Source organism: Athene noctua, chromosome 3 (genome assembly GCF_965140245.1).
Source record: "Athene noctua chromosome 3, bAthNoc1.hap1.1, whole genome shotgun sequence".
NCBI lineage: Eukaryota > Metazoa > Chordata > Aves > Strigiformes > Strigidae > Athene > Athene noctua.
In genome coordinates this window covers 7,440,132-7,562,991 of record NC_134039.1, presented here as the reverse complement: position 1 = coordinate 7,562,991, position 122,860 = coordinate 7,440,132, and the positions used below count along the sequence as shown (strand labels likewise).

Sequence of the window (122,860 nt, the reverse complement as noted above, 5' to 3'; positions counted from 1 at the left end):
CAGTGTAGGGCTGAAGCTGCTGTTTATTCTTTACTGTAAAGCACAATAAAAATCCTGGAAGATTGCTGTGATGGCTGCTGAAAATTTTTAAATCCTCCCAAGGCAATCAAGCTGAGTATTTTGCCAATCAGAGGGGCTACAACTACTGTAGGATTTGTCCTCGTGATCTTCTGTACCTCACTGATGAGGGGTTTGCCTTAGAAAGCCCTTTATTCACAAATATGAGCTAGTGCTTATGTACAGCCAAAGGAATAAAGGCCTTCCATTCCAAAAGCAGCCTGATGTCCTACACCACCCTGATTTATTTGAAATTTGAAATTGGAAAACATCTTTTATTGTTAACTTTTCTAATCTTCTTATAAAAGGCACATAAAGAAATGAGCCCTCTGGGTACCCATAGTTGTCTTGGAGTTTGTAGGGATTCAGCATGGAGGGGGCAGAGGGGTGAGCCATACCAGGCTCTGCTCCATCACAGAAGTCTGTATACAGCAAGCAAAAAGCAAGGCAGATACACTTAATATTCTCCTAAGAGAGAGCCCAAGAGCTGTAGTTACTGCTGTAGTTTACACTGTCAGACATGAATACATCCCAGTATTGCTTCACAGCCCTGGAAACAGGGGCTAATAAACAAAGAGGGTAAGGCTTAGCACAAGGAAGAATTCATGGCTGCTGTAGCTTGGGAAGGCAGAGGGGATACAAGGGGCAGAGATAAGGACAAGGGCCATATGAGTAACACTGTTCTAACCACTCAAAATGCTGTTATAAAAGCCTTTGTCTGCTGAAGCCTCAAGGCAGAACACTCCTCCCTCCTTCTGGAAGAGAACATGCCCAAAGGCCTCCACCTCCCAAAGCAGGCTTTGTAAAAGCACAAAATAAAAAACATGGATAAGATAAACTTGAGAAGAAAAGAAACTCAGATTTCACTTGCTGGGCAGGCTAAAAATCTCCTCTAAGTGCTCTACCCTGTCCAGTTCTGCAGTTTTTTCAGTGATTCCCTGCATTAAATAAGCAATAAGCACCCTTACTCCTCACAAGGCATAAGACTCTGCTAGAGGTCTGCACCCAGAGCAGGTGACCTTGCTCTGCTCTGGTTTCAGGGCTCTCCCTTGCTGTGTGACCTCCTGCCCACCCATCCCACCTTCTGGAGGCTGAGCATGTCCAGCCAGCTGCAGGGAAAGTGCCAGCTGCAGGGAACGGGTCTCCTTGACTGAGCATGCCGCAGCAGGGATGGGGTGAACGAGCAGTTTTTCTTGTCCTCTCATCTCTGCCATCTGGCTTTATGTCACAGAATCACAGAACCATCTAGGTTGGAAAAGACCTTGAAGATCATCCAGTCCAACCATTAACCTAACATTAACATTTCCTAACTCCACCAGATCCCTCAGCACTGGGTCAGCCTGACTCTTCAACCCCTCCAGGGATGGGGACTCCATCACCTCCCTGGGCAGCCCATTCCAACGCCCAACAACCCCTTCTGCAAAGAAACACTTCCTAATATCTAGTCTAAACCTTCCCTGGTGCAATTTGAGGCCATTCCCTCTTGTCCTATCGCTTGTTCCTTGGTTAAAGAGGCTCATTCCCAGCTCTCTGCACCCTCCTTTCAGGGAGCTGTAGAGGGCGATGAGGTCTCCCCTCAGCCTCCTCTTCTCCAGACTAAACCCCCCCAGTTCCCCCAGCCGCTCCCATCAGACCTGTGCTCCAGACCCTGCACCAGCTCCGTTGCCCTTCTCTGGACACGCTCGAGTCATTCAATGACCTTTTTGTAGTGAGGGGCCCAAAAATGATCACAGGAATCGAGGTGCGGCCTCACCAGTGCCGAGTACAGGGGTGAGATCCCTTCCCTGTCCCTGCTGGCCACGCTATTGCTGACACAAGCCAGGATGTCATTGGCCTTCTTGGCCCCCTGGGCACACTGCTGGCTCCTGTTCAGCCGGCTGTCAGTCAACACCCCCAGGTCCCTCTCTGACTGGCAGCTCTCCAGCCGCTCCTCCCCAAGCCTGTAGCGCTGCTGGGGGTTGTTGTGGCCCAAGTGCAGCCCCCGGCATTTGGCCTCATTGAAACTCCTCCAGCTGGCCTCAGCCCATGGCTCCAGCCTGTCCAGGTCTCTCTGCAGAGCCTCCCTACCCTCAAGCAGATCAACACTCCCAACCAACTGGGTGTCATGTCTTACCTTCCCCTCTTGTAATCTGTGGCCCTTCAGCAGGCCACCAGAAGAGACCACACATCGTGCAGAATTGGCGTAAGAAGGTCTGGGACTGAGAAAGACATTGGAGAGATTGCGAGACTCCCTGTCACTTAAAGGTAATAAAAAGTCTAAGGAGTGCTCCAGGCATCCTGAAACAAGCACTTTTTCTTCAAACAAATAACTGTTTGACATACAGAAATCTAGTTATGTGTTCACTTAACCCTCCAGCAAAGCCTAAGCTCCCAGCCCTAGGCGATAGCCTGTGTGCCCTCACCTTCCACGTGGAGTCAGTGAACACGAGGATCGGTGGTGTTGCATGCCCTTCTCACCTCCTCGGGTTGCTGCTTTGGGTGGCGGGGTAGCTACTTGATAACAGTGCCCCACATATCATAATCTATGGTAGGGTGCCATTTCCCCTATGGCACTCTCTGCAGAGATTTCACCGCTTCTCGCTGCTCACACCTCAGAGACTGTAGTCTGAACAAGAATGCACTGCTGCATTGCTGTCCCTGAAACTTTTCTAATTGGAGGTGCTGACTTCTTTACAAGGAAAAGGAAATGTTAGCAGCTTCTTGAAGTCCTGTGGGGAAACAAACTGCATCTCAGGGCTCATTATTGTTGACTAGGTCTCAGGGAATGGACCATGAATAGTGAGTCCAGACCAAAGACCAGATCCTCTGATTTAACTAATGATTCTCAACTAATAGCAACCCCCATTATATAAAATCTGCCTTAGAGTTTTTCAGGAATATCTCATCTCACGCAAACCAGTAAGTCCTATAAAGGTGTCATCCCTGCAATATTCTGCTTTTGTAGCAGAGGAAGAATTCTGAACAAAGAGAAGGACTCATTCTCCTTGTGCATCACTAAACTCTGACCTGGACCCAGCTCCCTGGCAGAAGCACACGGAGTACTTCAGAACCTGAAACCAGGTCTACTGCTGCTTTTACCAGCACCAGCACCTGCAGCCTGAGGCTTCCTAGGCAGTAAAATTCTCAGGAAATAGACTCTGGGAGAAATACAGCCTCAATGAAATCAGTGGAAAAACTCCCTTATAAAAACCACATCCTTCTAAAGCCAATTTTATAAAAGTCTTATAAAGGCCCTAACACAGCCTGAAGGTGTGGAAAAAGAAATGTGAATTATACTTATGAGATCATTTATATGGTAATGATACCAATGCTGCACTGTACCACTGTGCCTTATGATCTTTGAAAGTGCCTAGAAATGTCTGAATCCAGGAGAAAATTAGTTGAATGTATACCTAAATGGATTTTGCCAGAATTTCTTGGAAGATTATTCGCTTTCCTTTAGACTGTGGATGACAGCTGACTGCAGAAAAATATTTTAGGATAAAGGATGCTGTCCTATGGTAACCCTGAATTAAGATTATTGGTGGATGAAGTAGTGTTAAAATAGAGTCGAACAGAGAGAAAGGCTGAGGTTTTGGTTACGGGGAGGCACTTTGGCTGCAGTGGTGGCTCAGCTCCAGAGGGAAGGGCTTTGGGGCAGGAACTGTCCTGTCCTTCTCAGACTGGGGACAACCTTTCCTTCCTGGAGAGCTGAGAGAGCATCTCTGCACGCAGGGGTCCAGGGAGAAGACAAGTACCCAGCACCGACCTTTCCTCTGCACAGCCTTTGCGGGACTCAAAACAAGACCCAAAACAGCCCCGCCTGTTTTCTTGCCAACTTCACGCAGGATTTTGTCAAACTGACAGAAAACTCCCACAGTTTGGGCTGCTAGGTGGTGTCTGCCTGCGTTAGTGTCACTGGAGTCAAAAACTACCTTTCAAATTGCCATCACAGCAAAATAAGTAACCTGAGACAAAACTGCAGTTTTACAAAACTGTCTTTTTAAACTCATTCATTTCTGATTACAGTTAACAAAGTTATTATTTCATTACCACTGTAATGTAAATACAGGGATTGTGTCCTCTTTACACGGGGACATCTGATGCTGCTGTGTTACGTAGCAGAGGACACCCTTCACACTTTCAAATTAATAAAGGAAAATCTCATACATATGGGTTATATATTGTAAATTTTCACAGGTTTTTCCTTGGCCTGCTGCCAGGCTGGAGCTACGCTGGTGTTTTTGTGCTTATGGGATAATCTTCCCCAAACTTGCACTCGCCATTCCACTATGCAGCCAGTGGACATAGCAGGAGAAGGTTAATTACACAAATTCCTACAGGCAAAGCACTAAATGCTTTGATATCATTCATAAATACTTTCAAAGGTATGAAGCTTTCTTTAAAAGCTTCACAGAACAACGGTTGAGAGCCTGCTCTGATTTTTAATCCTGGGTTTGTTCCTAGTAAAACCAAATGACAGCAGAATGAATAACTGGTGGTTGTTTATTAGTCATTAATTTTTTTTTTGTTCAAAACATCCATTATTGCTAATTCAATAGATGATTTTAAGGAAACTGTTGTTTTGGTTTTGTTTTTTTTTTTTTCCCTGATATGTTCTATACTATGAACATAGATGAAAGAGTATAATAGAATATTAACTTATTCTAGGGTGACTCTGTTCATCCAGTCATCAGTGTTCAGAAGACAGACCTCTGTCCTAGCAAACTTTAAAAATATCTTATCTTTAATTGGCATAGACTGTTTCACAAGTTTGTGTCTGAAGAGCTTGAAAAAGAGGTGTATTTCTCCACCTTATACGAGGATACTTGGGTATATGTTGTCAAAAATCCTACTGCAAGCTCGTATTTGATTTGTCTTATCATGCAAGGCTTCATGCTGTTCTATTCAGTACCCAAGATCTCCCTGGTGATAAGTATTTATTGAGGCTGAATTTAATGTATACTCTACACATTCTTTCTGCACTGAACATTTACACTGCAGCAAATGCTAATTAGTCATTACATATAAATAATGTAATTTTTTCATCCTTGAAATAATTGGTCAAAATCTCTTGTTATGGGAGACAGCTCATAAACCTCTATCAGGTCACTGGGTTTCTCACTCCCATATATTAGTACTAGGGCTCGTATCTTCTTACAGTTTGTCCAAAACATATCTAGCTGCTCTGTACTCCATATTGGGTTAAAGTGCTCATATTACAACCATTTCTGCTGATGTCATTGCAAGGGCACTCTTTGTTATTTCTGAAAGGTAATGGCAACTGGAATATTTTCCTGAGGACTGGAAGAAAGCAATTGTCACTCCTGTCTTCAAGAAGGGCAAGAAGGAGGATGAAGACAACTACAGGTCAGTCAGCCTCACATCATCCCCTGGGAAGCTGATGGAGTTGGAGCAATTTCCAGGCACATGGAAAGACGTGAAGAGGATCAGGAGTAGTCAGCACAGATTTCTGAAGGGGAAATCATGCTTAAGCAACCTGATAGCCTTCTACAATAGGTGACTGGTTTGATGGATGAAGGGAGAGCTGGGGATTTTATTTGTCTTGACTTTACTAAGACCTTTGACACTGTCTCACATGCACAGAAAAGGTGATGAAGTATGGGGTTAGATAAGAGAACAGTGAGATGGATTGAAAACTGGCTGAACAGAGCGGCCCAGAGGGTGGTGATCAGCGGCAGAAAGTCCAGCTGGGGGCCAGTGATTAGTGGTGTGCCCCAGGGGTCAATACTGAGTACTTAGCTGCATTAAGAAGCTATCACCAGCAGGTCAAGGAAGGTGATCCTCTCCCCTGCTCAGCGCTGGTCAGGCCATGTACTGAGTACTGTGCCCAGTTCTGGGCTCCCCTGTACAACATGGATATAGACTTACTGGAGCGAGTCCAGCTAAGGGCCACAAAGACGATGAAGGGACTGGAGCATCTCTCCTATGAGGGAAGGCTGAGACTGCTGAGATTGTTCAGCCTGCAGAAGAGAAGGCTCAGGGGGATTTCATCGACCTACATAAATACCTGACGGGAGGGAATGAAGAAGAGGGAGCCAGACTCTTCCCATTAGTGATGACTGACAGGACAAGAAGCAATGGGCACCAATTAAAAAAACTTCAATTACAATCTGAACAGAAGAAAAGAAAAAATACTGTGAGGGCAGTCAAACACTGGAACATGTTGCCCAGAGAGGTGGTGCAGTCTCCATCTGTGGGGATATTCAAAACCAGACAGGACACTGTCCCTGGGTAGCTGACCCTGCTTCAGCAGGGACTGGTGGGACTAGTTGATCTCAAGGGTCCCACCCAGCCCAAATGATTCTGTGATTCTGTAAATTAAAACAGAATTTCTAAGGAAGACATACCTTGTGATTTGTGGAGGTTCAGAAATATAATTACTTTTCTTAATGCACTGAGGAATCTGCAAACATAAGTTTTTGGTTTCCAGACATTTGCCAGCCATTGGCTTTTTAATATGTGACCTGGAATTTCACATCAGCTTAAGTGGTAGGAAGATCAGGTAATGAGTGGTAGAAAAATGTGTAAATAACAGAAATTTGCAAATTTTGTTGAATTGAATTTGTTACTGCTTTCTTCCTATTGACTAATCAAGGATATTCCATTTTTCTACCCAAGCAGTGTAAAATGTAATTTGGAACTGATATTAGGAAATACCAAGCCAAATATGATGTTCTAGACATAGTATATTGCTTTGAGAGGCTAATTTTGCTTGAATAAGTCTCTATTAGCACTTGTTTTATTTACAGCTCTGTTTAATGGTACAATGTTGATTTCCAGATATTTTGGTATATATTCAGTGCCTTTAGTTTTTTTAAATTATTTTCACTGAAAGGCATAAAAACACTCTGTTATGACTCACTTCTCAATTAATTATTTCTACAAATTCATATTCTGCAGGATTCTTTGCATCTTTTCCTGGTCTTTAGAATATCAGGTTTTCCCATTTAATATTAATGCATTATTTATTCATTTAATTGAAAATATTAACACACATGTATATATATCAAAAGTAAGCTAAAGAGACAGAATAATTATTAGAATCAATGCTCTGTCCTTCCTCACATAAGTGTACCCCACCAGCTCCCATTTCTTTTACTTCACAGTTATAAACTTGTTTCAGAGCTGTGGCAAGATAAAGCCAACCATAGGTAAATAATTTTCTGCAAAATTTGGGAATCTCCAGGCTTTGCTCTTCTGTGTATGTATTCACTATCTCTACTCCTTGTGTTACGCTGAACCTTCAAATGCTGTCCTGAACAGTCAAAATGACCAGCAATTCTCCAAAAGGAAATGCTATCACAACATATGCTTTTAGAAGTATAAATCAGATACACTGGACGGACTGACACAATATCAAAACTGTAAGTGCCTCATCACTGCCATTTGTATTGAGTAATAAACAAAGCAATCAATGTTGTGCTTCTATAAAGTCTTTCCATTGAATTATTGAATTTGAAAGCTGTCAGGGAAGTTCCCTCCAACAGTGGTCTATCTGAATTATGAAAACAGCAGGAGGAATTCTTCCAGCCACAGAGTATTTCGCCACAGCCATATTCTATATACTTCCAGGAGGAAGCTGGAGTATTGGAATAAATCTTTCTGCACCGTACGTGATTTTGTCATGTATATCAACCTCCAGGAAAAATGCCTTGATGAAAGATTCTCTGCGCAAGCAAAGAGGAAGATTCATTTGCTTGATGATGCTTTAAGTGGAAATCACCGCTACGCATACTAGAAGAGCTACTGAGATCCAGACTGCTCACCACACCAAAGGTATAATCTCAGAATAAACCTGTGGGCATTAAGATAAGAGTCCCAGGTTAAACCTGTGTGGAAGTTAACTTTGCATGTTGACTACAAATGCCTGACTGCTGAAGGGAGCTGGTAACACTATCTGTGAAACACAGAAGAGCAGTCCAAGCGGATGGTAACTCTGTGTGAAAATGAGACTGGATTTCTTAGGCTACATCCATGTTAGTCAATCAAACAGTTCTAGGACAAACTGGATTTATATCCTTATCTTATGTCTACGTTGTGTGCCACAGTGCTGGTATCTATTCTCCACGCTAATCTGGCTTTCTGAATAGGAAGGAAAAGGCCTATTTCTGCAGCTGACAAGGTATCACTTAAGTCACAGCATCCACCAGGCCTGGTGGGAAAAGCTGAAGCTTCCCTCCATAAGTACGGAACTTATCCTACAGTTACCAACGAGAGAGGAGAGGTGGCAGGGACGTCGACACGGACCATCGCCGTGTTACTGCTCTCAGCTCCCAGGAAGGCACCCACCCACCACAGAGCAGCTGGCCCTTACTGCTCCCACGTACCTGGTCTCAAACCACCCAGCTTCCAGTTTAGGCAAAACCCTGCTTTGAGAGACAGTGAGTTTATTAGCACATGGCTATGTAGCCCCAGCCAGTTTTGATGGTAGAGAACATGTCTTGACGCATTCAATTCTTCTAGAATGGATGTGGCCTTACAATAACATCCTTAAAAGTCTCCTGATAGCACATTTCAGAGAACATCTGGTCAAAACATTACAGAAGTGCTGCACAGAAACAATTCCCACTGCTAACGGGCATACAGTCTTCATAAATCCTGAGTCCAGTATCTGAAATACCTCAAGGGCCAGAGACAGGGAATTTAAAACCATGACCACATACAGCACTGGGAAATGCAAGAGCACAATAGCTACAGCACTGCACTGAAACCAAGGGAATGGACTTGTCCGTGTGAGGATTTTTTTTTTGGTTTTCGTACCTGTCTTTGGTGACTATATGACAACATTTCAGCCTAGAAGCTCCAGATCTACCACCAGCAGTACTGACAGTTCATGTCTCCGCAGGAAAACAAAATTAGCAGCATCAATACAACCTCAATTTCAATAGTTAATCTTCCATAGGGCCCATCAATATCTTCCTCTATGCCAACACAGCACAATCCCATAGTCAGCGAAAGGAGAGCAAGTGAGTTTCCAGGGAAGATCAGCAGAAGACTTCAAGAACAGCACACAGTGGGGAACTGACAATCCATAACCTTGCAAGCTGGTGTACAAGCATGACATTCAAAAATGAGAAAGAAAAAGGTGCAGGGCAGAAAGTAGTAAATTAACTACTGTCTGATGATCTCTGTGATGATCTCATGATGTCAAAGACGTACAGAAAAGGGGATTGCCTTTGGTATGGACAGTATTTAGACATGCCACCTGGGAAAAAGGCAGTAGGGTTTGTGGGATATAGAGATGTTAGGAGTGGACTGCCTATGGTGAGCCAGCTAATCATGACTGGAGTGGTTTAAAAAAATTAGTATCAATACAAGCTGAAGTATGATAAAAACTTAACATTCTTTAAAATACTTGTGAATAATACGGGAAAAGACTCATTTACTACTCACGTCAATTTTAATGAACCTTATGTTTTTTGAACATCAAAGGGGTGCTAGAGATGATATTTTCAGAAATGTTCTTCAGGTAAACATGGCAACAGCTACTGTTTTGTCATCTCAAGCATCCTGGGTGATATGCAATTTTATCAGTAAAGATCAGCTGTTGCAATAAACACCCTCCTCTCAGATAATGCTAATAACTTATTTTGTGACTGCTTAGGGGCACTGAACCCAGCAACATAATCATCAGTATTTTAAGAAATACCATCATGAACTACCACCGGAGTGTCACTAAAAAGGCATCGTAGCCATCCTGTCAGGTAGTCAACTGCAGTTGGGTGGATGATTCACCTGGTTAGTTTGTCCAATAGATAACTGATGATAATCATTTATGCCTGAAGCTGAAGCTATTGAAGGATGAGTCACTTGTTCTATAGTGAGAGTAAGATTCGTAATAGAAGGGACAGCAGCATGTAAGGGCTGCTTTTCATACAATTCATTCAATATTTTCATTCCATTTAGAATTATTCACCATCAAATGCCAGCTGTCATTAGGCTTACAGATAGGCCACGTAGGGGAATGACATCGGGAATGAGTTTTCTAAAAAATACCCTGTTTTTCTAAATCCTGAATGAGAGCAGTTACACCTTGTGAGGCTTCAGGGCAAATATTATATTGTCGTACACAGGTTGAGGTACTTTTAGGCAATCTAGGTGTGGTCCGTAATAGAAAAGTATTAGACACTCCAGCTGGTATTTCATCTATAGAAATTACAGAAATCTGAGTTTGATGGTTTGGCATTCAAGTGCCTAAAGGAGTCTTAATAGTCTAAGATGTTAATATATCCAAACGTACCATGTATTAATGTCCTACCACCACCAGAGATCTCAGTATTCTTCCATGGGGCAAAATCAATTTTATCCTGGCCACGGAGAGATCCTGTCATTTTTGGCAATCCCTGTTATAGAAACACTTTCATGAGTTTTCCAAATTAATCCAGGGGCATCCTCAGCTTTAACCATTGATATTGATGCTCCCATATCCTTAAAAAAGAGACACAAAATAAATTAATTACTATTAATGTTATACAAGGGCTTTCACTAGTATTAATTCAAAAAATTTTGGCCACTTGGAATAGATTAGCAGAACTCCATGGGCTGGAAATTGGGATTTTCTGTTTCCAAATAGTACGATTGGGAAAGCAGATGAAAGATTTTCTTATTCCTCCTCTCAGGAATATTCCTATCCAGTCCTCATTCAGCTCTTTGCCATATTCTAAGGACACCTGGCTTAGCTGTTCTGAATTAAAATTTGTAGTGGTCATCATGACCTGAGGTGAGGGAGCGCCTCTGTCTCTGGCAGGAGCCAGGAATTGCACCATGGCGGTTTTAATGAAAGGGTACAAGGAGTCTGTCTTACCCGGATGATGCTCAGGTAATGAAGTGGAGGTGGAAGACCCTCTCTCAGAATCAAAATCATCCTTTTCATTATCAGTTTTCATGGTATTTGTTCTTTCAGCAGTCCCATGCCCTGAGGCCGGACGTGTATGCTCTTGCTCTGGCCGTTGTAAAGCCAGAGGTCTGAGGTTAGTTTCTAATTGTCAGTCACTGGTTTTTACCATGACTATGAGATTCAAGGGCAGCTGCTCTAGCTCACTGTAAAGTATTCTGAGCTTGCTCCCTCGCAGATTTAAATACAGTGCCTGTGGCCACTAACACTTCTGCCAGGAGCCCTATGAAGGACCCTTGCCTGCCTTTGCTTTACATTGATGACTCTCCTGCCACCTCTGAAATTCTGCTCACAGTGTGTCCCAATTAAAACCATTTTTAGCTACTTAATTCTTTTCCCACCTACGTGTTTTCCATCCCTTATCTTCTTGCCACCTTCACCATCTTTCTACTGCCTTCTCCCAAGCATCCATGACCTGTGTATTTCACAGAATCCCACTTCTGACACCAATTAATGTCACAACCTAGAGTGCTACCCAGACTGTGGGTATGTAGAGAGTCACAAACACGGGTTTGCAGAATTCTGTAATACACAGTGCATCCGCTAGCGTTCTCTACTTTACTACAGATCACTGTGAATCACTACAAGCAAGTATACCTATGATTAATAAAGTGAATATGTATATATCGAGTTATTACGCATTATTACCAGCAATCAATAGCATCATATCATCAATCAAGTATATACATAATATTTCAGGTTACTACAAACTCATCACTAGTAAAGCAAACTTATCAGTAATATAATAGCAAATATCCTTACGGTAGGTTACTTATATGCGTACAAAGGTATGTTCATAATATTACCAGTACCAAGTGCATCAAACTGATCCCAGAAGTGGGATCAAATCAAATCAACCCCAGAACTGGGCTCAGAATGGGACCAATAAAATACCAGATACAGACACACTTCAGAGATGATCCATATCACGGAGATGGGGGTCAACAAGGCATCTCTGGCAATGGCCTAATAACTTGTCCAGGACACATCTCACAGAAAAGTCTGTGCAGACAGTTCATCCTGCTTAGAAAGAGGAAAAGTATGTGCAGCATGGGAACTTCACAGAGACAGAGGCTTCGTTTTGTGTCAAAAATAAGTCATTTTTATATCACAGAGATGTAAATGGGTGTAGGAACCACCACCTGGAGCGGCCAGCAGAGGCAGCTAATTTCTGTTTTTCACTTGGGGCAGCCAATAGATGATGATGTTTTCCATTCTCTCAGACCAATTCTTGTTTTTCCAGACTGTTTTCCTGTTCTTGCAGCTGTAGTGGCCAATGGCAGTTACCAGTTCTTACTTTCTCAGAGTCTTTTGCCCTTTTGCCAGACTACTTTTCACCTTTCCAGGTGATAAGTTGATGTTACAGTCATTTGTTTTGTACTTGTCTGTGGTATCCCAGATACTGTCTCTGTTCAAAGATACCAGCTGTGCAGATCAGGGATGCTTCTGGTTCCCAGGCCTCTCTCCCAGGCTGGCAGGCACTGTCTCTGTTGGTACTGCAGCAGACATCTTCCTCTGCTTAGTATTTAGTATTAGTTGCCTTCATGGCTGTTCACATCAAGGAAGAAACTTGCATTTCTGAGAGAAGTCTGAGACTTGCAGTGTAATTTGAATTGGCCAGCTCTATACCTTGAAGCTGATTGTGAAACTTTCCTAAGAAATTTTTGCAGTATTGTCTCTGTTATAATAGAACTTGAAACCCAAATTTTCCTGGGTTCAGAGGTGAGCTGGGACAGCAGGAGGGGGAGAGAGACCTATTTCCAGAGTTGTTCTCTGGTAGCCTGGCTCCTAGGCTAGGACATCCAACACCTAGGTTTTCTTTATTGTTTCTGAAACATCAAGTTTAGATTAAAGACCAGAACCCAGATGTGGCTGCCCTCACTATTTAAAAACATATGAATGCTTATATATATATTTATATATATATATGAAAAAAAACCTGGTGAGTGCTTGATTTGCACTACTTGTCTTGTATGCAGCCCTTCAGGCTGGGCAGAAAACAACAGAGGCAGTAATCACTCAGCATCACTCATCACTCAGCAAATTAAATAAACATTGAGGTGTAACACAGTGAATAAACATTGTCCTGATCACGATTGTTCTCAGAGTTGTGATGCCTACTGCCTTCAAGCCTCAGCTTAATTTGGGATATTGTTACCAATTCCAAAATCTTAGAGAAGATTCTGTATAACTAACTACTCACGTTTTTAACATCTGTATTTTTCATGTTGCATAAATCAACCATGACCTGCAAGTCATTTCCAAGAGTTTTCAAGGCTGCATGCACAGGGATGTGATGGAAACACAGGTGGTAGTCACGAATTTTCAAAATGTGTTCACAACAGAGCTGCTGGCAGAAGACATATGAATATTTACCTTGATGTGAAGTTCTGTGTCTGTCTTCCCATGATTTTCTGTTCCTCATTTTAGGATTTTCCTTTCTCTTATTTTGATTTTGGCGATGAACTGCTGTAACCACAGTCACTCTCTGCCTACCATTAACATGAGCATTAGGGTTTTGAGTACATATGTCCGCAGAAAGGCAGGAATAAAAATATTACATATATTCTCGCCTGGTTGTAAAACATACCTTTGGCAGCACAGCACAAAACTCCAAGTCTTAAGTGAAGCAAAACAATCCTCTCACTATTTCATCCCTTATGTTTTCCTAGACCTGTACTCTGGAGAAGAAAAAAGAAGATATAATTGAAGGTCAGAGATGGGTAACTGCTGCTGCAAGAAGACTACAGCCCTGGCCAGTGTACTGGGGGACATGCACTGCGGCTGTGTTGCAGGTAGCATATGATGGCAGGACTATTGGCCTCATGTCTTGCTGCTGTCAGGTACAAGAGAAAGACTGAGCAATGCCACTTCAAACAAAACCAAACCCATATACGCCTACAGGCCACAAACAGACCATCTGGAGACTCTCAGCACGCTCACACTGTGCCAGCCGGGGTGACAACCTGGACGGGAAGCAATCACCAGGCACCACGACCTCACAAATGGTGCTTCACTGCAGGCCCCAGCCTCTGCCAAAGTGATGCCAGCCATGGCTGAAAAGATACGTTTGGTGCTGGTTACACCATCCATAACCATAATCCAGACGTGCTTCCAGCGTGCCTGTCCTCCAGCAATTCTCCCTGGCACCGTCACCAGGAACCCCAGTTACGGGACAGGGTCCCAGTGAAGGCAAGCATGAGGTAACTTGGCAGCTGTACCCTGAAGTGCAAAGCAGGCTCTGTTACAGGCAACAAGGTAGCCTGCACTGGAATTACAGTGTGGTGCCTGGCAAAAAATACACTATCAGCTAGGGAACTATTTTTTCTAATTTAATTTGACTTAGACTTCCACAGAACAGAGCTGTTCCAAACACTTTTGCCCTTACCTTTCTGATGGAAAGCAGCTCACTGAGTAATCACAGGGCTGTACTGTAGCCAGATAACTCTGGATGTGCCCCGAGTCAGAAAAACCATACAGCTCCTCTCACTGAAGAGGTAGTTACCATGTTTGCATTCAGCAGCTCCTGTAAACAAAAGTTGGTTTAACTAATATGAATCACACTAACACCTCTTCCTACTCTGAATACTCCTGGAGGAGTCAGACATATCATAGCAAATGTTGCCCTGAAGATAAAATATCCTGACATGTGCTAGCAAAAACAGATGAAGCAGCCAGCTATTAACAACTGAGAGAGCGTTTTCAATATAATGTTCTGGTTTAAGATTGGCATTAATATCAATTCCAATGCTGGTATTGCTCTACAATCTCAAACCAGGCAACCGTGCTCAAAATCACTGATTTTTGAACAAATTCAACACAGTCTTAGCTTGACTATCCCGACATTACTTCACTACACTGTCAGGCTCTTCCAGCTCCTATTCTGACATATCCAACTCTCCCTGAGTTCTCCACTGAAGGGCTCCAGGTGTCATTCCAGGAAGGAATGTATCTCACAAAGCAAACATGCATTGTGTTATTAATGAAGAAATATGGAATAAGTCTTCCGTGAGTGGCAGAAAGCAGGAAGAAACACGCAGCATGGGTCTCATGACAGGACTTGGTCTTCTGCTATCATCTTAATACCACCCAGCACGTGAGCAACAAGCTTCCTGATAAGCAGATCCAGCACCTTTTGAAGGTGCTGGATGTAGGCAAGGGCCATCCTACGGCAGAAAGAAGACTCAGTAGCTTCCTCCTCTGCCACGGACATCTCAGCTTCTTTAATCCTACCTGTGCTCTTCAATTCCTTTTTAACAACTTTTTTGCTCTTAAAACCTGGATGCTGACATCTTTACTTGTACCAAAAACTGCTCGAAGAAGAAAAACTTCAAATTTAGAGTTTGGACAGAAATCGTTCCTTGGCTCATGTGCACCCATTTAAATTCTAATCTAAACGGGATTATAAATATTTCATCACATGTCTCATTGGTAGTGTTGCGGTTCAAGCCTACCACATTAAACAAATTAAACAATTAAAAGAATCTCTAACCCAGGACACCTCAGAAAAGCATCCAGCACTGCTACGTAAAAACAGTTTTTGGCTTAAATAACACTTACCTGACCACTCACTTGCCAGTGAAGGCTAAGCCTCCCCACTCCCACTTCATGATCTGCAAGATGACAGTCTTAAGAGCTCAGAAACAAGTCCAGGATGAATCTGTGCCTCCAACAGGAACAGGAAAAAAAAGCAGTGCTAGGTAAGAAACACTTTTCAAACCCAAAAAAAGTAAGAAGGAAGGTGAGTGAGAGACTCCTGGGACAACTGGAGTCTGGAAATTTTAGCTTCACCTTTAAATGAGACAGCACGGGCTGCAGGATCTACAGATACATGTCAGCCTTACTAAGATCCAACATTTCAAGACCTTGTCACCTTATCTAACATTGTAAGGTATTTCCTATGACAATTGCATCTTTTTACCTTCCATGTCAGATTCACTCCCAACATGCAGAAGCAGGCAGAAGAAAACACTGGGGTTGTGCTTTCCACACTGCATTTCTTCAACTGCTGCATACTGGCTGCTCATCTACAGGGCAGGGAACTTAAAACTCGCAAACCAACAACCACCAAACTCAGTTTTAAAGTTTTATATAAACCCAGCTACACAGCAGAGCAAGATTTCAGTAATGATTTTCTGAACAATTATTCAGTGAGATGTATCCCATTGCTCCCAGCTGCAAAGCCTAGGTCAGACACCGTTCCAACACTGAACCATCAAGAATGGAGAGTAATTTGCAATAAGGGAATCATACCAAATTATCAACACTCCTTAACAGGAGCAGCAAAGCCATGGTGGTTAAGACCAGACAGTGTTTTCTGACTCCAGTATATCACTTGGCCTGAAAATAATAGGTATTTGTTGTTGGTCCCAAATGATTTAATGTCATCTTGTGTTTTCCAAGCATTCTTTTTTTTTTTTTTAACCTGATATGTCTGTCCTGAGTCAGACTCAAAACTGTGCTGCTTCATTTACAGATCTGAAAAGTCACCCATAGCCACCCACATCTTCCATGTTGTGTGCACATGTCTTAAAGAAAAGCACCTCTTAAAGAAAACACTGTGCCCTCCTCTCCTGGTTTCACTTGGCTAAAGGCACCTACATCGGCTGAAATCAGCTCTTTCTCTGCAGCCATTAGCTGTATCTAGCAGCTTTTATAACCTTTGAACAGAAAAGCTACCCCCACACAGAATGAGCCTTGCAAGAACACCTTTTGACCCCACACAGTATTTAAAAAATATTAGTTAACACTACCCTATAAACCTTTTAAAACTTTTCTGCACAACTCTGCCTATATGTGTTTAGTCTATTTTAACCACCTCTCCAGAGGATAAGGCCTTCAAGCCTTCTTCCTTCACTTTTTTGGAACAAATTCCAAAAATATGTAATTATTTTAACATGCATCAGTCCAGTCATGGACTATACTAAGCAAGTCTCCTGGTCATCTTTGCTTTCCTGGTATGTTTTGTGCAAGCAATATTCAAAAATCCTTGGATTACCAAGAAGTTATATGAAATCTAATTGTTTTATTGGTTATTAAATAACTCCATTGCACTCCACAAGCTTGTTCATGCCATGCAAAATAAGAAAGAGTTACTGTATTTTTGTGTGTGGTATTAAATCAAGAATGGTTTTGACATAGTATTCAAGGCACTGTCACTAAAAGTCAGTGATGGCAGCTCAGGCTACCTTGCTACATACACATATGAGATTCTTGGGAATGAGTTCTGCAGGCGAGAACTGCAAGAAAAAGAGGAAAGAAAATAAGCTTCCAAGGGCAAAACTGTGGGGGGCAAATAAACCTACAAAGGGAAATACAGTATCCTGCACAGAAATAATTTCCACAGGAGATGGAATTTGAGGTAAAATTATTATAAACCTAAAAATTTACAGTAAGAAAACTAAGACAGCATTCATTAACATTTGGGAAAAAAAATTACTGGATAGCAAGCTCTAAGCCACAGAAGATTTAAACATTTTCATGAACATCACTAAACTAGCAATTTAAAGTTTTGCATGTGAATTATCAGTTTTACACACTGAGTAGAAACCTACCAATGGCCCAAAGGGTTGGTTAGAAAAGGCTCCACTGAGTCAGTATGCATGTGGGGTAACCCAGAAACAGGAATGTCTCAATTCTTACAGCAAAAAGGAGAATAAATCCTGTGAGGAGTGATTGAAGGAGCTGGGACTGTTTAGTGTGAGGAAGAGAAGGCTGAGGGGAGACCTCATCACTCTGTGCAGCTCCCTGAAAGGACATTGCAGAGAGGTTGGTGCTGGGCTCTTCTCACAGGTAATTGGCGTTAGAACAAGAGGGAATGGCTCTAAACTGCAACAGGGGAGGTTCAGACTGGACATTAGGAAAAAATTTTTCACAGAAAGAGTGGTCAGAGAGTGGAATAGGCTGCCCAGGGAGGGGGTGGAGTCCCCATCCCTGGGTGTGTTTAAGGGTCGTTTGGATGAGATGTTGGGGGATGTGGTGTAGGGGAGAACTTTGTAGAGTCGGGCTGAGGGTTGGACTCGATGGTCCCAAGGGTCTTTTCCAACCTGAATGATTCTGTAATTCAAATAAGCTTTCATGTGAAAGCCCAAAGCCCATGAGAAGCCAGTACACCTACAACTGTGAGCTGAAATGTATGAATCAACTACATATGGAACTGTTTTAATTGTATTCAGAGTCACAGTCGCATTTAAATACGATCAGATGTACAGTCAAATCCTCCTCTTGCATCACAGCATTAATTCTTAATTTTAAGGTAGACTACCAGAGGGCAGGTGTGGTAAGACCAGTCAGTCCTGGCATTCAACCGACTGCAGCAACTATAGGGAAACACTGCAGCCTGTGGGACAGGGCTGAGTTTTGTCACATTGCTGCCTGCTTCTTATCTCAGAAACTATGCCAGCATCCTTTATGAACCTGTGTGAAATAAAGGCACCAGTAACCCTGTAACAAGGATGTTTTTTGACATCCATTTGGTCTGACATCTGAGAACCTTCCCCTGCCTTAGCGAGGGCAGCTGCTGCAGTGAAGTGTGACTAATCCTTGTTATTAGGATGCCACCCCACCTCAGAGCAGCTCTGACAGCAAGGGCTGCTCCAGCAAAGACAAATAAAGAGCAAAATATGCAGGGTGACAGCAGCAGGGGAAAGTAAACTAGATCTAAAGTACTGGTGAAAAATCGGAAATGAGCTTGCAAAGTGAATGAGCTTGTGTCTTCTGAGCCACAGCTGTAACCTGCCTTGTGTGAAGCTGGGCTGATGTGGGAACAGAAGAGCAACACCTCTAATGTAAAACACAAAGCTACAGAAGTAAAATGCCTCTTACAGAAGTGGATGATGGTGGGAGCTCTTTAAAATCAGGACAAGAGGAAAACCCCAAGCCACCTCCTCCTTTTGTCATAGATGGAAAGACCCGTTGAAGCATTCTATAAATACGAGACTAGCTAAAGTGAAAAACGTAGCACCTTTACGTGTCTTGGAGAGCTTGGGGGGGTGAGGTATGTTTGTGAATTATTGCTGTTTCTTGGTGGTGCAGTACCTGCTATAAATAAAACCACAAGCTGTAGGAGGTAGCATAAACAAAAGCACTCGCATCCTCATGACTAAACCACAGCCCTCACCAAAATTCTGCGGCCACAGGAGAGAAAGTAAGAGCATTGCAGTATCTCCCTTCTATGTGTTTAAATGAGAATCTTTGCTACATGCCTACTGTGTGGGGAAAAAGATTTATGGAGGCCTAAAGAGTTCAAAAAGTCTCTTAGAAAGCTAATGGCACATGTGTGGTTTCAGCAAATACCAAGCATGGTGAAGGCAAACCACATATTTAGTATCTGTGCGTCCTGTCGCCACTTTTTTGATTGTAACCCTTTTTTTTCTTTTTGCTTGCACCAGCCAGAGCTTTCTCATCCTTGGGAGAGCTGTTGGTGCTAATTCAGCCTCTCACTGAAAAGGTGATCAAATGGCTGAAAAGGGCAGGTAGCAGAGATGAACTTTATCTGTAATGAAAGACCTGTCTCATCTACATTTGAGAAGGGCAGTGAAACAATCCACTGTCTTCCAGTCTCCAGCCCTGTACAAGCAGGTACATTGAATGTTGGTCAAATAAAGACTCAGATGCACACAATTTACACACTGTGGTGCTAAACTGCTCCTTGTCCCATCAGAAGCGAGGCCGGGCAAACTCACTCTCTGTGCAGTAGAGTGAGGTGAGACAGCTGCTGTTGTCCCTAACGCTACCTCTCAGCAGACCTAATCTGCTCAGGCGCAGGGTCTCACTGTCACAGCTTCAAATATACAAAAGACAGCAATGCAACAGCTGTGTTGGTTCTCTGCTTTGTTCCAGATGGAGAAATTCTTCTTTTACATTCTAAAAAAGCTTCCAGACTTACACCCCAAGCCTAGGACATCACCATGCAGAAAGTAAAAAGCTTGTTTCAAAGAAACAGTAAACTCATGCTTTCGGTGATGGAAAATTGTCAGTATTGCAAATCAGAGAGGTAAAGTCCAGGTGCAAAGTCCATTCTGCCAGTTCTGCAGGAGCTGTGGCTCCTCTGCTTCACACTCAGCCCACAGGGACGGACGGAATGATGCAGATGGCCCTGCCATCTTGGAGGAAAAGTCATCATAATAATCAAAAGTCAACATTTTTCATGGGGACAAGATAATCCATTTAAACAAATAAAGTCCGCCATTGAAAATCCATGCTTCTCCACAAAACAACTGTGAAAAAATTTCACCAAGCCCTTAGTGGATTCATAAGGAGGAATTCATGCACGGGTCTACACTGATCCTAAAAATATAGACCTGTGGATGAACAGAGACTGCCATGTGGAAAAGATTTCTATATGGACTGCTTTAATTAGCATGAAGTTTAGCTAAACTAGGGTAACTTCACATGTATAACTCCTTTTATGCCTCCATAAATCTTAAACTGATTTAGATTTTGTCACTTCCAGACATACATAAACTAACCTGGGAAAAAGGCAGTCAAACCAGAATGAGAATGCTCACATTGAGAATCAAGCCACTTTATTGAAAGGAAATTAAATTTAGACCTTATCATATAGCAGGAAAATCTCTTTCTCTGGGCAAATTCATAAGCAGGGTCTTGGCACAGATTTGCTCTCAAGGGGAAACTAAAGCAGATCTTTTGCTAGAGACTGTGAGGTGCTCAGGATCCTGAATTCCCACGGATTCCCCTGATCAGGGCTTTGATAACAGAAACAAAATATGAGGATTGGTGTAAACCAGAACATTGCTTTCTGTGATGTAACAAGATAGGGAGCTTTGAGAACAGTGATGCATTTGTCACATTTGTCTTCCCGTTTAACAAAGCTCCCTGTGAACCACTGTGCATTATTCATCAGGTCTGCAGCAGCGCCGTGGATGCTGTTCAGGGCTCTGCGATTGTGTTACATGTCTGAAACACACCCACCTCGCAGGGGCAAGGCCTTCGAGAATACCCCGCTCTCGAGTGGGAGGTTTGAACCAAGCAAGTGTTGGGGTCAGTTTTTTAATGATAGTTAATTCACCGAAAAAATAGTATCAGCTGAGTGGTAACTGAGAATTTGACACAAATTTACCAGGTAGCTTTGAACCTGTTCTCAAGTGAGGGAGAGAGAGGGGGATGTTATTATTTCAACATTTTGAAAAGCAGATGTTTCGATTCTTCAAGCCAGATTTACACCAACAGGGGTTACGGATGTTAAGGTGGCAATTAGCCAATACTATAAGTAAAGTTAGAAAGGTAACGGAGCATTCTTTCATAGAGTTTGCAATGTTCCGGTATATAGTGCTGAGATATGTGCTGTATGAATTAACTCTTATTTCTGGATGGAAATATAGTTTCTTACAAAGCCTAAGTGATACAGGAAAAACAACCATTCCATTCAGAAAAACAACCATTCCATTCATGTTATGTTGCATTTAAAAGAGAAAACTTAACATTCTCTCATAAAATGTTGATGGAAACCAGAATCTAAGCTGCTTTTTACAGCTGTATATGTTTAATACCTAAAGTGACGGTGGAAGTCTTCCTTCAGGCTAAATATTCCCCTTTAAAAGAGCCATTGTTTAGCTTTTTTCTCAACACTGATTTTCAGCCCTGCATCCTGCGTGGCTAACACCTACTTTTGACCTTATAGGATGCTGCAGATCTGCAACTTGTCCTGAAATGATCAGGGATTCAGCTACATGAAAGACTGAAACCCAACGAGTCTAACTGACCGCAATTAGCCTTTTGTGGGTCACTGTGCCCTTCAGCTCCAAACACACACATACAAGGGTCATATTAATTGGAGGGATACTGAGTGAACATTGAATCCACTCTTTACACAGGACAGTAAAACTATTCCTTAAATATGCATTTATTTTTTTTACAAGAACCTTTATTGCTCACAGTGCCAAAATAATTAGAAAAAAAAAAAAAATAGGGCACTGTCAACTTAGAAACCTTTAACAGTAGAAGTCAAATGAGAAAATCTGTTTCACAGACTGATTCTGCTTCTTTTGAAATGAAGGAAAAATGTTCAGGACTTCAAGTGCATCTGGATTTTTTTTTTACAAAGTTTGCATGCTCATTAAATCAACCAAATCTTTTCAGATAAGCTTTGTGCAGTTTATATTATAAAATATAAATATTGAACTAGCAAAAATGGCACTTTTTTTTTTTTTTTTTTTTTTTAAATTAAGGAGACATGCTCTCTTCCAGGCAGACACTGAAGACGTACAGGTGTATTTCCACTGGGACTCCAACCCCTCAGGTGTCCTAGGGCAAGTCTTAGCCCAGGCACTACTGACTTTTCTGCAATAGCACTGGCCCAGCCAGAGCCTGCTCATAACCCAATTAGTCAAGTCACATGCACTGACATCAGTCACCAGTGCTGCCACCCTAGTTCTTGAAATCTTTAGTGGAAACAAGTCTGGAACTCACGTTAAAATGTATCCGCTGATCGATGCCATATAAATGGCTTACAGGAAAACTACATATCTAAAATTTCTCATGCTGTTATTTTAAGTTGAATTTTGAGTTCATATTCAGCAGCACACTGGGCACAAGTTCATATCCTCCATACGATTACCAAAGTGATCTGTGTTGTTTATATGTGAGACATTGAAGTAGCTCTGTTATCCTCACAGTATTCACAAAATGCTGCACGCTCTCACCCTTGTCACAGGGTAGCTGGGAAGGCAATGTCCAGTATCCAGACCCTCCCTGCAGCAGTCAGACAGCGAAGGTGTCACCACTGAGATAAATACAGTCTACGGTACATCCTCGCTATAATCACACAACCTTGTCACTGTGCACGCTTATTCTCATCAAGCGTTGTTTTTACTGTAGATCAGTCTTTCATATTTGATGTACTCTTAACATTTCCATACTGTTTTCACATTAGCTATTGTAACTATGGTCAGATGTGCCCCAAAAAACCAAAATAATTAACCCAGCGACTAGCAGCTCAAAAGAGAAGCACATGAACAAATGTCCTGCTCTGCTCAAAGAAATGATTGGTTGAGAACCATCCCTGAGGCATTCAGGTCTGTAGGGAGTTTTTCCTGAGACGAGCATGGGATAATATGCCTTTTGCGTTGGAGTACTCACTTGACCCCACAGCTACCACAGGGGAGGTACTCTCTACGTGAAAATGCATTGCATTAATGAACATCCTCTGTATCCACAAATATGCATGGTTTTAGAGTTGGGGTTTTTTTAATACACTACACATTCTCCCATGGGAAGCTAGAGTATAAACGACTGGAGAAATCCCAGACACTTACTGAACACTTAAAAGGCAAGAACACACCTGTCTCAAATAGGTCCTTAGTGAATGGACAGGAAACTATCCATTTGTATTATCTACTCCTGTACTTTTTTCTGTGCCTCGGGACATACTCCCCAGGACATCTCCTCTTCTGAGTATCCAACTGATGATGTTTCCTGGGACAGAAAGGATGGGGAGAGATTTCTGGAAACCTCCTTGTGTGGATTGTCCCTGGCTGTACACCAGGTACCCACAAAAGCTGCTTTATGACTCCCCTCAGCTGGACAGGGGAGAGAAAATATAATGAAAGGCTCGTGGGTCGAGATAAGTGCAGGGAGATCACCCAGCAATTACTGTCACCAGCAAAACAGACTTGACCTGGGGAAATTAATTTATTGCCAATCAAAATCAGAGTAGGATAATGAGAAATAAAAACAATCTTAAAACACTTTCTCCCACCCCTCCTTTCTTCCCAGGCTCAACTTCACTCCTGATTTTCCCTCCCTCCATGCAGCGCAGGGGGCAGGGGATGGGGGTTGTGGTCAGTTCATCGCCCGTTGTCTCTGCCGCTCCTTCCTCCTCAGGGGCAGGACTCCTCACACTCCTCCTTGGCTCCAGCATGGGGTCCCTCCCACAGCAGACAGTCCTCCATGAACTTCTCCAACGTGAGTCCTTCCCACAGACTGTAGCTCTTCACAGGCTGCTCCAGCGTGGGTTTCCCATGGGGTCACAAGTCCTGCCAGCAAACCTGCTCCAGCCTGGGCTCCTCTCTCCACAGGGCCACAGCTCCTGCCAGGAGCCTGCTCAGCGCGGGCTTACCACGGGGTCACAGCCTCCTTCGGGCATCCCCTGCTCCAGCGTGGGGTCCCCTCCAGGCTGCAGGTGGGATCTGCTCCCCTGTTAACCTCTATGGGTGCAGGGCACAGCCTGCCCTCTCACCACAGGCTGCAGGGGAACCTCTGCTCTGGCACCTGGAGCACCTCCTCCCCATCCTTCTTCACTGATGGGTGTCCGCAGAGTTGTTTCTCTCACATATTCTCCCTCCTTTCTCCCAGCTGCTGCTTTGCAGTATTTTTAACCCTTTCTTAAATGTTATCACAGAGGTGTTACCAACATTGCTGATGGGCTTGGCCTTGGCCAGTGGCGGGTCCATCTTGGAGCCAGCTGGAACTGGCTCTATCAAACATGGGGGAAGTTTCTGGCATCTTCTCACAGAAGCCAATCCTTTAGCCTCCCAGATACCAAAATTTTGCCATGCAAACCCAATACATTTCTTTAACTCAAGTTTCTCATCACTTTTTCCACAGCTTCCTAAACCCACTTTGCTGCCCAATGACCACTGGCAGGATGGTATCAACAGGTTGATTTAATAATAATGATAGCAGTTGGTTGTTTCTGGCGTGGAGGAGAGATCTGATCTGTATAACATGTTTGAAAAACAAAGGGATCCCTCCCAACATACACACCTCATTCTGAGTTTGCAAAGTGTCTAGAACGGGCAAACTCAGAGACTTCTCCTTCACCAGCACGTGAAAGGGTCCTTCAGAGTATAGTGTATTCCCTCACTAGGCTGTGGACATCGACACCAGCCACATTAGCGTAGAGTTCAGGCACCACTAGCTCAGGCACCTGCAGAACAGCGTGGCCATTGCTGGTCTTTAGAGCTGTTTGTAGGGACCGGATCAGGTCTGCTGGAGAAGGCCGGTGAGCTGCGTTCCACTGCCAGCAGGACTTCATGATGCCATACCTGTAAAGGGGAGAAGTAGGGAAGCACTGGGAATGAGAAGCACCAACACAAAGTTTTACTACAGTCAAGTCATCTCATATTTAAAATGACCAGAGACTCCTCTTTCTCTTCTTCATATAAGGTTCTTCCAATGACCCTCTGAAATTTGCAACCACATAATAATACGTGGGGACAAAGGCTTGGAGATGTTCGCCAGGATGTCAACTGTATGGGAAAAGGCAAAAAGACTGGTATTCCCTTTTGAAACAGCATTATGGAAAAAAAAGCCTCTGAATATTAAAAGAAATTATGCCTTCACAAAACGAAATCAAATGCCTTAGATATTCCCTTCAGGGAGGGATGTTCACTTCAGGGAAAATCCCACAACTTAGAGGAGAAAGATTACTCCAAAATAGTCCCGCACCTTGCAGGAAAGCAGTGGAGCAACAAAATGCAAGGGCAGACAAGGAGACGGAAACAAGAGCCATTTTCAAAAGCAGGAAAAAAGGTTTTTGCAATCAAGGTTTCATGTAGCAGAATCCAGTAAGGAGATATGTAAGAACAAGTCTCCTCAGATAACAGGTTACTGTTTTGTATAGTCTAGACTTAAGAGATCTTTTGTAAGATTTGCTTTTGTATGTCTCACTTCCATTTCACTCTGCAGATCTTAAGTTCAATTGTCCATAAAGCAAGTGGCTTACATGGCTTGCTGGCAGCTTGAGGGCTGCTTCATAATGTTCTGTCTCTGCAGGTATGATAAAATGTCAGAAGGTGGCACCTCAGGATATGGTGGAGCACCTGGAAGGGCAAAAGGAATAACAGTAGAAAAACTGTAAGGTAATGGTTGCAGATAGCAGCTTGTGTGTCAGTCCCTACCAAAATCCATTTTTTCCTACCACAGTTCACACTGACAGAAAGTCTAAAAGGAATTGTCAGACTTTGCAAGTTGGAAAAAACAGGTTGTTTCTTTAAATGGCCCAACTTTACATTCTAGTATTTGAGATTTTGTGTCTTGTTAATTTGCTGCTTCCTTACGTAATTTTTTATTGTCATTAAATCTTCTTACCTAATGTAATCATTTCATACAGTAGAATTCCAAAAGACCATCTGCAAGAAAAGAGAACAAAGTGATGTTAACTTTCCAGTCTAGCTAGCTAGCTTAAATACATAAAAACAACTAGGCACGACCTGCAGGACTGAGAAGGTATGAGCTGTAAAGTGAAGCATTATGCTGAGAGTAGATATGCCTTACTGTGAACTTCCAAACATTAAATGATACATAAAGGAGTGAAAGAGATAGGCCTGACAGATAAACTTCCAGTCCAAAAATTAAATCATACATGTCTGCCTTGATGCTGGGGGGTTTCTTCAGGAGCCTCTCTGGTGCCTGCCACTTGACTGGCACAATCTGTGTGACTGAGTTGGCACCGTATGTGTGAGTTTCATAGGCCAGATCCAAACCACAGAGTTTAGCAGTGAAGTTGTGATGAAGGAGAACATTCCTGGCAGCAATGTCACCATGGAACAACTTCTTCTCTTCAAGGTAAGCCTGGAAAGTTGGAAAAGAAAGAGGCCATGAAAATTTTAAAAGGAATTTTAATTGATACAAATTTTCACTTAGTTTATGCCTGTCTTTCGTGCTGTGGAATGGAGGCATAGGCTCACCAAAATAATGTAAGCATCTTTGGCTCAGTTTTAACAAAGCACATCCTTGCTGCTTAGGCCAGGAAGACTCAGGGCACCATCTAGACTTGTGTTGCAATCAAGCAAGAAAGAAAAAATGGAGCAAATGTGAGCAGACTTACCAGAGCTGCTGCAACCTGCTGTCCAACTTCATATACTTGCCTCTCAGTGAGGTCATAGGGAATACCATCCATTGTCATAATATCCTAGAGACAAAAGAGAAGACCTTGGCTCAAACAAATAACATAGCTGTAGGGTACTGGGGAATGTTTCCTTCTAATCTAATAAAATGAGTACTTTATGCTCCCCCAGCTATTTTCACAATTGGTCATAAATTGACTGAAATACAAGGGTACATGGGTGGGTGATGGTGATGGATGGATGGTGTGCTGGGTAAGACAAGCACGCTAGGGACAACTGGTGGGTAAGCTGAAGGGTGGAGAAGAGATTAATAGGTTAGAAATGGTCAGAATGACAGTGGAGAATGACAGTCCATACAGACGAACGAAAGATATATTATAAATTAGAATGATGAGTAGAAAAGCACACTTACACAAACGGTTGTCTGGTATGAGGCTAAGTCCATCTCTCTTACTACCCTGCCTGTAACAGTGACCCTAGCTGGATGCCCACATGAGAGAAAGAGAATAGGGTAAGCACACAGTGCTTTTCTTGTGTCGTTTTCCAGCCCCAGACTATTTTCAATTTAAAGACGTCTTGAGATGTTTATGGTTTCAACATATTCAGTAACCTTTGAAAGGTTACCTTCCATGAAATGTATTCAGTCTTGTCTTGAGCCCATGTAAAGTTTCAGTATGCACAGTAGTGGGTGGCAAGGAACTCCATTAGTCAACTCTCCACTTGGTGAAGAACCACCTCCATTTGGTTTTATTTGAACATGGCACTTACTGGCTTTCTCTGCTACCACCTCAACCTTCTGTTGAAGAAGACAGCAAGCCATCTCTCTGTATTTAGTGTTCCAGATGTAGAATGATGGATTTATACATAGTGACATGGCAGAGTTTTGTTTCTACGCCTGTCTTAATAATGCCTGGTACTCGGTTTCTTTTTTGGCTTAACATTTTCACCAGACTCTATATCTTCATACAATCAGATACATCGTTTCACTCCCCACCAGCAATGGGCAGATACAAGGCCATCATTACATATGCCAAGACTGCTTTTCTACATGTGTGTCATTTCTTTTTTAACAATGCTGAATTTCATCTGTTCTTTTTATTGGCTAGTCTCTCAATCTCGGAAGATCCTTCTGTGATTCCTCAGGGTCAGCCCTTGCCTTTACTGGCCCATTTTCTAGGTTATTGATACATGAAACAAACAGCACCAGGTCTTAGGCGGGTGACCTCCCTCCAGGGCAAGTACCAGCCTTTCACTCCTATGCTCCGTTTCCTGTCTCTTAATCAATTAGTTATCATTTGGTGACCTTCTCCCTGGTGTAACTGCTCTGCCTTCTTAAAAGGATTTGGAGTGAGACATCATTTAAAACTTTTCAGAAATCCATGTAGCTGTATCTACTATCACTTTTATTCCAGTGTCTGCTATACCTTTCAATGAACTCCAATGGTCTGCAAAGTACGACTTAGCCTTACAAAAGTATGTCAACTTCTCTAAATTATATCATATCAGTTGATATATCCACTAATTCTATTCCAGTTTAAACTTGTGTAGAACTTCTTTGGGGGATGGAAATAGTGTAGACTGATATAGAGGGATGCATGGAATGATGAAAAGAATCATCTATGACTTATGGACTATGATTTATGGATAGATATGTACCTAAGGAATTTAAGAAGGTATTCTATCATCACTCTTTTGTCTCACCTTCCGACATGTCCACAGAAATGTCAACAGGTCACCAAGAGACACATCTTCCATGATCATATAAAGTGGGAGCTGGTCTACACAGCATCCAATCAGTTCAACCAGATTCTTATGATGGCCAAGCTTTTGATGGAATTGAATCCTTCCCAGGAAATCCTTTACTTCCTGGGGACTAGCCAGGTCTGAAAGAACAAAAAACCCCAAAACTAAACCAAAACAAAAACCACAATAAAACAATCAACCTCCCTTCAAATAAAAAAACCAAAACCTCAAATGGAGGCAGCAAAGAACCAAAATGAAAATGAGTAGCTTAAAATCAGTATGAACAGCAATCTTCTTTAGTCCTACCAAGGCACTCATACCAAAACACCACGCTGACTAGCTAACACGATACTGAACACAGCTTGTTCTTGCCCCATAATGACTGCAAAGTTCTGCCCAGCATCACGTCTCTGATACAGAGATCTGTACCGAAGCGGGTCCTGGCCACGTGCTTTACCTTGTAAGGTTTTCAATACTACAGGCTTAGTCTTCCCGGGGTTCCCAGTTTCCAGCTGTGCCCTGTAAGTGCTCCCATAGTGGCCATGTTTTAGCAGCTGCAAGGTGCCTGCTGAGAGTTTCTCTCGCGGTATCTCCAGTTCTTTCAGAGTCAAGGATGCAGAATTTAGCAGGCTCTCCACAGACGTCTCACTCAGCTGGATATAGCAGTTCTCTGTTGAGCTGGATTCCTGCTGATTCTTGTCATTCACTGACAAAAGCAAATACACATGAGGCATAAAACCAGACAGATGAACTCTTGTAGTCAGTGGCAATGCCCATCCTTCTATCCTCTTTAATTTTTGCTCCATACTGTTTTGGAAATCAGGACAAAGTAAGGAACTGTTATGGTATCTGACTTATCCTGGCTCTTGAAGAGGAGAAGGGATTTATCTCCCACTGTATTTGATGAAAAGGCAGAGTGAGTCTGGAGATCTCTACTATATTTAACTACGTAAACTTTCTAGATGATAACACGCATATGTGCTTGATTCCCATGTGCAGAAGCAAGGACCATTTTCTTTTATTACCAGCTACCAGTTGTTACGAAAGTGACATGCACAGGGTGTTCCCACAAAGGCCTTATCGTTGTTCTCAGTTATTTCCTTTAATATAGGTTGAAGAGGCTTTTTCCTCTACATAACCAAATTCAGTTCAGAACTGGATTTTCATTTCCACACAGCAACATGTGTTTCCAGTACCAACATACCTTTCCCTAACCCCTCATCAGTCCCTGTTCTATTTTCTGTTGTCTCTATAGGAAGTGGGAGACAGCAGCTTGAAATTAAATTTCTTAATGACAGTATAGAAAATGATTAACTAGATGTGATCTACATTGAAACAACTGTCATTCATAATTACCCCAGTGCAGTAGCCTCTAGAAGGCTCTTACATAAACACACTTTCCATCTCTCAAGTGATGTCCCCACAGTATGTTAAATAGCCCACATGGTATGGAGCTTTAGGTTTTCTCAGATCCATCTATGCTACAGATTCCACTACTACTACCACAAGTGGGGTAAATCAGGGTTCCCAGTTTTTCTAAACTTCACTGGATTGTTGAATACCACTCAGGCTCTTCATAAATGCTATTGCCTAACAGCTCAAGCAATGGGGAAATGGGATTGACTTCCAGTCACTGAAACCAACACTCTTTCCTCTGGTTGAAAGACATTTTTTTACCTTGGTGTCCAGATGATGATGACTGTTCCTGCTTTGCTCGCAAGCCACGACAGTGGAGCCAAAGGATCACAGTTAGCACGATGACAAAAAACCCCACAAGGAGAACGGGGACAACAATCACTTCAGTCTGATATTCACGCACAACTATCATCAGCAAAAGAAAATGAGAAACCAAGGAATAAGCAGCACTGCCTGGCGCATTCATTCTATATAACAAATTAGTAGTAACTCATTTCAGTAACTTTCAACCCCAGAAGCATATGTATCTATCCTCTGCTCCTTGGAACAGCAACAGAACACTGTTAGCACTGTCACCCTGTTTTTCAAAGGTGCTGAGTATCTAAACTGCATCAAACCAGTGGGACTCCCACACCTAAGGTCACTTACTTAGATGCCTTAATACAGAGGCTAGGAATTGTAGCCATGTGTAAGTATCCTCCACCGGTGAAAGAGAACTGGTCCTGGCAGAGGGATAGCAGGGAGATGGGAAGGGCTGGACATTGCTATGCCATCACAAATGTACATGCAATTACAGCTTCAGCTCCTTCCATTAAAATTATAGGGAGAATTTTAAAGAAAACAGGGTGTAGTCACCTGGTTTGGAATTTGATCAAAGACATTGCAATTAACAAGGATGTTGCAGGTAACTAACCCTATTATGTCCCTAGATTTGAGAGGTGGTGCTATTTCTACATAGGCCAAGATCACATTTCAGTTCCCAAAGATGACAGAAAGTCATGAAATCAAAATCTCACGAGACTGGTCCTTAGGGAAGTTGCAGGGGATCTTTAATTACTATATTTTATCTCATTCAAAGTAGAAATACTCTAAAATGGCTAAAATTCTGTGAGATGAATCCCACCACAAAGGCTGCATCCCCTTAAAAGTTTCTCCTGAGACACAATGCATGGAAAGCTCAGTCAAATCCTTCTGTGTGGGCTGGGATGCAGGTGGAGGAGGGGAAAGGGCTTGGCCCACTTTTTAGTAAAGCTGGACTTCCTGCTCAGCATGTGAAAGCTTATTACTTAAAGGAATCTGTGAATCTTACCACATAGCTTGTCATTGCTGTTACATTCCAGTAGCATGCGTGTGAATCTTTTTACATCCCCTGCCATGTTCAGTTACAAGCAAGTGGGTCTCCAACCTCTGTTTTCTGCATAGACAGAAAGAATATTAATGAAATTTATTAGGAGAAAGGATGATTTATGAAGCCACAAGTGAGCTGAGTATGGAGCTTTCTACCTCTTATGATCAGTGGCCATGTGAAGAAGGAGCACGGGGACTGATACAGGACGTCTATTATCAAATCCTACAAATGGTAGACTCATGACCAGAGAGAATTTAAGATTAAGCTTGTTCTGTGGTGCTTCACAAGCAGCTGGCTACCCCTAGGCCTAAAGGCTTGCCTATGCACGAGAATTCACAGTCATGAACTTAATTATACCTAAAGAACAGCTAATACAGGTAATACACTTCTAGCTTACACACTTCTTAGATGCCAGAATGGCTCACCTTTTTATCTTCTGGGCCATAACAAATGAACAGATCAGCAGCATGTGTATAAATGTCTGTCCTTGACTACAGACCCTGCCACAACTCGTACTGTTGCTCCACAAAGACAAGGAGAGAAAAAGTCCTATCATTAGGGCTCTCTGGTACCGACGCCTTAACACTGCCAGGTCTATAACAAAGGTGAAGCACAACATTTGTAATTTTTCTGCATTTGTAGTTAAAAATCCAGAGCCTGTGCAGGCATGCACCTTTCCAGCTATGATTTCAGCTAGTACTAATCCCTTAGAGGGTGCAATCATACACCTACAAAACCTTCTGATTGTGTAAGTGCACTGGTCACGTGTACAACCCTGCTCAGACAGGCCTAGATTCACCGGCGTATGCCAGTGTCTTTGAGCTGCACCAGGACTGCAGATCAGCCTGCAGGCCTCCCAAAACACACCCCTGATGTAGAATTTCAGTTGTTCTGCATTAGAAGGGGAGATCACCCCTGTAGAAATTTGTATTTCCATTCAAATTGGTGTATGTGGTTTTATTTATTCTCTGGAGAACACAAAAGCGTTTTAGAAGATGCCCCACTGCTACACTAAGTATAGTATCTTTACTGAGGACTGAAGTCATAAGCCAGGAATAAGCTCGGTGGTGCTGCATTGATTTACATCAGCAGAGGAGCTGGACTATTATTTCTAAATTATAAAAATCAGTAGTGATGACTGACAGAAAGTCGAGGCATTTATATTTAGCCACTGTTTCTTATAAACATTGCCAAAAAAGTAAGATTTAACAGCTTCACAAACAGTATCATCTAAAATGTTTTATAGGCATTAGGACTTTTATCCTGTAAGTACTTACTTTATTTTCAGCTATGAGTTCAAGGCAACTAACCTCAAAGGCAAACGTTACTGGCATTCTTATTGAGATTAATATGGTTTTATAGAAGTTGGTGATGGATGAAACACTGAACAGTTCATTCTCATGCTTAAAATTAACAGGTGAAATTATGCTTTATCAGTTGCACAACAGAGGCAGCAGAAAGACAAAAACAGACTATAGCTGCACTTTAAAGTATCACAGAACATCCGTTTTCATTTTTTATTTCCTTTAATTTTTAATTTGCTAGCAAATTCACCTGGTTTCAGGGTGTGGATATAACACAAATCCAGTCCAGGGAGCAATAATACAGCAATAACACCAAGCTTTTCAGGTACACTCTGAAAGCAAGCACACTAAGTCGACCTACCTTGGCTAACACATACACACACTTATACACAAACACACAGGTATCACCATAAAAGGAACAGTCCTATCTTCTTTCACTCTCAGATACACACAGATATGAAAGACACAAATGAACAGATGTGACGGTATCACAGGAAAATAGACTTTAGGACCATTAGCCAGCAATCATGTTGTATAATCTGAATCATAAACAGTCCAAGCTCCATTTTAACAGTAGTTAAAGACTTTGTTTTGCACAGGTGCTCACTAGAAATGCACACTTACATTTATTTAAATGATGTGCATGCACAAGCATGTATAAGCACATACATACCAACTTGTACTTACACAGAAACATGCTCATATAGTCACCAAGATCCATGATAAAAAGCACTGACGCAGCAACCAGGTCTACACTGGTCCCTTGTTCGTAAAAAAGATTCCTACCTACTCCCTCATGCACGTCCCATCAGTGATGCCAGAGGGTGGCACCCATGTTTTCTAACGATAGTCAGGGCAGAACTATGGGACACAGAAATAAAAACACTGGCAGCCATTGGTGCTTTATTTGCACTGGCACTGCCATTTGTTGCTGGTACTTAGGGAGCTGCCCAGGCGTTACCACTGGAAAAGTTGGATTAGACGAGTCCATTTACACTCTACGCGTCTATCCTCTTGCAAAACTCAAGGAGCAGGAAAAGAATTTTCACTTAACAAGAGAAGTGTCTTTCAGTGCTGCTTTCCAGACCGAGACCAAATGAATTCTCACACTCAGCTCTTTCTGCAGCTTACTTGTCTAACAGTAACAATATTGCAGTTCCTACATTTCCATCCTCACAGATCTCTTGTTTACATTTAATAAATATAATTTGCAGTATACGTGTAGGGGACACATGGAGGTTACATGGAACTAACATCTTCGATGTCCAAGTGCATACTCACCACACAGCAGAAAGCATATTGGCAGTGCTCAACTATTTATTTTATTATATGAAGCCAGTTTTCCAGTACCAAGTCAAGATAAGGGAGACAAAAATACCTTAAGAGGTTCAAAATCTATACCTCACTGGTGTTCTGATTTTCCTTGTCTGTGTGTTATGCTGTACGAAGATCATGAGCACAGAAGAACATAACCTATATTACTTCAATTTAGAATATGTGCAATTGCAAGTAAATATAAGCTTAGTTATTCCACTATTTTTCTTCTACTCTTTTATATACACTGAAATCCACTCACTGGAATTAATTTTTCTTTTTTGTTTACTTTCAAAACCATATTTGCTTCAACAGTTTGTTCTCCTTGCCTGGCCCTATCTAATCTTTCAGATTATTCTGATTTCCTCCTCCTTCAGTTGAAACCCATTATTTTCATTGTTTACACAAAACCTGGAACTTTCCTTTTTCTCTTGGACATGCATCTTTTTTCATCAGGTTCTCTATTGTGCAGCATATCAATGTGACTTAACACCTTATTTAAGAAAACTTCTTGTCAGTGCAATACAAAAATCAAACATGATAGGTAATGAGCACAGTACTAGGCCACTGTTCCTTCAGAATGCCAAGGCTCAAGGGTGGTATGTTCCCACCCAAGTTTCAGACTCCAAGGTTTTCCTGAAAGACACCTTCCCTTTGACACAGTGACCAGAAAGCAAATGAGCTTTTCTAGAACAAAGCTTCTCAACACAAGGGACAGAATGGGAGCAACAGGGGGCTGTGAAGGTCTTTATAAATGAGTTTTGAAAATGTACTTGTTCCCCTGACTAGCGCTCAGAAGGAGCGAACAGGGTTTCCACTAAACAGATCTGGAGAGACGTGGGAGCTTTTGCTGTGGCAGAGGGAAATGAATAAATATGATTCAATGCAGATAAAATGGGCAATGTTCAATTTACAATGTTCAGTTTACAATGTTCAATTTACAATGCTCAATTAACAATGTTCAGATACTACACAGTTCCAAGCAGACTGCAACAAGGACGGCAGCCAAACCTTTCTTTGACTAATACGTGAATCCAAAGCTCCATGTCCAAGCTAAATATACAGCAAAGGCCATGGTATATAGAAACAGCAGGAGCGGCTGCCCATAGAAAATGAGAGATACAGGGCAAAACCTCAGCAGAAGCCAACCTACAGCCAACAACATTTGCAAACTGGTACCAGCAGACTACGTGGTGGATGGCGCGTGGCGCAGCAGTTTGACAGCCTGGTGACAGTGCCAGGCTAATTAGCCCCCATAGCCGCCTGCACTGACACTTACTGCTCCTCTGTGCACATTCGCCAACAGGATGAACACTGGCGGAAAAGGTGGTGTTATGTTTCCAGCCATGTTTGCTGGCCAAACTGTTCCGCTGCCCTGGCAATTTAGACAGAGCACAGAGGGCGACAGGGACAGGAATAAGTAGCTAAAAGATGGCAGCTGCAGGGGCTGCTTAAACCAGTCCAAGAGGCCCTAATACTGAATGTGAATATGGTTTATGAATGCAGCGGAACTGAATTAGGTAGGGGCTCACCAGTGCCAAAAGAAGGGAGTACCTCTTCTCTCTTCTCTCTTCCCACTCCCTGCTTTGCTCCCAGCTGTGCAATCAATCACGTTAAACTTATTCAAACCACCAACCTGGCAGGAAAATTTCACTGTTCTTTTGCTATTGTAACTTCCTGCCATTTTAGTGTGTGATGTTACTTCACCAAGCAATTCAAAAAATGCCAGCGCAGGCCTGAGGAAGTGGCAGGAGCACACATCCAGAAGAAGGAACAGGGAAAATGGAGCTCCTGACACTCAGGGTGACTAATTCACCTAAAGCTGTATTGTGAAACCATTCCCTGTGTCAGCACAGATCCACAGGCACTGTGTGCCAGCATAAGCCCTACTAAGATTTTTCCAGTGCCCTGTCATTCATTCCTACATGTATACTGTCCCTTTAGTGCTAGCACAAGCATTCACATGGCAGTGTGGTAAACTAGATCAGGAAGGTGATCTGCCCTAAAATAATTAATCCTCTCTCACATTTTATGGATTTAAATTTCTCATCAGGCTCCAGTTATGCTTTTTAAAGTGGAAGGACATAAGAGTAAAGAAGCCTGAGTGACAAACATTGTGGTGAAAACTGAAAAGCAAAAGAAATACAAAGTTTTGTGTGTCCATGGAATATATGGGGACAGCTTGAGAACTGCATGCAGAGAAACTGCATTCTGCTTGCTCCTGCCATGTTCATGAAAACAAGATGTTTTACATATGCGTGGTAAATACACAGTTTTGTCGATGAATATGTCTGACTTGGGAACTAACATCAGTTCCCATCATCAGTGCAAATGTGTAAATCCTTGAGTACTGATTATCTGTTCTGTCTGAAGAAACAGCTGATTAGATTAACTAAATATAACAAAAATAAAGGCTAAGACTCATCTGGATCTTCATTAGACTTTTTAAGCTGTGCTATTGAGCTGACATGGAATTAATGTAGTTATTTCTCCAGACTTCCTGGCCTGCACACCACTTTATTATAAAAATATTTTTAAAGGTGTTTTTCATGCACTAATTGTGAGGATCAACTGTAATTTGACTACAGGCATGTAAAGAATAGCTGAGTAATTACTCACTTCAGTCCAGCATCCTGTCTGACTGATAAAAGGCAAAATAAATCATTTAACCATAATACCTTCTATTTCATTTCTTACAGTGGCAGAACCACACTCCCAAGCTTTTTGAGTCACCATTTCTGTACTGCTTTATTATTTTCCTCCTCTTTAAAGGGACCTTTGAACATCGACACCAGTAAAGGCTTAGGCAACAGTTAGGCACAAGCCCTGGCTGTGCAGCTGAAAGGGGGGGGAGCTACCAGGAACCAAAATGGCAGTGATACCACAATTTGTGGGCTCAGGTCAGCTGAGCAGTTGTAGACACTGAATGTGAGTGAAGACGGAGGAGAAAAGCACCACGGAAAAGCAAAAAGCAAAACAGAGATTTCTTCCCCTGTAATGTCCACCATTTTACTAAAAGCAGCATCCAAAACAAATAAAAAACAAGTCCCACAGGTTTCAAGCCTAAGAACTTGACGCCATGAGAACATATTTCTGCCAAAAGCTATGTATTTGTTAGACTACATATCCTGTCTCTTCCGCCTTCAGAATACTTTGTGACTACTTCCAACAGCCTGGAAGATCTTGACATCTTTGCAAGGTTTCCCTGGCCCATCGAGTCATCTCACCTCTCACTGTAAGGCACCTGCGGGTTACCAAGCAGCATCTCCAACTGTGCAGAATGGGAAATTCTCACCAGTCAGCTCAGGTTATAACATACCAGAGACATCTCACTTCTCTCCTGAACAGGAATTACTGATAATATCCTGTGGCTTGCTGTCCCAGCTGTAATAATGTCTCAGCTGTAAAGATTTGCTACTCTAACTCACTTTTGAAACAGCTGGTAGCTGTAACACCCTGTAAGAAAACAAAGTGTTTCAAAAAATCACATACAGTGACTCAAGACTTGGACCAAAATTAGAAGCAGTACCTGAACATCAAACCTAGGCTAGCTGCTACTGAAGCATATTAGAGGAGTGAAAGAAAATTAGGCTGACCGCTTCTGAAAAGCTAGACCATGGAGAAAACAGCAAATAATGAGGTCCATGCTGCTATCTGAGCAGGTGAATTACTTAGGGCAAACCTGGCTTCTTTTCAAGGGAGCAGAATAAACAGGCAAAGTCAGCAGTCAGTACTGCATTGAGAAATGTGAATCAGGAGGACTCTGCACTGCTGTGCTTTCATGCTAACAAGGTTAGTCCAAACTGGCACCTTATCAGTGGAGATACACAAGTTCTCATGGTGCTAAGTTTTCCTTCAACTCAGATCATCTCAAAAAAATGAATTTATTTGTGCATCATGAGGAAGTCTTGACTACAGAAGTGTGAAACAGTACAGAAACCGGATGGTAATTAAGACAAAAATTTTTTATTCTAATGCAGACACAGCCTACTATAGTTTCTGAAAATTAACATTTATTTGATCACACTCCCCCTGAACTAAGGCCACGAAAAGTAATTCCTCACAGCTAAACTGCAAAATAAAAGTTAAAATAATCTTTAAAAAGCGATGAAAATTCTAGAGACCTAACTATCAACAGCACACTCGTACCTATGACTTACTTTTGTGTCGTCAAATATCACACTCTACGTTTGAAAACACCAGCCATTCTGTCTCTTTCTCACTGACTGACTTCTGATTTTGCTGGTAACTGCCAGTACTAAGCCTGTATCAAAACCTAGCACCAACTGGATACAGATATTCTGAAAAACTGACAGCAAAAGCTGTGACAGGACATAAGAAGAATGAAGTTTTTCAAAGGACTATGCATGCATGTAGCTCTTGTAAAAAACACCGTGTGACAAAAATACTGCACGATATCACATTGCTGCATACTGGCTTCAGAAATGGAACATGAATCTGCTTTCATAAATGCACAGCCACAAGGAAACTGAGCTGAAGCTGTATACACAACTTTAGCTACATAATTACTCACCTTTTGGATTTTCTTGGTGCATTTAACAAAGATTTTGTTTATCATTTAATCAGCAGCTTATGCACACAAACACACAGATACATGCAAACAGGTAAACACATAGAAAAAACTAGATACCTGCACTACTTTGGATTAAAGTTAGCTTCCTTACAATCAAGCAATGCTGATGGAAGTCAAATGCTAATTAGTTCTGAATCCAGCCCTAGGCATGTGTTACTTAACCAAACACTGGACATACTTATACATACAGAATAGCATCGCCTTGCATTGTTTCAGTGAACCGAGACTAATTTTATACGAAACTTATTTCCTTTGTTATTTTCTTCCTCTTTAAAATGTGCCTAGAAGTTACTTCACTTAAATCAACCTGTGTGTAAAGGATGTATCTCTTTTTTTTTTTTTTTCCCTCAGACCCCAATTCCATTATGATCACAGAAATTTATTACTATAAGTAACTTCAGTACAAGCAGTAAGTACAGGCACAGATGTATATACATACATACTATACTATACAGAGGTATAGACTTTATGGTGCAGCTATACAGCTCAGGTCACATTTATGCCAATAAAAATCTTTTCAAAAAGCCTAAATATTCATAATATTCATTAGCTAATCTTCCAGCAGTGTTTTCTCTTACTTACCTGAATTACAGCACTTCTCTTGCCCTGCGGTAGTCTTTTCCTGAAGCTCACCTGCTGCCAGTTCCCAGTTTGTCTGAGGCCACTCCTGGTAACGCTGATAGTTACCTTGTGAGGTTGTAATTCTTATGACTAAGTTCCTTCTCACTGATTTTCCTAGCCCCAGTCCTGCCCAGCTTCAATTCTTTGCTCCTCAAGGTCTTCTCAGCTGTCTCTCCAGGGAGGTCCCTTGCATGTATGTCCAACACGTGAGCTGACAGGTAGGCACACACTTGTGAAACGGGTCTGCCTGGCTTCCACCAACCGGCTGCTCACCCGCTGATGACAGAGACAGACAAAGCAAAGAGTCCTCGGGCGGGGACCTGGATCATAATTTGAAAGACAGGCAAACACAGATCAAGAGGGATAGGCTAATGTGATAAACAGAAACAATACACTTCAGATTACAGGTTCACATTTAGGAAAAATGGGTTCTTGGAACAAAAAAAACCCCTAAGACTCCAGATGCTGAAAAAGCTTCCTACCAGGAACACAATCTGCAAATGAAGAGAGAGAGAAAAGATTAATAATACCAAAACACACTACAACAGAGAGCAGCAATGCAGGCTTTTTTCACATTCTGCCGTGCTCGTTAGTATCCCTCCTGCTCTCCCAGTCCTGCCATTAGCTCTCCCCTGACCTTTACCTCCCACCTCTCCAGCCCAGAGCTTCCACACTGCCCTGGCAATTACCCTCACTTACAAAACCCCTTCAAAATCCATCCTGAGCTCCCCAACCAGGTGGGATAATATTCCTGAACTTTCCCCGTGACCTTTAACTGCTATGATGCCCTTGGGGTCACTGCTGTGCTCTGCTGGTGCCCTCAGTCCTCAGCAGCTGTGTGGCATAATCTTCATTGCACCTCAGTTCCTCACCGGTTTAGTTCTGGGGACCTTCTTCCCACCTAACCCGTGTAATGCAAGTCCCAGCTGTTGGCCTGCCCTCCCCTATCACTGAAAAATCTTGTGTTAAGAGTTTCAGATTCCTGATTCCTGGTTATATGAGTCTCTACAAGATTATTTGCTTACTTACTTCACGCAAGTGAGAGGCAGTCGCATTACAAGAGGAAACAACATGAGACCTATCGTTGAGAGGCAAAGTTCATTTCACCATCAACAACACGACACAGGTAGCTTTGGGAAGATGTAGAAGATGATATGATCTCTGCCAAGTGTTTGAGCAAAACTTACCTACTCCTGTTAACACTTTGGTGCTGCATGTATTATTTTGTTGTGGGAAAGTTTTAGCTGCGGTAGAGGCAATAGCTTTAGATACTGAAACACAATAGTTAATTTATCCATAAGAGAGACTGCATAGCAATATATTTTTACACCATTACACCCTAAACTTCTCTCTGGGATTATTCTTCCAGCTGGCATTTACTGTCCACATGTGCAAAATGGTGAAAACCGGGAGTAGTTTTCTTCATTGCTTGATCTCTCTACAGAGACTGGCAGAAATGGGCAAAATAGTATTAGTGAAATAACTCTGTGGTGAGGACTTTAATCCCCTGAGAAACCAGGAGGGATATCTTCTAGACTGAAAATGATCTTGAGTTAGATCACTACAGCTGCAGAGTCTAGGCTCAGACTGGTTTCAGCTTTATTCTGGTACAAACTTGCATTGATTCTCTGCAGTATTTTCTCCATGAAGGAGCAGGGGATCTGTCCTATACATCATCCCCATTAAAAAGTGGCTAAAATGCAAAGGACAGTTCCTCATTTAAACAAGTTCTTTACTGAAATATGTTACGTTCCACAGGCACCTTCCTCCAGGGCACCTGGGGGAAACTATTCAGATTCCTGTTTAAAAATATGATAATTGAAAATCTTCCTCCTTTTGCTCGTTTCACAGTTTCTACAGCCCCCGACTGTAGAAGAAAGAGTGGGAAGGCAAAGGGTTAATATTCAAGGTATGCATATGCAAAAACAGCAACCTGCTGCTTTTAGTTTCCCCAATCTCTCTGCTGTGCTCCCAGTCTGACTGGTTGGAGAAGATATTTTAACGGTTCAGAGTTCAGGCCACAGACTATATAAACTTCCTCACTGATCCGCAAGACCCTCCCCCTGTTTAGGTAAGGAATAGCAGACATTTTTATTGTCGTGTTTTGTCCTGTGTAAAATAAACTTCTCCTGCTCTATGTCCTGCATTGTGTGCACGCTCACAGAGAAAACACTGCATGTTTAAATGGCTCTGCCCTTCTCTGTTTTTAACTTAAGCAAGTATGATTAGGCACACTGAAAGGCAGTAGACTGGCAGTCTTACTAACAAAAACATCTTCTTTATCTCCAACACAGCTATAGCACACCTAGCAACCATCCAAACCACACAGCAGCTGCTCAGTGGCCTCAAGATATGTTTCTGGGCCTAAGCAGCAATTCAACTACTCAGTCTTTGTCCTATGCACTGAGCCATTAACACAGCTGCTAATTTTGCAGCTCAGCTTCCAAAAGGTAAGCATACTCCAGGTAACTGCTTCTGGACCAGAAAAACCCTTCTGATGAAAGGATTGCCTTCTTAAACGTCGTTGTGGTATTTACTGTTTCTGTGATAATTTAGAGGTGGTAAGGTCTCTGACTATTTTCACATCCTAATGTAAGGTTTAAAACTGTGGTTTATAGCTGATAGACTGTGACCGATCTTTCCATCAGCCTAAACCCACAGAGGTTGAAAGGCTCAGTACCTATTTTATTTCTGCAAGCCAGGCATTCATCCCCGAATGGGGTAAGAATCAGAACAAATGATCTAGAAATGAAAGAAAAATTCCCATCATTATCCCAAGTCCGTTCTGCCTCATCAGCTTTGCCTCCCAAGATAGCAGGTCTTCTGACTTGAGAACAATTAATTTGCCTATTTAATATTTAGATTTTCCTTGAAAATGGTAGTTCTAGTGTGATTTTCAGTTCATCCCTGCAGTTTTTGTTATTTAAAATTTCCAAAGGCACAAAGGCTAGGAGGGGGTGGCATTATATGAAAAGAAATAAAGAAAAAGAGCTTCTCCTTATAAAAATGAAATTACTTAAGGATTATGCATCAATCTTCTTCACCCAGTTGAAAGTCCAGTAATTTGCCAGCACTTCCTCTATTCAGCGTTAGGCACATCTAATAATAGTCGTTTCCCCTCACTTTCCTACCAAATTAGACCTTATCATTTCCAACTCTTTTCCTAAACCTAACTGGATATTTCATTTGCACAGTTTCATGCAGTCACGGGTCTGGTCAGCCCTCTCTTCTCAAAGAAAGATCCTGAAGGTTGGTTAGATACTTAAGTAGGCTATAGTACAGACTTAAGTAGGCTACAGTACAGTTTTCCCCTTCGGTTTCTCTGGCAGTTTTTCCAGGCCCTGAAGCTGGGATTCATTCAACACAGCTGAAAAACTAAGTTAAGGTCATAGCTGCCCTAGGTTCTCTGCATAGTTAATACAAGGTCACAAGAATTTCTGTAAAGCAATTCCAAGAACTAAAATCCTCTTGCCCTACACTGACGTCGCAGGCCCAAATGGTAATCTAGCTCATGAGTTACATGTCTTAATCAAATGTCAGAAGTTAGATACCATACATTTGGGCTACATTCTGTTGTCTTCCTCTTCTTCAAAGCAGTAACTGCCCTGAGCAGGAGCTCTTTGGGCTCCCACAATCAGTACTTATCCTCAGTGTAACTCGGTAGCTTGGCCACAGCCTCTCCCTGAACTCCAGGGCTGACAGATGAGCTGTTAGACTCTAAGTTAGGTGCAGCACCTATCATACGCATTCAGTTCTGTTCTGCCTAGTTCCTAACTGTTTTTGTCCTGAGTAACCAACATCCTGAGCACAATATGTATGCATCTTCCTGTTATTTTACCATTTCTCTTTCATTTTTTTATGTTCTTTTTGTTAATATATAAATTTTCCTTTTAAGTTCCTGCTCTTTGCCACTGCATTTTTACACTGTTTCCATTTTTCAGTAAGAACCTAACAGCCCCTCTTGGCAAAACCTAGAAGCTCGTGAAAAGAGCTATAGTGACCTGAACACCCAGTCTCAGGATGGAATAAATTTCAGGGTGTCATACAAAAAAGAAGCAGAGAAGCCAGCTATCCCCTTGGAAAAGATGCCCATGGAGACCTTAAACTAGAAAGTATGTATCACCAAGAGCTGTATCACTGTTACATAAAAATGCATTCAAGAACTATTCCACTGAATAATTTTTACACCTGTAATTCACCCTCTAACACATTGCTGTGTCCTAATTACAGTAGAGAAGAATCACAAATAAACCAAGTCATGTTGAAACAAAACATGCTGCTGTCTGCCAGTGTCACTGGAAATAGATTCTAGCACATTTATTATTATGCAGTGGCAAGGTGGCTGCTAAGCTACTGGAATTACACGCACAAACACACAGTATTTGCTGCCCAGGTTTTCAGAGTAATGAAGCAGTACTAAAAAACACCGGCACTAGACCAAAAATCAGCTTCCTAACCACATAACACACACATGTACAGAGGGGAGGCAGCATCTGGGAGACAGCTTAAAGGGGTTACCTAGGAAATGACTGTGCCACCTCTATCACCTCGAATGAAGGGTCCATCAGCCTAGTCCTGTCCTCAGACAGCTGGCAGTGAGAGGGTCTAGGGAAATGAAAGGTGGTAACACCATAAAATGATACTTCCCTTAACACTTTCTCCAGCCTCCACCAGCCTGTGGTTCAAGATTTAGCCAAATATAACTTTGTTTTTCATACACCTTGGAGGATTTTGTTCAACTGCTTTTGAACTCCTGCAGAACTTTAGCAACACAATGCTGTGATAAATTCTGCAGCATTCATATAACTTGGGTGAATAAATACTTCATTTTGGGTTTTTTTGAAGACAGATTGCCATCTTCCAACCAGTAACTCAGTTGGCAGTGAAATGAGTGGTGATAGCAAGAGATGGATAAGTTTCACGCATGATGAGAATACTAATATACTCAATCATTTAAAAACAAGACTAAGTTTGTGTGGATGAAAAGGAGAACAAGAGATCTGGAATGGGACACAATTTGGGGTGTGAGTAATTCAGAGAAGGTACTTGCTTCTCACTCTGCTATAGACCAGATAATTCCTGGTATCAGCAGACTCTTGACAAACTTTGAGTTGTGTTGCTCGGTCATCGGAAAATTTCTAACCCTTCTTTGCCTACTGGTGCAAACACCTTCTCTTGATATGACAAAGACCATAGAGTCACAGCACAGTTTGGGCTTGAAGGGACCTTCAAAGATCATCCAGTCCAACCCCCCTGCCATGGGCAGAGACACCTTCCACTAGCCCAGGTTGCCCAAAGCCCCATCCAACCTGGCCTTGAACACTGCCAGGGAGGGGGCAGCCACAGCTGCTCTGGGCAACCTAAACCTGGTCTCTTCTGGTTTAAACTTGTTGTCCCTTGTCCTGTCACTACAGGCCCTGGTCTTAAGTCTGTCTCCACCATGCAGGCAGGGAGATGGACCCCCACAAAGAAGGAGCAGAGGTACCACCCAACTTTCAAACTTTGGGCTCAAGACGTAATTTTTGGGTTACTTTCAGGGCGATTCCCGACATGACAGGCTATCTGGTGCGACCAGTCTCGCCACGGCGTCAGGGGCGGGCAGCGAAGGTGGGCGAGGGGACACCCCGCACCGGGCTAACGCAAGGGGGTTTTTACATCGCGGGGGGGCCGCGGGGGGGGGGCGTAAGCAGGGGCAGGGGGTTACCTCCTCTTGTCCAGCCTCCGGGGAAGGGCAACTACGGCACCGCGGCAGGCAGGGGACGCGGCGCTGCCCAGCAGGCCCGGCCTGCCCCAGGGGCCGGGGGGGTGGCCAGGCTGGCTGAGGGGCCCGCCGTGCCGCGGCTGCGGGTGCGCCGGAAGGAGGGCGGTGGCGGGACACGGAGCCGTGCCGCAGCCCGGGCCCAGAGCCGCGGAGCGCCCCCCTGCCGCGGCGCCGGGGGGCGAACCCGTGCCCTTCCCCTTCCTGTCCCTCGGCCGCCTCACGCCGCACCCGAGCGCTCGTTTTCGTGAAACGCAGAATTAATCGAGTGCGTGAGCTCGGGGGCAGAGCGGGCACGAGCGGACGGAGGGGGCAGAACGGTGGTTTTTTGGTGTCCCGTGCCCGCCCGCTCCTGTCCCCGGCGGCGGGAAGAGCGTGTGGGCCCCTGGAGCGCGGGGGGCGCGGAGCGGTTGGTGTCGGCGGGAGAAGGGGAGGGTGAGGCGCTGGGGGGCCGCCAGACACCCCGCCTCGGCGGCGGGGACGGGGGCAGGCGCTTCCCCGAAGGAGGAGCGGGGTGAGGGCTGGGAAGGGTGGGCAGCGACCACCCCCTGAGGACGGCTCTCCAGCGGCCCCCCAGGCGCAGCGCGGGCCTGGTGGGCAGCCAGAGCGTCCCGACGTGTGGTACGGCCGGGGGCTCGGGCTTGCTTAGGGGCTCTGCGGTAAAGGGTTCGCCGGCACACGGTTACCTCACGGTTGTGGGAAGAGGCTCTTGAACACCCAGCTTCGTGATAAGGCTTGGCATTGCGTTAAAATGCTGTAAAGCCGTTACATAGTGTTGCATTCCTTCCACATGTATCAGCAATAAAAAAATGGAAAACGGATACCCACTAACCGAGTTTGAGAAATCATATGCATTAAAAAAAAGCTGACAAATCTATGCCTCCTCTGTGATGTGTATAGTCACTACAGCGATGCTCTTCATCTTCTTCATAGTTCCATCTCATCCACTGGTGGTTTTCAGAAAAGGAAATTAAAGGCAAGGCCGCGTGTCACATTTCCAGTTAATATCAGAGTTCTGAAACTTAATTGCATGAGTTTGGGCTCTATTTCACTACCTACAACTTAAGCAGAGGTTAGTAAATCATAAGCACTTACCTGCTTATATAGTGACAGAACTTGGTGCATGGAGTTACCCAGCGGTAGCATCTAAGTGTGAAATACTGGATGCAAATGGTGATTTTACAACTAACTTTGAAAATTAGGAATTGCCCTACATCAGAGTATTTGGGAGAGGAGCTTAAAGGCAACTGTAACAGGATAATGGATAAAATTTTCTAATGAAGTGTTTGACGTGGTGATCTTTGTTATTACTGATGCCAAAATCATCATTTGGCACAAACACAGCATATTTGAGTGTAATTCTTTCTACTTAACAATGTCAAAATGAATTGAAAATAGTATGCAGCATACAGGTGATGACCAGTAACTTCAAGGTCAGATTCTTAATGAATTCACGTGTAAATCGAATATTTATATACTTTTTAAAAAATTTATTGCAATGTTACTTTCTCTCAGCTGTGAAAATCAACTCACTTTAAAGTAAAATAAAGTATGAAATTCCTGGTTTCCTTGTAGATGGCTGAATCAAAATCTCAGGAAGGAAACTATGATAACATGATAAAGATGGTGGAGGACCTGAACGGGGACTTAGAAAAACTTCTGGAGGAAATGGAAAAGCAAACAGGTATAGGTCTTTAAGAATGATACCTATTTGTCTACTAGAGTGAAGAGACTGAAAAGTTATTATTTATATTTATTGCTGTGAACTTCTGTGTGATAGAAATGTAAGTGGAAACAATCACCATCAACTAATGCCCTAATCTTAGTTGGGAGAAAGTGTGCAAATAATCTAGAAGTTTCAGATGGCTCAGAATTGAAAATTAATAGGGATGCTTAGTTCAGAGTGGTGGTTGAAAACAGAAATAATACTAAGGTATTTAATGTACAATTGTAAAAACATAGTATGTAAAATGAGATTTAATTCTGAAAATGGTGGGATACGTAGTACCTCTCAGGTCAGTGCATGATGTGTTTAATTCCTCAGCGACAATAAAGACCCCTCTGCAAATTTAATCTTAGTCCTGTATGCATGGAGAGGACTGCATATTTCTCTCCATGTTCTGCAACAATTCTATCAGAAACTGTGTGCAACTAACAAGAATAGATGGAAAACTGTTAATTATACTATTTGGAATTAAACACAATTTATGAGTGCCATTGAGAAAAGTACGGTCAAGTTATGGTAAAACAAAAAAGTATGAAATAAGAGCTAAAACTAGTTGCTCTGCTTTATCAGATATTCGTTATTTCAAAATCAGTTTAATTATTTAGGTTGTTCTTAAAATCTTTCATCTCTATGCTGCAGCCTCCTTGATCTTACTCTTCTTCCCCTAACACAAGCCTTCTGACTGTAACTAGTATAGAGAGAGGATTCTTTCGTTTATTTATTTTAGAACAGTCTGTTGAACCTTTTTCTTTATTACCTGTTTTGTTTTAATTTTTAAGTAAAGTGTCTACCTCCCTTTTGTAATTTACATCCATTTATGTCCATTCCAAAGTACTGTGAGACATTTATAAAGAATTAATACTCAACAGTTTTTTATTTAATCTTGAGTATTACTGTTTTATTTAATCTTGAGTATTACTGGCAGTTTCTACTTTATTTTACAGCAAGCCTTCTCTGACATAAGATCTGAACTGATAGTAATTCATGTCCTTTATTCATTTATTGAGTCAGCCATTGCTGTTATTTAGCCAAAATTCCTGGTTTAGTAGTATCTGTTGGGTTTGTAGTGCAGGCAACCTGGATGGCGTATGACATGGTAGTCACACGTACCAACCCAGACCTGGCCAACTCCATGAGGCGTTTGGAAGATGCCTTCCTGAGTTGCAAAGAAGAGGTGGAGAAGAAATGGCAAGAGGTGCTAATGGAATCTAAAGGTGAAGAGCGAGAAAATGAATAAATTTAATTCAGTCCTACTTGCAGAACTACATCCCTTGGAAAATCACTCCAGTCTTTGTTTTCCAGCCATGGAGGTTTCACAAACCCTGTGGAAAATGGATTGGCTTTCATCTTGCTAGGAACTACTTATGTGTATGCATCTATGGAAATATTTTAATGAGATTATACATATGTATATTTATATTGTTGAAGGTAAAAGGTAACAATGTGTCTATTTTTATTATGATCATCAGTAATCCTTGTAGTGTGTGTGCATACTGAAGTTACTTGCCCTCTGTGTCTTTCTTCCTGGAAGATCATACACACTTTGTCATCAATATACGTGGAATTCTTTGACACCTGAACAAATGGGGGGGCGGGGAGCAGGGGAGCTGCAGTGGACCATTGTAGTGGTATTGCACCACCACATGCCTTTCAAGGAAAACTGAAAAATGACATCTTTTTCCAAATCAAAACCAAGTGAAATTCTAGATTTGCAGATGGATTGATTTAGTTTGATGTGGGATTGCCAACTAGGTGTCCCGTTATAGAATTTTATTATTCAGATAACTCATCTGTAGTTGGTTCATTGTTTCCTTGGATTTTTAACCATTTCTTTGGACTGGTCATCCCATAAAGATTGTTCTTCTCAAACCCTCTGAAGGTACCATGTCTCATTTAAGAAAAAATTGCTTACCATTATAGACTGCACTGTGTGTGGTGTTCTCTGTGGGACTGCTGCACCAGCCAAATTAACCATGCTAGAAAACATGCTTTTCTCTGTATGTTCCTACTGTGCAATATTAAAAAAGGAAGAAAAAAAATTTTCTTTTGTAGTCAAGACGCTGATTAGGAGCACCACCTTGTGGCCTGTAGTTAATGCATAAATAAGTATTTTATCTGAGATGGAAGTCATTGCAAGTTTTGAGAAGGATCTTCCTTTTCATTAAAATCAGTCTCTTTTAACTAGAAAGTATGCACCATGTAGGAAGTGAGAGCATCTCCATCTCCTTTCTCCATCTCCTTTGAAGAGGCTTTAATGATTTAAATCACATCTCGATCTGTCAAAAGTTTCTTAATTTGTAGACTACGTATCCTCTTGAGACTGGCTGATCTTCATTCACAGACAGAATGTTTATCCCACAGAAGTGAAAAATATGTAATTTCACTCCCCCCCGCTCCCCCCAATGCTACCAAGTGTTTCTAGAGGTACAAATAGTAAAGAACAAACTTTGTACTCTTTGACTTTCCAGCAGGGAGGTATTCCTTCCAGCCAAGGTAATGCAAAATGTCAGAGCAGCACAAGGAAACCTTGATTAATCTCTGGAGGATTTTTAATGGCACGTTGTCACTTTAGTACCTTTGACTGCATTGTCTTCATTCTTTAATTTTGTATTAAAACCAAAATTCGTTGAAGAGGCGCTGTCTTTAACAGCTTGTGTAGGAGTGTACTGAATTTTGTGATTTTGGGTGACCCGTGGCACATAAAGCGTTAAGTATAGATTGACTGTAGATTTTCCAGAAAGTTCAGTTTTCATCTAAACCAAGTGGCCAGTGTTAAAAAAAAAAAAAAAAAATTGTTTTTTAATCCAGGAGTCCTGCTGAGAACAGAGAATACTGCTCAAAACCAACACTTATAAAAAACTCGTCTTTTAATTAATTGTGACATTCAAGGAAGTTGCATCCTGTTTCCTGTGATTGGAAGGCTACAAGAAGTGAGTCTGTCACAACACTGTGTTTCTTCAGAGTGAAGGTCCACAATCAGACAGCATATCTCTGAGGTGGCATCTGATAATATTTTTTTCAGGCCTCAAGTCTCATCACTTTACAACTTTTCCTTTTTGGATTTTGGAAAATGGATTTTTTTTTTTTTTTCCCGTATAACTGCTGAGGCAGAAGGCATTACAGCACCATCAACAGACAGCATTAAGAGCACCTTAACTGCCTCCTCACCAAATAGCAAATAATAGGCAATTAACCATCGAGCACTAATTTAGCCTCAAGGACAGGTGCTTACACTGGCACCAGACCACCCTGCTGTGAAGGAACAGGAGTTCACAGGAGGGGTGCTGGCGATATATTTGTCATCTCTGCCACCCTTCTGCTACTGAAAGTTCTCACACATATGACCACAAACGACTAAGGGTGTAGGGATAGAATGTGGGAAGAGAGAACTGGGAGCATAGCATGGATTCTGCCTGAGGAGCAGGGTTGGGTCTGCCTCTTGCTCCCCAAGATTTTGTTCCCAGCTGTGTGATGATAACTGGATGAGTTAAGGATATGTACCAGCTAAGGAACAGTGCACACTCCTTAAAAAACAATACAGCAAGATGATTATACTTTTGCTACTAAAATAATCTGTGTTCATTTCAGGTTGAGTTTCTTCTTTTATTTTTTTAACTTGAGGATCTGCTTGTGGGGACGCGAGTTCTGTTTCATGCATCTCACTATCACATTTCAGCCCAGCTCGATGCTTTAGATTTGCAGCAGAAACCAGACAGCCCACATTGAAACACCTTGATTTCCTTGAGGTGTGTCATAAAAAATTTCAGTAAAAAGTATGTGGAGCAACAGCCCCATCTAGTGCTCCCGTAATTTAAAACTGTAACAGTAATCCAAATTGCTGGGTTCACGTCTCTTAATCCTTCATCACCCAAGATTTCTGTAATGAGAAGTGGCAGCAGCAGCAGCACAACCTTACGTTTGTTCTCAGGGAACTCCACTTCCTGTGATCTGAGGCTGTACAGCAGTTATTTTTGCAAGTGGTTCCTGTACGTGTATTTAAGGCAAAGCATGCTTCTGCAAAACAGCTACAGGAGCAAGAGAAAGGGGCACCAGTGCACTGCCACTCTGTATGCCCGGAGTGGTGAGGAATTCTATTTCTGTAGTTATTCATTCCATAGCCTCCACTACGTAACGCTTTATAAACAGTCACAAATCAGGTGAAATTCTTTAATTTCTTGTTATGGCAGGCACGTGGACAGATACTGGACTCTATTTACCCTGGTTCGTTTTGCACGATTAGATAGGCCAAGTCTTATTTCCAACGTTGGATATCAGCTTTAATCAAGAAGCATGTGAAGCTTAGCTAAGAGCTTGTAGACTTGACCCTTAAAAAAACCCTATTAAGGATAGTAGATGCTCTGGTGTTTAACACCATCCTTGTCACAACAAAATTTACTGATCTTAGTTATGTACTTAACCGGAGAGAGTTGAATGTCTAGGAGTGAACTGTCATCAGTGAGCCAGACCTTGTGTGGTCTGAAGAGCCTACAATGGCACAACTTAAAGCACGTTCCTCTTCAGAATGTCTAAGTACTCCTTTTCCTATAAAAGAGAAGTGTGCAAGGTGTACTGTGGCCCCTTTTGGTCTAAGCAGCTCAGGTGCCACTGCACTCAGGAGAGCTGCCTGGATTCTCAGCCCTGTTTATAGAGTTTGCATTAACAGTTTCTCACCAGGAAGCAGATGTGACTTCACTGAAAGGCCAACATGCAGATTCCTGGAAATTCTGATGGTTGAAACTGTGCCCTTCTCTCCAGAGTAAAACAACTGAGAAGGGGCTGGGGACATTTCACATGTCCACTTAAGCATACTGATCCTTATCAGAACATGGCCTAGAGCTCCATTTAGAATATTTATTTAATTTAATGCTAGTGCTTTCTAGTTCTTGATTACTGCCCCAACACAGGTTCTCTCAGAAAGGCTCAAGAAGAAAATTCATGCTAGCTGGTTTACTTGCTGGCACAAATTGTTTCAAAACTTCCAGCTCAGTGCAGCAATTCTTCCTGAAATGTGTGTGGAAATTGACTCTGTAACAGCCCTATTTACACCTACTAGCATTAAAATGATGGCTTTTGCTGGCATTCTTAGAAGAGAAGCAGAGAGCTTATTGAGAACAAAGGGGGTGAACAACATTCCTTCCGAGTCAGTCATTTCCTTCAGGGCAAGGACTGTATCACCTAGGCACTATCAGCATGAAAGTGGCAGTGCCTTTTCTGTGTACATTGTATTAACACTGATTTCTTTTTTATAGCGCTGGCTCCTCTCCCTGCTTCTGCACCACTGTAAAACACGGTTACATTTTTTCAACAAAAAATTAGTGTATTCCCTCTTTTTTTTTCCTGTTGCTGATGAACTGTTGTCTACTTGCCTGGTTTTCTGTAGGTGGTCTGGGTTTGGATAAAGACACAGGTAGTAAGATGACAAGGTTTTGGAGGTGACATGTAATTTTACATTTAGATTGAGTTCTGCTGGTAACTAGAAAATTCTCTGTGTCTCTTCAGAAAAGTCAAATAGTGACTGAAGAGGATACAAGGCAAGACACATTAGGCTGACACTAATACAAGCTGCTTATCTGAGCTAAGACTGTGTGGATCTTCACACATTTAACCCACACTGAATTTTTTTGAGAACAGCTGTCTTTCTGTTCTACAGACATGCACTTTATGGCAAATCATCCTTAGAATTCCTGACTAATTCTAAGGCCCTATGCGGTCCTACAAAAGTCACAGTTTACAAGTCAAAACTCTAGTCTAATAGCCAAGCACTGAAGAATGATACATTTTGACAAGTCAGAAAATATGATGAAACTCTGAACTCAGTATCAACTCTGTAGGTCTTTCCTATCACATTTGTAAAACTTTGAGATATGACAAGTAATTATTAATCTCATCAACTGGTGGTATTAAGTCATCAGGATCAATCTTCTGCTCAGTGCATCAAAGCCTAGCTGCAAGACTCAAAATCGAGTCACAGCCACATTGCTCCACTGTTGTCAACAGCACAGCTGCCACTTGCTTGACACTGCCTCCAAGATTTTCGTCTCCTTTACGCCTGACCAAGGTTCCCACTGCCACTTGGCTCATGCAGCTGTTCTACCTGCTCCCCCCAGCCCTGCAAGTATGTCTACAGAGACTGCACTTTCTTTCTACATATCCCAGCAGTGCTGAGGGCTAGCTGGTTCTCAAAATAACCCAAACTAGCAGAAAGGATAATAATATCCACGACCATAGCTTTGAACTTGGGATCTACAGACTTTCTAAAAAGCCACAACAAATAACCAAGTGTCAGACTTGCACAGTTTTCCATCTTCACCAGATGTTTCCATGCATCTACAAATTGAAGAGTTTGAAAACTAGTTCTAGAGTTATTAGGTTCATTACAACCCTTGCTATCCAGATCATATGCAAGTCCATTCTAGTATTCCATGAAGGAGTCTCAAGCATGCGCCCCAGCGTGAAGTACACATATAGCTTGCCATAAGGGCTGTGAAATCAAGTTCTGTGTAGCACAGGCTTTGTTTCCAAAGTTTTTCCAACTGTAGCAGAAAGTCTGTTTCACTTCCAAGGAATCTGTTGCACCTGTGTACAGTCCTCCCATAGAAGTGGCTGCACATGGACATGATACTGTTCAATGCAGATGTTGGTATGTATTCCTCTGAATTGGTGAGCTTCTTGTCATTGCAAGATTATGTTTAAATGAAACAGCACACTAACACCAACAGAACTTTCTTCCTCCCTTCTTTATCCTCCTGAAAAGATCACAAGCCACAGGGAATTTTTTTTGCAGTTAAGTAACAGCAGACCGCAGCCTTCACTAGCAAAAAGCCTGGTTAGAATCAAGCAGACGGAGTATTACGAAAACACTGTAAAATTAGTACACTATAAACGTGTAAGCCACTCCAAGTGTAGGCTGTTATAAGTGCCCATGAAAGGGAAGAATGCTGGAATGAGAGAATCAACATAGCACAGAAACAGTGGCTCTAAGCAGGTATAACTACTCTGCAAATTCAAAATCGTTGTAGCTAAGTCTTTATAAGAAAACCCACACCAAAACACAAACTAAGCACTCATCTGGAGTTCTGCCTGCGGCAAATAACCCACAGCCTTATTTACAGATACACAAGCACCACAGTTGCCAAGAGAACTGACCCTCATTCTTGAGCAACAGTTTTATATTTCTTCAGCCAAAGTTCTGTTAACCAGAGAACACTTGGCCTAATAAGGGAACAATATATGCCCAGCCTGAGACATCTGAAATATAATTTCAAGCAAGTGCTTTAGACCTGATAGAGCTGAGCCTGTGTTTTCATAAACAAGAATTCAGGGATGAAGGTTATGTCAGTCATGAGCTTCTGTTTTGGTTTTTTTTTTTTTTGCAAAGATTCTTCTTATCACAAAGGTAGGACTGAAATAACAGAAACACAACTAGATGCTAAGACACTAATTGCATCGCTCCCTTGATTCCTCCTTTTATAAAGTAAAGATGGCTAGTTAGGTACTCTTGTTAAACTGATTCAATCTGACCTACATTTTGCAGAGATCAAGTAAATTCTATTTGGCTTATCAAATCACACTCTAAGAAAACCACTCTTCTGAAAAACTGAAGACAGTTCAAGTACTTTTTATGACAAATTCTGCAGTAATGCTTCAGTATTTATATCTTACACCTGTTTACATGATGACAAAACTGCCAACCCCACCCCAATCTGCCTGATTTAGTTCTGAACACAACTGAAGTCTAGTAAGGATTATCCTGCTTAAGAATTTTTAAAAGGTTCATTACTTATGTTTTCCTTCTTATTAAATTTTATTTTGTATCAGAAGAGTCATATTCTTCCATCTTCGAAGGAAACACCTTTAATACCACTGCGTCCACCTCAACATTTTTCCCAGCCTACAGCTTACTGGTGTGGAAACTGCCTCACAGCAATCCTTCTACCAAAGTACTCTCAGAGCTGCTGGGTCAGTGATCCAGTATGTACTCAAGTAAGCGTTCTCCTTCCTGAACCAAGCCTGTAGCTTCTGCCTCACACCTCATTAAAAGTTCCTAATTCACTACAAAAGCTAGCAAGAAATCCCCAATACAGTCAGCTGTGGGCAATGCAACTTGTACATCACTAAACTTTCCTCTACCCCTGCCAAGGCAAAGGCAACAGGGTGCCAGGGCCATTCCTCACCTTCCCAGAAGCTGGAAGCAAAGTGCTTTGGAGTGCAACTATCCCCTACACTCCCCCTACTTCTCATTTCTGGAGGAGTTAACATGAGGAAGCGTGTCTCCAGAGAACCTTGTATAACTTTTAATTAATAATGTGAAAGAACATGGAAACTAGAAGAGTCAAAGACAGAAAGTACCTGCCCAGAATCTGCTCTCATTTAGTTCCACATGTGTGCAGTCACAGTGTTGCTCCAGACCAATGGATTTTACATGAAGTGTTACTCAGCAAAGGCTGGGTAGAGACTGCATAGCTAAGAACTGAAAGAGGTGTTTTAAGGAAACAAATATACTATCTAAGGTTTGGATAACAGCAACAGCTAGACAGGAACATGAGAAGTGTTGGACTAGAAAATGAGGACAAGATAGCTGAAGAAACACACCCATATTCAACAGCTGGAAGTAGACTGATAACACTTGTAAGACATCCAAATTTTAGGAAGGAACGTTAGGAACACACACACATTACTAAGACAGCTAACTACTTTGCTCATTAACACAAGATGCACAGGTACAGATATTCTACTGGTTTCAAATAAGGAAAAGTGGGGAGGCCAATAGAACATAGTGCTGTTATTTGGAACAGAAGCCTGAATAAAGTAGGGAGTTACTAAGCCCACTTTGAGCAGAGGAGCTGCTTGGATTCTATTGTTTACAGAACACAACAGCCTAGCAAAACAGACGGGGAAAATATCCCAGTGACCCCCTCCAAATACCCCAAACTCCTGCCAGAAGATGTTAACAGAAAAACACAACATTAATGTCATTTCAGCCAGAACAGAGGGGACAGAGTAGGTATAGCTCTATTGCACATTTCTTTGTGGAAGCTTTGGATTAAAGTAACCTAACCTAGCCATGTCCTTGCACATGTATCATCCAGCATGGTTTTACACAAGATATATCACACACTAAAGAGGCAGCTTTCATTTACACATATAAATGCTGAAGCATCAAGATTAAAAAATGAATTATTTTAAAAGTAAACATGAACAAACATACTGAAACCTTTTTCTTTTTGGTAGTTGAAATCACTTTTATTTGTGAGGAACGTCACCCATGCTGCACAGTTTCAAATAGATCTTACCAAGGAAAGCGGAAGTTTCTCCTCCCCGTGTCCTGAAGTGAACAGGACTGGCACAGAAAAAAAAAAACTCATCACACCTGGGAGGTTTAGCACCAGCATCCAATAAAAAAAGCATTTGATTTTAATTTCAGTTCTTTGGTTGGGTTATTTTTCCCTTTTCAGTTTGATACCAAAAGAAAAATTGAAAAATTCAATACTAGCGAAACAGTGAAATTCTAAAAAAAAAAAAACCCCACAGTTGCTGTTGAAACTGGGGAGGTTGCTCTTTCTGAATCTCGCTCTCTTTCTCTCTTCATGCATCTATCTTGCAGGCGTTCCCTGGATCTCAGCTGCTGGTAAATTTTTTTCTTTTAAGTTCTGATGTTTCAAATCTTCACTTTAGTCATCACTGTTGACAATTTATTGCTTGTGTGTTTCTTTGGTGTTACTTTTAAGTTGTATTTTAGGACACCTGTTGAAGAGCCAAATTTAAAAAAAGGCAGTTTAAGTTTCATTTTCCCGCTGAAGAGCTGAGATGTCAGGTGGAGAGGGAGCTGTTATGATAAGACAGTATGACTGGCTTATCCTCTCCATAAACTGAGTGTACAGTATCTTCCTAAAACAAAACATTACTAACTCATCAGCAGATGTTACTGCTAAATAGACCACATAGATCTCCCTGAAAAATCAGAATTGTAAAGCAAAATTTACTTTGTGAGAAATACAAACACAGAGGTGGAAGAGAGAAAGAAGAGAAAAGCAGCAGACTGTTCTTGGTTTGTCTGTAGGGCACTCTTAGAAGTTATGATAAATATACAGCCATAGGTAAGGCCAGAGCCCAAGTCCTAGAAGCATACACAATGCTGCTTCAGCAGGAGAACAGGAGCTGTCTGTACTCCTTACCTGAGGGATGGTAAAGGTGCCTGGGGAGCCGGACGTTACTCAGCACCACTCTGCTCGGTCACTGGAGCAGGATTGTCAGCAGGTGTTTCAGTCACCTTTGTCTGAGACACAATAAAGCTTTGTTATAGGCAAAGACTGACCTCCAGCCCCTTCCTCTCTTCTGTGGTAGGGCCACCATAACCCAGGTGTTTAAATGATCAAGACAAATCCTCAGAAAAAGAAATATTAACTATGGGAAATACACTAAAATTTAAGTATTACACAGCAGGTAATGTCAGGGGACCGCCTCAAGTCCATATAGAATAAGAAGGTCTTTTCTCATTAAGGTAAAGAAATAATCTGTTTACAAACAGTTCCCTGAAATCATCTGGTTCAAGCAGGTCAGGAAATGGATCTGGAGCTTTCAAATCCATGTCTTCTACTACATACAGACTGAAGGTCTGAGGAAGCTGGAACATACAACTCTTTCCCTCCATTTCAGAGGTATCTGTTACAGTCTGACCCCAAATAAGAGCTATCCAGAAGCAACCCCCATCCCACTGATGGTTCCATTTAAGATAAACTCCTCATTCTCAAAGGTCAGAAGGAAAAGGAACAAAACCAGCCACCTTCAACCATCAGCACTCCTCCAGGACACCAACACCACACTGGTTAAAACTCCCACAGGACAGAAGGTCTCGAGCACTCACCCCATCAGAACTCTGTCTCTGCCAGGAGCGTGCTTACTTACCTCTTTCCCATCCTGAGCTGGAGCGTTGGGTGGACGAGGTCGACGCCTGTAGTTGTATGGGCGCCTGTACCCACGGCGAAGTGGCTGCTGGCTCATAGCATTGGCCTCATGGTGGTTCTCTTTGTTTTCAGCCTCTCCAGCCACTGGGGCAGGGCGTGGACGTGGCGGCCCTCTGAACACAGGGAGAAATAGGTGTTAGGTATGAAAGCAGCCTGAGAAGGTTAAGCTACCACAACTTTAGCCCAAGGACCTCTAACCAAAGTACCATCTTTTAACAATTTTGAATGCTAGCAATCCATCACTTTGGAGTTTGCCTTCCAACTATATGCTAGCCAAAGACAAGCAACCTGAGTGTCTCTTCACTGTCAAACCTACATCAGCATATTCTGTCTGTCTGACAATAAAGATGTCATTAGCCCATGGGGGTTACTGGCTAGAAGAGTCAGTCGTGGCCTCACAGGCCAATTCTGCTAAGTTAGCCTTGGCACAGCTACACACCAGCCCAGTCCTATTCATAATTAATGGTGCAATCCCTGGGAAGCTGTTCCACCTGTAAACCATTCCTGGATCTTGGCTCTTTCCCTTATGTTGCCCCTCCTGGCCCTGTAAGCATAGCACTTGTCTCAGGCAGGCCAGTGAGACCTCATTAACACTAACTATCAAGTCCATGTTCCTGAAATATGCAAGAGCATTTCATCCCATCTCCAGTATAAACAAAGTATGTTTATCAACTGTCAAAAAAATTGCTGAAAGTGATGACAAAGTCACCACCTACTATCTAGTTCCAATTAGCTGGTTTAGCTAATCCACAGCTATCTAGTCCCAAAAGCCAATTTAGCTTTTCCAAAGGAATCTAACATAAAAGCACTAGTGTCACTGGATTTAGTGCACGTAAATGCAAGCAATACCTACCCATTAACTCAGACAAAAGCATTCCCCACTCATACAGGATATATCATACCTCTTCTAGGAAAAATGCATCAGAAATGCTTAAATTCCTGTTAGCCATGGGCAAATTATCCAGCTTGTGATTCACTCACATGATATGTAAAAGCTCAGGTGCCTCATTGTACTTGGTGTGGTGCTATTCCTGACTGCCCAATGCTAATGAAGACTTTCAAGAATTAAATTTATTCAGCTCAGATACTGATGCTGCTGCTTGTAGGTATTACTCCATTTCCCACAATCCTGGATGAGAACCAACTTTAACACAAACATTCACAGATAGAAAAGCTCAGGTAGAGGTAGAAGACTTGTGGTTCTAGACCCAGCATCCAAAAGGATAGATCCATTTTGCATGGAACAGGTATTCATTAAAATTTAGGACAAGATTGTTATTCCTATGAACTTCAGCTTCTTGTTGCTCTTGCACTGTTATTTACATCTTGCTGTTTGCTTTTGAGCAAACATGCATATGAAAAAATGGGAATTGCATCCATTTCATAGTTATCTCTCTGAATTCAATGTTGGAACTTGGCCTCTTAAGCTAGCTGACAGAAAGACAAGGACAAGATGAAGAGGACCAAGTGAGTGGTAGACTAATACAAATCAGCTCCTTGAGAACAGAATCAGAGACTGGCTTGGATTGGAAGGGACCTTTAAAGTTCATCTAGTCCAACTCCCCTGCAATGAGCAGGGACATCTTCAACTAGATCAGGTTGCTCAGAGCCCTGTTCAACCTGGCCTTGAATGTTTCCAGGGATGGGGCATCTACCACCTCTCTGGGCAACCTGTGCCCGTGTTTCACCACCCTCATCATAAAAAAATTTATTCCTTACATCTACTCTGAATCTACCCTCTTTCAGTTTAAAACCATTACCCCTCTTCCTATCACTACACTCCATGATAAAGGGTCCCTTCCCCATGTTTTCTGTAGCCCCTTTAATTACTGAAAGGCTTCAATAACATCTCCCCAGAGCCTTCTCTTCTCCAGGCTGAACAACCCCAACTCTCTCAGCCTTCCTGCACACAGCAGAGGTGCTCCAACCCTCTGATCATTTTTGTGGCCCTCCTCTGGGTCTACATCTTCCCTGTGCTGAGGACCCCAGAGCTCAACACAATACTTCGGGTAGGGTTTCACCAGAGCAGAGGAGGAGAATCACCTCCCTTGGCCTGCTGGCCACACCACTTTTGGTGCAGCCCATGATATGGTTGGCTTTCTGGGCTGTGGGCATACACTGCCATGCCAGCTCATGTCCAGCTTTTCTTTCACCAGTACCCCCAGTCCTTCTCCACAGGGCTACTCTCAATCTCTTCATCCCCTAGCCTGTACTGATACCACAGGTTGCCCCAACCCAGGTGCCAGACCATGCCGTTGGCTTTCTTGAACCTCATGAGGTTCACATAGGCCCACTTCTTGAGCTTGTCCAGGTCCCTCTGGATGGCATCCCATCCCTCAGGCATGTCAACTGCACCACTCAGCGTGGTATCATCTGCAAACTTGCTGAGGGTACACTCGATCCCACCGTCTGTGTCACTGATGAAGATATTAAACAGTACTGGTCCCAGTATGAACCCCTGAGGGACACCACTTATCTTCATCTGGACATTGAGCTGTTGACCACTACCCTCTGGATGTGACTGTCCAACCAACTCCTCATCCACTAAACACTCTCCAACTTAGAGAGAAGGATGTTGGGGCGGACCATATCACAGCACTTCATGAAGAACACCAGTAAAAATGACAAATTAAATAAAACACTGGATTACTCATTCTCCGTGATAAAACAAGTCACAAGAAGCCAAGAATCTGGAGTGAGCTTTTCCACTTAAAGGAATTCAAGTAAAAAAAAGTAAGGCAACAACTCAAAAGGTATGACAGTCAGAAGATGACTATTTCACACCGATATTTTTAACTGCATCAAATTCCTCAGCTATGGAATTGTTCCCTCAGTGTAGAGGCTGGAAGCTGGAGCAGCCATGTCAGAACTAAGGCTGGGAAATAAAAACAATCCTATACTGGCTAGTTTAAGGTATGACTAACACAGATGACTCAGCAACTTACTTCACATATCTCACTGAAAAGCATCAATGTTCATATGAACTCCAAGGGATCTTTACTGAGAACATAAGAGTGGCCTACTGGGTCTTCAAACATCCATTTTTCCCAGTTTTACAGATCCCTAGGGAAAAATAAAGGACAAGGAAACCTACTTCCCAAATAGCCTCCCAGCCTCCAACTGGTTTCCACACTGGGGATTTCCTGAGCCAGATAGTTTGCCTATTTAGGGATATCACAGTGGTACTCTTCTAGTTATTAGACCAGTCTCCCCCAAGCTCATGCAAGCTTTTAACATCACCAGCATCCCGTGGCAAAAAGGTCCAGTAATCTGCTGTATGTATAACAACCCGAGTCAGCAACCTGACCGTGAGTCAGGATGGCACCACTGCAGCAACAAAGGCAAAATGGATCCTGGGCTGCATCCACAGAAGCATTAGTAGCAGAGAGCTGAACATCCCACTCTACTTAGCACTGATCAGGCCACACCTGCTGTCCTGTGTCCAGTTCTGGTCCCCACAATTCAAAAAGGAACAGACTAGATACAGACCAAAGGAGGGCCAAGGTGATCAGAGGGCTGGAGAAACTGCCTGACGAGGAAAGACTGAGGGAGTTAGGTCTTTTCTCCCTGGAGAAGAGAAGGGGTAGGGGGAACTCACAATAATTCGGTTCTTAAAGAGCAGCTGCAAAGAGGACAAAGGCTTCCTCTTCACAAGGAGCCACAATAAGAATACAATGGGCAACAGGTACAAGTTGCACTGGGAGAGGTTTTGGCTTGATGTAAGAAAGATTTACACTGAGAACAATCAATTACTGGAGCACGCTCCCCAGGAATGTGGTAGTCTATCACTGAAGGCTTTCAAGGTGTGATTGGACAGGGTGCTAGATAACCTCACATAGGCTCCTTTTCCCTTGAAAGATTCAGCCAGATGATTTTTGAGGTCTCTTCCAACCTGGGCTGTCCTATGGTTCTATGAACCTCTTTTTGTTTTTCACTATGTCTTCCATTTCCTTCATTTCAAGGCTCCTCATAGTGTATTCTTTTATCAGAAAAAGCAAAACCAATTTCATCCATCCTTTCCATGCTACTCATTATTCTGAGGACCTCTATATTCACTTGTTTCTTCTCCCAGCCTCAACGTCATTAGTCACTTCCACTCTTCAGATTATTTTCTTTCCCCCTTCAATGATTTTGATGAGTTACATTTTTCCTGGAAGCTCTCCAGTCTCTTCAGCACTCCCTTTCCCCAGAAGTTTGAGCAAAAGTCACTAATAAACCTAGTCTGTTACTTTCTCCTTTAGGAGCCCTCAAAGAACCTAAAGTTTAAATCTTGACTGACAGCAATACCCTCCATTAGCACAGGATACTACAAGACAACTATAATGCTATCACACAACCTAATGGCCTGGAAGGGACAGGACACAGAGGAAAGTTTTTACAGAGGAAAGCCAACTGTTCAATACCTACAAGTAGCACCAGTGCATAAAACCAAGCCTGAGTGACATGTAAGACTGCGCTGGATGGGCTTAAAGTACTAGTCCAGAGCTGACCTGGAGTCCACAAGCAAAGTTATAAAGCACACCCTGCCCCTGCAGATAGTGGGCCTAGCTGTCCCAGACCAAGTGGGATTTGGATTCTTTACTTGTCCAGAAAGAGTTCAGCTGGAAAGACAGAGATCCTGCAACTCGCTCAGTTCAATATGTTGCTCAGTTGTGAGAAGTAACAGGATACAAAGAATTCCTTGCTCTTTCTTGACCTATTCCTAGGTCTTAGCACTATATAAGCACATTAAACAAATTCTACAGTTATTTCCTTACTCCTGTGGCTCACCTTTCTCTTAGTAATTATAATGCTTCTCACTGTCCCTACCATTTGCATACACATTAATGCCAGGGGATACAGCCTCCTGCTCTTAGTGACACCTGTATAGACCACAAAAGCATCCAAATTTAATGATGAGCAAAGGAAACTGTACAAACCTGCGATAGCGGGGACGATACGTGGGATTCCTATGGACTTGTTGATGAAGTTGTCCTCCTTCTGTAACCCCATCCTTGATTTCTCCCTCACCACCCTACAATCAAAAGAAAACAGAAGACAGAGTTAAAGGTGAAGTGTTATCTTATTTCACAGGGACTGTATTAACTATAAAGCCCAGTGACATGAACAGAAGTTCAAAAACACTGTATCAGTACAGAAACACCAGCACATAGGGTAAAAAGCAGCAGATACTCAAAAGAGTTTAATTTGGGCAAAGAAAGAGTAGGACAGAACAACAAAAGCCAATAATGCTACCCTCATTCCTCAGAGTAACAGACTAAGAAGCTACCTGATGATGCCTCCTCCCTGTCTGCCAAGAAAGGCAGCGAACCTGACTTCTCTGATGTATATGAAAGTGCATTTCCAGACATAACACATTTACCCCTTACAAGGCCATGTCATGGGGAGGCAGCTGTTGATCAGGACACCTCTGAATTTGGACATGAACTGAAAGACATCACACAAACTTGCCAGAGACCACTTCTGGCTTCTTTCTACACTGAAGCCCCATTCCACTGAGAACTCCCACAAAAAACATAAAGAAATTTAAAGATAGAATAAAACTGTACCACATCATGTCAAATACAACATTTTCAACCTTTCAGGGATGCAGCAGTTATCTTTCCCCTTTAGTTGTTAACTAATAAAGCTGTATTTCAGTTTTTGTCCTAGTTTGTTGTTTGTTTTCAATAATGTAATTTTTAATAAAACAAACATTATTAACCATTCCCATTACACTATTCTTCCCTTTAAAAGAAGGAATTTAACTTCTGTTTCCAGATCTGCTGGATCTGATCCAGCAGAGAACAAAAGCTATTGCTTCCTGACAGCCTTTCAGTAGTCTACACTGAAGTTTGACAGGTCCCCTTCCCATTTCACACAGCTATTTTAACCACCATCATCATATTTTAACTGTCAGTCTTGGGTAACTACATGGGCAGTGAACTTTTCCTTAGCTAAGATAACATGACGATTAGCATTTAGAAAGGCTGGACTGCTGTAGGTTGTAACAAGAAATCTTGAGGAATTAAATGAACCTCAGTGACCAACCTGGACAATCTTCTCCTCTCACCACAGTAAAACACCCTCCAAACACATTAATTGTTCCAAGCACTCCTTGTAGCTTTTGAAGTTTCCAAAAAGCACAGAGACACAGCCTAAAGGCAACTGGAATATTTCACACACTGCACTTAGAAATAGCTATATCAACTACTCTTAACAATGACAGGCTCAGCTGCTGAGCAGAGAGAAATCAGAATTCAATTTAAAAAACACCATCATAAGTAACATTATCTGTTATGTTCTCTCATGTATAAAACTCATCAGGATAACTAAATATCAAGAGGAACTCCCACCAAGTGGGTAGTAATAATAGGTAGCATCTGATAGCCGTTGAGAAGTACCCGAGAGACTCAGAACACAAAAGGAAAATTATACTTCCAAGTTTACAACAGCATTATACTACTTATATCTACTTTGCAGTACCAATCTGTCCTGTTTGTACCAAGATGCCTTGTACTACATAACTTTACAGTTTTAACAGACCTGTGATGTGTGGTCAGAGGCATCTCTTGACAGTAAGGTGAGAAATAGCACTGCCAGTATTGTGTGCAGCAATAGTGATTCAGAACTCTTAGGATCTGCCTTTTGTGAAGCAAGGACCTAATGCTGCTCCTGCTCTCACTCTTCCTCATGTGAGAGCTGGTAAGGCACAGAAACAGAAGAGAGCACCAAGACATGAAGGGATGAGAGGATGCAGAACTAAAACAATCCTGAATATATTCCATCATAATCACCATCTCTTTCCCAGGATTGGAATCAGTGCTCATTACCACTGCAATGCCAGAAATACAGAACCATGAAGGCCTACTGGGTCTTGTCTGAGGGGCAAATGTGCCAGAAGCTAACACAGCATCAACCAACCTAATTGTAGGGAGGGGCACACAACACTATTTTTCATCAGCCAAAGCTCTCCTATAGCACTTGACAGTCAGCATCATTCACAACTCTTTACAAGGCAGCACTGAATGTTTTTAATGGCACAGCCCAAGTCCACTCCTCCCTACAGAGGGCTGCATTAGAATCTCAGATAAAAGACTCCAACTTCTGTAGTGACAGGAAGAATGACTAAGCCTGATGAAGCATTACTCAAAAACACAAACATTTTCCTATTCATCTTGAACTGAATGTTGCTGTGTCAGTATTTTAAATAGGTTTGGTTTAAACGATCAGTTGAAAACAGTAGCAAAAGGAAGTGAATTGCTTAGCCCAGAAGTCCTAATAGTTTCCTGCATCTTCTATAGTATCACAAAAATTCAACACATTACATTAGTATCACTGTCAATTGACCTAGGTCTATTGGCCAGATATGAAGTATAGTTCCAGAATAAACCAGCCATGCTGTCAGAAATTACTGACACCGATGCAATCTGACCAGAAAACAGAACCTGAGCTTTGATGTCTTGTTTTACCTTACTGATAGTAAGTGTATTTGGTTTTCCTTACTGATAGCAACTGTACTGATTCATTAGAAAAGCATTTCATATTCATTTGTACTCTCCTAAAAGCACCACACCATGTCTAGCACACAGATGATCCTGTTCACTCAGTCTGCCCCACAAGAACCTTCCAACTCTGCTTAATACCTTCCAACAAAACATGAGGTCACCCTAAAGGACAAACGAATGAAGCTGGCCTGCTGCATTCTACACTTTCCTCAGAAGGCAAAAATAGGCAGGCAGGCAGGCTGTGATTCCCCATGAAGATCTCTCACAGAAATTTCTCTAACCGTAAAAAGATACAAAATTTTATTGCTGTCCCCCAAAAAAAGGTTTTGTAAGCATTAACTGTAACTGCAATGGGCTTTTTACCCATCTGCTTCCCCTGATTTCTTCACTGGTTCTTGTATCTCTTCAGATCAGTCTCTAGCTTTTGTGTAGTACTATTTATCTTTTCAGGTTTCTTCTCTCTAAGAAATAGCATAGCTCCTAAAACAGCTCTCAAGCTCTTTAGCTTATTTTCCAACTCACTTATATAGAGGCTTCTTCTATTAGTATACACACGATATGTATGTGAGGGCGTCATCTGTTCTCAAGGTTACTCCACAATTCATTGCCTGTTCTAACATTCTGACTACAGCTCCCTGCCATATCTATGTTGTCACAGTTTAGTGAAGAGTGCAGCCTCTTTTCTGTAGTAGATACAGTTAAGAAATTTCTGATATAAACAAGTACTTCCACTTTCCACAGAACTCTCCGTGCAATCCAGACAATTCCACTGGAGCTGGTTAAATACCTCAGATTCCTCAAGGTTCTCTTCACTCTTGAGAAATTCACACAGTGTGCTCAAAACCAGACCTAGTAAGTTACACACAGAGTACAGGCACATTGGAGGTAGTATGACAAAAAAAGGGTAGTATCTTTAGTTGGCCTAAACCCATGCCAGTAAGCAAGGATAAATCAACTCTTGCTGCACTGGAGTTGCTAAGAGACATCATTAAGAGTTCTTGAAAACCTAGAAAGCCACTATGTCAAAAGTCACCCCAACAAATGAAACGATTTTTCAGTAAATACAGGCTCAGCTGAGCTCCGGCAAAACCTTTCACCTCTGCAGCCTAGTAGATCTCTAAGCATAGCAGGCCTGAGTATGCTGAGACCTTTTCCTTCAGGTGTGCAGCAGAGTAAATATCCTTTCAGCAGACAGAGCCCAAAAGTGCCATACCATCAGCAAAACAAACTTGTCCCAGAAATATCCTGCAGGACAGTTAGCCAAAAATACTTCCTCAAGTAGAGAGGCACAACCTTTCATGCACCTGTTCACAGGACCATACAGAACAGTGTATACACATATTGCTACAGCTCACACACACTGCTACCTTTCCTCCACCTTTACCCATGTCGGAATAGAAGGGGAAAGAGGAGCCCTTGTGAAAGAAAAAGGATATTAGAAAGAAGCATCTTCCAAGATGCATCAGCCAAGCAGTTTCAGTGTGAAGAATGTGTTAACTGATGCAAGTGAAAACTCTCCAGAAGGAAATACTGACAGCTTCAGATGAGGATTCACTCTACTCTCAACTGATCCATTAAAGCAAGCACACAGGGGATGACAGTATCTGGACAAGTTTGAGTGCTTTCACTGACCTACACTAGGACAACTTCAGGGACAGTCCCTGCAAAGACCTCCTTAAAGGAGAACTTTGACCTGTTCAGGCAACAAATAAATGAGTGGGTAATAAGGCCCAACAGAACTGGCTGTACCTCAAATTAGCTCAGAACACAAGAAGGGTCCACTGCAACATGCAGAGAGTTGAGCAGGCACAGCAGAACATCAACTTTGGCTGGACAAGTAACTCCTGACCACGCTCAATCATGAAAAGGAAGGATCCCTGAAGTCCTACACATACAAGTCTGAGACTACACAGGATACATTTGAGAGTGCTGAAGGGGCTGGCCAGTGTCACTGCCTGGCCAGTAACACCTTTGAAAGGTCACAGCGATCATGGAGTTTGATTTGTTACTTGTTAGGGTGGCATGCTAAGGGAACGGTGCTATAACATCCTGGATGAAACAGAATTTACTCTTAATTTTATCAGACGATACCAAATCCAGAGGAGCAGTCAACGCACTGACATTCAGAGGATACTCAGCAAGCTAAAGAGAAGGACCAACAAATCTCATGAACAATGGGAAACAGCCAGGTTAACGTCCTTTTGTAAATTATCATCTGTAAGTTTTGAAGACTGTAATTCTTCCAGGGTGAATGGTCCCCAAGAGAGCAGTATGTTTTGGGTTACAAAATGAGAGATGACTTCATAGGACATCAGGCACCAGTCACACAACAGCTAAGGTCTGATACCCACACCAAATCAGTCTGGGGACTCAGATATAAGCAAGCCAAAGGAAAACAGTGGTATCGCAATTTGTTCCTCTTGTGTACATCTTCAAGTACGAGGATGCAAGTGCATTAGTGTCACATGCAAGCCAGATTTTCAGCTGCATGAGTTTACATTAGACATCCAAGAGAACATGTCCCAGCATGAGTACCCTGAAACTGAATGTTCCCCATGCATAAGCTGGGTCTCACATTATCACTCCTCAGGCAGAAAGAAACAGCTGCTTTCCATACCCAGCAGTACACAGAGTTGTCTAAGGCTTGATATGTCCGATCATTTAAAATCTGAAGCAACTCCAAGACAACACCAATACTACAAACTAACGCATTCACTCCCCATAAAGACAGTTGAGGGAGATTTTAATCTCAGGAGAGCAAAGGGATAAGACTTGAAACATTAAAAAGCTGAACAAAACCAAGTATCCTAGTTCTTTTGCCACTTGACATGAAAGCTGAAGCTACAAACTGTATCACCACAAAAACAAAGACATACCCAGTAATAAGCCATCAGTTACCAGCACCAGCTTCTAGCTGTCTTCAAGGCACTCAGAACACCTTTCATGTATTTAAGGCTGAGTGGTGTCCAGCAGGATTAAAGACAAGACCTCGTGATAGCTAGTATAAACAGCTAGGCTTTAAGGAAAGATTTGACAACTTGTTCTGTTCGCCCCTGTGCTGTCAACTCTGTAGAACAAGATGAGAAGAGAGTTACATTGCTTGGGCAGAGACTTCCACCAGGGTTTTCATACTGGATCACTCACACATTTCTGCAGGTGATCATCACAGACTTGACGATTAGAGATAATAAAGACTGGAGTATGTTCCGGTTTGTCAGATTGTTCCAGGCAGCAATTTAGCACAAGCACAGTGTGGATGGGAGTGGTAACTGCTAGAGCTACAGCCATGTACCTCATACTTACTTCTCCCTCTGCAAGCTGCTTAGGAAGGCTTGCAGATGTTATGAACAGCAGTGCATAGCTATTTTAAAGAAAAAAAATGCATTAACTTTACACTGAACTGCTGTAGGCAGAGGCCTACAAAGGGATGACACCTGGAGGTTTCAACTAGTTGGTCAAACTACCACCATGCCATGTGTAAGTGACAAACTTCTAAACAAATCCAGTCTTCCAAGTAACCGTTCTGAGTTACGGTTATGCTACTTAGAACAATATAAATACTTCCCCTTGCTTCAAGTAAAGGGCATGGTGAACCACTTGTGTCTCACTCCTCTGTGTTTATTCTTCAAACAAACAGGTACCTTAACAGCCAAAGAGATGCTTTTAACATATTCTACAGAGACATGCCAAGGAAGGTAGGACACCCAATAATAGAAAATATCAGTATCAACATCAATGATGTGCTAGAAGAACCCAGAATATTACTGAGGAACACCCACAACTTAGTTAAGCATTGACAGCTTACTATATACCAGTGCTGAACCTGCAGTTCCCTTAGAGAATCAGAATACTGCTGAGGAGGTAGGATGACCACAGTTTTAAGAAACTCAACTTACACTTCGGGGTGGCCCACGGCGTCGGCCAAAATAGCCACGTCGATAGCGACGCCGGTCTGCAGCATAGCGGCTGCCTTCTACAGGGACTCCATCTGGACCAGTGACATTAGCTGCTTCTGCACCCTAAAAGGCCAAAAGAAAGTAAACCAGGGTGGTGTGAGAACAACCAGCACAGGAAGAAGGTGAAACAGAAAAGAGGCTTTTTTGCATCAGTTCCAAGCTACAGAAACTCTTTTCTCCCACATAGTGCAAAGCCAGGTTTTTTTTATTCTCAACCCCATAACCAACAGTTACAATCATGAGTTAAGACCCTATCAGTCAGGATTAGTTCAGAGGAAAAAGCAAAAAGTAGCTGACTAAAAACAAGCAAAAAAAAAAAATCAGAAAACTCAAAAAATTGAGCAAATAGAAGTGCAAAGAACTTGAAGGTTCTTACAGTTAATAAGCTACCAGACTCCAAAACAAATTCTTCAGGGCAATGTATGCCTCAGTTAATGATCGCTGGGCAAGCTACAAGCTTCAAATCCTCTATATCAAGGAAAAATTACAGATTCTAGAAGAACTAGGATGTAGTTAAGAGTTTTAATTCATATCTAGAAATACTTCATGAAGCCTTTTAAAAAGAAAAACAAACAGATCTTCCAGGGATTAACATATTAGACACAGCTAAGGTTTTCTGTTACTCCCCACTAAAGTGATGTTAACTCTGTTGGATAACACCCCTAGATCTCCATAATGTCTCACCTTCTCTCCCTCGACCACATCAAATTCTACAGTCTCTCCATCACCGACACTGCGCAGATATTTCCGTGGGTTGTTTTTCTTTATTGCCGTCTTTAAAGAAAGAAGATACAGAAAATTATCTTACCGTACTTATTATCTTACATATTCATAGCCCTGTGGAGGAGGGAAGGACAGTATTATTCTGCTACAGTCCTAACTCTACACACCAGACCAGTCACCAAGATATTTCAAATACACAGATGTCTCTTACTCCACAGGTCAAGGTTTACTCCTTTCTCAGTACTTACGAGTTTACAAATCAGCTGTTGTCCCAGGATCCCCTCTGCCAAAACTACTAAATATCCAGATCATTACATACTTCTGTACAGAGTTCACGGTGAGCATTTGATCTCCTGCAAGCTGTACCAAGGCAGCTCCAGCAACAAGTGACATCCATGCTTTCAGTCATTAGGAGACCTTTAGACCATCTAAAGGGAATTTAAGACCACGAGCATTTCTGTAGAAGATGGAATTACTACATGGTATCATAGCAACTCAAGAGTAACTGAAGAAGAATTACTATAACTCTGGTGTAACATAAATAAGCATTTTACCTAAGCACTGTAAAGGAGACATGTCAAATTTAGCCGAGTCCCTGAAGAACACAAATGGTACCAGAACAGATAACCACAGACTTAGTCCTATCTCCTCGACATAAACCCCAAGATACTATTAAAAACATGGCTTCAGATCAAAACCAGTTGACAACCTCCTCAGATTCATAGGAACACTCAAACCTGGAGCAATTTTCAGCCTGTCAAGTACTGATGCCTTTCACTCTGTGGAGTATTTCTACGATTCCACAAAAGGCAGTTAGGAGAAGCCTACTGTCTGTTCATTAGGTAAGGGTTCACAAACTGGAAGAGGCCAGGGAAGAAAAAGCCCAAACAAAACCAAAACTCACACTGTACAAAGCAATCTAGTAGCCAGCTTTTTACTGAAGTTCTCATAGACTATTAAAGACCAATTCACTTTAAATTTCTTGATATGGGCATCTTTTGTCAGCTCGAAGGAGTTAAGTGCAGATCCACTAGATAAAAGCACAGACACAAATACAAGGCACAAATCTGGCTTAAGAAATGGGATGCAGGGCAGAAACTGAAGAAACCATTGTCATATCCATCTGCAGTTCAAGAAAAACAGGCAGAATGAAGATCTGTTAAGCTGTTGCCTGTGCGTGGCAGCTACATTCATTCAGCCAACAATAGCCCAAAAGTATTTCCCACTAAAGGAAAAGTTCTAATCAGTTTAAAGATGATCTTGACCAGTTTAGGAAAAGTATTCTCATTGCTGCTGAATAGTCCCCTTTGTTTCAGGCAGTAGGCCAGCATGCCCTTTTAGCCCTACATCTAGCCACACCTTTCCCTGTACCCTGCAGCGTCCCTGAATGGCTTAAGGAAGAATGCAAGAGTCTAAGTATTACTGCTACCAAAGCAAAAACAACCCAAGAGGGTTTTTTTGATACAGGAAGAGAATGAGCTGCTCAAGTGAATTCTTTTGGGAATTACTTTAGCCAGCAGAGACTCCCACCATCAGCTGAGACAGCTTTGTTCACTTTCTGCTGACCTGTTAGTGTAACTGCCCCATTTCTAAAATCGGCTGGAAGTCCTAGCTTCTCCATAAATGCTATATACCAATACTAAAATCATTCTCTTCACTGCAGATTAAGTGTTTAATTCTTTCACTACTACTTGTACTGAGACAGCTGACTCAAGACTTGTGCTTTGCATACGACAGATATCAGTAAGTTGCATTTCAAACTCCTTCCCCTTCCTTGTAAGTGCAGAGGAAGAAAGGACTACCAGATTTCTTCTCAGCAGAAGGTGTACTTAAAAATAATGAAACTCTTTAAACATCCTCCGAGAAGGGTATGGAAGAAATTCAACAGGATTCCACATGTTCTGTTCTGGCTTTATGGACAGAAACTTCAAAAATTCCTATTTGCAATTGAATAACCTGCCAACAGGAGATAGAGGCTGCCACACAGTAGGCTGGGGCTTGTTTTATAAAGGCAACCAGGAACAATTTTGAGCAAGCCCTAGAATTCAGAGCATGAACTCTGCAGCTTTACTACTTACTACTTCAGCTGCAGGTAAACATTGCTGAAATAAGCTTCTAACAAGCCTAAGCTAAGCCTGATGAAAAGACTTTTACTCTGTATATCCAGAGGGGAGAGAGCACACTCCTCCCTGTTACTGTTCACCAGCATCCTGCAGGTTCCAGCTTCTTTGATTCAAGAGACAGATGCTTTGTGTTAATACAGACAGCACTCCACAATTAAGACAAAGCCTTTCTTTTCCCAAGGGGACACTGATGAACAGACAGCTTTAGAAGTCTTCAGAGCTATTGAGTATTTTGTTTGGAAGAGTTCTTTTCATACCCTCATATCACCACATTGTGTGCACATCCAGCACTGTCACAGCAATAGCCATGACCGGCGCACATACACCCAACTGTGCACAATGAAGACAATCCGGTGAAGAAAAAGAAAGACCTGTGCAGCAGAAGAGATTAACTCCTCCTCACTGCTTGTGGGTTCAAACTATGTCTAATTAAATTGGACTTCTCTGCCTACTGACACTTTTAATGGTGTTAAATTGCAAGACCCTCCTCCCCCCCAGGCACACTCCACCCCGCAAGGTGGATCAATCCCTACTGCTCACACCACCTCTAACTGACACAGGTGCCCTAGACAGGGCCTTGCATGACCCAACCAAACAAGGATGCAAGCAAGATGAAGCAGGTGAAGTACTGCCCTTCCCCAAAACACCGCTTGGGTCCCCTGCAAGACAAAGGGTTAATTCGAAGCAAGCCATGCATGCCCTAAAGAGAAAAGCATTTTAATCTGTACTAGGTTTATAAATAGCATCCAATAGTCAGACACCCAGCAGCGTTAACCCCCATTCCAATCATGAGATCGGCCTGTCCCCTCCCCGCTGCGGATGCACGCAGGGGAGGCAGGGAGAAGGCTCTATCTATTCAACTAGGTCAGCCTTATTCTGAAGGGATTAGGTATGTAATCCAGCCCTTGCCAGGATGGGTGCGAGGAGGAGGGGCAGAACTGGCACTAACCGTGGAGAGGGAGCTCGCAGCAGGATGTTTGCTTACGCCATGGATTTGCCTCCCTCGCCGGGCGGCCCCATCAGGAGCTCTGGCCAGAAAGCCCCAGGCTCTGGTAGTGAGCACATTCATGTACAGGAACGGCTTGAGATGGAAGAACTGAGGAACATCTGATTGCAGCCAAAGCAGACCAGAGCTGGAAGCATCTACTCTGCCATACACAGCCTACCAAGAGGGTTAATCAGATGCAGGCTTGCACATGATGTGGTATTTCTGAAACCATCAGGCCGGTTTTGCTCAGTGCTCACTCCAAGAGGATTTCATATGCCAGTTTACATTTAGGTGAATAAATCTCTACAGGTGAAGGAGACAAAACAGCACAAATAGCACCAACTAGCTTCCTGTTGACCTTCACTGGCTGAGTCTCTGCAGGCAGCTTTCCCAAGCAGAATAACACTGATCCACCTTATCTGTTATCAGCACAACCACCATTTTCCAGGATATTTTTTCTCACAGGTCTTAAGACCTCGTTTATTGTCACAGTAGTTTTACAATGCTGCCTATCCAGAACATTTTTTTGCTACTAGAACTCTTCCCACCCTCCTCTGGACACACTCTCATCAGGCCACAGAGGCAGCTTCTGTATCAGCATGCACACAGCACACTGTCATTAAGGAAGGAGAGTCACCATTAGAAACTGGTACAGGCACGGAGACCTCTTGCTCTGAAATCCACCAACTGAACCCAGAATGTGTACTGCACACATTCCCTGTCATCTTCACGCATTACAGGCACCAGATTTATTCCCTCACAGCTTCATCCATTTTTGGATAAAGGGTCTACACCCCTTGACCCAAAGACACCATTATCACAGGCTATTTAGTCATGAAGCCTCAGAAACTAAACTAACTCTCAGTGTTGACCAGCATATTTAACACAACTACATAACCACGTATCCTCATCCTCTGTGACCAGCTCTGAGTGCAAGCTTCCTGGTTACATTTGATGGAAATACTGCCACTTATGCCAAAGAGAAAGCTCATGCTTTTAAGGATCACAAGGGCCTGCAGACATTTCATATGGGACAAACTCCAGGGGCAGTATTTAATTTTCTGGTGAAGTCTCAGATGATGCAAAAACAGATCTAAGCCAACTAATCAGTTTACATTGCATGGAGACAGCATCCTCCATCTTCCCATTAGTTGCCTGTGACCAGAGAGTCACAGTATAAACTTAGAACAGCCTAGTGACAGTTCAAGGGAAGCTAACCAATGACAAGCTGCTGGGCAACCTCTCTCCGCTTGGGCACACTTGGCACAGAGCCTTGTTCGTCTTCTTCCTAAGAGCAGCTGCCTCATACAGCAACAGCTGATGGCAACTAGGCTGGTCAAGAGCCAGACTAGATCACTTTCTCTCCAATACCAGGGAGGGCAGACAGAACAGACCTGCAAATGAAGAGGGTAAGAAGAAGCAGAAGGCACAAGGAGCATGAGGAAATGGTGGGGAAGGACAGACAAGTAGGAAGGTATTTAACAAAACAGAGGAGTCATCTCCCCAAGGGAGTGACAGCTGAACAAAACAAGACACACCAAAAAAATCCCCAAAACCTTCGGTGTTCAAATCAAGAGCAGACAAAAGAAAGTTTATAAAGGTTATAATACCTACTCCTTCAGTAGTTATATCTTCCGAGAGAAGGAAAACACACCCTAATATTCCTCCCTGAAAATTTCAACATACACATCCATTCAAGGTATTTGTGGTAAATATTCTAAGGAGAAGCCAGGACAAGGTTAGGTGGCTGTTTCAGGAGGCTGCATTAGAAACCTATCATAGTGCACATCTCTAAGTACAATTACTGGTCTCTTACCTGATGAACAAACACATCTTCTTTGGTATCATTTCTGTGAAAAGAAAGTGAGAAGTCATGAGAGTTCAGACTAAGAGACTTAAATAGAAATCCCTGACTTCACAAGTGAAACCCTTCTTCCCCCAGCCTGTAGTACATCCCCTGGATTCCATACATTCTGTGTAAGTCTATGCTACCAAGACCCTTCTCTGAATTCCCAGGGTCATATGCTTGACAGTAGAAAGGCCTCCCCACCCTTCAGAAGGGTGAGGGGACAGGGGGAGGTTCTCTAATCTTTTGGCAAACATTCAATATTTTGTTTTGACATGGGGCAGAGTTAATGACTGGACTACTTGCCTTTCACTATTTCACCCCCCCCCAAAAAAAAACCCAAACCTTCCACAGGGGCTGCAACCTGAGCTGTTATCCCAGAGGTCAAGCCAGACTATCAACAGGACTGGCCACAGCTGTTAATAGAGCTCTCCTTTCAGTGAAACTCAAAGCAACCATGCACAGTAGGTGTTAGGGGAGTCCATTAGAGGGGGACCCAGACAAAGTTGCTTGGATTAGGCCAGCCAGTTCAAGCTTCCACATGCAAAACACAAAGACAGTTCCAAGATCTTGATTCTGTGTTCCCATACACCCAGAAAGAGCCTAGACCCTGCTGCCTGTTCACTCAATTCCTTCTCTGCAGAGGGAACAAGTGGGTCAAAGAGTTTGGGAAGATAATACATAATCCAAAACTTGCTGCACTGGACCGAAGTAATAGCAGACTTCAGTTTAGCAAGAAAACTCACAAGTTATCCCAGCTGAAGACTCTCATATCAACTGCTATGAAGGACTTCAAGAGTGCTTCCTAAGTCAAGCTTTTCTTCTAAGCTTACATAACACTGGATAGTAGTCTCCAGAGACTGAGATTCATACTGTAGCAGAACTGGCTTTAGATCCATGAAACAGGGCTCTTCTGCCCCTTTCTACACTATCCAAATCTACCTTCTGTGTAACAGTTCAAGGACTTGCAGGACAAAATAACTTGCCGTATCTTCTGCAAGACAAGCATTCACCACACAGGAGCCTCATTTTTCATAAAGCACCCAAGACATTTAAGCCCCTCAACCCCACAGATATTCCAGTCCTTAAAGACAGTTTCTTCCAGTAACTTTTAAGGGTGGGTCTTGTGCACCTAAGGTTGGAGTGTGATCAATATAAGGTAGAAAACCTAAAGCTATTTGGCTTATCAATACCATTCAGGATTTTTTTCTTCTCCTCTAAACATGAAAAGATACAATTTCTGTGAACCCAGGCCTGGATTATCTTCAGTTGGATGATATCAGAAAACCTCAATGTGTATTTAGAGTAGGTATTTTGACCAAACAGTTAACATTTGAATTTTTTGTCCTGAACTATTTCCCCTCATCCTCTAACCTTACTTGCACCTCTAAAAAAAGACAGGCAGTCAATGAAAGCCCATACAGCTCAGTGAAGGTGCAGCATAACTAACATGAGAAACAAGTAGCAGACCAAATTTGTATTGAGTTGGACCCTTTCCATTTTCTCCCCATACCCAGAGCCTTTGATGGAGGAAGGGGGAGAGGGGGTAGAGGAGATGATATCCAATTCTGTTGAATGCCTCGCCAAATCCGGCCATCAACAGCATGAACTAGCAGTCAGATCCTCCGGTCTCTGCTGCAATTACTAACACACGGCCTATTATCTGTACCATGAGTCTTAGTGCAGTATAAACAGGACTATCATAATTTAAACATACCTGTTGATAAAGCCATATCCATTTCTGACATTGAACCACTTGACTGTGCCAAGAACTTTGGTGGCTGGAAATAAAAAGTTAAAGTTACTCTAAAACATAATGAAGTACAAGAATGTCACAAAAATACTTTTATATCTACACACAAAGTCACAGCCAGACCTGTTCCCTTAACAGTCAAGGTGTACCTTCATCTCCACTTCAGTTTATACTAATGAAGTAGCAGGAAGCAGTGCCTTAAACTCCTGGCTGAAGAACAGCAAGTTACTACACAGCATCTAGAATTAAGTCCAGCTCTATTTTCAGAATTGGCCATTCATCCCTTCTCTTTTATTTCTTATCCCAGAAATGTGCAGTGAAGTTGAAAAATCCCAGTGCCATTCACCAGTTTTCTTTAGCTTAGTAGCTAGACATGAAACACAGCTGAAGGAAGCAGTTTAGAAGTGCCCTCTTTCACTCAGACTTATCCTTCCTTCCTTGGAAACCAGAACTGGCCAAGGAAGCAGTATCACGCACCATGCAACTTGCTCAAGTGGAGCGGCAGCACACCCTTACTTTGGGCAAGCTCTTTCTTGCACTGTCAATACCACTGTAACCAAAAAACACACCAGGAGATGTTATTCTTTTTATATTCCTACTTCTAGAGATCTTCTATGATTTACCAGCTACAAACTGACCAACTTTCTGTTCCAAGGCTTCTAGGACCAAGACAAGCTCCTGTCTCACACAACACCCAAACAGCATCGTACTTAGAAGCCATACTGCGTGTCTTATAGGATCTGGTGAAACCTGTTCCTCCAACATATAGGAACGTGTGGGAGGAACTCAGAGATGGAGGTACTTCAACCTCTCCTTCCCTCTCAGCAATTGGGTGGAGACCACAAACTTGTACTTTTCAAACCTGTAGGAAAGGGAGAATTTTGGGCTCTAGACTTTAATAGATTTTACTTATTACATAGCATGACCACAACTATCTAAGCAATCCACCCAGTACTTATTTGAAAATGGTCTTGTCACCTACAGATGACTGCTTGTTAAAAGCCTTACATATGTTTGGGGGGTGGGAGGAACCCAAGAGGCAATTAGAAGGAAAATAGTCTAGAGATAATCTCCAGTTCAGAAGTCCAAGCCAGTCTGCTAGAGGCAAGAACACCACATTGCAAATCACTGCCTTCATCTGCTCTACACCTGCATTATTCTCTAAACATCCACAAGGAGATGACAGTGCTAGACAGACCTTTGGTCTCATGCAGTCTTGCCATTATTATATACATCCTTCTCCCTGCCTGAATACAGAGCTAAAGTAGGAGTGCTTGCTGATAGCAGTCCATTGTGGTACAGATGCTGTTATTGGAAGCAGTAACAGGCCATTTCTCATCGCACTTTTAGAAGTGAAGTATTTGGTCTCCTTTAATACACTTTCTTAGCAGAAAGTGTTCTTCCTTAGAAGACTGAGACAGTTACTAGAGAAGAGGGCTCTATCTAGTACAGCATCCATTCCCAAGACCTCCCATTTACAGAGCTAAAACCCCCAAGTTTCACTGCCTAGCACTGATTCAGTAACAGTTGTCAGCATCAACATTTATAGTTGTGGTTTTAAGTGTAGTTTCACAGGGGCATCACTAGGTACAGACACTGCTGCCACAAAGACACTGGCTACACACAAGAGCTCACTGAACTAAGACAAGTCAACGAGGGAAGGGGGGCGGGGGGGGCACAGAAACAGGTGCCAATGGCACATGCAGGTTTTAGCCTGCTTTAAGAAACAAGGCTAATACCACTGATTCCCTCACCATCATCCCTTCCCTCCCCCGCAAAACAGCTACCGAATCTGTTGGCCTATTTCAGTCAGATCAGGGAGAGGGCGAGAAGCCTAGGAAGCCTGACAGACACCCTCAGAGAAGTCAGAAGGCTGGTGGAAGGAGAGGTGGTCCAAACCCACGCTGTGTGGCCAGCCAGCTGCTGCTAAGCAGACATCCACACACAGCTTCAGAGCTACGTTGCTCCTTTCACACAAGCTGCCAGAGACCACGGGCGAGCCTCCAGTATATTCCCTAAGACAGTGTACTGGGAAATACCATTCCCTACCCACACTAGTCTTACAGTCTCCCCTAAGCATTACCACGGGGGGGGGGTGGTGGTGGAAGAACCTCAGACACAACAGCGTTACGCCGATCATACATGTGGCCATGGTGCAGCCATTGTTAAGCTTGAGCTGTCATAGCAGGGAGATAAGGCAAGGAGGAAGGCAAACCCAGAAGAAACCATTAACAGTTTTATTGACAAGTCAGAGAAGGTAATTGATGTGATGACACCTATCCCACCAGCAAGTGAAAGCCCACATACTCCTACAAGATGCTGTACGCTGAGGCTATCAGAGGAAGCAATCATCAGACACTCCTACCCACGACAAAACAGCCTTTTCATTAGTTTTAACAGGGAAAGCCAAAACTTCCTCTGACTAAGAGAGAAGAGAAGGTTGACTAACTTTAATCCTTATTCCTAGAACTCAGACATTTGGATGCCCTGGGCAAGCATCAGACCTTGCCTCTAACACGATCTTTGCAAGAGGAGACTTAAGAGAACACACCATTAACAGGGGCATTTGAGGTGGACAGGAACGTAAGTCCTTTTTCAATTACTTTTATCAATTATCATTTTCCTTACAACTCCTGCTGGCCTAGCAATAAGGCCGGTGTGCAAAACTATCACCACGGTGGTTTTCTTTTTCCTACTTAAACAGGAAAGGCACTTGTGCCTTCATTCTCTTCTCCCCTCTTCAAGCAATAGGTAAACAACATAAAAACATCACCAATAACGAAACAAGCCATGTTAAGGCAAGAAGCAGCCAGACACACCAGCAGATCTGGATGTGTCTTGACCGATTACTGACAAATCAGACAACAGAACAAGGGAAAAAAAAATCACGCAAACTGTACCTGCAGTTTCTCTTTTGCTAGAATCCTTCCTAACTCAGCTCCTGAGAAATCCTTTACCTGGCTCCTCTACCTGCTGCAGCAAGCCCTCAGTCTTTCCCTTCAGAAGAGAAGGCGCCGTCTTAGTGAAGTTCAGCAACTCTGCACTTAGCAGTCAGCCTCAACTTGGCCTTTACTAACCTCTTAAAACTACATAAACAGCAGATCCCTATTTCCACTGCACACTGAAGTCTTTTCAACAGGTTGATCCCGTTTAATCACGATAAAAAAACCCCACAAAACAAAACACACTAACTACGCACTAGGGTTGAGCACCAAAGGGGCAACTTGGCATTTTGCTTGACTCTTTATTGATGAAGTAGAAACTAAAAAAAAAAAAAAGAAAGCCAAGACGTTAAACCTAGAGGCACTATGAAAGCAGTATAGACAGAGAAGCTGTGCAAAAAAAAAGACCTTACGATGAAAAAGGGGGCACAGAGGGTTTACCAGCAATCCCTTTTCCCAAGCGGGGATGCCCCCATCAACATGGCTGCACTTCACTCACTACCCCGCTCGGCCCCGGAGAAGCGCCCGCGGCCGCGTTCCGCGGCCGCGGGCGCTTCTCCGGGGCCGGGCAGGGTAGGGGTGGAGGAAGAGGAGGAGGAGGCACGGCTGCCTGCCCGGAGCACAGCCTGACTCACAGCCGCGGGAGGCGGCGCGGCGAGTAGGGGGGGGAGGAAAGAAGCTGGGCTGGGCCCCGGGCGGCGGCCATGTGCTGTCCCCCCCCCCCGTCACCACCTCGCCATCTCCCTTCCCGCCGCAGGTGCTCCGGGAAGTTGGGAGCGGGGCCGTGGACTCACCCAACACTTTCTTCTCCGTCTCGGCGGTCGTGGCGGGGGCGGCGGCGGCGGCAGCAGCAGCACCGGCAGCCGCCTCACCAACAGCCGCGCCCGGCGCGGCGGCGCTGACGGGGCTCTTGGGTTTGGTGTCCGGGGGGGCGGCGGCGGCGGCTGCAGCCGGGGGGGCGGCGGTCGTGGTGGTGGTGGTGGCGGCGGTCGTGGTGGCGGGCGCCGGGTTGGCGGTGCTGGTCTCCGCCGCCTCGCTCATGGTGCGTGGCGGGAGGGCGCTGGGTGGGGGTGTGAGTGTCCCTCGGGCCCGCGCCGGGTCTTACTGCCCCCAAAATGGCCCCGCCGAAGTTTTAACACAGTCAGCGGGGGACGGCGCCGGCCCTCGCGCCGCCTCATTAGCATTTAAAGGGGACGCGCCCGCGCGCGGTGGGCGGGGCGGGGAGCGGCTCCCCCCAGCCCTCCCTCCCCTCCCTTGCCCCGCCGGGGCGCGTGGGGCGACACGACACGACACGACACGACACGATACGATACGACATGACACGGGTGACGTGGTTAGTGCGCCTCCGGCCGTTTGTGCGTGCGCGTCTGTGCGGATATATACGTCTCTCTGTTTATTTATATCTATATATCTATATCTATATCTATATCTATATCTATATCTATATCTATATCTAATCTATATCTATATGTGTTGTGTACGTGCGTGAGCCGCGCGCGCGTGTCCATGTCCGTGGGCACGCACCGCCGTGCCCCTGGGCGCGGGCGCGGAGCTGCGGGGACGTATGGATCCTACACACTGCCGGCGTGTGGCAGCGCCGAGAGGCCGAGCTGTTGGCCCGGACCCACGGTGGTGTGTGTGTGTGCGTGTGTGTGCCCACGGGTGTGTGTGTGTGTGCCCACGGGTGTGTGTGTGCCTACGGGGGTGTGTGTGTGTGCCTACGGGGGTGTGTGTGTGTGCCCACGGGTCCGTGTGTGCCCACGGGTGCGTGTGTGTGTGTGCCCACGGGTGTGTGTGTGTGCCCACGGGGGTGTGTGCCCATGGGTGAGTGTGTGCCCACGGGGGTGTGTGTGTGTGCCCATGAGGGTGTGTGCCCACGGGTGTGTGTGTGTGTGCCCACGGGTGTGTGTGTGTGCCCACGGGGGGGGGTGTGTGTGCCCACGGGTGTGTGTGTGTGCCCACGGGGGGGCGTGTGTGTGCCCACGGGTGCGTGTGCGTGTGCCCACGGGTGCGTGTGTGTGTGCCCACGGGGGGGTGTGCGTGTGCCCACGGGTGTGCATGTGTGTGCCCACGGGTGCATGTGTGTCCCCACGTGTGTGTGTGTGTGCCCACGGGGGGGTGTGTGTGTGCCCACGGGGGTGTGTGTGTGCCCACGGGTGCGTGTGTGTGTGCCCACGGGTGAGTGTGTGCCCACGGGTGCGTGTGCCCACGGGGGTGTGTGTGCCCACGGGGGTGTGTGTGTGTGCCCACGGGGGTGTGCGTTTGTCCACAGGTGTGTGTGCCCACGGGTGCCCGGCGCGGGGGGGTGTACGTGTGTGTTTCCGTGCCCGGGGGCCTGCGGGCGGGTGGGTGTTTGGGGTGTGGGTGCGTGTGCGCGTTGGGGGGCCCAGGCGTGCCGCTGAGCGGGTGTGGGTGTGCAGCAGCGTTGTCTCTCCCGTTTCTTTCCTTGTCACCTTTTCCACGTCGGCACGTTTTTCTCCCGTGGTGCCCAGCAGTTTGTGCCCCCGAGATGTCTTGTTTTCACCCCCGCTGCCCCACTGCCGCCTCATTTCCTGACATCTCCCTCGCCTGCCTTCCTAACCTCTTTTTTTTTCCCCGTCCTTCCGTCAGGTTCTGTACAGCCCCGCTGCGTGTCCCTTGGGTGACGTTTCCACTCTCGCAGTCCGCACCCCATCCTCATCCCGCACTCCCACCGCGTCACTTTTCTGAATTGCCTCTGCCCTGCGTCCGTCCTTCCCCACGAGATGGACACCTGAACGTGCCTGGCCGCCTCCACTCTCTTATTAAACTTTTGCTTTGCTTCTCTGTACACCTGAACGCTCAAAGAGCATGGTCCTGTTCCTTTTTCTCTTTGTGCCCCATCCTGATTTCCGCTTTTCCACAATTCACTGCTAGTTCTCACAACAAAAAGGAAAGCCTTTGCAGGGCATCCATCCCTTGCTGAACACCAGCCTCGGCTGAAGCGTGCTCTGCTATGGTCTGAACTGCACCAGGTCTCACCTGCTGAAACTCCTCAGGAAACTTCAACCTGGGTTTGGCGGATGTCAGAGCCAAAAGACAAAAGATGCTACAAGGCTGTGACACAGACCCTCCCGCAGCTGCACGCAGGCTGAGGCTTAGCTACTCTAGAGACCAAGAGTGAACAAGCGAGCTGTTTTGAAATTCAAAGTCCTTTCAGAGCGTTCAGAGGTATTTCCACCCACACAGGCATCACAGCTCCCCGTTCAATTATTGACACCATTTTCTAAATCCTGGATGGAAATTATTGTTAAAGTTCTTATTGCGTCCTATTAAATAAACATAAGAAACAAAAAAAATAATAATTCTTGTCCCAGAATTTTTAATCCTCCGCTCTATGTTAATTTCATTATTTTAAGATTATGTCATTTTGTGCCCTTTTCATTTGCAGAGTACATGGAAATTTTTATGACGATGCTCATTTGAATCAATTTTGAAAGGAAGTCTTATTATATTAACTAAAATGTGTCATCAAAATTCAGACACTGACATGCACTTGAGACATCAAATTTATTCTCAATTAAATTGTTAATTTTTCTTAAGCTAAGTTTAGAGTTTTATTGAAAAGCCCGTTCAACAAAAAAAACTACAGTATACAAGCTGTGGAAATGTGCTTTATTCCATTCCTTTGTAGAAAATTGGCAATGTTTTCCTTTAATTTTTTTTCCAATTATTTTAATAATGAGAAAATGTAAGAATTATAGAGTAGTCTTCTTTTTCTTGCTGACAATTGGTAATATATTTCCTCTGCTTCAGTATTCAATCTCCTTTCAGAAATTACGTTTGGAAGAAATTAAATCCACCAGCCTGGGTAATAAAAAATTATAACTATTGCACATGGTGACTAATTTCTACATCTCTACATTTTATGAATAATTCCTATCAACTAGTTGTAAATAACTATTTTATGAAATTTAGAACAGTACAGAATTACAGAAGGGCTGAAGTTGGAAGGCACCTCTGGAAGCCATCTGATCCAACCCCCCCTGCTCAAGCAGGACCACGTAGAGCTCAGGACCACGTCCAGATGGCTTTTGAGTATCTCCAAGGATGGAGACTCCACAACCTCTCTCTCTCGACTCTGAGTCAGTGTCACTATAAAAAAGTGTTTCCTGATGTTCAGGGTGAGCCTTCTGTTTCAGTTTGTGCCCGTTGCCTCTTGTCCTGTCACAGGGTACCACTGGAAAGAGCCTGCCTCTGTCCTCTTTGCACACTCCCTTCAGTTATTTATACACATTTATAAAATCCACCTGAGCCTTCTCTTCTCAACAGTCCCAGCCCTCTCAGCCTTTCTTCCTAGGAGAGGTGTTCTAGTCCCTTCATCATCTTTGTGACCGTTCATTGCACCCTCTCCAGTATGTCCATGTCTCTCTTGTACTGGGGAGCCCAGCACTGGAAACAGCCCTCCAGGTATGGCCCCGCCAGTGGGGAGGAGTTACCTGCTGGCAGCGTTAGCCCAAGATAGCATTAGTCTTCTTTGCTGCAAAGGGCACACTGTTGGCTCATGGGCAACTTGGTGTCCACCAGGACCCTCAGGTCGTTCTCTGCAAAGCTGCTTTCCAGCCAGGTGGCCCCCATACTAGTGTCTGAGGTTGTTGTTTCCCAGTGGCAGGACTTTGCGCTTCTTCTTACTGAACTTCGTGAGGTTCCAGGCATCCCATTTCTCCAGCTTGTTGAGGTCCCTCTGGATGGCAGCACAGCCCTCTGGTGTATCAGCCACTCCTTCCAGTTTGGTGTCATCAGAAAACTTGCTGAGGGCACGCTCTGCCCCATCATCCAGATCATTCATGAAGATGTTGGACAGGATTGGGCCCAGTATTGACCTCTGAGGTAGAGCACTAGTTACTGCCCTCCAGCTAGACTTTGTGCCACAGATACCAGCCTCTGGGTCCAGCCAGTTTTCAATCCACCTCACTGTCTGCTCATCCAGCCTGTACATCAACAGCTTCTCTGTGAGAATCTTCTGGGAGACAGTCTTGAAAGCCAGGTAGACAACAGCCACTGTTTCGCCCTTGCCTACCAAGCTAGTCATTTCATCATCAAAGTTTATGCGTCTGGCTAAGCATGATTTCCCCTCAGTGAATCCATGCTGGCTACTCCCAATCACCTTCTTCTCCTTCATGTGTCTGGAAATGGTTTCCAGGATTAGTTGCTCCATCACGTTCCCATGGATCAAGGTGAGGCTGATTGGCCTGTAATTCCCTAGGTCCTCCTTCCTGCCCTTATTGAAGATAGGAGTGACATTTGCTTTCTTCCAGTCCTTGGACACTTCTCCCAGTTGCCATGATCAATCAAAGCGTATCGAGAATTACCTTGCAATGACATCTGCCAGCTCCCTCCGCACTCGTGGGTCCATCCCATCAGGGCCCATGGACTTACCCATGTCCAGCTTGCTTAAGTATTCCCTGACCTGATCCTCTTCCACCATAGATACATTTTCCTTGCTCCAGGCTCTTCCCTGTCTCTGGAACTTGGGTTTTGTGAAGGCAGGTCTTGCTAGTAAAGACCAAGGTAAAGAAGGCATCCAGTACCTCAGCCTTTTCCTGGTCCTGTGTCAGCAGGTCCCTGGTCTCATTCAGCAGTGGGCCCATGTTTTCCCCAGTCTTCCTTTTGTCAGCTATGTACTGGTAGAAACCCCCCTTGTTGCCTTTGACACCCCTCACCAGATTCAATTTCTTTTGGGCTTTGGCTTTCCTAACCTCACCCCTGCATGCCCAGACAGTGCCTTTGTATTCCTCCCGAGCTTCCCTCCTTGCTTCCACCTTCTGTATGCTTCCTATTTAAGTTTCAGTGGGCTTTCCTTTTTGTGGGCCAGGAGCCCCTAGTTCATCCACTCAGGCCTCCTGGCATTTTTGCCTGACTTCCTGCTCATTAGGATGGACCACTCTTGAGCTTGGAGGAGGTGATTGCTGAATATCAACCAGCTTTCTTGGGCCCCTCTTCCCTCCAGGGCCTTATCCCATGGGACTTTTCTGAGAAGATCTTTGAAGAGGCCACACTCCGGTTTCTCTCCAGGGCTATGTGCTTGCTTTTTGGCTGGCTCCCTGCTCTCATGGCTGCTGCAACTAAGACTCCCTTTGACCTTCACATCCCCAGTGAGCCCGCCCTTGTCTGGGAGCAGAGCATCTGTCCTCATTGTTTCCTCTATCACTTGGGTCAGGAAGCTGTCACTGGTGGTCTCCAGGACTAAAGTCCTCCATGAGGACAGGGCCTGGGAATCTGAGGCTGCTCCTATCTGTCTGTACAGGGCCTCATCTGCTGCTTCTTCCTGGTCAGGCACCCTGTGGCAGACACTCATTATAATGTCACCCGTACTGGTCTGCTCTTCAACCCTTGCCTTGCTCACATCCTTGTGTTGGCTCATCATCCACCCGTGGGCAGAGCTCCAGGCACTCCAGCTGCTCTCTCACATAATGGGCAGCTCCAGGTCTTGGCCTGTCCTTCCCAAAGTGCCTGTAGCCCTCCACTGCAACACTCCAGTCATGGGAGCCGTCCCACCACGTTTCCGTGATCCCTGTGAGACTGTAGCCCTGCAACTGCACACACATCTCTAACTCATCATGTTTATTCCCCGTGCTGCGTTCACTGGTGCACAAGCTCTTCAGAGAGTCACCCTGGCATGCTCTATTTCACCAAAAAGGGTCTGGGGTTTTATTCCATAAGGTTGCCTTGTCAGCACTTCCTTGCTTACATGCAAATGCTTGAGTTTGGCTCAAGACTTGATCTGTCGATTTTTTTGTTTCCTTTTGGTCATATTTCTCCAGCCCCTTTGCTCATCACCCCTGTCCATCACTCCCTCACAGGGCTGCTGGTGACTGTCCCTCCCACATCGTTCCTAGCTGAAAGCTCTTCTCACCAGGTCAGCCATTCTGCTGGCAAGGATGTCTTTGTCCCGATTAGTGAGGTGGGTCCCATTTCTCCCAAGCAGATGCTGATCCTCAAACAAAGTCCCATGGCTGTAGAAGCCAAAACCCTGTTGCTGACACCATCTCCTCAAGCAGTTGACACACAGTCATCTCCTCTTCCTCCTCGTATCCTTTCCCCTCCCCAGCAGGGTCGAGGAGAACCCCATCTGGGCCCTCATGACCTGACTATCACCCCCAAAAGGAACACTGTTGGCAGAAAAGGCTTTTTTTTAAAAAAAGTGTCTTAAAATTTCTAAAAATTATTTTCATGCCTCTCTTTCCTAAATAGTAGATCCATCGCACATCAACAACATCCTTCTGACATTGCAAGGGGTGGAAATATCAATCTAATGCCCTGCTTAAACTGCCCATATCTTGGCCAGGTTGTGATATCTTGGACTGAGATTTGCACTTCTTTATCAACAAGTTCAGCAAAAGATAGTCCTGACAGTGAGATGAGGAAAAAACACTTTCCTTCATTTCAATTTGTTTTAGGACTTGGCTTTGCAAGTTACAGTGACTCTGTGATTTTGAATAGGGAGTTGAAATGTAGCTGTGATAGAGGTACATGTTTTGCAATTCCTGTTTGGGGGGAGAACTAAAAGCACCCCTCAAAACTACTAGCAATCAAATTTCACCAAGTAATGAACTTCTGAAAAAATATCTTTAACACACGGTCGTTAGAGAAACGATCCGAAGGTGTTGTCTGGAGGTGCACCAAGCATGCTCCAGCTCTTACTTGCTGCTTGAATCCCATGTCTGTCACTCCTGCACAAGCACCACGGGACACTCCAGCTGAGGACAACTGAGCACGTCACTCGTGCAATTGCAGTTCCTCTGGGTCACTGTGGCACCAGTCACGGGTGTTTGGAGAGAGAAGACTGTCCCGTCGGTGCTCTTCCGTGTGCTTCCTGCTGCCCAAGTTGTAACAAAGGCAGGAAGCAGAGGATGGTGGGGGAGCATGGGCTCCACCAAACGCCAGCCCAGGGGCTGAAATCCAGGGTGAAGACGTCTGTCAGAAGGGGATGAAATACTGGGCAACCCATCTGACAAAAGTCAGTGAAGCTGCAAAGTTAAGCAAAGAAAGGTTGAGAAATCCTAGGAATGAGGTTACTTGTAAGTTTGAAGTTCAGCCCCCTTAAGTGTAGGAATAATTTTGCATTTCTTAATTAGATGCTCACATATTCCTCTTCCCACAGGATCCTGCCTTTTTTCAGCAAATGAGCTGTTCTTCAGTAGTCCCTTTCATCTTCTACACTCGATGTGCAGCTCAAGCTATTATTTAATGCATATTATACAACCCTCAGACTCGATGCAGAATTATTCATTCCCCTCTTTCTTTGGGATCCTGTGGGGCTTTTACCGTTATGTACCCATGGATCCCAAGCATTAATGAATGTATTTTATCCAGCGTCATGTGCAAACAGCTGGGATTATCATCTCCATTTTGGGGATGAGGAACAGGGGCAAAAAGAGATTAATGCTACTCTTTTCAAGTATCTGCTGATGCTGGGTAGCTGCCTTGTAGTTTCTTTTCCAGGGAACTTGCTGTTTTACGAGTTGGGTGGGACATGAGACACCCGCGTGAGGCGGGACATGTAGCGTAGGAGCATGGGAGCTTTTTTATGGGGTTATTTTATGCTGCTGGCTTCAGAGGAGGTTGCTCCTGCAGATCCCGAGTGGGAGGAGATGTCTCACTGCAACACCAGGTCGGCAGCCTGGGCCCCTTGGAGGGATGGGGTTTGAACCCCTCCTCTTATCTCCGTGTTTCCCACCAGTGAGCGTAGGTCATCGTTCATCATGTCCTGTGAATTTCTCTCTTTCAGTGGCTAATGCTCTGTGGGGCACCCCAGGCACTCAGCAAGTCTTCTGAATCGCCAGGTACCTGCATGAGATTGTGCAGCTCTGAAAAATGAAATACATTGTGATTTTTATAACAAGTATTACATTTATTCGCAGGCTTCCCTTTACAATCCTAGCCTCTGGAGTCCTGTGATAACCTGAAAATCTGTGCTTTTGTTTCTTTGTGAAGAACCTGCTTACTCCATGCTGGCTGCAGAAAAGGTCTTGAAGTGTACTGTAAGGCTTAGATACTGAAAAACAGATCAGAAGAGCTAAAATTCATCATTGTTCTAAAAATTTCTTTACTTTAAATCAACCCCGGTGCATTTTGAGTGCTGGGAGTTGGCGAGAGTATACCATAAAAATTCTAGATTAGGTGGATAAAGTGCATTTGATGATTTATAGATATGAATAGCATTTTCTACTTATGAAGTAGCTCTTTAGGGGCCTCAGGCTCTACCGAGAAATCTGAGGGGGAAACAGGATTTCTGGAGTCGACATGCAAGGTAGCTGCATTCACCTGTCTGTAACAGGACACACTGATCCAATAGGCTAATTCAAAGAGCAGATTGAGCTAACGGGTTTTGTAATTAGAAAATGTGGTGTTCACCGAAGTGGAAACATTTTGCAGATACAAATCAATTTCTGTAATTGTATTTCTTGGGGAAAAAAAAATATAACACCTTTCAATAAAGTGGAAAGGTTCTGTTTCAATAATTGCAGAAACTAACATCTTGATATAGCATTTCCAAATGATTTAGTGTACTGAAATTGTTCTATGTAATACAGAAATAATGTTGATTTTTTTTTTTTTTTACATTAAACAGTATATTTCTGGGGATATGTTTTATAAAATACATCTATAAATACTCCCTTTTCTTCCAGTTTTGGAAAGGAGAGATATTTAAAGCTGCAGAATTTCCTTTAAAATGGAAAAACCTGGTCTTTCCAGGTCTAGCTCGGCAAGTAAGAGACTTATTGGGCCTTAACCCTGAATTTAAACTATAAATTCTTCAAATTATGAATAGTCTTTTAGTGTGCTTTTCTACACACCCTGACATAACTGGGACTTTACCTTCACTGCAGCCTGTGCCTGTGTTGATATTGTCATAAAACCGATAATACAATGATCTGCCTACCACAGGGAGGTCATTTAAACTATCTACTTACCTTCCTTATTGAAAAATTAAAAGTTATAGCATTTACTTACAAAATAAAGTTTAAAAAGTCAGAAAATCATAAACTAAAAAATGTAGCACTTCATCCACCGAGTCAGTGGAAAAATGGGCTTGGGATTAAGCCCTAAGATTATGGTTGGATCTAAAATGTAGAGGACTGATTGATCTTAATTACTTTAAAATTACATTTTATATCATCAACAGCTACTTCTCAAGTAACATCTTTAATTATGGATTGAAGGCAGTTTTACAAAATCCAGAAAGTTGTTGGTGGGGTTTGGTTTTTTTTGGAAGGCTTTTATTAAGAAAAAACAATTTACTCTGACTTTAATGGAAAATATTGATAGTCTTGTAAATCCTTTAATCTAGAAGGAATCAAAATGGTTTATAGATTAAATATCTGCAGCGTACAGCAGTCAAATGCAGCATGCTGCTCCACCAACCTGTGTCCAGAATATTTCAGAGTAATGACATAAGAGGGAAGTAAAGAGTATCTTTCCCATTAGAGCTGTGGAAGGTTGTCTTGGAAAATACAACAAAGTTACTGTGGCAGGAAAGTAACAAAGACTCCAGAAGTCACCATCTCTTCATCTTCATGTTGACCTGCAAGCATCTCCCAGCCCACTCTGAGAAATGTGATGTTGAACGTGGGGAAAAAATTTTCCAGTGGACAGTTTATGAGAGAGTGCTATGAATTGAGATCGCATTTGTTAATAATTTTAAGCAAAACAAAATTTAAAAAATACTTCCAAACTGTCAAAGAATCCATCTGAATATGTTAAATGAGTATGTAGGTAGTCTACATACAGTACTCCTGCTTCAGCATGTCCAACGAAGAACAGTCAATCCCAAAATAACCCATAGCTTGGAACTAACCTGGGAAGCGATGGATTAAATTCACTTTTAGGATTGCTGTGTTCTACCACACAGAGGATGTGTTTCAAGCTTGGCTGAAGTACCCTAGAATTATTGTTAATAAGCAATTTTGGATCATTCCAGATGGAAGGACTTAAAAGGACTGTTGATGATTTGTGTGTCGTAAAATACAGAAAAACTTACGAGTAAAATAATTTTGATTATTATCCGTCTATCTGTGAGATATGAAGAACCGGATTCCAGGCCAGAGTGGAAAGACCTGAACTTGAGAAAAAAGCTGCTGCTGCTGAAAAATGAAAATTTCTTTGCTAAGAGATGAGAGACCTGACCAGTGGTCAGCAAAGGAAAAAGTTCCATTGATGGATTGACATCTACAAAGTTTTGATCCGATCCCAAATGTGTCAAAAACTGAGTAGCTGACTGGGTTTAAATATATTACTGTACTACCATGCAAATATGATCTTTAATGAAGAAACCGAGGAAAGAGTTTAGGATGCGCTTGCTAGAGCCACCCTCGGGCTCTCTCAGTGGCTGGGGAGCCCTCGCCAGCTCTCTGCCCTGGCTCGGCGTCCTGCTGCGCATTATCCCGCAGCAGCAGGGCCAGCCCTTTGTATCGTTGCTCCAGCCAAGGCTTCTTGCAGCGGGTGTCTTAGGGGTTAAGGTGACATAAGACAAACACACAATAGGTGGTGTTATTCTAGTGGAGTATAAAGTATAGCTGGAAGGACCTTATCAAGATAAGGAATTAGCTCACTAGAGCACTGAATTGTGTAGTGACAGTCACACCGGCTGGCTTCCGGATCTCTGTTTATTTACCGTTTGAAAAAGACTGGATGACAGCCAGCTGTTGGCTCCGTGAGAAGGCAAAGGAACAAGATGTCTACACTGGCAAAGGACTTCGCAAGTTGTAATTCGTGTTATAGTCACAAACAAGTATAGAACATGGTACCTAAATTTCAACTCAGAAAAAAACATTCCTCAGCCACATACACACACACCACAAACCACAGATCCACAGATTTGACTGCGCATGTAAACAGAGACCACGCACACAGAGAGAACTACAGCCAGCACATCCTTTCTTAGGTCGCAGACAAATGTGCATTTGTTCGCACTACGGAACAAAAGCTCAGATTGGCAGAACCCCTCCCCACTCCCCTGCTTCGTCAAGGAAGACAAGGGTGACCTGAGAGCAGCCACCAGAGATCTGTGGGGAGCCTCGTTTGTACTAAGGTGGGGAGCTGCAGATCAAACCCCAGGCAGAGCCTTGGCGTAAGCAGCTCAGTTCAGTACATCAGTGAGAAGTGCTGAGGTGAGAAGGTAACGGAGAAGTGCAGAACCTGCTGCGCTCCCTAGGGGACACAATCTTTTTGTGTCCTCCAGCATCTCTCTTGGAAATGGTCTTTCCCTTGCATTTCATGGTTATTTCTGAAGTCATGAGCTTTGACTGCCTTTGTAATCTTTTCTAAAGTGACAGTCTTCGTATCGCTGTGGAAAGTACAATGGCAGCAAGGATCAGGGGGGTGTGAGTGGAAGAGTGTCAAAGGAATGTAAACGACCTTCTGACACAGAGTCAATACTCAGAGGAGTGTGTTGCCGAGGAGTATCCTCTGAATTATTTGTAAGTACTATGCCAAGAATAATAAGAAAATAACACACCCAGGGGAGTATACTCTACCCATGCACTCTGTGGAAAGAGCATTATATGTAAGTGCTATACCAAGATGAAGAATGCTGTGGTGACATACGCCTACAGCACTGGATTCTCCTTTTGCCTCTCATGGTGAATGAAGACCGCAGAGTTAATAAATTCCTTCTCTGCACCTGAGTGTGCCATCAGCTTTTTTTTCTTTCTTGTCCTCGGGGAGTTTTGTGAAGGAAGTATGTGTCAAAGCAGACTTGGACACTGTGATTCAATTCTTAAGTCTGGGGCCTGTTCTTCCAAAACAAATTTTCTCCTTTTTCTCTGAGCCTGCTCCCACCAGCTGTAATGTAGCATAGGACTGCACATGCCTACAGGGAAAATGTGTTGGGAGATACATTGAACATGGTCAACTCAAGGTTTTATGACAAGTCATTAAAGGTTTTTTAAAAGTGGCAAGTGAGGAGGGGAATTGTCTGAACCAGTGCAAAAGGTTTATAATTAGGAAAGAAATCACTGGAATAAAGAAAAAATTATCCTGGCCTGTGGGGCAGGTATCTGCAGGCAGGTGCCAACTCTGTGCCTGGCAAAAGGAGACATGCTGATAGCTAAGTGGTTCAATCCTTTGTTCATAAAAGCAAGTGTCAGACTCCATGGGGGTGGCAAAAATCCCATTTAATTTAAAGCTAAGTCGCATCAAAGCAAACCAGAGCTCCAAAGAATAGATTGTAGAGAGGAATCCTGCTCTGCCAAGTAAGAAGAGAAGTGTCTAAGGTGTGATCTAACACAGTGCCTTTTCACTAGGCATTTATAGGACACTGAAATGCATGTGCCCCAGGAATGTCTCCTGCTGCAACATGAGCTAAATATTGTTGGACTCACAGCAGCTCCCAGCAGACTGACAGCCCAAGATAGCAAGGCTGCTTTTCTGAGAGGTTGTGTTGTCCCAACATGGAAAAGGCTGGATTTGGAGTCTGCTCTCCTCTTCTGTGCTGACACCAGGAGCGCCGGTGAGTTCAGGTGGGCTTACCTCATGGCCGCATGTAAGAGAGGAGAAGAAGAAATCCATCAAGGGCCAACCATAATACAAATCCATCCAATCTTACCTCCCTTTAACAACAGCAAAAATGAAAGCCTTGACCTTTTCTGAATGATTTCTCCCTGACTTAATGCCCTGATCATTTACAAGACACTAATTAAACAGTTAGAGCATTACCTGCATCCAGTCTCCTGAAGTGATGGAACCAGCTGATACCCGAATGATGTTACCTGACAGCACATAGAGAGGCACACCACAGGGTGCTGTTGTCCAAGGAGGCAGTTGCTTTCCTTCACCTGAGAGAGCTTTGAGGTGCTTCTTGGAGCCATTTTGCGAGTCCTGGCTGCAGGTTAGGCCACCAAATCGTAATGCTCTGAGATTGACTCTAAAGATGCATTTTGGCCCCTTTTATAAAGCCTATTTTTAACTTAAAGTTTGGGAGGGTTGTGAAGTTTGTTTTCGAACAAAAGCCTTGCTACAAAGTAAAAACACTAAGATTCTTTTGTTTTTAAAATGCTGAAATGTAATACTTGGATTTTCTGGATTGTCTTCGCCTTTCTTTATCCATGACTTCCCAAATACGGCTTGAGCTTGCCAGTACACAGGCACCTCGTTTCTCAGTTAATCCATCCCAAAAGCCCTCTCTGCAGGTCCCGTGTCAGTGTGCTGCTGTTCCACACGATGTGAAGAGTCTCATGAAGGAGAGACCCTGCTGATCACAGAATCACAGAATCATCAGGTTGGAAAAGACCCTTGGGACCATCGAGTCCAACCCTCAGCCCGACTCTACAAAGCTCTCCCCTACACCACATCCCCCAACATCTCATCCAAACGACCCTTAAACACACCCAGGGATGGGGACTCCACCCCCTCCCTGGGCAGCCTGATAGAAGCAGCTCAGATCTCTTGCCCTAACCTCTGAATTTTGTGATCATAAAGTTTTGTGGGTGAGTGTCAGCCATCCTCATGGACATGAGGGATGTTCCCCTCAACCCCTCTCCACTGCTGCATGAGGATGTGAGGCAGTGATGGGATTTACCTTCCTCTGAAAATATGATGTATTCAGCATTGTCTGAAGTAATAAAAAATGAGCCAGTTCCTATTAAAGCAAATCCCATTCCCCTGCTCTACATAGCTATCCCTTTTCCTTACTTCTTCCCAGGAATTTTCAAACTCACACAGGAATCCCGCGAGGAACTTCATCACATGCAGAAAGGCTGCTACATTGCCTGCACCTCCTTTTCCTTTTTGAGCCAAAAAACTTTTTTTTTTTTTTTTGCCACTGGTAACTCAATATGATACATCTGTGCCGAAAAACTAACAGAATCAAAGAGATTTAAAATGGAAACGAAGACAAACCTTCCAAGGTCAGCAGAAATAACGGTTTTATCAAAACTTGTAGCTCTTAAACCAGAGAGATTTATTCAAGGTCCAACGATGAGTCCAGTCAGTCAGAGCCAGTAGATGGCAGTGAAAGATGGGGAATAAGGAAGATTAAACCTGTAATTGAGAAGCATCAGGCGGGTTCTCATTTCAATGCAGAGGCTTCACTAACCTGGTGCCATGCTCTGTTTGCAGGTAGAAAGGCATGATTTCTTGGAGAGCCATTTTTTTCTTATTCCTCATGCCTTTCTCCTTAGGTTCTTTGGACACGCAGGAATCACCAGTATATCTGTACAGTAAATTTATGTTTTCACCATTTAACCCAAGAAATAAGATTCCCTAAAGAACGATTGCAAACCCAATGCCCAATTCATAGGTAGGATCACATATAAGCTGCTGAAAGCCAGCTCCTCCTGACCGAAAGCCCAGTAACTGGTGGGTATGGTCCAACAGCTGCACAACAGCTCATGGAGAAAGGGAAGACTACAGCCAGCTGACACACAGAGAGCCAGCTGAAGTTAGGGAGAGCCCATTTGTCCACAGTAATGTCTGGTCAGCGTTTGGATTAGCAAATTGAATATGGCAAAGAAAAACCATCCTGGGACCTTGAGCGAGTGTAGTGGTCAAAGCCCAGAGTGTGCACTTTAATACAAAGCAAAACCTTGTACAGCAGAATGCTGTGTAGTCCTGCATTGTGCGAGCTGAATGAAACGCTTGGCATTGTGGTCTGCACGAGCTGTGATGCCACCCTGCAACAACTGAGCACTTCCCACCTGGGCATTGAGGGACATGACTCTCACAGGTCACGCTGAGAGGGATGAAACATGGGAGCACAAGACGGCAGAGGGTCCTGGGACCCTGGCTTTGACGCATCATCGTCATGTTATATCCTTAGGAAATGTGTTAAGCTCCATCCCAAAACTAGTTTGTTCTCCTCTTCCCCCCTATAAATGCCCTCTGATTATCACCTGTAGTATCCCATGGGTATCACTCCGCTCCAGCTATGACACATACCATAATTCTATAAACTGCAATGAATATAAACACAATTCTCTATAATACATAAAATATAGAATTGATATAATTAGTGCAATTAAAATACATTAAAAAGTCTAAATATAAATAATAAAAAGTCCAGTTCACATTGGAAGCAGGTTGACATTTTTCACAGAAAATGGCTTCTGACAAGTGAAAAATTGTTCTTCAAAAAAAGTTCTTCAAAACCTAGAACAGTTCCAGCAGGTAAAACTTTTCAAAGAAACTTTTTCAATGAAAGTAGAAGCATTAATTCCACTGAAAAGTTTTCTCAGGGGAAAGCCACTTAATCACAAGCTATACGTAACATCTAGAGGAAATAGCATCCTTAGCTGAGTCACCAGCATCCACAAAGACTCCTGGATTTTATATTCTGGGCCTGTCCCTGCTGAGAGTGAGAGATCCCTCATGTCACGGCCCTAGGAGGGTTTAAATTAAACCAACCTCACACGCATTGTGTGAGGCTGAACTTAATTTAATAGCTTCTGCCTGGTATCCTAGAGGGATATGTGTTCTCTGAAGACACTTCAACAAGACCCTTTGGTAAGTCCCAGATTGTTTGAATTTATCCTTGAAATGTACTATTGTTCCTTTTTTCCTCGCCTTTTCACAACCGTCACCATTTTAGAATCACGGAAGAATTTATGTGGAAAGAAGGTCATCTAGTCCCGCTCCCTGCTTGGAGCAGGGCTAACTTCAAAGTTTGATAAAGTCGCTCAGAGTTTCTTGTAGAGCTGAGAAGTCTAACAAAATCTTGTAACTAGGACAACGAAAAAGCTCATTGAATGGCAAGGAAAGTCTTTGTCATGGCATCTCTTTAAGCCAGAGCCGAAGGCATTCACTGGCACACTGTTATTAACACAGAGTTACGTAGCCCCTGTTACAGACTGTGTAAAGAACTGGTATCAACTGCACATGTGATATGTATAAAGTATGACTATCACTTTGCATCGTGCTTATATATAAAACATAAGTTGCAGTGCGTAAAGCAGTAATGCACTGAGATAGCCAGCCAAGTATTTAATACCAGTAGTGACTTGTCTACTGTTTAAGGCTGTTACTAGGTTCTGTTCTCTGTCGGGTGGGGAGGTGGCTTTACCTTGCCAGGTGCTTTCTGAAGTTAACTTTGGGGATTAGCAGTCCTCTGAGTATTAAAAGTGAATACCAAATTAAGATATGAATCATGGGAAACCTTTCCGGGGTTGGGTAGCAAGGTTTACGTTTGAATTGGATCTGCCTGGGGACAACTTGACAGTACTGGGACAAAGATTTTGGTGGAATGGTGGATCCTAGCCTTAAGGCTGTGTAAGTGGCTGGACAGCTGCAGGAAATGGATATCAAAACCTTCTGGTTTCCATCTCCTTTTATAGGTACGCCGAGTAACCATACTTCTTCAGTTTCTGTACACACAGACCCATTCAAGTATTAAGAACTCTGCAGGTAAAGTTGTTTTTATGGTCTCACAATAAGGTGCAAGAGCCAGACTGTTCCTGACTTGGGAAGTGGAATGGGGAGGGCAGGGAGCAGAGAATGGAAGGGTGGGGGAGAGAGCCTGGAGGGCTGTACTTCCTCATCCTGCTGTTCCCTGAGGAGGATGGCATCTGCTTCCCACTGCACAATCCTCTGGGAAGCAGCTCCCAAGCACTCCCTCAAGTACAGTAGCAGCAAGACTAGTCTTCCCATGCTGCAGAAGGGGCAGGGGCCTTGGCTATTGATGCTCCTGTGCACGCAGTAAATGTGTTGTTAGCATCTGAGTGTAGTAAATGCTCCATTTCCTAATTTTTAATTTAGTGTTTGTCTGCTGTAAAGGATGATTTCAGAGTGGCTGGTGAGTGGCAAGGCATTACATTCCAATGGGTAAGGGAAATCTCTACACAGGGGTACAGGACCATCTCCCCAGCATCCAGCCTTTCCAGTACAAGATTTCCTCCAGTGAGGTCCAGCAGGCAGGGTCAGAGCTGCTGAAATAGAACGTTGGGAGTTTTTGATAAACAGCTTTAACCAGATGCTCTCCTTCAGAAAGCACAAATCCCAAGGACACTTGGGAAAGTTGTTGCTCCCCCGAGGGTGCAACTCTCTGTATGAATTTATTATGTCATGGTATTTTCATCAAAATGTAGGTTCTCACTTAAAATAAGTGTTATCTAGAAAAAGTGGTTTCTAAATGTTCTCTTTGAAAAGAAGACACAGGGATCACACACATGAAGAGCCCTGTTGTTGATCTCTGAAAAAACCAACATGGATGGGTTCAGTTGCTTGGACAGAGGCGTGTACTTTCATCTGTGATAACTTCCTATTTCTGAAACTACTCCCAAGGATTGGCGGACATTACACAGGATCTACAGGAAATCTTCTCTGGGGGGGCACCTGGAGGCTAGAAGGAAGATCTAGGTGATATAAGATGGCTCTAGATGCTCGTGTTTAGGCATCCCACCAGTAAACTCTCTGTACTGAATGGCTTTTCTATTCCAGGAGGTCTTCAGGAATCAGTTAGCTTATTTCAGAAATGAACAATCTGGCAGTAATTCAGTCCCTAGAAGGCTTTGTGCCAGGCTCTATTGCTGCTTCTAGCCTCCGTCTGGCTTCAACCATGCAGTCCACTATAGCCAGCCACCTGACCATTGTGCTGCCTCTCTGGCCACCACAGGGCAGTCACGCTCAGATGGCCACCGAGAGGAGTGTGAGCTGGGCTGCGAGCCTGGCTGTTTACTGCTCTGTACTTTAGGTATCTGTAGGAACGCCACTAGCTGCTCTGGGCTGGCTGACCCTTTGCTGCAGCCACGACCCAGACCCAGGTAAGTTCTCAGTGGCCCAGGCAGGTAGGAGCTAGAGGGAAAATGAAATGCTGAAAACAGGGGAGGGGAAGAAGAGAGTAGGAATGGCAGAAGAACTTTCCTCCATGTGAGTGCCATTCGATGATCTGTTTGGTAACTACCACACCCAGCTATGTCCTCGAGCTATTTTTATCTGATGACACTTCTGTGCTGACTCATCCCAGTACTCAGCTTCTGACACACGCCTATGAACCACCAGGCAAAACATCCACCCATACTCATGCTTTATCTCCAAACCCACTGTTCTCCTGCCTGTAATGCAACAGTGCTTTAAAGTGTGGAAGGAGCATAATAATCTTCCTTTTTTTAACAAGACCCAGTGCATTGTACCCTGCCATGACAGCACAGTGGAGTTATCCACCAGCTCCTTAGATTATTAGGACATGCTCAAATGTTCTTAAAATTGCAATGTGAATGATAGTGTTACTATCTGGAAGAGGTGGACTTCTGTAGCACAACCAGTACGGCCTTAAACCAGAGCTCAGCAACAACAGGTCACAGCAGTAAATTCAAGTTTGGGTACTGGAAGTCTGCCCTGGCCACGCTTTAATGTTAGGAACAGCAATTGGGCTGAGAAGAAATAGAAAAAATCACACAGAGCCTGAAAGTGATTGGGCAAAATTATCTCACATTCAGTAAAATCATACTCAGGCTGTCTTCCCTCTGCCAGATCTGTCAGGGTGGAGTTGCTCCCTCCCTCGTGGGCCTGATTCACTCACGTTAAAAAAGGCCACCGATGGTGGGGGGCTTCCTACCACAGTTTATACACTGTGAATTGCCCGGCCTGATGTTCCTGAGTGTCAGAACTGATCAGGGTTGGTTCAATGGAATCATATTCCCTGAAAGATCATTTTGCTTGTTAGTTATGTTTGGTTTCTTTGGATGACAAGGTCCTTTCTGTCACCAAAGAAACTGCTACAGAATCACTTCCACTGCTAAATCCTTTTGACTCCGATTTCTTTCTATCACTGTTACCCACTAGCACCTGCTGTCACTGTTACATAGCTTGTTTTATGTGGTCACCAGAAATATTCTCTTTCTGCAACTACAGCCTCCAGGCATAGATGGAAAATAATTGACTATTTCACTCCCTGGTCATCTTCTGTGTGATAGACCATCTTCTTCAGTGGTCCCTGAACATCCCAGCCAAGATGAATCTTATACATCCCCGACCTCCTGTCTTTGCTTTTCACTAAATCCCATTTCATACACTCTCTAGCAGATACAATCTCTCTGTGGTGAGCCATACTTCTATTAACTTTCTGGTTTGGTGGCACTTCTATGCTAGGTTTTTGGATGACACAAGAAGAAACAAGCAAAAGCAGTTAGATCCTTCTGAAACAGGCAGGTGACAGTAAGAGGTGAAATGAAGAAGGTGGGAGTCTGGGATGTGGTAAGTGATGCACCTAGAAGGAGAGGAATGACTTCTATCACTTGTCATCCTGCCCATCCACTTTCCTACCTACCAAACCTTCCCCATCCTAGATTAAACCTTTTCAACTGCTCAAACCCTACAGTCTAGTCCATCCAAGCCTCTGGACTTGGATGAGTCCTGTGAATCTCAGGAAAATTTCCTCTTACATATATCCTTCAGCTTCAATTCATAAATTCTTTGCCCTGGAATACTTCAGAGAAAATCCAGTGAAATTAGTACTTGATTTCTGTAGGGCTTGAGAGCAACCTAATAAATTTAATTATGGGCTTAGTAAAACCCTACTCCCAACTGTATCATCAGTGTTTCTCATGACTCATGTTTGTTGTGTTTAGAGGTCATTGCTGACTACACCCCTGTGCCAGCTGAAGAATCAAGTGTAGTTGGTAAGTCTTTTTCACTTATTTTTTTTTCCCTAATCTATTATCGCTCAGCTTCTTTCTTTTGACTTCACTGACTCCTGCTTCTTAGAACCCATGAGAAATGTAGAAACTAGAGTCAGGATCTGTCAAGCACCCTGCTTACCATCCTTTTCACTTCATGTGCTGCAGTGCTGACATACACAAAAGTGCCACTGGCTTAAGCAGGATCAGACCCACCTTGTAAAATGGTGCTTCTCAGACAGAAGACAGCCAAGTATCAGTTCCACCTGGTGGTCCAAATTAGAGTCATGAATTGAAATGAGAAGGGTTGGTCTTACAATAAGGTCATGCTAGAAGTAATCTCCTTGGGAATGATTCCCCATAATATTGTCAAATTTAACATTTTTTTCCCTGGAAATGAAGAGACTCCATGGATGCAGCCCTATCTCTTACCACTGAGAAGCAATCCGGTCTTTTCACTGTTGAGGCCAGCTAGAAGTAGTCTATTTAAAACTCCAAATAATCAGATATGCTTTCTGCATCACATGTGCTTTCTTTCTTGAGATAGCAACAGCATAAAAGAATGGATGCAAAACCAACCAGCAAGCATCTGCTTCCCTTCATTTACCCTTATTCTGAAAGCTCTGAAATGATCATCCAGAAACATGAATTACTGTTTAAAGAGGTTCAGTCCAGATCACCAGCATTTCTTGTTCTTCACCTTGTGATCACTTTAACAACAGATCTACTGGCTGCAACAGCAAAGCCTATGTTTTGCCCTTCTTCATGGCTGCACAGAGGACACTCACGTGGCCTTCCTCACAGCTCTCCCACACGAATCCCTCTAGGAGACAAAACCACACGTGGCATCTGAAAGGCTTCTCACCTCAGGAGCCTGTCTTCAACACTGAGGAGGTCCAGCACCCACCTTTCCATCCCTGCTTCTACCACAGTCCTCCTCCTTCCTCTCTCAAATGTTCAACCGTGTCCCATGGAGAGGATGGAGACTGAGAAAGAGGCCCCAAGTGCTGTGCAAATGCCCACTACTGAAATGAGGAGCTAGGAAATTAAAATAGGATATAGAGATTAGGCACTCAAGAAATGAAGGTATAACTTAGTTTAGAGATAAAGATGGAAGACTTAGACATCAGGCTAGGGACTAGAGGCCTATTAGTTAAAAGATAACTAAGATTAAAATAGGATAATAGATGATAGTTGATGGGCCAGAGAGCAGAACAATATGGAAACCTTGATTAATGGAAGCTGTGAGGGAATGCTTCCTGGTGGAATAGGAAGACAGCCCTAAAAACTGGTCAAAACCAACCCTATGGTCTGGCCTGAGTCCAGGAGGCTACAGGGACTGTGCAAGAAACTGAGGTAAAAGGTTCAACAGTGAGGAAGAGGAGCTACTTCATCTCTGCAACCCCAGCCCACGACCACTGGGACACACTGCACAGACGCAACTAGGAGGAGACCGGGGCGGAACAACTGAAAAAGACTTTCAAGCTCATTATAATACGAAGCAGGGATAGGTCATGCATATGTATAGGTGTATTATGAATATGTGATGCTTTGTTGCATAAAGCCAAGACAAGGTGCCACGAGAGGCGCGCGCGTTTGTGGTGGAGCCCCCCGTATGCCTCAGCGCTGAATAAACACACCAACTTTCTAACCTTAGAGGTTGTGGAGTCGTGTTTCCGCAAATCACTACACAGTGTGTGAATCCTTGCTTTCAGTGCGTAGTTGCACAGTCCAGAAGAAGCCGCATGAGAATGATCTGGAGGTCAGTTTGCCCTCTTAAATTTTATGGGGTTTAATAGAATGTTCATTTAAAATAAAGCTGTAGATAGAAAAAAAATATCCCCAGCTATTACAAAGCTCTGAATTTAAAGAAAATTTTCCAAGGTGTGTGTTTACATGATGTTGTCAATGAATTCACACAATGGTGGCAGCAAGGTGACAGCTTTATGTACTTTGCTACTCAGCCACTTCTCCCAAGGGCTGAGAGGAATTTGACCCATTTTTTCATTGCTCTGTTTTTTTGATAGGCAAGGATACAGTGGTTTTCTCCTGTAATTTAGATATTTAATCAAGAGTGAAGCGAGGCTTACTGCCTCACAGCCAGACAGGAATTGAAAACCAAGAGCTGAAAACTTTCTAAATTCCTTTTTTTTAAAAAAATCATTATTGCCCTCTACTAACAAGCTTCTAATGCACCTCTTTTACATCAACTATGCTTCTCAGCTCACATTAGCAATGAGGAAAAGGGTTTGTCGTACGTAAAAGCACTCTTTTTCAGGATATGGTTTCGAACATTCAGCTGGACAAGAGCTAAGCACAGTCTCCGAAAAAACACCTCCAACTGGTGCCTTCGGTTTCTTTGCAACTACAGAAAGGAGCCAAGACACAGAGGTTTCAGCCAGAGGGGGGCAGCAGCAGCCATGTCTTAATACAGCAATAATTCCTTGAAAATTGGCTGCAAAATCTTTAGAATTTGCAGTTCAGCCTTAGGACACTAAGAAATAGATAAGTACAGTGAATGATTATTTTTAAAATCTCTTTGTTTCTAATTTATTAGCAATGATGATAGTAATAGATTTCAAGTAAAGAGAAAGATCAACATATCAAAAATACTAATAAAGACAGGAAACCGAGTTCCAAATAATTTTTGGCACCCAACAGAAAGTGAGATTTGCAGTTACAATAACAAATACCAATAATGCCATCAGCCTTAGGAGAACAGATCCAAGGTTACATCAGTGAAAAAGCCATACACACTCTGAGCAGCTTTTGACATAGCTGCAGTAAAACGCAACTCTTTGAGTATTCCAATGTCAAGTGGGTAAAACTCCCACGTCAGGTGTGGAACACAAAGCTGAGACCGACATTTCAGACACCCTAATGACTGCTTCTTTCGATGCATCATGGAAACCACAAGACGGAAAAAAAGTCCTGCAATTTTGAGAAATGCTCAGGACATGGTTCAAACAAACTATCACCACTGAAGAGCCACTCTGGCGTAACGACCATCGTGTACTCAAATTCAGCATCCCTCCAAAATCCACTACCTTGGTGTTACCTTTGAGGAAGAATGGCATAGAGGAGGTACAATGAAATTAATGCCATCAACTAAAGTGATTAAATACTTCAAAAGCAGCATGGACATTGTTAAAAAGCAATCAGGGCAAAGCTCAAGGAAAATACTTCAGAAAGACTCTCCTAATTTTTTCCTCCCTAAACTATGGAAGGCTAAGCACCTCAGTAAAGTAGAAATGATAATAATTATAGTAATAAGAAATCCTACAAAATTTTAAAGCCTGTCCATGAAGTAAAAAAATGTATACTTTTGCAAATAGGTTACAAAACCAGAATTAAAATCTGGAGGGAGAAATATTAGGAAAACCTTCCCCATGACATAGAAATTACCTGATTTTTTTTCAAGCTTGAGTCAGAAATCCTACCTAAGAGTCTTTAGGGCCAGTTGATTATGCTTTTTTAAAGAAAACATTCCAAAAAGTGGCCCAAAAAAATCAAAGAAACTCTCTTGGCCTGTATTGTGGAGAAGGGTAAGGAGGTTCCTACATCAGAACTTTTCTTGATGAGGGATGCAACAGAAGACCTGTCTCAAACTGAAGTATTAGCTGATGAGATTTTAATACTATGTAAGAAGAAAAAACATGGCTTTTAACAAGGGCAATCACGGCTCCTCAGCGTGCTGTATATAGGCAAGGGTGATCTCATTTACACAGTATTTTTGGATGTTTTAAAATGTTTACAATAAAATCCCTTGGAGCGTCCCAAAGAAAATCACTAAGAAATAAAATAATTCATTTTCTGTATTATTGTCTGGTTAAGAATGCGAAATAGAAGAGAAATAAATTGTTCACTTTCACAAAGGACAAAGGTGACTATGTCCTAAAGGGGTCTTTGCTTTAGCCCACTGTGTTTTAAGTACTTGAGAATGATCTTGAAAAATGGGTATGGGGGTGTAAAATCTGATACCACATTGCTTAGGACCATAAAAACAAAAGCAGACTCCGAAGAGTTGAGAAATACTAAGTAACTAGACAATAAACCAGCAGATATTCACTCATTCTTTATTGAAAAATGCAGCAAGGCAAGTCAAGAGAAACAATCACACACATAAAGACTGATCAGCTCTGAATTAGCAGTGGCCAGCTGGAAAAAAAGATACTGGTCTAAACACACTTGTCTTATAGGGACAGTATAGGACATTTCAGTTCTATATGAATCCATCAGGTGCCAGGGCCAAAATAAACCAGAGCAGGAACTGTTTCAGTGGTGTTAAACTGTTGAACATGGTTACAGGATGTTGTACAACTCCAAAACTTACATTTACACAAGGCAATTTGATAAATTCCTGAAATTCCTTGGAGAATTAGTAGACACCAATATGCAAATCTTGATATGGAAAGTCACTAATTGATAGATTGCTGAGAGCTCGGAGGTAGGACCAGAGGTAGTATCAGTGCATAATTGCCTCGTCCTTGTTTTCTTCCCTCTATATCTGCTTTTGGTCGTGAAGTGCAAGAGCATACCAACAGGGTAGGAGGATGTTACTACCTGCCCTTGTACACAGCCTGCTGTCCAGCAAACATACGTCACCAGTGATAAATATGGACCAGCTGAGTGACAGTGCAGCCCTAAACGAGCAATGCCATCACCAGCTAAGACTGGAAAAGAGCCCCGTGCAAAAGGGACTTTTACAACATTTAGTTAAAGCCTAGTTGATGATAGTGAATTTATGGTTTGCTGCCCGTTTCACAGAGGGACAGCGAGACTTGGAGTATGTGAAAGCCCGAGTTTTCACAGACTCAGGGGGCATTTTTGGTGATTTGCACACTAGAAAATCCAATAAATCTGTAACTGAACCTGTGACAGCCTTTACTCACAGCCACCAGACCACTGTGCAGTGTAGCAACATCTTGACATCTTAAAAGATTTTACTATCTTCTTCCATACTCTATCTGCCTACCCAGTCCTCTTCTGTTGCTACTCCTGAAGAGGATGAAAGGGTCTTACACCTCAAAACACCTAAAGGCTTTCTCTTGTGCATAAGCTCTTTTTGGTCCTTTTTGCTGTCTAGAACCACAGTTCTGTTCCTTCTCACGTAGCTTTTAGCTTGGATAGCAGCTTGGAATTGGTAGCAAAGAAAAGTAAGTCATACTAGAAACCCAAGTCAGATGGGGCACTGAATAAGACAGGTCAGGCAACACATTCAGGGTCCCATCACATTTAATCTGTGTCTGGGGAGCTGAAGCCATCACTGGTTTGGTGGTGTACAAGAAGCCAACTGTGCTCCATCAACCAGAGCTGTAGCTTTCCACCCCTGTTCATCTTTGACTTGCCAAGGCAGCTAGGAAAAGAATGAGATAGACTAAAAATGGAGCAGTTTTCAGAAGGCCTCTGGATCAGCAGAAATATTTCCAGCCTACAACACAGTTATCACACTTAGCAAGGATGTGGACAGAGAATCTTTTCTTGCTTGCAGAGAACTTGACCTCTAAGCCCAGCCGAGCAGCCAGGGTTCTCTATCTCTTGGTCCTCTACTAGCAAATAAAATCAAGGCACTATGGCAGGCCAGGGCAAACACTGATGCTGATTTATTGCAATCCAGATTCTAACAATATTAAACCACAAAGTGGATTCAAAGCAAATTTTACAAAGGGATTCCTACACTACAAAACAAATTTAGTAACTTTAGGAATTAAATGTTCCTGTGACGGAGATGCAATCAGCAGCTGATGAGCAGGTTTCTTCACTCTGCACATCTCTTTCTATAAGGGAAGAGAAGAAAAGAGTTAGGTATCCAGTCACGAGGTCCTGAGGTAGCTCTCAACTGTCCCAGCATGTTGTAATACTAAGAGACTGATCCATCTGCTGGGAGACACTACAGTTATCTGCTAATCCCCTTTGTCTTAATATCTCATAACAAAAGTGCAGATGTCTCAGTTTGGATGCCTACAAAAAGTGTTCACTTACAAAACTGATCTTTTCCTCTGGCATTTTCCTCGCCATGGATGGATCCCTCTGTAACAAGACATCACAAAGGTCACACTGCTGGATGTTACCCCCCGACCACACACCCCGGGAAGTAACAACACTGCTACACAGATCAGGGTAGTCACAAGAGAACACTGAAGGGGGAACATAAAAATAGGATGCTCTGGAAGAGCCCTGGCTGCCTTTTCCACTAAAGGGGTTTATTACCTAAAAAAGCAGCCATGCAGCAAGCAATCCTAGGCAATTTTAATCTACCCAAAGACACCTTTATGCTTTTCTCTCCATCCAAACAAATCATCTTCCGAAGCGGACATAACCTTACATTTTAAAATGAAGATTTAGATACAGTTTCAGATCTAGACATGTCTGATCAGATGTGGCAGGCTGAGCCCAGTCATGAGTGAGCCAGGACCCAGATATGAACTTCAGGTAACAACTGCCCTTTCTCATCCACACTCAACTTCATAAACTTCTAGCGGTGGGAGACAGTTGTGGTTTTTTAAAATGAGGTAACGGAGCATTGTGTCTAGATCATGAAGATCTGGGACCTCCAAATTGTTCGAGACCCTGAAGAACACAGATAAGGTAACACCTGTTTAAAAATAAGAGCAGGATTTTCACTGTAGAGGAGTAAAAAAGAAAAATAAGGACAGAAATGAAAACTCACGTGGACCCCCAATCACAGATCCTTCATTCAAACTGATGCTGTGCGCAGCTGCTGGCATAAGGAAAAGATGTTAAAAAAGACAAGCGAAAAAAAGGAATGAGTAAAGCCAGTTCTCTATCACGAATCACTCTACATTTCAGCTGGTCTTTCTGCTTCCAAATTGGGTATGAGGTACCCAAAAGAAAGTGATCCAGAAGCCAGGCAGCACTGGTAACTGGCACATTGCATGGACTGCCTGGCACTGGCACACGGGACCTGATGCTTCTCCAACTATGCTCTGTTTGCTAGGAAAAAGGAAGATGCAGCTATGATGTCCTAGAATGGTAAAATCAGGAATGCCGGGATTGCTGTGCACTGGCTGCATCCCACACAACGTACATTTCTTCTCTGGAAATAACCTGCATCTTAACTGATGCTTAATGGATGGTTTCCCTGGTGCTGAATTGTGATCAGAATCCTAGTGCAGTCATGAGGCCTCCATACGTGACATTAAGACCACTGCTTATTATTTATACTACCAGAGTATCTGGGTACACTCATTATGAACCATAGGATTATTTTATTAAGAACTATTGTTTAATATCACAGCAAAAATATCTATCCCTGCCATGCTTTCCTCAGACAAGTTACAGTCCTCATATATATCTTTAACAAGCTAATGAGGCAAAACCTACTGTGTGATGCTTCCCCAGTGTAAAGAAATTTCTGTGGATTTAAGAGTCCCCACAATCACAAGCCCCCTCTCCAGCATTTTCATGATTATAGTTCTTCAGAATGTGTCTGAAAAAATAAATTTTTCACACAGTGCAATAAAGACAGAACATCACCATTTATAAGCTAAATAGAGGAAAATTCTTACATGTTCTCTTCTGCACGTATTGCTTAGTGGAGATGATGCTGGGCTCACCTGCAGAAAAAGAAAAATCAGTACTCTGTGGAAATGTACGTTTCGCATCCTTTTCAGCAAAACTCTTTGCAAATTGCCACAGTGGGGTAGCGTAGGGCTGGCTGCGCTAAGCAGAGGAAGCAGAGGTAGCAAGCTGGCTGAATGTCCTGCACCCCCTCCAAGCACTATCAGTAACTGGTAACTGGTAAAAGTTTTTCATGCAAAGCTGGCTGTTTATCTCATACATGACTCTGCTATTTTTACCTTCATTATTCTTTATTCATTATTCTTCATTATTTTTACCGTGCCCACAGATACTTTTTCCCTTTGCTTATGTTTTATATACATAATTTATGTCTGCTGCAGGCTTGAATAATTATGATAAGAATAAAAATTAGTAAAATATTCATAATACAGCAGACAAAAAAATGAAAAATGTGCCAAATGAGAACGATATTTGGATACTGTTAAACAGCGGTTTGGGGGTCTGCTTATACTTATTTCATTTCCATAGTATATTTACAGCTGGAGAAAGGAAATGGATAAAAGCTTAGCTATTTCCCCTATTTCCAGCGTAATACAGCATACTAAAAATAACTATCTCCTTTCTGAGAACTCCAAGAAACTTTCTGACTGAACTAAGAGAGCAGAAATGAAATTTTTAATATTCTTAGGATGATGAAAAAGGCCAGAAACTATAAAATCCCTCAGTTCTTCTGATGGACATTATACTTCACAAAGGAATAGGCTAAGAAGCGAAAATCCAGGCAACGACCATAAAATTTTCCTTCTTCTCACTGCAGGCCATCACCCACTGTAGGAATCTGTGGTGTGTGTGAGAGAGGGTAACTGTGAGGCTGTTGGCTGAAGACATTTGCAGGCAGAAGGGTAAAAGAAATGAAGCTCCTTGGACATACCAGTCATGTAGTCTTCCTCTGTGATAGAGTCATATTCAACTACTTAAAAAAAAAAAAAAAAAGAAAAAAATTTGGTATATTTTAGAAGGCAAAATTTTCTAAAGGCTTTAGAAGAAACCTCAGCCCATAAGAAACAGACCAAAGTTCAAGTTTCATTCTGTGGAATAAGCACTCAAGCCAGATGTAGAAGAAAAAGAGGAAGACAAGGGCATCCTGATCTACCCACCTCTTCGGCCCATCACCCCAACCTCTCTTGAAATCCATACTATCAAGGAAAGAGTAATAAATATTTCAGTTGCTACCAAGCAGACTGAAAATTAATATTGCTGGTGGGAGCTAAAACCCCCAGATTTCTCAGCACGTGCACAAGTGTTGGGTGATGGGACAGGGAAGCTGGGCTCCAGCCGGTCTCCTGCAGGCACACATCCCACCAGAAGGCACTTGCTTCCCACAGCACACAAAAGCAGCTGTGAGCACGCTCACCATCTGTGAATGTTTTGGATTTTCCCTGGATTTGGGGATCCAGGACACAGAAGTTTGGGGTAATGCAAGAGCAAGGGCAGCAGAGCCATAATCAAGGGCCAGATGAGCAAGATCTGTGCAGAATGCATTAAAACACAGATAAACATTACTGCTGTGATGCAGAAGAGCAACCACTGAAGCACCAAGGCGATGGAAAAGCTGAATTCAGAGCTATTTGTGTTGGAGTGGCAATTTGTCAAGTTTAATAATACGTCTGACCTATTTCACGTGGAATACTGTGTCTTCTTAGGGTGCATTTTTAATCAGATATTGAAAAGAAATAAGACAATCAGTGGCTGAGGACGCTGCAGTAAGGGCATCGCAGGCACTGAGGGAGGTGTGGAGGGAGGACACAGAGGGAGTGCAGGTCAAGACTGGAGGGACACTGGCAGCATTATTAAATGAAGAAGAGTTAATACTAATAAGGCCTTCAAAGTTAGGCTCTGAAGAGCATTAATGACTCAGGTTGAAGTTATCTTTCCCACAGTTCTCTGGTATGGAAACACAGCTTGGCAAAATCTACACACCTTTAACAGTCTGGGACTTCATCTGTGGCCTCTGCAAGCTCCAACGGGAGCTACAGCCTTTCACACAGGAATCACAAGGATATATATCACAGTAACACGAGTTAGGAAATTTAAGTACCAAGACTAACTTACTGTATTCACTCCTCCGGCCTCTGCTTCCACTGGTGGTCATTTCACCTGCAGCCATGAACACAAGAGAGTGTATTTAGGCCAGCCATGCTCTGCTGGATGCTCTCCGATACCTGAAAATGCTTAGGTACATGTGGCCAGCTGTCGGGGCTATGTGACAAAACATCTGGGCTAGTGGAAAAATGACACCTAAGAGATGCTCCACTGCATCACTGCTACTGCAGCAGCAATGCCAGTTTGTGGATGCTGGCACCTCTACAATAAGCTTTGGCTACTTCTCGTTCTGTACCAGAAAATACTCAGCTTTCAGTTGTGATGACTGAATTATCTGAGACACTGTGCTGCGAGCCCAGGCCAGGAAACTGATCCAAATGGGGGAAAAATGAAAAAAGCAAAGCTGGGGTTGCAGGTGATGCTCCAATAATCAATCAAGAGCATTAAAGCATCAGTCGCAGACCACAGCTAACAGGTAGCCGCTTTCTGAAAACTGAAGGGTCTTGTGCAGCACAGCAAAAGACAAAATATATCACAAAAGAAATATTTAAGTTGCAGGATATTCACTGAGCTTTATCTCCATTTGGGTCTGCCCTGAAACTAGGTCAGGGTCAAAGGTGAGTTCAGCTAGACAAAAAGAAAACATTACAAGTACATGTTGCCAGGAATAACTGTTGATTACTGATATTCTTTTATGTAGGAAACCTTTTTCTTAAAAACGCTCTAAAACTGTTTGCTAAGGAGGCATTTCAGTGTAACACACCATCTCAGGCTAACCTGCAATCACACCAAAAGCCAGAAGGAAACCACTGCTGCAGGGTAGAACTAAAGTGTGTCAGCACAGAAATGCAAAGTATTAAGAAAAAACCCTAAAACTGCCCTGGGACTTACTGAAATGTATAAATAAAGCGCTGGGTCAGGCTATCAGGGGGGAGTCAGGGCAGGAGTGCAAAGCCCTGGCAGAGCTGTGTGGAAACAAAATTAAAATAGAAATTATTTCTTGCTTTAGGATCACTGGACTCAATGACGCATATATTCTTCACTCTTTAATACCACACTTTAAAACTGAACTAATACGCTTTAAAGTAATTTTAACTTACTGCTCAGACCATTAGCAAACAGCATAGGCTTTACACTTTTTGAAAAAAATTCAGTTTGTTTGACTTCTAGCAATTTGTCAGGTGGAGATAGCACATCAAGGTTCAGAAGGGTTTTGAAGAAAAGAATGACACAAATTCAACTGTTGCTTTCCAGCTGAGTCTTCATTGTGAAAGGTGATATTTAGGAAAGCTAATTAAAGCAGACAAATTAGTTACATTCTTTCTAGTCTTGTGCAATTGTCAGTGTTAGTTGAAGAGCAAAGTATGGAAGAAAGAGACCCAGACTTCATCAAAAAAAAAGACTTTTTCCTATTGTTCTAAAGATTTTTTAAATACTTGCAAATATTTGTGTATATTTCTTATTATTTATTTTTTTCCTGACAATTTCTCTAATGTAGTCATTGACAATGAATATATTTGATAGAGAGACAGCTACAGGAAGCTCCTTTTAATTTTCCTGTGTAGATTTATAGAAAGTCTGTGGTAAAAATTGCTCATTTCCAAAATATGAGCAGTATCCAGGTGGACAGCTGAATCATAACGATGTCATCTCTAAAAGAACAAATTTCCTGACAGTACGGACGATGTGGAGTGCAGTTAGATTAAACCAGAGGAAAAAGTAACATAATTATCTATAGCAAACCACCAGAGAGTAATGGAAAAGTTTCTTAAAAAAAAAGAAGTAGAAGCAGCATTTCCAGGGAAATGCATATTGCTATTAATGAACACGTTACAGGTTAGGAATCAAACTACTGCATTTTTAGAGAAGAATGAGAACAGCTCAGATACAGACTCACTCCTTTTTTTCTGTACTTATTTCTTCTACAGAAGAGCTGAAATGCAGGATAAACAGAAGTAGCTGTCATTAAAAACCTACATGTTGGAAAACTGGAAAAAAAGTCTTTTGTTCAAGAACTCACTTTTATAATAGTGGAAATTCATTATTCCTATGTGCAGGATTTTAATGCTCTTTTCCCAAGCAGAGAAAGGAGAAGATCCATCACTTCATAGCTGTGCTTTTCCTTTAGTATCACTAACACTGGGATATTTCAGAGGCATTGGCATACTTCAGTGGGATCTGTTTCTAGGAAATTAAATAATGTTGCAATTTAGGTAGAAACTCACCAAGTATCTTTGTTATTCCTTTCTCAGTAAAAGATTGGGTGAAACCTGGTGAAACAAAGAAAGACTCAAAACCAGTTGGAAACATTTTAGAAAAACACTTACTAAATAGATCTTAATTACCTCTACAGGCATTTTGTACTCGTCATGTGTGGCAAGCACTAAATAAGATGAAATGAATAAAGGGAAATTTTGCCTATGAACGTTTCTAAAGAGGTCATTTCTAGTGACAGCATTCCTCTGGGAAGTGGTATGATTTCCTTTACTCGAGTCTCTGGATCTATACTAGGTGACAGCATACATTGACTCAATGCTGCAAAGACCACAGCAGAAGCAAATGATATGTAAGCAAATCTCTTACACATCCAACTTCTAGAATATCGCATTGCTTCTCTTGGGCATTTTTAAAGACTTTTAACTACACTGGGTATTAATCTGACCTAACTTAGAACCTCAAACAACGTAAAACAAGAATCAGCACATGTCTAGGATGATAATTCCACTACATAAAAAGAAATGCAGACAGCTGACTGAAACACTCTTGAGATGCCGCTGAGACCTGGAGTCAAATTCAGTGTCAAATAAAAGTTAGTGAAGCCCAAGCAAGATCTACAAAGGAAGAGAAATCAAGAAACTCTTTGGATGGGTCTAGACATAAAGAACAGGGGTTGCGACAGAACTGGAATTTCTGTGTGTCAGTGCCCATCCTGCCCAGCTGTTCATGAATACCTGTATAGCACTTAAAGCCAACATTTAACAGAAAAATGGTTGTTGGCTTCAAGTACTCGTTTTGGGGCTCTGACTGAGATAATTAAAACAGCAGACCACTTTTCACTTGCCACACTCATGTATAGACTGTAATGGACTTGGAAGATTTCCACAGCAAAAATTCTATACATTGACAAAGTAAAACTATATTTTATGTGTGACTACATACCAGTATTTTCATTATCCTCAGCAAGTCAGTTCTTTCTCTGCAGTCAGAGATCCATCTGCTGACTTCAATAATTAATATTTATCTCTTTCAACTCCTATGGGTTTTACAAAGCAGATGGCCATTGGTTAGAGCCCTGATGTAGAATGTGGGACAACTAAGTTCCAGTGCCTGTTTTGTTACTGAATTCCTGTCTCATTTTTGGCAGGATATACAGCCTTTGTGAGCATCAGTGCCCATCTGCAAAATGAGTATTGAAAAATATATAAAAAATTATATGACAGTGATGGAGGGCATGTAAGGAGCCTGGATTAAAAGTGAGGAGGGCTCAAGAGAGGGAGCTGCACCCTATTTTTTGAAGAATATTTTTCTTCTGTTAAAATCAGTTCTGAAGTTTCTGACAATAACATCCATTCAAACTCATTGAAATATATGCCCTGAGGGCTGACATACTCTAAAACGCATGCTAGTTATCAATTTTCTCCATTTTTAGGGTTGATTTTCATAGGAGGAAGTTTACACTGCCTAGAACATCACATGAGCCAGCATTCAATGCCATACATAAACCACCCCTCTGTATAGCTCCTTCTCTGTTCCTTCTGTAGTTGGTTAAGGAAAAAAGAAACTCACCAGTAGCTTCTGTGGTTGTGTCCTCCAGGTAAGAAGCTGTAGTATCTGAGGACAATGAGAAATAATTCAATATTTCCTGTATACTCAGAGAACATGAAATAATTTCTGGAAATTTTAATCTCCACAGCACCCAGCATGTATCTGAGTAACCAAGCACTCTCCACTGTCTTGAAAGACTTTCAACTGTGGGTCCCTAAGGGCCGTTCTGATCTCTAGAGGCCTCAGGCATACACAGTAGTGAGACCAGCTGAATTTTCGATCATTTCTTCCCAGCCACATCTTGGATCTACACACTGCAGTTGTCTTCTCACGGAATGGTCTGGGTTGGAAGGGACCTTTAAAGGCCTACTCGTCCAAGCTCCCAGTGATGCTCAGGGACATCTTCAACTAGATCAGGTTGCTCAGCGCCCCGTCCAACCTGATGTTGCCCAGAGCTGCTTTCAGCACCTTGGTACACGCACTAGAAAAAGCTCCTGTGCAGATTTCACCTTAGAAAGAAAACGGGATTGAACTATTGCAACACGGATCTCAACTGAGAGAGGGATGGAGCGCAGCAGGCAGCAACCCACAAGCAAACCCGTGAAGATGGGGATGCCAGGGAAGAGCCCCTACCACAAACACTGCCTAAGGCTGCGAGACACCCCCCTCCCGGTACAGTTACCTGGAGAAAGCTGCTCTACCCAAACAATCCCCATCACGCTGGAGGGACTCTCCTCGCCACACACACCAGCCTAAGGGCACCCCGATGGCGGGCTGCCCCTGAGGCAACCCCAGCAACCCCCGTCCCCGCGGCGACGGTCCCCGGTTACCTGGAGCCTCGGTGGGGAGGGCCAGCAGCGGGGCCAGCCAGGCCAGGAGGAGCAGGGCCTTCCTCGCCATGGTGGGCGCCTGCCCGCTGAGGGAGCCGGGCGGCCAGCGCGGCCCCGCCGCTACTTGAGGAGCAGCTGCGGGGCGGGGACAGGCCGAGGCCGCCCCGAAACACATTCCCGCATTTTAGGGGCAGTGGAAATTGGGCTTTTTTTCGTCGGCTTGCAAAAGCGGAGCCCGGGGGAAGCGCTGAGCTGCCCCCGGGGCGGGTCCCTCAGAGGAGGGGGCAGGCGGGAGCCCCCCGCATGGGGCGACCCCGGGCAGCTGCTCCCAGCCCCGTCCCGGCTTCGGCATCTCCAGCTTCTGCGCCAGGCCCGAAGGAGGGGGGGCAGCACCCCTCAAAGCACGGATAGGGTTTGGTTTTGGTGTGGTTTTTTGTTTATTTGTTGGTTTTTTGTTTTTTTTGTTTTTTTTTTTTTTTTCCACATGCTGTAAGCTCATCTAACAGAATTTAATACGTTGCCTTATATCCCCTGCTTGGGAGGACGCATGAAGTTCTCTGGATGGTTCTTTATTTTTAGTACTACTTTTGCACATTGTTATATTGGCCTGAAACAAAAGTCACGTGTTATTTTTAAGAGGAAAAGGAAAAATCGGCCTTCATTATGCCACCATGACAGTCTTCCCATTTCTAGAGCCTACCCAGATCACCCAGATTGGATCCTTCTGCCCTTAACGTTTGAGCAGCCCCGCTGAATTCAAGGGAATTGCTCATAGATATCCAGATATTCTACGATTCTGTTACTGATTTTATTATCAATTGAAATTAAATTGTGTTTGATTTTAATATGAGTATAGAATTAAGAGGTATTTTAGTAAAAATCATTTATTTACATTACTGCACTTTGAATCTAGCAACCGACCGCTACTCTAAAATCCCCTGTACCGCCCCGTACCAAGGCTGAAGGGACTGGTCATAATTGTCTCGTAGGAACGGTTAGAGCCTAGGTAGCAAAACACAAGATGGTTTGTAAACTGATTTATAATACATACATAGGACTAGAGGAATGCAAGTAGTTGTCAAGGTCCAGGATTAATGGGAACTGAGGGCAGTAAGCGTAACAGCTTGCAGGTACCTGCCAAGAAAACGATGTCCTTAAGCAGAAAGTAATTCCGGCAGGGGGAGATCACGACCACCGACTCATGGACCACCTACTCACATTACACCCCAGACCCATTTCTAGACATTTCTAACCTTTACTGTGCAGAACTGGAAATAGGAGGAGAATATGTTAATGATTTCTTGGAAACTGTATGTTTATGTATGAATTCTTAATGAATATGTATGAGTAGGTTCTATATAAGGTGTATGATTCTGGTGCCTGGTACGTGTTGTTGGTGAGAGCACGCCCCTACACGTCTGGCTGTCAATAAAGAAGTGTCTGCTTATCGGCATCAAATTGGTGTCGATAAGTTCTTATTCCAGATTTTTGGTAACAATTCTATGACCTGTTTTCTCAAACTGTGAACCTTGCAGGAGTCATCTGCTGTAGCGTGACTAGATCCCCCATTAGACACCCATGAATCCACACAGGTGAGCACCTTCAGAGAACCACCTCCTAATTCTCCTCATCAGGAAGGAGTTGTCTCTCTGCCTTGGGAAAAGCAACTGCTAGAAATCAAGTGACTTACCTTAATTAACAGCATAATGTGCTTTTAAACATGGCATACTTTGCATGCATGAGACAAGGTGATTAAAATGTCTTAATTAAAGGCTAGATATTCTTTAGAAGACACCTTTTCCTGGTTGAGACAGGGTGAGGTCATGAATTGTGTGGTCATTAATACCAGACCTGGGCCCTGGAGGGTTAAGGAGCAGTTTAGAGTTGTGCACGAGATCATATTTCTGATGAATTAATCTGGGACAGCATTTAAACCAGTGCTTTTTCCCAGCTATAAAAAGTCAGGCAAAAAAAACCCCCAGTTGAGCCTTCAATATTTGTAAGAGTTTTCAAACAGCACAAATTAAGGATGTTTTGAAGTGACACTAGAAGACTTTGGGACAGATTTATTGTGATGCCGAAGCCAGGTCTCATTTTCTTTGCTTACAAGAAAGTGTCTCTTCTTCATGCTCTGTAACAGACTACAAGGCCTATTTGATCAACTCTTAGGAAAAGAAACAAACCCCCAAACCCCAAAGGGTGGATTAACTACACAGAAATTCTGAAGCGTTTTAATGGAAATCCAAAATAAGGAGACACTAAAAAACAACAGTATCTGCAGAATATGGTTTCAAATTGGAATCTGATAGACCCTGTGCAAAGTCTGTTGGGGAATACTGCAGAGTGCTCGGCACAGCCTATATAAGAGGAGGCAGGGGCTCAGCCAGTGTGAGCTGCACAGAATTAAAAGGTGAGCAATCTAGTGTTTCTAGATGAGACTCTTAGCTGACATGGTCTCCGTGACCCCCAGTTTTTCTGTCATGTAATTGATGCGGTCCCAGAGAGGAAGCAGTGAAAAAAAAGGAATTTTCTGTAGGGAAAAAGGAGATGAAACTATGAATTTCTGGCTTTATGGACTGTATCTCTATCCAGAAGAGGGGAGGGCTAGGGTAAGTCTGAAAAAAAAGACGGTAAACAGCAAGATCTGTAAAATGGATGTGCCACTAATGGGCTTCCCCACAAAACCATACAAATTAAGGGGATTATTTTACTCCTGCTGGTCCTGCAGGTTACACCAGCTGATTGGTCATGTGTGGACTCCTCACCTATTCCAAACCTTTCAGCTGCAGGTTAGGGATGCAATATCACAGAATCATAGAATCACAGAATCGCAGAATCATTCAGGTTGAAAAGACCCTTGGGATCATCGAGTCCAACCATCAGCCCTACTCTACAAAGTTCTCCCCTACACCACATCCCCCAACATCTCATCCAAACGACCCTTAAACACACCCAGGGATGGGGACTCCACCCCCTCCCTGGGCAGCCTATTCCACTCTCTGACCACTCTTTCTGGGAAAAACAGACCCTTCCCTGTTGCAGTTTAAATCCCTTCCCTCTTGTTCTGTCACTAATCACCTGTGAGAAGAGACCAGCACCAACCTCTCTGCAATGTCCTTTCAGGGAGCTGCACAGAGTGATGAGGTCTCCCCTCAGCCTTCTCTTCCTCACACTAAACAGTCCCAGCTCCTTCAATCGCTCCTTATAGGATTTATTCTCCAGGCCTTGCTGGAGAACAATCAGCTGTGCTCACAAGCTTACCTTTGCCACATGTTGTTATCTGGAAAACACCAGTCGCATTTCTGGGTTGAAAGAGGAAGTGTCTCATTTTAGCATTAACAGCATCCTCGTGTTATGGTAGACAGGCTGGGCTTGCCGTTTCTTACCCACTTCTTAACCACAGTGCGTTTCATACAGTTGTGCAGGACGTTTATCCTTCTTGATGCTGCACGATTATCTCAACCCAATTTAGCACCAAGATTTAAAATAAGAAGGAAGGGAAGATGAAGAGACTTCTGCATGAGTCTCCAGTCTCAGGTCAGGGGACTGTGAAATACCCTAAAATCTCAGGACAAACATCATGTATTTCTGTAATGTCAGTTATTAAGGCATATGCATTTGCTAAAAAGGGAAGTGTGAAAGGAGAGAACATGCAGACGGATGTGCTTTGATGTCAGGGCTGACATCTATACATTATTCAGGACTTAGGTGTCTGCCATTCTGCCTCAACTGTATTTCCTACCATCTGAGGCTGGGTGTTAGAGTGTTTTGCCATTCTGATTTTAGGGGCTGTGTTTTGTTATTTGCTGTTTATTAGCTGGCTTCCAGCTCAAGCACAATTGATTGAGCTTGGGAGCCTGATCCTGTGAAAAAAAGTCTGCATTTTGCCTTAGAGTTACACAAGTTCTGGATAAAAAGCTGTTATGAGGAAAGAACTAAGAGTCCACAATTAAAGCACACACTGAAATCAGCTTAGAAATGTGGGGTTTTTTAGACTGAATGTATATAGCAATATGGCTTCAAGAACATGTTTTAAAAGTGGTACTTCAAATGTAGATTGTTTAAGTGTGTGGTTTTCACTGAGTTGTAGAAATTCATTCTTAAATTTCCAACTGTCTTTGAACCATCTCCTCTCTGTACAGCTGGGGCTGAGAAAACACTGTCCTGCCTAAATACAGAAGGAGGGCTGCAAGCAGTTAACCACTGATCCAGCTCCTGCTGTAACTGGTGTAACTCTCAAGGGTCCAAGAGTTACTTCTGCTGCTGAATGAAGCCTTTGAACTGGATAGTGTTGGAGCCTGCAGTTAGAGACAGCACAGCCAGACAGGGACAGTAGCTTTGCAGGAACCTAGAGCTGAAGTATGGCCAATGAGAGGCCAAAGAACTGCCTAACACTGAAGATAGACAAGGTTTCAGAGAGCTCAGGATGTGGAAGCAAGGCAGACAACAGTTGTTCTTAACTGCAGTGATCTTAACGAATTTGGGAGCTGGGTGGACTGTCTTTTGATGTAGATTAAAAAGGTGTTTAGTCTGGCAGACAGGAAAAAAATAATCCTGCCAGTTATAGAATCACAGAATCATCTAGGTTGGAAAAGACCTTGAAGATCACCTAGTCCAACCATTAACCTCACACTGACGGTTCTCAACTCCACCAGATCCCTCATCGCTGGGTCAACCCGACTCTTCAACCCCTCCAGGGATGGGGACTCCCCCCCTGCCCTGGGCAGCCCATTCCAACGCCCAACAGCCCCTTCTGGAAATAAATGCTTCCTAATATCCAGTCTAAACCTTCCCTAGCACAACTTGAGGCCATTAACTCTTGTCCTATCGCTTATTACTTGGTTAAAGAGACTCATCCCCCCTCTCTGCACCCTCCTTTCAGGGAGTTGTAGAGGGTGATGAGGTCTCCCCTCAGCCTCCTCTTCTCCAGACTAAACAACCTCAGTTCCCTCAGCCGCTCCTCGTAAAACACGTGCTTCAGACCCTGCACCAGCTTCTGGTTAGATATATAAGGCTCTGAACTGGACTTGGAGGACAAATGGATCAAGAAAATTGAGTGACAGCCTTAAGCCATGAGTCATGTTCAGAAGCACAACATGTTCAGGAACCCCTCTGAGATTTCCTAATGAAGGGATTTGTTCATTGTTCCATTTTAATAATAATTTTCTCTTTTTTTGTGTGATTTTTATGCTAGGAGGTGAAGGAGGTTTAGGCAAAAATGACATGCAATCTCTGGACAAGAGAAGGCTTCAACAGCTGTTTTAATCTCTTCACAACTTCTAACATGCCTTGTGTTTGTTACAATATCTAGCATTAGAGTTTATTTCGGAGAGTGCTCAGTAACATGGACATTCTTAAAACCTTGTAATAATTGTACACTATGTCTCAGTGAACCCATCCACTTTGTCTCAGATGGAAGTAGATTCCTACTCTGATAGTCCTTCCACACTTCAGAAAAAACTCCAGTCTTCTTGAGTTACTGCAGATTAAACTGCAAATAAAACATGGGACCTTCAGCTGCTTCCCCTTCAAAACCATACAGAGCTGCAAGAACTGGGCTGAGTTGTGTTATTTTCATCAGTTGTCACCAATAATGGAAGCCCTGCTGTCCAAATTTCTGCCCTCAGCCTCACCATCATCAGGATCTGAGCACAAGTGTGACTGTCATTCTGTAAGCCATCCTCTAGATGATGCACAAAAAGGAGCAGCCTCCAGCTCACCCTATTCCAGCTTTGCAGAGTCTGTAGGGTGAGCACAGACAAAACGCTGTTGGTGATTAATCACTCTAGATTGTCACTCTGACGTTTACGTATAGGAAAGCTGAGAAATAGGTGTATCATTACACGATCATTCTCCATTACCATTTTCACCCTAAGGCACGGTGAAGAAAATCATCGTGGGTATTAGGAATTTAGCAAACTCCACAGCACTCTTTTACTAATGCTTTATGTACTTCTATTGATCAGGGAAAATGCTTTTCATGTTGAGGCTTGAATTTTCCTTTCATATAAATGAAATCACAGAAAAATGGCCATTTACTTCCACTGCGGTGCATTTGTGTAATACACTACAGAGGGAGAGAGAAAAGATTATAATGAGTGAAAAATGTTATTGCACAGTGAAGTTTAAGTATATATTTTAGAGGCAACCTAGATAAATAGATTAGATGCAGAACTGCAATACAAATACTACTTGATACCATAGATATTTAGGAGATAAGTTATGCCACTGAATCAAGCCGCAGGATAGAGAGGCAAAGGGTTGGTGCCAGCAGTGGTCTGTAGCTTGACTTTTCATATCCCAAACTTCAGGATGGGCTGACAGCAAAGTATCAGCTATGAAAAATAACAGTACATGAGATGTAATTCGCTGTGTTGCCATATCATCGGGTAGCAGGATGAGGGCAGATGGATCCAGCTGCCGTTTAAACATAAAAGGACCTAGATCTAAGCTGACTTTCATTTTACCAAAGAAATCTCCACTCAGAGGCAGTTAAAAAAAAATCAAATCAAAACTTCTTATCATTGACTTCTCTGTCATTTAATATGATGGATAACTGAGCTGCCTGCAGTGACAGTTCAGCTTGAATACATTAGCCATCTAAACCACCTGTGTTTAATATAAGGAACATAGATATCAAGAGTAAGACTGATTTTTTTGAGAAAAGTAGGATGCCAAGAAAAGAATTCACATCTGATCTACTTCCATTATTTTCTTCAGAGATGCTGGATGTGCCTGCAAAGAACAAAAGCAGAGGTTTAGTAACTCAGTAACTACATGATTAAACATGTAATTATTTCAATAATGTGCAATGTCAATGTATGGAGTTCTTCTAGGTTGGGCTGGTTAGAAATTTTCTAATGGAACATTTCCCTGTATTTAAATACTGATTGATCAAAAAAAACCTCCCAATACTCGCATCAAAGTACTACTAAGTCATAAATAATGAAATTCATATGCCCTCTTAGTTTCAGCAAAAGAGTTTCAAGTTTTCATTTCAAAATTTATTTTCTTAGTTCCAGAAAAATCTAATGTACTACAGAGCTCGTGCTGTTTGTGGTACACATTCAGGCAGAGCTCCCTTTAGTACCTAGAGGGCTGGACTCTTGGGTGGTCTTACAGGGTCCCTTGTGGTCTTGCCTTTCAGTATTCCAGTAGAGAAATAAAATACAAAATTAGAAACAAATTAAAATAAAAGCTTATCCTAATTTGTAGTGAAAGTAAATCTTCTGAGAAAGCCCAAAACATTTTTGCCCAAAATGCTTTGTGAAGTAAAATTTAATCATTCAGTGCTTCATTCCCCCTGAAGCAAAACTGAAGATTGTAATAATGGAATTTCTCCCACAGCACAATTTCTCTTTCCTGCATAGCTCTTATCTTACACCCTCATGAAATCTCTGGGGTAGGGTGTGTACGGCTGAGGAGTGGTTGACTACAGGAACCACCCAATCCTTCGCTAAATTACAAATATCCTAATGGGTCTACTGGGGAAAAAGAGTTGAGGTGAGGATATTTTGGCTCTTCCTGTCTACCTTTTGGTAGATAACTAGAGAAAAACTGTAAGAAAGAAATAGAAAGAAGAAGGTTTAAGTTACTATATGGTTGCCCACTGGGCTGCCAGCCCACTCGACAATTTGTTTGTAAACTAGATTCCCCTCTTGCTTCTCCACTAAGGTCCCAATTTGGGTTTTGAGTCTCCAAGACCCCAGATTCCCCATGAGAAACAAAGAAGAATGTAAACTTTCATAGGTAGGTGCCTGCACCATACAAAATTAGGTGATATTTCTCTCCCACAACATTGTTCTCTTCTTTGGTGCTCTGTTTAGCTCCCAATTCACTTGGGATTACGGAATGAAGTATATCAAAATTGTATGACATTCTGTTTTACTTCATTATCCTCTACCACATCCGTGGGATCTAGGGGCATGTGTTGGATTTCCTCACCTTTGTGTCAAAGCTACATTTGGAAAAATCAGAACTAAAAGCACTAGGAGAAATTCTCCCTCCCCCCACCCCCTGAGGAGGATAATAACATACAAGACAGTGCATGGTTTATTTGCAGATGAAGATCATCTCAATTGCATCCCCAGAAGTAGGACTAGCGCACTGCGGTTAGGAAAAAGGAAAAAAAAATCAAATGGACTGTTGAAGGATATATACACCCACAGAACTGGTCTCCAGCTCATCCTGTGTAAAAACAAAGGAAGCTCCTCAGAATGGACCAGAACTGTAACACCATGATGATACAGGTCATAAAATTTCCTTTTGAGTTCAGGGCTAGTTCAGACCTCAGGAGTCAGAGGTAGTTTTCAGTTCAGTACAGATAGAGGGTGATTTATTCACCAGAACCAGCAAGAAGCAACGCAGAGCAAGATATATTCGAGACTTTTGCAGTATTTTAATGCTACCAATTCATTCAGAAAGAAAATCCAAGTTTGATGAGTAAGCCATCTAGAGCCTTCTGATTCTTGTCCATCATTGAGCACCTTGTACTTCAACAGCCTGGTCATGCTAAGAGTGACAATATTGCAGTCACTGTATTTGCTGCTTTAGGAATGCAGACAAGGCTTTCTTGGCAGCTTTGAAGAAAAAAGGGCTCTAGGTGAAATCTCTCCCCTGAAATATCAAAGAACTTCAAAATGCGCTAAGGTTGTCTTGTGTTTGTATCAGAGAAATCATAAGGG

The 122,860-nt window shown here is 43.1% G+C and overlaps 3 protein-coding genes across 8 annotated transcripts; 1 reads left to right on the top strand and 2 right to left on the bottom strand.

Annotated features, from left to right (window-relative positions):
- Nucleotides 1-23,590: 23,590 nt before the first annotated feature.
- On the bottom strand, nt 23,591-45,084 carry STYK1 (serine/threonine/tyrosine kinase 1). Of its 2 annotated transcripts, none has more exons than XM_074901854.1 (11): nt 44,808-45,084; nt 39,065-39,597; nt 31,232-31,336; nt 30,184-30,327; nt 28,964-29,212; nt 28,465-28,646; nt 26,745-26,828; nt 26,280-26,488; nt 26,006-26,046; nt 25,641-25,737; nt 23,591-24,960 (listed from the first exon to the last, which is right to left on the bottom strand). In XM_074901854.1, the coding sequence occupies exons 3-11, from the start codon at nt 31,296-31,298 to the stop codon at nt 24,756-24,758; spliced, it is 1,278 nt and encodes a 425-aa protein (XP_074757955.1). In that variant the 5' UTR covers nt 31,299-31,336; nt 39,065-39,597; nt 44,808-45,084; the 3' UTR covers nt 23,591-24,755. The 2 variants fall into 2 exon arrangements, with proteins under 2 accessions (XP_074757955.1, XP_074757954.1); XM_074901853.1 differs by having other exon boundaries at nt 39,065-39,423.
- Nucleotides 40,948-48,614, top strand: SYCE3 (synaptonemal complex central element protein 3). 5 transcript variants are annotated; one of them, XM_074901858.1, is made up of 4 exons: nt 45,076-45,129; nt 45,795-45,933; nt 46,437-46,545; nt 47,655-48,614. In XM_074901858.1, the coding sequence occupies exons 3-4, from the start codon at nt 46,437-46,439 to the stop codon at nt 47,822-47,824; spliced, it is 279 nt and encodes a 92-aa protein (XP_074757959.1). In that variant the 5' UTR covers nt 45,076-45,129; nt 45,795-45,933; the 3' UTR covers nt 47,825-48,614. The 5 variants fall into 5 exon arrangements, with proteins under 5 accessions (XP_074757961.1, XP_074757957.1, XP_074757959.1 ...); XM_074901857.1 differs by having other exon boundaries at nt 45,079-45,270; XM_074901860.1 differs by lacking the exons at nt 45,076-45,129; nt 45,795-45,933 and adding an exon at nt 40,948-41,174.
- A 7,188-nt stretch (nt 48,615-55,802) lies between these two features.
- Nucleotides 55,803-80,515, bottom strand: YBX3 (Y-box binding protein 3). Its single transcript, XM_074901852.1, has 9 exons — nt 80,164-80,515; nt 76,392-76,455; nt 74,645-74,678; nt 69,679-69,768; nt 68,935-69,057; nt 62,471-62,565; nt 57,493-57,664; nt 56,763-56,863; nt 55,803-56,331 (listed from the first exon to the last, which is right to left on the bottom strand). The coding sequence occupies exons 1-8, from the start codon at nt 80,408-80,410 to the stop codon at nt 56,798-56,800; spliced, it is 891 nt and encodes a 296-aa protein (XP_074757953.1). The 5' UTR covers nt 80,411-80,515; the 3' UTR covers nt 55,803-56,331; nt 56,763-56,797.
- Nucleotides 80,516-122,860: the final 42,345 nt, after the last annotated feature.

What these genes read in the sequence shown, in the direction of transcription:
- YBX3 (XM_074901852.1), bottom strand. Translation starts at nt 80,410, where the DNA reads ATGAGCGAGGCGGCGGAGACCAGCACCGCCAACCCGGCGCCCGCCACC. An exon ending in ATGTGGTCGAGGGAGAGAAG is followed by an intron (nt 69,058 to 69,678) that starts GTGAGACATTAT and finishes TTGGCCTTTTAG; the next exon opens with GGTGCAGAAGCAGCTAATGT. An exon ending in GCCGTGGGCCACCCCGAAGT is followed by an intron (nt 62,566 to 68,934) that starts GTAAGTTGAGTT and finishes TTTTGATTGTAG; the next exon opens with GGTGGTGAGGGAGAAATCAA.
- SYCE3 (XM_074901856.1), top strand. Translation starts at nt 44,558, where the DNA reads ATGGACCCCCACAAAGAAGGAGCAGAG. An exon ending in CCCACAAAGAAGGAGCAGAG is followed by an intron (nt 44,585 to 46,436) that starts GTACCACCCAAC and finishes GTTTCCTTGTAG; the next exon opens with ATGGCTGAATCAAAATCTCA. An exon ending in GGAAATGGAAAAGCAAACAG is followed by an intron (nt 46,546 to 47,654) that starts GTATAGGTCTTT and finishes TTGGGTTTGTAG; the next exon opens with TGCAGGCAACCTGGATGGCG.
- STYK1 (XM_074901854.1), bottom strand. Translation starts at nt 31,298, where the DNA reads ATGGCAGGGGATGTAAAAAGATTCACACGCATGCTACTGGAATGTAAC. An exon ending in GTATGAAATGATTACATTAG is followed by an intron (nt 25,738 to 26,005) that starts GTAAGAAGATTT and finishes TTGCCCTTCCAG; the next exon opens with GTGCTCCACCATATCCTGAG. An exon ending in TCAAGCTGCCAGCAAGCCAT is followed by an intron (nt 24,961 to 25,640) that starts GTAAGCCACTTG and finishes TCCCCTTTACAG; the next exon opens with GTATGGCATCATGAAGTCCT.